This window comes from Anoplophora glabripennis, unplaced genomic scaffold (genome assembly GCF_000390285.2).
Source record: "Anoplophora glabripennis isolate ALB-LARVAE unplaced genomic scaffold, Agla_2.0 scaffold182, whole genome shotgun sequence".
Taxonomy (NCBI): Eukaryota; Metazoa; Arthropoda; class Insecta; order Coleoptera; family Cerambycidae; genus Anoplophora; species Anoplophora glabripennis.
Window position 1 is genome coordinate 396,447 of NW_019416287.1, and position 144,179 is coordinate 540,625.

At 32.4% G+C, this 144,179-nt stretch overlaps 9 protein-coding genes across 16 annotated transcripts; 4 read left to right on the forward strand and 5 right to left on the reverse strand.

The window, feature by feature from the left end:
* Nucleotides 1-20,897: 20,897 nt before the first annotated feature.
* On the reverse strand, nucleotides 20,898-43,707 carry LOC108910997 (rho guanine nucleotide exchange factor 17). Of its 2 annotated transcripts, none has more exons than XM_018715806.1 (13): nucleotides 43,573-43,707; nucleotides 41,565-43,512; nucleotides 32,309-32,386; nucleotides 28,866-28,943; nucleotides 28,707-28,811; nucleotides 28,528-28,644; nucleotides 27,751-28,475; nucleotides 27,545-27,636; nucleotides 26,967-27,225; nucleotides 24,974-25,279; nucleotides 24,484-24,551; nucleotides 23,975-24,298; nucleotides 20,898-22,265 (listed from the first exon to the last, which is right to left on the reverse strand). In XM_018715806.1, the coding sequence occupies exons 1-13, from the start codon at nucleotides 43,680-43,682 to the stop codon at nucleotides 21,859-21,861; spliced, it is 4,617 nt and encodes a 1,538-aa protein (XP_018571322.1). In that variant the 5' UTR covers nucleotides 43,683-43,707; the 3' UTR covers nucleotides 20,898-21,858. The 2 variants fall into 2 exon arrangements, with proteins under 2 accessions (XP_018571322.1, XP_018571321.1); XM_018715805.1 differs by having other exon boundaries at nucleotides 20,898-22,280.
* A 7,736-nt stretch (nucleotides 43,708-51,443) lies between these two features.
* On the reverse strand, nucleotides 51,444-59,226 carry LOC108910982 (protein tipE). Its single transcript, XM_018715778.2, has 3 exons — nucleotides 58,101-59,226; nucleotides 57,852-58,039; nucleotides 51,444-55,306 (listed from the first exon to the last, which is right to left on the reverse strand). Exons 1-2 carry the CDS (start codon nucleotides 59,021-59,023, stop codon nucleotides 57,976-57,978), a joined length of 987 nt encoding a protein of 328 aa, XP_018571294.1. The 5' UTR covers nucleotides 59,024-59,226; the 3' UTR covers nucleotides 51,444-55,306; nucleotides 57,852-57,975.
* A 522-nt stretch (nucleotides 59,227-59,748) lies between these two features.
* LOC108910981 lies at nucleotides 59,749-64,099 on the forward strand. The gene is made up of 2 exons (XM_018715777.1): nucleotides 59,749-61,170; nucleotides 64,010-64,099. Exon 1 carries the CDS (start codon nucleotides 59,814-59,816, stop codon nucleotides 61,158-61,160), a length of 1,347 nt encoding a protein of 448 aa, XP_018571293.1. The 5' UTR covers nucleotides 59,749-59,813; the 3' UTR covers nucleotides 61,161-61,170; nucleotides 64,010-64,099.
* LOC108910984 (protein tipE) lies at nucleotides 64,015-67,135 on the forward strand. Of its 3 annotated transcripts, XM_018715780.1 has the most exons (3): nucleotides 64,015-64,798; nucleotides 64,968-65,035; nucleotides 66,749-67,135. In XM_018715780.1, the coding sequence occupies exons 1-3, from the start codon at nucleotides 64,137-64,139 to the stop codon at nucleotides 66,802-66,804; spliced, it is 786 nt and encodes a 261-aa protein (XP_018571296.1). In that variant the 5' UTR covers nucleotides 64,015-64,136; the 3' UTR covers nucleotides 66,805-67,135. The 3 variants fall into 3 exon arrangements, with proteins under 3 accessions (XP_018571296.1, XP_018571295.1, XP_018571297.1); XM_018715779.1 differs by lacking the exon at nucleotides 64,968-65,035 and having other exon boundaries at nucleotides 64,017-64,798; nucleotides 66,678-67,135; XM_018715781.1 differs by lacking the exon at nucleotides 64,968-65,035 and having other exon boundaries at nucleotides 64,018-64,798.
* A 1,501-nt stretch (nucleotides 67,136-68,636) lies between these two features.
* Nucleotides 68,637-72,106, forward strand: LOC108910955. The gene is made up of 3 exons (XM_018715742.1): nucleotides 68,637-69,460; nucleotides 71,356-71,650; nucleotides 71,822-72,106. Exons 1-3 carry the CDS (start codon nucleotides 68,637-68,639, stop codon nucleotides 72,104-72,106), a joined length of 1,404 nt encoding a protein of 467 aa, XP_018571258.1.
* Nucleotides 72,107-76,017: 3,911 nt separating this feature from the next.
* LOC108910963 (transcription initiation factor TFIID subunit 7) lies at nucleotides 76,018-78,523 on the reverse strand. Its single transcript, XM_018715749.1, has 5 exons — nucleotides 78,050-78,523; nucleotides 77,551-77,994; nucleotides 77,268-77,501; nucleotides 77,053-77,212; nucleotides 76,018-76,999 (listed from the first exon to the last, which is right to left on the reverse strand). The coding sequence occupies exons 1-5, from the start codon at nucleotides 78,113-78,115 to the stop codon at nucleotides 76,791-76,793; spliced, it is 1,113 nt and encodes a 370-aa protein (XP_018571265.1). The 5' UTR covers nucleotides 78,116-78,523; the 3' UTR covers nucleotides 76,018-76,790.
* A 2,010-nt stretch (nucleotides 78,524-80,533) lies between these two features.
* Nucleotides 80,534-84,830, reverse strand: LOC108910964 (protein ABHD17B). The gene is made up of 3 exons (XM_018715750.1): nucleotides 83,855-84,830; nucleotides 83,237-83,369; nucleotides 80,534-82,294 (listed from the first exon to the last, which is right to left on the reverse strand). Exons 1-3 carry the CDS (start codon nucleotides 84,496-84,498, stop codon nucleotides 82,211-82,213), a joined length of 861 nt encoding a protein of 286 aa, XP_018571266.1. The 5' UTR covers nucleotides 84,499-84,830; the 3' UTR covers nucleotides 80,534-82,210.
* A 1,271-nt stretch (nucleotides 84,831-86,101) lies between these two features.
* On the forward strand, nucleotides 86,102-97,464 carry LOC108910992 (ubiquilin-1). 2 transcript variants are annotated; one of them, XM_018715799.1, is made up of 5 exons: nucleotides 86,102-86,228; nucleotides 86,304-86,480; nucleotides 86,536-86,719; nucleotides 89,343-90,409; nucleotides 95,593-97,464. In XM_018715799.1, the coding sequence occupies exons 2-5, from the start codon at nucleotides 86,319-86,321 to the stop codon at nucleotides 95,803-95,805; spliced, it is 1,626 nt and encodes a 541-aa protein (XP_018571315.1). In that variant the 5' UTR covers nucleotides 86,102-86,228; nucleotides 86,304-86,318; the 3' UTR covers nucleotides 95,806-97,464. The 2 variants fall into 2 exon arrangements, with proteins under 2 accessions (XP_018571315.1, XP_018571314.1); XM_018715798.1 differs by having other exon boundaries at nucleotides 86,313-86,480.
* A 6,604-nt stretch (nucleotides 97,465-104,068) lies between these two features.
* LOC108910980 (trehalase) lies at nucleotides 104,069-136,164 on the reverse strand. 4 transcript variants are annotated; one of them, XM_018715774.2, is made up of 6 exons: nucleotides 135,741-136,164; nucleotides 122,304-122,502; nucleotides 121,108-122,033; nucleotides 113,247-113,797; nucleotides 106,140-106,390; nucleotides 104,069-105,015 (listed from the first exon to the last, which is right to left on the reverse strand). In XM_018715774.2, exons 2-6 carry the CDS (start codon nucleotides 122,411-122,413, stop codon nucleotides 104,895-104,897), a joined length of 1,959 nt encoding a protein of 652 aa, XP_018571290.1. In that variant the 5' UTR covers nucleotides 122,414-122,502; nucleotides 135,741-136,164; the 3' UTR covers nucleotides 104,069-104,894. The 4 variants fall into 4 exon arrangements, with proteins under 4 accessions (XP_018571290.1, XP_018571289.1, XP_018571291.1 ...); XM_018715773.1 differs by lacking the exon at nucleotides 135,741-136,164 and having other exon boundaries at nucleotides 122,304-122,652; XM_018715775.2 differs by lacking the exons at nucleotides 104,069-105,015; nucleotides 135,741-136,164 and adding an exon at nucleotides 105,043-106,070 and having other exon boundaries at nucleotides 122,304-122,652.
* Nucleotides 136,165-144,179: the final 8,015 nt, after the last annotated feature.

Genomic DNA, 144,179 nt, shown 5'->3' on the forward strand with positions numbered 1-144,179 from the left:
AACGAGCTCGACAAGCCGTAAATTGATAACTCGCAACCGTAAAAATACATAACCTCAAAATTGAATGAGCCCAAAACCCAAAAACCCAAAATAAGCAGCGAATAAACTTACACATAGGGCACAAGCCTTCATTGTTGAATAGTAAACTCTTTTAACCTAAAACCCCGAAGCTGAATAACCCTAAAATCCCAAAACTTCAAAACCAGGGCCGGAAGTAATAAGGGTGAGGATGGCGACCACTTCGAGCGTCCGAAACTCATGTTTTTGAAGTACAAAACGGACCTTAACTGGTCCCGATTCACGCCATCTAAACAGATTTTTACTGTCGTATTTTGTTTGTCTGTTATGGGACCGAGACGCGAACTTTGGGACACCCTGTACATCCTGTGCAGCTTTTATTACTGTCTTTCCCTCTTTTATAATTTTCTTTGATTATAATGAATTATATTGTTCGATAAGGGATAAGAAATGGGATTTTCTTTGATATGTACATCTGTAGACATTTATAGAGACAACATAAGTTTAAAATTGGCTCTTTCTGCTTCATGCTTATAATTGATTTCATACCGCATCTGTCAAAACAAACCGTCTTCTAACAAATTAGAGTAATTTCCGACCTGGCGTATTAAATGAAAGATGCATCCCCTTCTTGTGGGCTTAAAAAATCCAAATAAATTGCCATTGTCTGAAACTGTCACCCCCTTGTATTTTATTAGATATTCACACATCCCTGTTGTGACTATACGTCAGTTGATTTCTTTGACGCTATATCGACAATTACGTTAGCTTTTTATTTTATTTTAAATGCGTTTTAAGTTTTCTCTAACTAGTGCCAAATGGTTTTTTTTCACTATATCGAATAGCAGTCATCGTTTCTTTCAGCAAAATTTCTATTGAAAAATGTATAAAAAATATAAAGAGGAGTAATTAACCTATTATTTCTTTTAAAGAAGAATGTTATTTTTAAAATTAAACCGCTGATAGATTAGTCAAACATAATTATATGTCCATGAGGTTAGGATGCAACATATTTATGCCATTAATTAAAAAATAATTACTGTAAGATATCAAACGGTAGATACACAAAGTATATTTTACTGGGATGCTGGATGCTTTGAGCATGATGTAAAGTAAATGTAAATAATAGAATAATTGATTATGGAATTTTCTTTATATCTATAGTTTTCGCTAATAAAAGACTTATGACACTTCTTTATGTCTTTGAAAGTGACATGAAGCTTTTGTGGTAATAGTTATTTTTAGTAGTTGAAAGTATTAGCTAGGTATTTTTAGAATGGATGTAGGCTATTTCAGTATATTGTCAAATTTGTAATGATTAGTTACTCTTACATAATCTTAATCTTAATCTCTTAAGGTAATTACTTCAAGGTCCTGATGTTATCAGTTATCTTTTGTAAAAGGAATACATTTAAACATCATGTCTCGTTCTTGGTAGAAATTTATCTTTTATGACGAATAAGACTGCATCGAAAAGTTTCGCGAGAAAAGCAATTAAAATGTAAACATGACATATTATTTATGATTGAAAGTGGAAAATTGCAGTATTTTTTATATGATCTAATAAATTACACTGAGAGAAACATTAGTTTGTTCTAAACTAATCCCAGGTTTGAATATAGTATAATGCCAACTATTAACCCTCAAAGGTCACACTTGGGGTGGGCCAAATTTGAACCTTATTTATTTGTTAACGAAAACAACGTATTTGTATCAAAACTCGGGCAAAATTTTCCGAGAAATTGGATGATGTAATCAGTTTTGAGAACAAAATTAATTTGTTAATAAAAAATGCGTTTGAAAAAAAAAACATTTTTCGAAAAATGACTTTAAAATTCGTATTTTTTATAGATATGGACAAGCTTGCGCGAGCTTGGTTCAGTAGATTGTGGGCACTGAACCTGCGCTCTCTGTTGCAAACTTTATTTCAGTCTTTGCGCATTGAAACGACACACAAGAGTAAATAAGTCTTGTTCAAATCAAATTCACTAGTTATTAAAGTTAAACAGGCTCGTTTCCTTTTAACTAGTTTAAAAATAAGTTTGCTGGTAACTGATGAATGCATATTAATATTTAAAAAAACAGGTTCTTATTTATTCCAGTTCATTTGTAGCAGTTTAATATTAAATAGTCTTGAAATGTGTAAGATTTACTTTTCGTTTATTTAATTTAAACCAACTACCTTTAAATTTATGATAATTTAAATGTAAGTTATAAAAAGTTATGTATTGTTCTACTCGTAATTTAAATATAAACGGATTATACCTGAACTTACAGGTTAGTTTGATATTTGAAACGAATCCTTCTTCTTTCGTAATTATCAAGAAGCACTAATTAATACTAAACTTAGATAACTTTCGTTTTCTTAGGAATTAATTTTTTTTATAGAAAGATGTGGATGCAAATACTTTTTTTGATGTTTGATTATTAAATAATAAAATAAACAGACCAGGTAAACGTCTGTTCAAAAAATTAATTGTCTATCAATTTGCTGTTTACTGCAATGGATTTTTTTTATCGTTGTTCGTACACATTCACCGTACATCGTGACATAACCCACCAGAGTTAATACCTATTTTCTATTAATCTCCAAAATGAGTTCGGTGTTCACTGAACCGCATATTAATTGATACATCTGTTTGGCCCGTACACATAACTGTTGATTTTTTCCACAAATTTCTGTTTTGTTTCCTCAAAACAACAATTAGAATTCTCTAGCGCCTTCAGTGGCGCATCCGTAACAATAACTTTGTCATTAATCGAGATGTGACCTAAACAGAAGCTTAATGAAGAAGCGAATAGAACGACTTTCAGGAAGACGCCCTGTATATTACTTAAATACCGTTACTTCCTGGTACCGATGCGGAATGGCATACGGTACCGATGAATTGGAAAGAGAATCGAACTTGTCGGACTACCGCTTTATTTAAAAAGAAGGTAATTAAATTATAATAAAATTAACAAAAACGTTAAACATGCGAAACTAAAACGTCCCTGTAAAAATGATTTGTCGTAACTTATCGACAATTGTGTTCCATTGGCTTTTGAAACCAGGTTTAGTCTAATTTTATTCACTACTGTAGAGGTGCCAACAAGTGCTTTTATTTCATAGGTTTTTTACTTGAACTACCGGAAACGTAGACCCCAGGACTGCCATTTGTGTATGAATAGTTGGCACCTATTTAAAATACTTCAAAATAGCAGTTGCTAGCAGAGCTTATGTGGCCGGATTTGTACTATAATTTTGATATACAGAGCGTTCTATAATATTGTATCGACTATTTTAGAAACTAAGTTTTTTGTCAGTTCTTGCTTTGGGACGTTCCCAACCGCCTTGATATGGTTCTTGTCGAAATAGTAGGTTGCTCCTCAACTAAATTTTTATCACATTCAAGTCATTTTGCCGATGCCCCGCAAGTTCGTGTCGCGGTATCAAAGATCCGGTATCGCGAAGACGTTGAAAAACTCGCACGAAGTTTCGCGGACTCGGAAAATTTGTCTATGAGGGAAGCGCCTCCGGTATTCTGCTGCAGCGGCCTTCGCATTTTGTAAACTTTTTCCATATAAAACCACAATTTCCTCATATTCAAAATTCGCAAAATTAGCCATAACGATCGACACGCGAAACAATCCGAAATAAACTGCGGATTGTATTGCATTCTGCGTACTTTCCGCATATTCCCTCTCCATTGTATGACATGATCTCCAAATTTGCTGGAAAAACAAAGCGAAAGATGCAGTTAACGGTGGTAGATTTGGATATTTTTTTATTTATGTGGTCCTGATGTGACAACGGTGTTTCGCTTCAATGTTCAAACGCTTTGTGGTCCGCCAGCGCCAGCGTGTCCCGATCAGAAAATGTGAGGGCGCCGAATTATCGGGAGTTAAAGGGTAATTTGCTTATCCTTTAAAAGTCGAGAATTTTTTGTCTATATTTGGCCTTCCGAGACCGTGGTTAAAATTAATGACATTATGACTGAATCATCCTGTATAAAGGGTATGAAAAATTGATAGAATATTATTTTATTTTTGAATCTGTTAAGAATGATAAAATATTGTGCAGGGGAATTTTGCGAATTAACGAAAGTTCAGTAAAAATATCAATTTTTTAATTATTACATACAGGGTTGTATATTACAGGGGCGTAAGATTAACAGTTTTCAAAATACAGCGAGTATTAATATTGGGGAGTTTCATGACAGCGTGACAACAGCGCTTAACCTAACGCCACACAGCTGATGCATACCACGTGTGCACGCGGCAGAGACTTGTCCTACGGAAAAAATGTAAACAACTATTATTGTGAAACATTTAGTAAATTTCAAGACAACTGTTTTCCAGTTTTTAAATAAATACAATAAAATGTATCGATTTTGTAGTACGAAGATAGTGTTGTGCTTAAATTTTAGTTAGAATTTTAGTAATTATGAATCTCCTAAAACAAGAAGTTAACTTTTAATCAAATCATGAATTTGAAAAATATGTAATTAAAGTACCCAAAAATACATGTCATGTTTGGATGACGTACGCATTAAAAAAATTTAATTAGGTACTTACCAAAAAGCAAAATTCAGTAATTTTTAAACGCACAAGTATAAAACAAACTACAACATATGCACAAAATGTCCACCACCATTTTCAATGCACGCAAGACACCTTCTAATCGAATATTCGCGCACTCGCTGGAAAACACCTCAAAAAAAGGAAATAGTGGTACGCAAAAAACACTCCGATATGGTCGAATTCCAGATACCAACTGAATTGTGTATTGGTGGACACCTTAGTACCTAGTGTTAACCGCCGCGCCGTTCTCACATTGCTCGATATGAATTTTATCGAATTTTAAATTTATTACAACGCTAATAATTTTTTAGAATTAAGCATAAAATAGCTCAAAAAAGTGGTAACATTGTATTTTATGGTATTCTACGCACGCAGTTATGTCAATATTCCTTAACTAATTGAACTTTTGTTGAGTTGAAGATTTTGGTATTTTTTTGTCGGAAATGATTCCCATGTCCCATATAAGGATTTTTGTTTATATTAATTCTATCGTCTGTTAAAATTAAAGCAGTCAAACTTTTAACACCCTGTATACTATCTTGGTTGTGCTAATCAAATAATTTATTGTATTTTCTCAATCTCCATCTCTTGTCTCATTGTCAGCACAATGATTTTAATATATTTCGGTAATATTTTTTACTACACTTTTGAATTCATCCAGCTAAATGCATAAATACAGGGTGGCCAAATGAAAACGAAACAGAGCCATTTTCAGGAACTGCGTCAAGATTGTAGAAAAACGCTCAGACNTTTTGAATTCATCCAGCTAAATGCATAAATACAGGGTGGCCTAATGAAAACGAAACAGAGCCATTTTCAGGTACTGCGTCAAGATTGTAGAAAAACGCTCAGACCCGTCGATTTTAGATTAAAGAGAATTGTATGAGCTTTCAAAAGAAGTATTGCTCAACCCCCAATGCCATTTAAATATTTTGGGGTGATGCTTACTCTTGCTTAGGGGGTGAAAGTGGCGGAGTCAAAAATACCAGCAAAGAATGCCCCCCTTTAATCTAAAATCGACGGGTCTGAGCGTTTTTCTACAATCTTGACGCAGTTCCTGAAAATGGCTCTGTTTCGTTTTCATTTGGCCACCCTGTATAATAATAATAGCACAACAAATCTTTTACTTCAGTGAGACAAAAGTGTTTGTATCTGTAGTAATAGAGAAAACAAAAGTAATTTTTTCTTTCATCTCAAAGTCGTATTGGGATAAAATTTAAGTGCATCTGTTGTACCACGACGTCTATTTATTTTCAGTGAAATCATTCTCACACTTATATTTGATCGCTCTGTTAGAAAGCGCTACTGAAAAACGATATGAGAGGTGTTAAAAACGTTGTAAGGTTTATATACCGGTAATAAAGGTATTTATGTAGATAGGTAATTTTAGACAAAAAGTAGACTTCAGAACAAATAACAGTGCGCTGTTAACGCTCTCCTCAAATACACATCAATTAGTAAAAGAAACATAAGTATTTCGGTAAATATATTAATATTTATTTTTTCAATATTATCCATATGTTGGACCTGATGCCCAATAATTATTGTATAGTAAGGCATTGTAAATTCATTGTTAGGCAACAGTTCCACGTGACAGATACATTTTGACGCGGAACGTATTAGAATACAAGAGAAAACAACCACAAAGAGTTTCTCACAAGTGAATTAAATTAGTAAATACACAGCGCATTTCAAAAGTTTATTATTTTGTCCAAGTAACCTGAAACAAAGGCAACATATTAAAAGTTTTATTATGTTTTGTTTTATTCCAGCGAGGTCAGCGTGCCAATTGAATTTATAAGATATTTTGACTTAGTTCTTGAAATGTTACTGGATATGAAAACTAGGTTTCCACCGCCTTAGCCTATTATTAATTTTTACAGATTTCGCGTATGTGTCGTTTTTCTTTCAGCCATAATAAGCGTCACTTTTGCAAAATACAAAAATAAAAAAAGAATAAGTCGTCTGCACTACTGTCATCTGGTGTTAAGCTTGTAACATTGTTCCCGAACACCATGTATTTCAGTTACAATTATATTTTTTTGTGCTATTATACAGGGTGATTCACAATTTATCCAAAAAAATTGGGAACAGATGCGGTGTGAGAAATCGAGTCAATATTCTAAAAGAAATTTTGTAAAGTCCTTATAGTTTCCGAGAAAAAAATTATTGAAGTTGTAGTACATTCAACCATTACATAGCTGGACAATTGTAGTCTCTAGCGTCATTCGCAATACGCGTGGAGAGCCACGTGGCCTCAGCGACTCCAAATACTGAAATCCCATTTTACAATCGTCCTCGTTGCGATAATGTTTACTGTGGTGGTGTTTACAATAGTTTTTTAGTAGTTAGTGCCAAAAATGGTGTGGTGTATAGCAACTCGAAGTTGATGGATATCGTTTTAATTTATGGTGAAGCATTTGTGTTATGGTGAAGCGAGACAACATTTGTGTTTACACGTCGATGGATAAAATTTTGAACTGTTGTTCTAACATCAGGTATGTCAAATTATTTTATTATTTAAAACCACAAAGCAGTTGAATTTGCTGATATAAAATAGGTGCTATAAAATTATATTTATTTCTTTCCTTGAGAAAGTTTTTATCCGTTTTTATCATACTTGGACAAGTTTCCAGTGCCGTGCAGAAGTGTATTTTTAAATCATTTTCGAACTGCCCTTTTTGATTTTTTCTTTGCAAAATTGTATTTGTACGAGCCCCTGTACGTCCAATTTTTTTTGATAAGTTCTGATTCACCCTGTAGTTAACATCCATAAGGAATTTAATGGCAGAGCGTTTCGCAATAAATGCAACAGTATTTTGTAATGCAGAGCACAAAAACAATACATTGTGCAGTAGTTTACTATCAAATTTCTATCATAAACTCATTCTTTCGTCCCAATTTATAAAGCAAATATTTCATAAGAATTTACCATTGAGTAGTCGCCAAATTCTATTTTGCAGGCACTGTCGAAGATGTAGGCAAGACCAGAGCTTTGCCAAACATAAAAATAGTAGATCGAAGACCACGTTTTTCAATAAAAAGTGCTTTTAGTCTTTTCCAAGAGTATTGAACTAGATTTTTCCAGACAATACTGGGTATCCGGTATTTTGTGACATTTATGCACTTTAAACAACAAACATTCAATTATTTTCCAATGACTACTTGATCCTTCCACCGCTAATATGATTTTTAGGTGGTATTTCTTTGGAGACTCTTTAGGACAATATTGCTTATAACTTTTAAACGGGAAGTAATACAGAAGAATTTCTCTAATAAAAGTTTATTAGAAAAGAGAGATTTTTAATAGGAAAAAAATGTGGGTATGTTTCTGGAAAAAATATAATTGGTGACATCATGAGTCGTTTCTGTCAAATACTTTCGATTAAAAATTAAGCTTACCTCATCCCATTTAACACCACGGGGTTAAAATTTTGTATCCTCGCGCTTTCCTTTCAAAAGATCGACGGGCTTCAATATTTTTTTTTGGTAATCCCACCACGTGTCAGCTCTTTTAGTTCGATTCCACCTTTGAGCAGTTCGAGAGCTCGTAGAGCCTCCCTAAATTTTTTATTCAACAAAAATGATTTACTTAACACTCAAAATCCTACAAAATTTTTCATATGCATTGGCACATGTGAAAATTTGTTACAATGTATCAAATCTGGTGCTGTCGCGGTTGGAATTATACGAGTAGTTAAAGTTTTTCTTCTCGTATTATAATGTTGCGGCTCAATCCGTTCCTCATCATCATTTGATTCCTCTTTTTTACTTTTATGGTGGCGTTCACACTTAGTTTTATTGCACAACATAAAATTCATTAGTCCTCGCTTATTTTACTCGTTTCTTGAAAAGTCTAGAGTGCCAATTTATTTGTAATTTAACTAACTAAAACAACACGAGTTCAACGATATTACTACCTACTATGTACGGTGTATATTTATATGTAACTTTATTATTCCATCCTTAACAAGAAAATATTGCGGATTTGCCACTTAAAACAATTTTTCAACAATGATAAAATACAGGTTTGTTAGGCTTTGATACGTGTTATTATTCACGTAATTGCAACAATTACGTTTGATCCAACTTACCGCAAAAACAAGTCACAAGTAATAATTATCAATGTGCATAATTACGTTTCGGTTTTTGGAATTTTATTTTCGTTGTACCTTCTCTTTGACTCTTGCAAAGCTTCAAGAAGCAAAACCTCAAAAAAGGTCATCAGTCATTCCCTTGAAACTGTAGAATCAGTTCAGACATTAGTAAAACTCTTCGATCTTGCTCTAAATTATAAGTATACCGGATGCTTCCAAAACAAATCGAAAGAAAAAAGCAAAAAGTTTCCTATGAATATGAAAACACCGAGTAAAAAATTTATGAGATGATATATTTAAGTATATTTAATGAATAACATAACATAATACTTGATACAGTTTATACCATACCTTTTGGGATATATATCCCAAAAGATTGGAATAATATCCATAAAATTTTTATTATGTATTTGTTTGCAAAATGCCGTAACAAGTCGATTTTGTTCCGCATTTTTCAATGTGACGCACGCATAGATCGCGCTAGTCGCGCGCATAGTATATGGAGTGACCTCGTTTGATAGCCCTTTTAAACACGAATTCTTTGATGTTTAATTTTCCTTGATACAGCTAATAGTTTTAGAGAAATCGGTATTCAAAGCCTTCTTTCTGATGCTTGAATTTTGAGTTCCTGAATCACTTCTTAAAAGCTATTTGAGATTTCGAGGAACGTCAAACACCACATATTTCATGTTTAAAAGGGCTATCCAACGAGGTCACTCCTTACACCTTACTATTTGAAAATAATATCCCTTTATTTTAATTCGAGGACGCTACTGTAAACTATAGGGATATTATTATTAAAGAGCAAGGTGCCAGCAGGGACGCTTCATTGGATAGCCCTTTGAAACACGAATTCTTTAATGTTTCATTTTCATTGGTATCTTAAACAGTTTTTGAGAAATTGAACTTCAAAGCATTTCGATACTTGAATTTTGAGTTCTCTGAATCATTTCTTAAAAGCTATTTGAGATATCGAAGAACGTCAAACACCAAATACTTCGTATTTAAAAGGGCTATTCAACAAAGTGTCACTCCTTACGTCTTCCTGTTTTAAAATAATGTCCCTATATCTTAATTATTGGACGACTTTTATTGTAAACTATAGGGATATGGTTATCAAAGAGCAAGATGTAAGGAGTGACACCTCATTGGATAGCCCTTTGAAACACGAATTCCCTGATATTTGACATTTCTTGATATCTCAAATAGTTTTTAAGAAATTGCACTTCAAAGCCTTCTTATGCTTCAATTTTGAGTTCTCTGATTCACTTTAAAAGCTATTTGAGATATCGAGGAAAGTCAAACACCACATACTTCATGTTTAAAAGGGCTATCCAATGAAGTGTCACGCCTTACGTCTTCCTGTTTTAAAATAATATCCCTATATCTTAATTGGACGACTTCTATTGTAAACTATAGGGATATGATTATCAAAGAGTAAGGTGTAAGGAGTGACACCTCATTGGATAGCCCTTTGAAACACGAATTCCCTGATATTTGACATTTCTAGATATCTCAAATAGTTTTTAAGAAATTGCGCTTCAAAGCTACTTATGTAGTAATGTAACCATTTGAGATATCGTGAAACATCAAACACATAATTCAAGTTTAAAAGGGCTATCCAATGAGGTATCACCTCACATACCTTGCTATTAAAAAGAATATCGTGCCGTTATATTCGGAACGCAATTAGCGCCATCTACGCGTCACTTCAAAAAGTGAGGAACAAAAAAGGAAACTCGGCCTAATCCGGCATTTTCTAAAAAATAAAAAATACGTAATAAAAGTTTTATTAACTTTATTCTAAACTTTTGGGACGTACCATATAATTAAATGATTCACTTATTTTAAACTAATCAGATGTTTATTATAACCAATAGAAAGTTCTTATTTTAATTAATATAGTGTGTCCGTAAAGTTTGAAGGCAATCCATGGCAGTTTTGATTTTCGAAATCTGCATCATGAAACATCAAAGACATTCCTTCAAAAAGATGAATATATCCTCAACCCACTACATCTCTGCCACTGTTACTGAGTGGGAAGTTTTAGTATTTTGAAAATATCAAACAAGTATTATTTATACAGGGTGTCTCAGAAATGACATTTTAACCACGTATTCTTTGATGAATTTTAAGAGGAGTCTTTCCTATGAAGTTTTTATCTAGGCCGCTTCGTTAAAAAGATACAGGGTGTTAAACTTAAACTAAAAATTTTTTTAAATAATTTAAAAACTAGTAAGTGGAATAAATTGAAATTGGGTGCATATATTTATGTAAACATTGTCCAAAATCTAAGGCCTTTTTATAAAATTTACATGCTACAGTGACGGAGATACAGGGTATTGGTGGCATATTTTTCTAATTAAAATAGTACGCCACTGCTTTACGGTAACAATCATGGTATTTTCGGATTCGTCTTTCAATTTTCTACAAATTACTACTCTTTTATGTTTTTCGAAAAAAGCCTGATTTTCGAGTAAAACTGAAAAAACTTTCAGTGTCATTTTTATTTAGACAAACCATCTAGCGAAATATATTCATGATATTTAGAACCGGCATTCTAAAAACTGAATTGAAATTTGTTTAAATTTGATCAGTAAGTGGTATTGTTGTTACTTAAAAAGAAAAATGTATTTGCGGCAGTAGGTACAAATTTATCACCCTGTAACTTTTCTACTAAACGTTTTCTGACCCATATTCGTGGGAATTATCTGCATAAAATGGCATTTCCTGTCCTGTTTCAGTGTTGCGTCATAGTTTAGAAACGTGCCGCATAAATTATATTAACAGCAGGAAAACAATTGTTTTTTTTTGTGCAGAAAAGTGTAGGAATTGTAAATTCGAAGAAGTATATTATTTTTAGTAGATATTTTAACATTTTATCACTTAACAATAACTCAAAAATTTAGTATTGTATTTATGGTAAACCGTTATAAACTGGGGTTTTGCTTCTAGCAATAAAAATTTACGAGACCTTCCCTGCCAAATTTTTGTTATGTGGGAGAAATAGAGCACAACAATTTGTCATGTGATTGCCATTTTGTAATTCTAGTCACTGTTTTACTATAGCACATTGGAGATGGCGTCATTTTAATTTAAGGTTTTTAATTTAACATTTCGGACTAAAATATATCAAAACTAAATGCTGGTGCAAACGGAGTTGCAGAATTTTTGGAAACATAAAATAAAGCCAATTAATTAATGTTTATCATGTGTCATTTATTACGAACTTTCGTCACTTTACGTTGGCAATTTTGTCATGTATACTACTAGTTCCACAACTAAGACACTAAAATTATATACAAAAAAAATGAAGCGACCCTATCCGCCATCCTTTGTTTTGACTGGGCTAATGAACACACAAATGGAGATACTGTTTAGGTAGTTAAATTTTACGACTTACCCCCATCGAGCGGCACATCAGAGAAAGTGTAAACAAAAGAAACCTCTTAACTCCACCGCCAACCCCTATTTCTCTGGCCGTCCGAAACGAAGGTGTGGTTGATATTCATTATACAAATCAGTCAAATTTAATCATTCACATAAATAAATTGGCCATGTAAGATTAGATAGCCCTTAACTATAGAATCATCCCCCTGATGATATTTTTATGTTTTAATTTTCTGCTGAAAACTTATTTAAGCCTTCGGGTCCCGGCGTGCTCGTACAGACCCTCACGTCTAGATTTAGGGGATGCTATAAACTTACTGATAAGATTTTTAAGGACATTGTTACCGAACTGGACGATTTAATATTATTAACGAAGGGAAGTTGTTTAACACGGGTTGCCTATCGGACTGCGGCCCGTTTAGATATTATCGCGATAATGATAACACATTTAGAATACTCTGCCTTTAACGCTGTGGAACATTTTACACCCAGAGGAAACACAGGCCAAACGAAGGAGAGGGTAAGATAACGAATATTATATTTTGGATGTTATTGTAAAGATCTGCAGGTAATTCTCTTTTCATTTTTGAGATACATGATGATAAAGTTCTATTACTATTTAGTTATTTTATCAACTTTTACCGATCTTTCCAAATTTTGCGCTGTCGCGTCGAAATCCGCTACAAATAGACCCAGACCGTTCCATACTTTTCACCACACTTTCCAAGGTTTCCGCCGCCGCTCCCAAAACCACTCCTAGCAGCTAAAATCACCTCTACGCAGCAGCCCCATCCCCAACAGCGTGAATAGAGGACCGTGAAGCCAATTTAGGTCCGAATTTCGGAAAATAAAAAATTATCCCAATACAATTCGGGCCTAGAGGAAGAGAACACCCAGTATAATATTACTCTAGTCCACTCAAAAAACTATTCTGGAAATGTTTAAACGGACATCGCGATTTCCAGTCATGGTCTAGAAAGCCGTACTAGACCGGAGGCCACACGAGAGACGCTCGTAGAAGTTGCTGTGGGTGTGACCGAACGTCTACCCTGGAAATCTGCGCTACTTAAAGTAGGGACGGAATCCTGCCCAGTGCTTGCCGCACGAGCAAAATTTTTATAACTATTTTATATGCAAATGTCTATAACCAATACCTATTGTCAAATATACAGGCTTTACAAATTCTCTTTTCACTACAGGGATCTCGAAAATGGTAAGAGATACGAACTAGCTTAAATGGGGACAAAGTTACGTAATCAGGGGACCAACATTATGCCTCTAAAAAATCAAGGCTAACATGCTTAGTTTTCGAAATATTTGAAAGAAATACCGAAATTTTGGAAATCATTTTTTGTTTCATTTCAGCCTTGTTTGAGGTGATATTGAAAAAAGACACTTTCTCATAGCCACTTTTTGCCCTCTATCGAATGGCATAATCAGTTTTTATATGTAACGTTTCGTCTTTCCAAGACCATAATCAACTTAATTTTTTTAAATACGGCTCTGGAAATTTTATAACATTTTTTCCAAGCCTTCATGACCCCCAATACAGTACTGCCTCAGCCCGAACCAGATTCAGACGTTTTGTCTCGAAAAATTCATCTTCAGTGTATTCGTTCCAAATTTATCTAAATTTTTATTTAGATTTCTATGTTTATTGATTTATCGTACACTTTAATTGTCGTTAGACTCTGTGAATTCCATCTAGGACCATCATCCACAAGCCAACTACAACGTGCCAAAGGATGATAAGATTTGGTCAATCAAAGAACTAATCGAGATCTGCAGCTAGATCATGTAGTTCCACAATAGCCTGAACTGAACTGAAATTTAAATTTGATAGATTTAACACTTTTTTTGAGAACCCAGTTCGTTGTTATTAGGAACACACTGTATATTAGGGAGGCCCAAAAAAAAAAAACAAAGAGGTCGCAACAAGATTTTTAAAAATTTCCAAAATCGGCAAAAATTGAATTTAAAAAAAAAATTATTTTTTCGTTATTTTATCATTTTCTAGGCTGAAAAAATCTCGAGTAGTGTACCTAAAATGTTTTCGAGCGACCTAAAAATAAATATCAACGAACTAATATATTATTTTATTGAATTTGATAAAGAGACGAGACACTTAAATTCTAAAAAATTAAAAATTTATAAACATTTGATGCCGTAATAAATTTTGCCTCGAAAAATTTTTTAAGTGTCTCGTGATTTATTTCTATTATTTTGTTCATTAAATTCAATAAAAAAAAATATTAGTTCGTTGATATTTATTTTCAGAGGTCGCTCGAAACATTTTAGAAATTAAAATATCGATTTGAAATTTTCATAATCGAGATTTTTTTCAACCTAGAAAATGGTAAAATAACGAGAAAAAAAATTTAAAAATAAATTCAATTTTTGAAGATTTTGGAAATTTTAAAAATCTTGAGCGACCTCTAAAATAATTTTTTTTGAGGTCATTTTTTGAGGGTGCTCTTAAAACATGATAAACTAACATAATTTCACAAGAGACAAGAAAAAAAAATTATCCGTTTTTTTTGGGCCACCCTACTGTATATACGTATTGAATTTGCCTCCTCTTCATAAATAAGTATATTTTTCGTATCTGTGAAACGAATCTATTTCAATAAAAACATGTTTGAAGGTACACATAAATATATCAGTATAATTGAAAAGTGTTTTCGATGAAATTAATTTATACACTTGCATATTTTCGGGATTCGCTGTCTCCACATTTTTTTTTTGTTTCTAAAAGCGTATGTCTGGATTCTGAATATTTACAATCAAGGAAAAATGGCATTGAACAAGGTTATTGCAGTCTCAATGCATTGAAAAACACTTGATCTTGGCAATTGAACTGTACACTGCGAAAAGTGTTTAGTTACAATAAAAATCTTCAAAGTATGACGAATTATCATTGTAGAAACTTGTAACCAAACACCTACCTTTTATTTAAAACCTAATTGAAGAGCTTTAGAAAAAAATGTTGTTTCCGGGCATATTTTTATTGAAAAGTCTTTTAAATGGTATTTTTTATTTCTTTAGAGGATATTTGAAAGGCAATTAATTACAAACCTTTCAGCCAGTACACTGTAAAAAAATCGGTGTGAGTGAAAGCAATAAAGGTTCATTGAGTGAAATTATTGAGTACATTTTCACTCAATATTGGGCATTTTGATCATTTTACTCATTTGTGATTATATTTAAACTAAAACTAAGTACTTTCACTCAAATATAGGTACTCCTTAAATAAATCCTTCACGTATTTGGTGTACTTGTACCTAAATCAGAGCAAATGTTTTCATAGCAAATTTCGAATAATTTGAATGGCGCCGTGAAGATGGCTCCACTTAAATACTGCTTCTGTAATTTCGACCATAGTTGATAGGGGCCTGTTAGATGCTCTAGAAAAGCATGATCGCCAAGAGAACAAGCCTTAGCCGGCGGCAGCGGGTCTCAGCTGACGGGTCTCAGCCAGGATAGAAGGAAGCCCCGCGACGTGAATTAATTTCAACACTGAATATCCTAATTAATCATTTACGAGTGATTTATTTTTGCACTCAATATTTAGTTAAATAAAAACCAAGTAAAAAATTACTCAATAATAGTTAAATTTAAATCATATTAGAGAAAAAGTCAACACTAAATTAGTTTTATAAACTCAGAATAGAGTCAAAAGTCGCTCAATTGATAGTTAGCAGCAACTCGGATTCGAGTAAAACTCACTCATTTCTGACGCAATAGTTTCACTCAGTTGTACTCATACTAATAGAGTGAAATTTCACTCAAGCGGGTGTGGACAGAACGAAGCGGTAACATGGCCTTAAAAAACACATTTTCCAAGAAAAGGTGAAACGATGGTGCTTGTTTGCTCCATTTGCGAGTGGCAAAACGTACCCTGTCATCCAGAAATATTATTGAGATGAGAGATGCTTAATCATTCACAAGCCTATTGCGTAAAAGCAAGGGACGATTTCAAAAATCGCCTACATCTCTCGATAATTGATAGTCCCTGTGCCCCAATGGTAATTTTTGACAAATGGTGGGCGACACGTCTGCATTTCATCTGATCGAGATCGAGCCTGATAAATATATCTCATTTGTATACTTAGGGTGATCACCGACGTGCTACGACTACAAAAATCGTTGCGAAAAACTCCCATGTATCAGGTTTATACTTAATGTTGTTTTAACTGTCACGTCATATGAGAACAAATTAGGTCCATTAAGCGTACCTCCGCAGAAGCTGATATGGATGGAGCCTCGAGGGAACCAGTGCATTAAACGGGGACCTTGGATAAGGGTAGCTAATATAGACGCATTTAAAAGCTGTCCTATTCAACCAGGGGAAGAGGATTTATATTCCAAAGGATCCTTTAGCATTTTAATTTTGCGACTTCCATTACTTCCTTGCAGCCGCACGATTTTAAAAGGAATATAAATTTTCCTCGTTGTCACTTTTTCTTTGTGTCAAGTGATTGGCGTGAGCCCGTTGCATCAAAACCGTACAATCGTTGCATTATACTTCCGAGAAAATATTTAGATGCGGTCCCATCGGACAGGTTAAGCCTATTAGATGTCTTGTACAATAAGGGTATCCAGGCATGGTACTTTCTAAATAACCATGTCGAATTTAGATTGGCATTATTCGACGCATTAATGTATTAAGTGTCTCGAGTGAAATTATGTTACAATGAGGGCATTGTTACGTCTAATAATGTATATATAGAATTACTAGCCGTCCCTATTGCTAAAAATAATTATAGACTGGTAAATATGTAGTGTAAGTTCGGGTCAACTGTTATCATACCTTAACAATGCATCCGTTTATAAATACCAGTTTACGCACCAAAATTTGGTCTATTGTACCGGAACGGACAAAACTATAATACACATTTAATGTATTTTTTTAACAGAAACACATTATTTGTACAGGTAGCTATAATCTAGGTTCACTAACAGTCTGATTTTATTGTTATTTTTTTTATTTTGTTTTTGAGTGAACAGAATCTTCAGGGCATATTCATAATTGTAGATTTATACACGTGAACACGTGCCTATAAATATATCAGAAGTTAGCCGCGCGCTAATGCGTCTAAGGTTAGACAACCAGCCATACATCTCTTATGTAATGTTTGAAAATATAAAATGTACATTGTCTGCCGCGTAATATTCTACTTCCTTATCGTTTTCGTATTTAGAAAAGACATGGTACACTGAGAAAATTTCTTCGCTACGGTTAGTAAAAATCCATTAACCGTAGCCAAATATCTGCATTAAATACGTGCCAAGTGAGTTGCCTTCTCACCACAAGAAAAACTGCTTTACTGGAAGGAACTCACTTGCAGTAAGTAGACGGTTTTGCTATAATCTCTACCTGAAGCAAGCCAACTCATTAGCCACAAGAGACTCAACTCATTAACCCCAAACGAGTCAACTCATTAACCCCAAGCGAGTCTTCATTAATCCCAAGCGAGTCAACTCATTAACCCCAAGCGAGTCAACTCATTAACCCCAAGCAAGTCAACTCATTAACCTCAAGCGAGTAAACGCATTAATCCTAATAGAGTCAACACATTAACTCTAAGTGAGTCAACTACGTATTTACTGTTTTTCAGTGTTGTTGGCTCTCCTGAAGCAAGTCAACTCATTAGCCACAAGAGACTCAACTCATTAACCCCAAAAGAGTCAACTCATTAACCCACAGCGAGTCCTCATTAATCCCAAGCGAGTCAACTCATCAACCCCAAGCGAGTCAACTCATTAACCCCAAGCAAGTCAACTCTTTAACCCCAAGCGAGTAAACTGATTAATCCTAATAGAGTCAACATATTAACTCCAAGTGAGTCAACTACGTATTTACTGGTTTTCGGTGTTGTTGGCTCTCCTGAAGCAAGTCGACTCATTAGCCACAAGAGAGTCAACTCATTAACCCCAAACGAGTCATATCATTAACCCCAAGCGAGTCCTCATTAATCCCAAGCGAGTCAACTCATTAACCCCAAGCGATTCAACTCATTAACCCCAAGCAAGTCAACTCATTAACCCCAAGCAAGTAAACTCATTAATCCTAATAGAGTCATCACATTAACTCCAAGTGAGTCAACTCTGTATTTACTATTTTTCGGTGTTGTTGGCTCTCCTGACTCTTTCGTGCACCATGCAATGCAACTAATAATGGTGTACATATCTTCAAACAAGCATAAATAATCTTGAAATCCCCATTCGAGAAGTAAGGGTTTGTATTCAGCCTATGGGACAAAGTTGTAGGAAATTTTCCTGTGGAGGTGTGTACAAGCCAAGGAAAATTTAATAATATAAGATCTATCTCTAATAATAAGATATATGTAGTCAATGTCAAAGAGTGGCCAAGTCTTCCTGATTATTAGAGATAGGTCTAACAAATCCTATACCATTGTAATCCTGTACAGCGCATTCTATATAAAGGAAACATAGAAACTTATATAGACGTGAACTCTTCATTTTCGAGATACAGAGTGTTGAAACCGTTTTAAAGTTATGATTTTTTTTATTACAAAATAAGCAGATCATTATACAATGATTCACAACTTATCCAAAAAAATTAGGGACTAGAAGCGGAATGAGAAATGGAGTCAATATCGTAAAAAAAGAACTTGTAAATCCTTATAGTTTCCGAGAAAAAAATTATTGAAGTTGTAGTACTTTCAACCATTACATAGCCGGACAACTGCAGTCTCTAGCGTTATTCGCAATTCGCGTGGAAAGCCACGTGACCTCAGCGACTCCGACTACTGAAATCCGATTTTACAGTCGTCGTTGCCATAGTGTTTACAATAGTTTTCTAGTAGTTAGTGTCAAAAATGGCTTGCGTGTATAGCAACTCTGAGTTGATGGATATCGTTTTAATTTATGGCAAGACATCATTTGTATTATGGCGAAGCATTTGTGTTACGGTAAGGCAAGACAACATTTGTGTTAGTTCGTAGAAATTAAGTAAGACCGACCCAAATGTGTTTACACGTCGGTGGACAAAATTTTGAACAGTTGTTGTAACATCAGGTATGTTAAATTATTTTGTTATTTAAAACCACAAGTTAATTTTATTAATCAAAAATAACAATAGCCAGTTGAATTTGCTGATATAAAGTAAGTGCTATAAAATTCTATTTATTTCTTTTGTTGCGAAATTCTTTCAAGTTTTTGTCCATTTTTATCACACTTTGCCGCCATGCCGCCCTATAATTAATTCATTTGGACTTTCCCCCCTTTGTAGGGGCAGAAAATAAATTTTGTCAAAATAATCGATAGAGCAACTAATTTCAAGCAAAGGATGTTTCATACAGTTTTTTTGATAAACCAATACTTTTTGAGTTATTTGCGATTGAAAACTCAATTGAAAAAGGGGGACAAAGGGACAGAAACCACCCCCAAGGTAAAAATATATATCAGCATAGGGTGTTTTTGTTTCTTGAGCTATTTCCCACCTACTGTCCAAATTTCAAGCAAATCGATGTATAAGAGCGGAAATCAGAGCTAAAAACATCATAAACTGAAATGTTCGTACATTTAAGGGTTCTAAATTTTTTTAGCCCAATTTAAACAATGGATTCTTATCCCTCATCTCAAAAACTATTAAAAATTGTTCTGTATCATATGAAAAAAAAAATTTTTTTCAAACGAGAGAGCAAAAAATGTAAATTTTCCAAAATTATAATTTTAAGCTTTAAAACGCTATGTAGAGTCAAATGTAACTCAAGATCTTTTATGTAATCGGGTCTATGCAATATTATATTATAATCGAATAGTACAGATTTTTTTTGGTGTATGTAATGATATTACACTTAGAAGCACTTAGCGTTAAATTATTATTTAGACACCACAAACTAATGACATTAAGCCCATTCTGTAACATATAGCAGTCGGCAATGGCGTTTATTTCGCAAAATGGCTTAAGGTCATCTGCGTACATTAAATGATGTACTTGTAGATCAACCATGATGTCGTTTACAAAAAGAACAAACAGTAAGGGTCTAAGTATAGATCCTTGAGGCGCATCAGATATTTGATGATACCACGATGCTGAACAAACTGATACAAATGTTGTAAATACGATTTAAAAAGTTGCAAAAATGATTCGGACACACCAAATCCATCTAGTTTGTACAGCAAGAGGTCGTGGCCGAGTCTGTCAAAAGCTTTAGTGAAGTCGGTATAGATAACATCGACTTGTTTCATCCTGTCAAGTTTTTCGCTAATAAATTGAGTTTTTTGGACAAGGTTAGTAACAGTGGATCTGCCCTCAATAAAACCGTGTTGCTTCCACAACAGCCCGGACAAGGATCTGTATAAAAAGCCATGTAATAGAATCTCAAATATTTTGGAGAAATTGCAAATAATAGAAATTGATCAATTCATTCTTACTGCCCTTCTTGTGCACTGGACACACTCTAGAGTTTCCAACATTCAAGATAAGAAGAAGTTTTTATTAATAAAAATTAATGGTAAATCTGTTTGTATAAATATGGTTATCCAACATTTTGACACTCAGTGTACCGAGTAAGTAAAACCAAAAAGTATTTTCATTAATTAAATTTATTATCATCAATTATATACATTTGTAAATATTCTGACAATAATATTAAGTATGGTTTAGGCCGATACGTTCAATTTGATACACATATGTATATTTAGTAAAGAAAATTGTGTTCTTGTATATTTCAAAATTAAAATACCGTCTTACATACAACTGCTTAATATCAATACTTTCTTAAAACTTAAAAAAACTATAATCTTCAGGTAATCATTTTCTGTATATCACATGTCAAGGAGGGCGAAATAAAAATTCCATTTAATAAAGAAATATATTTGATAACGATTATTTTTGTGAAAAAACGATGATTCAGTATTGGTTTATTGGGATTTTGAGCAATCGAAAGAATTTGTGTGTACGAAATAAAAAAATATTAAATATAAGTACATGGCATTAGAAAAGTTGTAAAAAAACATTTTCAGTTGTCGTTGTGTCAAGCGAAAATATAAATATTAATTAAACATAAAAAAAAACAACTTAAATACAGTACAGTTTTGTTTGACAATAATACATGCTTTTATAAATATAGTGATCAATATTATGTACAATTCAATTCCTTTAAAGTATAGCAACAACAGATTAGGAACAATGATGTTAGGCAAAAATAATATGTAACAAATAAACACTACCACCTCAATAAAGTACAATCCATATACAGATTCCTATAAATACTATCACACATTTTAACGAAATGCAAGTATCACGTGAACGTACAGAGTTTTCCTATAAAAAGATATTAAATTTTCACCAAATTTCATTACCGCCAGCAGAAGTAGTATGCACATCAGTGAGTACTAAAATAAACCTCTATTTAGGTCGAAATTGTTTGGAAATCTGCTCAGCGGCAACGGCCATCTTTTATCACAAGCGCAATATGTACCAACTGTTTAGATACCGCAAATGTACTGATATGTCAAAAATACCCTCCTTAGTTTGGTCTAATTATTAATTTTTGCGTAAATAACTTATTTCTCGTTGCTTTTTAACTACTTATTTAAGAAACCGTATCGCTTTGAATAAAATATTAAGCTAAAGTGTCCAAACGTTTCTTTGTATTATCCAAATCTAAGAAAAGGGATATGCCTCAAAAATTAATAAATACTTTTTTGGGGATAAAAGTAAGTTTCCTATTTTATAGAAATACCCTGTATTGAGTTCAGGTTCCGATATGCCACATAACGTGTTATTCTTCATCATCCTCCAAAGTCAACATCTAAATCAAATATTCCACAGCAGCAAGTGGTTCGTAGCGTCTTCCCTGCCAGCGCCCTCCGACAAATTGGACGTCCGGAAATCTTCGTAACCGTCGCCCCCAGATATGACCAACAACTTGGTGTTGCCCCTCTGGTCTTGCTTTACCTTATACGAGTTCCTGTGCGACGCGTCAGGCGCACCGAACGGCATCTCAACGGACGTCAAGAAACGGACGTGACCCGTGTGACCGTGCGGTATTCCCGTGACCGTCGGAGCACTGGCTAACTTCGTGACTGTCGAAGAGATGTGCGGAAGGGGCATCGTAAGGAGCACCCCAGCGGACGTCCCGATCCACAGGAGATCTTTGCATGTTACCAAAGCTGTCACTCGGAGACAGGCAGCCTTGTGCTGTCTTATTATGTCATCGCAACCTGAAACAGAAAAAACAAAAACAATTCTTAGACTTAACAACTTGACGTGAAGAAACGGAGTGCCTAACAAGATAGTGAGTAAGACTCTTCATCGACATAATTCCAAACAGTGCTGGCAGAAAGATATGGTGGATTTATAAAAAGGCCTTAATCTCAATCCTAACAATTTTGCTCCGTTTATAAAAATTTGGTCTCAACCTAATCTTAAGAGTTGGCCATCCAATGATACACCTGGTATTAGTGGTGTTAGTCTTAGATCTAAGAAGTTAAAAGATAACTTTCAAGGTCAAATTTTAAGAGTAGGTTAGGATTTTTATAAAATAGTACATTGAAACCAGTACGGTTAACATAAATTGCCAATACAATTAAGGAAAAATTACAATTTATTAAAACAATAAGATCAAGATGACGTTGATATTTATAATTTTTAGTGGACAGTACAAATCGTGCAATGCTGGTTGCGTATGCTCGGGGGTTACGTGGCTAATAAGCATTTATTAAAGCTCTTATGAAGCACGCTAGATTATATAGTCTTTTATAAAGCTGATTGCAGATGTTTATTGTTCTATGTCTAATGTACAGATAAGCTATAATGGATGGTTGGGCGCCATTAAAAGAAAACGGAAAGAACAAATAGGAAACTGCAAGTTGGGATATTTATGGTATTTGACTTAAAATTTCTAGACTAAGAGCCGGATAGGAAAATTTTCTCTTAGTCTATTTATCTTGGTAAGAGTACGACGTAATCGAAATTATTTTTCCCGATTTCTTAAATATTTTTAATACTTTTACATCGTATTAAGATCCTCTTTTTCTCAACAATTTTGTTTAAAATATTAAATAACATAATGTCGATAATATCACAGCCCTTGGCACTCTAAACTTACCAAGATGGAATTTTAAGTCAAATACTTATATTGTCATGCCATAAAGATACCCGCTTGCGGTTTTTTATTTGCTCTTTCCGTTTTGTAAGCGTGCAGTAAACATTAAGCCGACTTCAGACGAAACGATCACTTGCCAAACATTTGTCAAACAAAAATACTTGCAGATTATTTGACCGATACAGATAGTGCTAAGTTGTTCCATATACACGATATACCTATGTGAAATCTGAGTGAAACATATACCAATTGTCTTCATGTCAACCGCTTATACCACTCTGTGTAAATCAATCCTACTGACGCAGTTGTTACAGCTTCGTTGTCGGGGTAGCTTTGGCGAATATTTGGCAAGTGAAGTCACACTTTCAAATGTATCGATAGGCACCATCCACACGATACGACATTTGGCAAATATGTATACTCCAACAAAAATCTACACACATGTTGGTATTCTCGACCTTAATAGTCCATACTATACTGTAATTGTTTACATTTGGCAAATATTTGGCAAGTGACTGTTTCATTTGAAACCTTACGCCTATATGCATCATTTTAGTCATGTGTTCCACCCGATTAGGAAAAGTTTTCTAGCAGAATATGCAAAAAAGGAAAGACATAATTCTATCTGGATCACTGCTATGCTCGACTAGTTTTTTACTGCAAAATTAATATATTCTAGTTCCAAAATTACGTTTACTAAGATATTTACACAATTTTCCGAGAAATATTCGGGCATGCTCGTGTGTGGGCCGCTTTACACTGAAAAATTGTTCGTGCGATGAAGAGAATTCGTACGGAGCATTGTTTACTAGCAAAAATACTTACTCGTTAGCATTTTTGTAACAGCCGGGGCAACGTTCACTTCACAGAGCGGTTCAAATGTTAAAGCGTGGTAGCATTTTATTACGGCTGAATTCTGTAGTGATAACCATACACCATTGCCACACAGTATTATACAAGTAATAGACTTATTATTGTCGTTGTTTACTGTAAAGCTGGTTTCGGTTGTGAGGGTGTGTATGTTGAAGATTTTTATGGTGCTTCCACAGCCGCACCATAGCTTTCCAGAGCTCGGGACCATTTTGGATACCGGCGTGCTCAACGAACCTACTGTGTACGTTGTGGGAGAGCCGATGTTCCAACCTCCACCTGGAAAAGTAATTTCAGAATATGAGGCCTCGATTTTTTAAGATTCAATTACAGTTTAAAGTTTTGCTAGAAAAACTTATTTAAAAAAATGTATTAATTTTATGTTACTAAGTTGGCGCCCAATAATTTCTTGAACTATTTTTAGATCGCTCTGCAGTAAGGTGTAGTTAAATTATATTACTTACTTGCTTCTCTCTCGTACACAATGATGTCTCCATTTGCCAATGAAACAAATACTCTGTCTTCTAAATATCTGAAACAATTATAATGTGATATTCACTTAAAAGGAAATACATCAAATTGAACTAAATTAACCTTGAGACAATTTGATGCCGGATTAGTTCTGCATTTAAAATAAACCGTATCTAATTATAATAAAATATATTATTGGAAATTACATAGTTTGCCTTAACATGAATTGAAATAAAGAAAACGTGTTGTAAAATATTTATGTCAGAAAATGTTATGTAATTTATCTCATATTTATACAAGGGCAGCGTGGTAAGTTCATTGAGAGTAAGAAAATAGTTGTAAGATGATTTTCATCTAAAATGGCACTTTATAGAAATAGATTAGGCTTTAGATCTTTGATTTACTAAAGTCTCTAACCCTAAAATGATCCTGATCAGCAACACCATGAAATTTTAACAAAACAAAACACTGTTCTAGACTTACATTATACACAATATTGATGAACCAAGCTGGAGCTTAATTTTATTCTTCTTTATCCGTATATTATCACCGGAATTGTACACGTGAATGCAACCATCCTCAGTTCCCAACCACATCGTCGACTGCTGATTATCACTTTCGTCATTCTCTATACTACACGTTTCCGAGTCTATTAGTCTTTGAGGTTCATCGGTATGTTCACTATCACAATTATCGTCTTCATCACTTGATGAACTACTGTCGAATTGCATTGTCTTGTGTTCTTCGGGCTCATCTCGAGCCTTGGTGCCTTTACTGGGAGGGGAAGCACTGAAAAAAATGACATGCTATAAGAACGTTTGTTTGCACTTCAAAAACTGTGTTAAATTTTGGGATGAAATAAAAAATCATCCTTCCTCGTCTTAAGGAGGTATATCGGGTTTACTCAAATGCACAGATGTACTTGAAATTTATATAGCGTATTACCCAGTGCTCCCTCTGTGCGTCATATTTTTTTGAAATTTTTTTTGAATCTAGATTTTGAGATACTGTTGTTGAAAGTTGTTCATTTTAACATAGGTTTATATGGCGAAGATGGACGGTGCGGCTCTTTTTTGCCCATAACAGAAAAAAATTTAGAAATTGTGAAACAAAATTTTCCATAGATAGTATTATCTTATTTTTAATGTAAAACTAATGTAAGTTTTGAACATAGTACAACTGTATTAATTAGAAACAGAAACCAATAATTGCATTTCCGTCTGACTTGAGGATTAATGTGGCAACGTCGCAATCAGCTGACAGCAAGGAGGAAATACATTTGAAAGACTTGATAAAAACGAAATTGATTGACATATACATTTTTCCTAAATACCATGTACATTGTTATCAACAATCAATTATCCACAACACATGATTTTTTGTAATGTTTTTAAAAAACTAGATTAATTAAAAAAGACTAGGAAGACTTATTGGAACAAAAAATTCAGTTGATAAATCCTTTTAATATATTTAGTAGTTTAGAAATACATCGTAATCATTACCTAGCAGTATTTAGGGTTACATAAAGTTTTCTTTACGTGATTAATATAATTAGTAATACTTGAGATAAAAGCATTTGTACGGAATAACAAAGGAACATAAATATTTCTCAGCAAACTTTATATGTAAAAAATTAGTTATAGTTGCAAAACTTTTGTAACATTACTAAAATAGTGATTAAAAACACGAACACTGAGCAATAATGTAATTTCTGTCACAGAACCTTCAAAATTGCATCCAACATTTTCTTTGACTTGGACGAGAGATGGGCGCGAGTGTCATTTCATTTCTTTAGAACTAAACTAACATAATTCTCGTTGTTTTACCAGTTCACTTACGGATTTTAAATAAAGGATACAAATCTTCGCGAGGATAATACGATATATTTGCCATATATAATAATTATATTGTACATAGTTTACACACAATACATTTTTGAACGCGTACGCATCTTTACCCGAATTTGACGCGCAATATCTCCGATGTTCGAGGTCTGTAGGTTCGCAGTGTGTACAACTGCTATTCAATTATTAGCGCTGTTGCCACATCTACATAGTCTTTATGCGTTCATTAAATATAATTTAAAACTACTTAAATATGATATTTTTATGTTGTGAATTAGTCAACATGTATGCTATTTGCATATGAGTAGATTTCTTTGCTATATAGATAATGTTTATCGCAAATAATTTCAATAGAATTTAATTTTTTCAAATTGGCATCGGGCTTTAGTCCCATAAGAAAAGCATAGGACCCCCCCCTGCGCTCCTCACTTCCCTCGGACCCCGATATACCTCCTGAAGTGCATTTTGGAAACACAATCACATTATTTTTCGTCTAAATTATTATCTGTGCGTTTTGCTTCTTCAGGGGACGACCCTGTAGCTCAGCTGCATGTAAATCGTACGTTGCACCGACGATGGAAAGATTATACGGCCAACGTACATGAAACTGGAATAAAAATTAGCGTGCTTACCCATTATTTACTCCCGGTACCGACGCGATGCAAAGAATTCTTGCGTTACATACTCCATTACAAGACGTGACTGTTGGTTCAGGTGTCAGACTGAGAACGCAAACTTGTCCCACATAACCGTCACTGTTGCAGACCCATACGTCTTTGCCGTTCTCGCCTAACGTCGGGGCTGCACATGTAAACTGTAGCCCCGCTCTTGTTTTCCTTATAGGTACAGTCGCCATCAGCTCTGGACAGGGTCTTCTGTCGCTCGACATTGCTGAAAATACATCCAAATTAACGATTTGTATACACTTGTATAATTGGTTTGTTCTAACAACACCGGTATTGTAAAACAGTGAAGCTACTTCTTCCAGATGTCTTAGTTTGCTCATTTTCCTTGCTTCTTTTCACCTATCAGTTTGATTAGATCCTTAACCTCTACATTTGTTACCAAAGATCATGCATAACTCCAATTGATGCAAAACTATGGAAGAAGTAACCTCACTAGATAACCAATGTCAATCAATGAGTGAAAATCTTTATTGGTATGGAACCAATCTGCTACTTCTACTGCGACAGTTTTGTTTACATCTTACCTAATTTTTGTTTGGCTTCATTCAAAGACTCTTCCCACGACGTCCTTTTTTCAGCTTTTGAAAATACAATGGATACGTTTTCTAAGCCATTACTGAAAGTACAACAAAATGTATTATTTAACCACTAACTCATCCCACTAACACTTTATTGCATATAAAATCTTTACGTGTTGTAATAGCGTAACTCCAAAATTATTTATACTTACGATGTTAGGACGGTGAGGTCCAAGCAAGAGAGTTGAGAGTCGCTATTTTGCTGTTCCGTTAACTGTTTATTTAGCGTCGTTAACATGTCTTTCACAACCTCGTCCAACTGTGAATGGCTGCAGTGCAACGACCAGGCCAATTCATTGATCTGATTCAGAACCGATATGTCTTCAGTCAAGTTATCAACCTCTATCATAATCTGCCTAAGGTTTTCGTCTTTGGACCTGATAATTTCGATGTCTTCTAGAGGTACTCTCATCAACAGTTTGTACTTGTTGGCTTCTAGGGTGCTGGTAACGCTTCCCTGGCCAGTTATAGGCCTTCTGATGGTCCCGCTCCGTCTTTTGATACCCGTAATCAGAAGTAAGTCAGAAAAGAGGAAGAGGGCTCTTTCTTTCCTCGGTCCGCCGCCGTGGGACATGCTTACCGAGTCGTGACGAAGATACTGCCGCTCTGGCGTCGCCAGTTCGATCAGACCGTCGATTAACCCTTCTATTTCCCGAAGCTGTTCTAGCTCCAACGCTTCTTTTTCGGTACAGTTTATCTTCAGCAGCTGTTCGTGGACTTGCCTTTGGGCGGCCAGCAGCAAATTGTGGTCCGGGTGGTTTTCATCCGTGTGCTTTATCAGTCTTTGCAGCAATAGTTCGTATTTCGGGAATTTTTGGATGGGTTTTATCAGTAGAGAGTCCAACGCCAACTTGCCCGTGTGCTGTCTCGCTGTCACCTGAAATTCGATATTTATTTATCCCTCTTACTGGTGTGATTAATTGTCATACCTCTAGAAACCTGCTGAACGCCGGTTTGGACTGTTGTGCGGTTTTCAGTATTTCCCTCGCTCGTTTCCAATTGTTTACGTAATTTGTGTAACTTTCGATTACCACTGACTTGGAGAACTGGGGAAGAGATAACAATACGTGTATAATCTTTGTTTTAAGTCGTTCTGTTTGTGACTTACCATGTCTAAAAAAACATCCCCTATTTTCTGTTTGACATCCCAGTGTTCCAGGCGCTGTTTGAGTTCATTTAAGAAAGCTTGGTGGTGGCTCAACAGGAAAGGGATCTGTAAGTAAATAAATTATTCCAATGGCCTGATTTTAAATAATTTATTTACTACCTGGTAAAATATTTCGTCTACTAGGTTCGCGTCCAACAGATTGGCGTTGTCTGGCGCCTTGAGTGGTTCTAAGTATTTCTGCAAGAAAAAATAAGTATAAGCTGTATCTCGCAATATTGTTTGGATATGATCGTAAAATATTAATATGATCTTTTAATAGAAACATCAGGTACTTAAATTGAGTACCCAAATGAAAAATGTAGGCGGATAAATCTTCTGTTCTGGTTGGCAGGCTAAGGTCAGTAAATAGTGTTATTTGTTACTTAAAAAAGAAATTCCACGAGTGTTGACTGGATAAACACAAAAACGGAAAAAATAATTTTAAATATTATGTCTGGTAATAAAATGTGGACTGGATTTGGATGTGTTGTTTAATAAATATTTTATTTGGAAAATTTCGTGATATTGTTTAAATTATTTCTTGTAACCTATTTGTTACAGAGTTAAAAAAAATATCGCACATCGAATATATAAATTTAGAATATGTGAAAACACTAGAATATCAATTTTTAATTTTTTTACTCATGTTTCGATTATTACTTTACTATATATTTTTTAATTAAGCAGCCCTTTTGAAGAGCTAAAACCAATTGATAAGCATAATAGTAAGACCAGGATTCTAATAAAAAAAATGTGGAAATGGAATGTTTGGGAGTAATAAAATATCTTCTCCCTGGATATATTTAATTACTTCAGCAGTTCTCTACCCTACCCTATTGATTATTATTATTAATAAACTAAGTAGTAAAGTCGGGATTCTGATTCTAATTTCGTGGAAAATTCCTAGTTAATATTTGCGAAAATATTTAAAATAATTCAACGTCTGGTTATTTTTATTCTAGCAAGTTTGTAGCCATATATCCTTTTCTTGGACAGTTTTATGTGTATTTTACTATCCACTAACCACTATATTAATATTTTTAGTACTTCCAAAGTTATAGTTGATAAAGCACGAGGTATGTAATACAATACCAAAGTTCAAATCAACTTATTTATTTTTTATGCTGCTACAACCACTGCAACACATCTAACGGCTCAACATCTAAAATACTGGTTTCCATGGCCTTATAGTATTAAAAAGTTACTTGCAGTAATTGCACGGATTATCTCATGGTTAATAGATAATTGGTACATAGGGGAAAAACATATTTGGCGCCGCTTTGATAAATAGCCTTGTTATAAGTCACAATTACCGCAATTTGTAGTCTAGACCTAATCCTTCTCGTTCGCTCAAAATAAATTTTCGCGACTTGTCCATTTTGATGTTGATGAATAATCGAAAGCTGCATTCTCTGTCACGGTATGAATGTAATTCAACAAGCAGTAAGCAGTTACATATTTTTATGGGTTATCAATAAAACTATTTATAACCTATGCCAATTTATTTCCAGTACGTTAAAATATTTTTTCGTTTATTATTTTGTGGATTTTCACTGTTTTAATGTCCTAGAAAAATGTTCGGATTTTATTTGTAATAAATATTTATCTATTAAATTATAGAAGACAAACAAAGGGGAAGCATATATTTACACCGCTGCTACAGAGAATATAGTAAATATGTAGAAATATATGTTATGTTACCAGAACTAGCTTTCGCTTAGATAGGCCAGGAAATACAGAGTTGGACGGCAACTTTTTGTTTCAGCAAGCTGAATTTACCACTGTAGATGCTAAATATTATGTACAGTAACATATTAGTTTCCACAGTCATAAAAATGGGGTGAAGATTGTTTACAGGCTGGTTAATTTTTACGTAAATTCACGTTTTTCGCTTATAACTTTTTTCCGCTCATTTCCACGAGAAAACAGTAAGGTACTTTTTTTTCTTCTTCAAAAGACCTACAAAACTAGCCCTCGAGCGTCAAAAAATATTGATTAGATCAAAAGTTATAAACAGAAGTTTATTTATGACTTTTGAATTAAACATTTATAAACTGCGTTATTATTACCAGAACGTTTTAGCATCGCATCCTCTCATTTCTTATCACTGTCTAATAACTCACACGAAATCTGGAATCGGTAAGTTGAATAGTTTACAAGTTATGGCCTTATAAACAAATTAACTAATTATTAATCTGGACGATCCCGAGCATCTTCCACAATCGCACTGATTTTTTTCATGGTAGATTTCATAATAATACTTTGAAATCTATAATTTTTTTTTTAATTTCAAATTTGCAACCTGGAAAGTTTTTTTATTTTTTAGCCTTAGCTGCAAAATGAAATACACGACGCACGAGCGTGATATAGTTATATATTATTGCATATTCAGAAAGCTTATGAAAAGAGCTTTAAGTTAAAAAAAAAGTCAAGTTTCGTTGAAAAACAACGGAGTTACAGACTGTCAAATATATTATTTTCAAGCGAATTTCGCTTTTTTAACGGCAGGACTATGAATATTATCGTCATTTTCTTCGGATTCGCTGTCGTACACTTCCCCCACCCTTCCGCCACGCCACGGCTCGCCTAAAAATCAAGCGACCCACTGACTTTTGACAATATTTCTTATGCACTTAACATACTTCCACAAATAAAATATTTTTATCTGGGAAAGTACTCGGGTTGCCGGTTATGACAGTATATTTTTTTGCCGCTACCAACCTAATTTGTATCAATGCGATTGTGGAAGATGCTCGGGATCGTCCAGACTAATAATTAGTTAATTTGTTTATAAGGCCATAACTTGTAAATTATTCAACTTACCGTTTCCATATTTCGTGTGAGTTGTTAGACAGTGATAAGGAATGAGAGGATGCGATGCCAAAACGTTCTGGTAATAATAACGCAGTTTATAAATGTTTAATTCAAATGTTATGAATAAACTTCTGTTTCTGACTTTTGATCAATATTTTTTGACGCTAGTTTTATAGATCTTTTCAAGACGAAAAAAAAAGTACTTTACTGTTTTCTCGTGGAAATGAACGGAAAAAGTTATAAGCGAAAAACTTGAATTTACGTAAAAATTGTACAATTAACCAGCCTGTAAACAAGCTTCCCTACATTTGTATCACTGTGGAAACTAATATGTTATTGTACAAAATATTTAGCATCTATAGTGATAAATTCTGCTCGCCGAAACAAAGAGTCGCGAAATGGTCATTTCCCAGCTCTTTTTCCTGGCCTATAGAAACAGGAAAATTGTGCTAATTCAATAATAAGCTATATATTAGCAAGCGTATACATCATTTCGTTTGATTATACACATGCTGATATTTTCGCGTATGAAAATACCGTAGGAAGCATTACAATGGATAAATAAAAAATAAAAAATGACAACGATGAAAAGTTCAGTAAAATAAAGCATTCTGTTTTGGGTAAAAATATAAATCTACCTACATAGCTAGCGTACGACTGTGAATGATGAATGGCGAAATGTTTATTTAAAGTGCAGACACGCCATTTGGCATAATTTTTTTTTGTATGTTTGGTGAACAAAGCTTTACCTTAACGATAATCTCGAGGGACTCGACGTAACTCCTTTCGTTGTCGTACAACTCCACAACCACGTGGGTCCGGGTGTCCTGAAACACAAAACACAACAGGTAAACATTTTAATGTTTTGGGGTGTCGCGTGCTGTACCGAGTTCGAAAACGCCTCGAATGAGGATGCGTTTGACTGGTCCATGGGCATTATTTGTAAGTCATCCTCTTGCTCCAAACCCGCCGAACACCCGTCCAACCGCAAACGCAACTCACTTCGGGAATTGAGGCCGTTTCCACTCATTTTTAATAACATGTCATAGTGGACGCCGCGCCACACCTTAGCCTCGGCATTTGGTGTAGAGAACTGAAAATATAAGGTGGCCCGCGCCGACGCCGACGCCCGGCGTCGGCGTCCTGCCGTTCGCCTGGAGCGGCATCGAGTTGCTAGGTGCTACACCGGTTATCTAGTTCGTATCCAGATAACCGGCACACTCTAATCCAACTAAGTAGGTTTCATCTCATTTTAAACTAACTCAAATTCCAAAAATTTTCGTTAAACGAAGGGGGTGTTCTTATACAGAGTGTCCAAAATATTGTAATTTAACCAAACTTACCTATATACAAAGTTGCACCCCTGAGGAGTTATTATCCCCCAAAGTGGGGCCCTAAATTTCGAAAAAAACTAATATCTCTGCAACACTCGGGAGATACGCGAAATATTCCAAAATTGTGAAAATTAATAAAGTTGATATATTTAAAATAATTAGGTACCTACTAAGAATAACTGTGGATAAGGAAATGGTATCTATCTATTTAATTAACAATTAATTATTATTACAGTTTGACAAGCAAAAAAAAATGATTAAACGGGTGTCGCGCTAATTCATGACGTCATTTAGTGCGATCGACAATCGAGAAGAAGAATTACGGTGTTAGAACAGTCCGATGGCGTAAGCATAGTAAATAACAAGAGTCTAAAGACACTGCTTCGAGGCTACCCGCATATGTGTTTCTTTCTATGGTTTCTCTAGATTACGTTCCGCCTCGTCGAGAAGGAGGGTTTGTTCTCGGTCGCACTAAATGACGTCACAATGCGCTCATGTGGTTAAATTTTTACATAATCTTAAACATCCACTTATAATTAATTTGTAGCATAAATATTTTTTGCCGCCACTAGTTGTTGTCAGTTATAACCTACAAAATGCAATTCTAAAAGACGCTTCAAGAGACTTATCGCTCTGTTCTTCAGAAACAAGGAGCGCTATGTCTAGAAACGTCAAGAAACCTAAACAGACAACGTAGCAATAAACCCAAAAATAATGTAAAACTTTTTTTAAATTCAGTTTTCTTTAATATATTGAACATGTATACAATTGTTTTGATTTTTTGTCATTCTAGTTACGTCCAAGTAAAAATAGTCCAGTGGACAGAGGCCGAAAAGTTACTGTTGGTGACATTTTCTTGATAACTCGGAAATAACTACACAGGATTACTTTAAATGATGAGTACAATAACAGGCTAATTTGCTGACAAAGTATTTTATCAGGAAAAAGTTATTAACAATTTAATCGTGAAAATTATTTTTCAACTCGGTCAATGAAAACAAAGTTCGGTACAATTTTAGGGGTGAGTCATCCCCAATGAACACCTTGTAATGCTTCAATTAACTTTAAATCATAGTCGAAGAAGACCAGTAATAAACCTAAATTATGTACCAAATTTGGTTCTTCTGCGGTAAAGTGTTGCAGATATTTGTTTTTACTTTGGGGGCTAATAACTCCTCAGGGGTGCAACTTTGTATATAGGTAAGTTTGGTTAAAAGTACAATATTTTGGACACCCCTACATGCACCTGTCCTGTGTCGGTTCTTATGCGAGACACCCTGTATAACTTCACAAACGGTTGTCTGAGTGATGTTATTTGGCATCCGCGTGGTCGATTGAGAGCAATAATTGTACTCTTGCCAGATCACTAAACTCGGCAAAAAAATTATGGGAGCAGAAAAATATACAATTTTTTTTGTGATTTTTGAAAGACTAACTTCGTCGTATCAAGAGAAAAAAAAGAACCATCTTGAAGCTTGATGATTCTAGTTTTGAAATCTTGAAAAATTGTTTCACTCTTGGCGCAATCAAAGGAAATAATGCAAGATAAAAATTTTACAAATTTTTGTTTTCAGAACAACACATGGGCCCAGAAAAAATCATCGATCTCATTTTTAGCTGTAAATTTTGAAATCGATCGGTCGAACCGTTTTTCTTTCCGGAATAGTCAAAGTTTTATAGAAAATTAAAGTAGCAATAATCCTTAAACACCAATTAATTATGATTATGATGAAAAAACAGTTTGCGTTATTTTTCTCACGATTTCGCATTAAATACTCATCAATATCGGAAAAAAATTCAAAATTTTGAAAAAAAATTGAATTTTGAAAAAAAAATCTAATTTTTCAAAAAATCTTTTTTACAATTTCACATTGAATATTTCAAATTCCAAATGTTGAAATTTAAAAAAGGATATTGACATTTCAAAATATTCAGAAAATTATACTGAATCATTTTCTGTTCAGTATTGATGTGAATTTTTTCTTCTCATGCCGTATTTCATCGAGTTAAAATTGATACCCTCAAGTGAATCTTCGTGCATTTTTTTTACGCATTGCTATACGCTTTATTGACCCTTTTTCCCAAAGCTCTCAAGCCATTAGAAAAACAGTCTTTTTTCAGAATACCAATTTTTTCATTAAAAAAGATAATCTTAAATTTTATTAACAAATTTTTTTTCGATATTATATAAGTATTTAATGTGAAATTGTGAAAAATATAATGCAAACAAATTTTGAAATATGTATTTGATTTTTTCAAATTTTTTTTAATATTTGAGTATTTAACCTGAAATTGAGAAAAATAACGGCAAATTTTTTTTTTCATCTTAACCATGATTAATTGATGTTTAAAAGGAGCATTTTTGTAAAACTTCAAAACGATCCAGAAAAGTAAAACGGTTCCACCGGTCAATTTCAAAATTTATAGGTCTAATGGATGGGCATGTATTGAGCTAACAGAAAACCTATAAACATTAGTACTTTTCGCAATATTCGCAAAGTATTTCCCAAAACATCAAAAAAAGTAATTTTTTTACACTTATTCAAATTAATGCCAAGTATAAAAAAATATCTCAAACATACCAGGAGGCCCTTGAAGAGGATTGATTCAAGTTTCCAAAACTCATCTTCCTTTCGCTGTTCGAAAAAAAAGTGACTTTTCAGTAAATAGCCGATATCTTAATGAAAAATAATCGTGTGTAAAATAAAAAAAAACAAATTGAAGCTGAGGAATTAGGCTAAATGGCCCTGGCGTTGATTAAGCCAGAAAAAAATTTTTCTGAGACCACGAGCAGTTTTGAAAAAAAAAATTTTGCCTTGCGATATTTTTTTTGATTGCGCCGAGAAAATATTTTCCTCTCAAAATTTCAAAACTAGAATCTTCAAGTTTCAAGATTCGATATGACCATTATTCACGAAGTTACAGCTTTTCAAAAACCACTAAAAAAATGTGAACATTATTCGGCTGCCTTAATTTTTTTATTGGGTATATTTTCTGTATATTTTAATTTATTTGCCTCTTAAAGATTGCAGTGGTATAATGTTGGATGTATCTGTAACAGTAATGGAGATAGCAACCAAATACAGGGTGTTAGAAGTTTGACTGCCTTAATTTTAGCAGACGATAGAATACATTAAAATAAATTTAAAAAACCTTATATGACATGGGTCCTAAACCCAACCATTTCCGAGAAAAAAATTACCGAAATCTTCAACTTCGATTAATTAAGGAATATTGACATAACTGCGTGCATAGAATACCATAAAGTACAATGTTTATCACTTTTTTGAACCTCTATGCTTAATTCTAAAAAGTAATTAGCGTTGTAATAAATTTAAAATTCAATAAAATTCATATTGAGCAATGTGACAGTTGCTTTTTGGGAAGTAATTAAATTATTTTTAATACGTATGATTATTTGGATGACGTGAATCTTTGGGTACTTTAATTACATATTTTTCAAATTCATAATTTGATTAAAAGTTAAGTTCCTGTTTTAAGAGATTCATAATTACTAAAATTTGAGCTAAAATTTAAGCACAACACTATCTTCGGACTACAAAATCTGTACATTTTATTTAAAAACTTGAAAACAATAATTGTTTTGAAATTTACTCAATGTTTCACAATAATAGTTGTTTACATTTTGTTAGGCTAGGCTTGCAGCAAGTATACAGGGTGTTGCGGAAATGAGTACAGATCCGTACAAATAGGTTTGCGTCTGAGATAGCTATTGTGGTCATTTTCAATAAACCCCAAAATTTTTTCATATATCGGCTATAAATATGTTATAGGGCATTATATTAAAATGCACAAGCGGCACATGGTGAGGAAAAAATATTATTAACTATTTATTGTGCAAAAATTGCTTTTTTATTTGTTTTTCTTCAATATCTCGGTTAAATCGCAGTCTGCGAAGAAAATGCAGGAGATGATTTTTGTTATAAATCGCTGGAAAAACGCAGTTAACTATCCCAAAGTCAACCAGTATACAGAGTGTCTACAAACGAATGGACTACGCCTCAAGAGTTCCTTCTTTGGATGAAAATATACTACTTTAGATCAATTTACTTTTACGATTTTGCTTCCTTAGTTACAGAAGTTCAAAAAAATTAAATTGATTTTTTTTTTCTTTTTAAGGAACTTGATCTAAACGAAATTTTACATTATCATAAAAGATACTCTGTAAAAAACTTAATTCCACGAATATTCGTCATAAAATGTCACTAGGAGAGATAATAAACAGCGACGTCTAGCGGATGGTCAAAAACTAACACCTTAAAACTTACTTGTACCAAATTTCAATGTAATGCACCACTTTCTTGAAAAGGTATGGCTAAAATTTGATTTTAGAAAATCGTTTATAACATTTCAAAAATAAGAGACGATAGACACATGGTCCACAGGAAAAAATGCGTTACAATCATTTTTACAACACCCTGTTACATATAAGCAAGCTAGAAAGGTTATCATAAATGACGATTGCTAAATATAAATAAGCCTGACAAATAGTAAAAGCATTCTGCTTATCTCTTAGTATTGGAGATAGGCCCATCAAACTTTATACCACCGTGACAGAAGAGAAAGCGTACTACTCAAATTAGCGGGGTGTTTTACTTAAAAAATTAAGTTCCTGCTATATCTTAAAAAGCAGCAATTTGGCAACGGTGCGATTCTGTCATCAAATAGTCCATATCTCTGATGTCAAATTTAACCCCTTCAAAGTTGAAGGGGGCATGACATTTAAAATAAAAAACGTCTTATATACTGTATACTAAAGAAAAAAATTATTATCTCGTTTCTGACAACAATAAAATCGCTTTGAACAAAGACAAGCACGAAATTAATATACTTCTGAACTTTAATAAATCCGCTAATAACGTTTAAGAAAACAAGTAAAACAAAAGTTTGTCAGTTGTTAAAACCTTCAAAATCTTCTTTTACTTTTCCTTTTTTTTAATTAAAAATAAGCTCGTAAGATAGATTATTTACTCTTTGAAGTTTCATTTCATCTTATTCAAGTTAATTAAATTTTCCTTTCTGTACAAAAATATCTCGTTTATTAAGTTTAAATGAGTCAATTTTCAGTGTAAATACAGTTTGCTGGCAAAGTAAATAGATACTTTAATTTAAAAAATATTGCTACACTTTCGATTTCACAAAGGAACGAGACACGTGGTATCCTCGAGGTATGTTTCTTTTTGAACCGTACTTACTAAAATTGAAACAAGTATCACAGCGATAATAACTTCAAAACAAAATTTACGTTTTCATATAACTACTGATAATTTTTATAATTCGCAGTAATAAAAATTCCTTGGATTTATTTAGCAAAGCGATTCAGTGAACTAAACAATGACTGTTCTCAAAATCTCGTTTCTCACAAGCAGGGTGTTGAATTGAATTAATAAAAATATTTTTCATCTGTATTCCTTAAATCAATAAACCATTATTTTTAACTCTCTGCACTCGTATTACCGCATAACTTTTCATTTCGGAGTATACATTGCGCCAGTGTCTTTTCCCATTCATCGCTAAATTTTCTTAAAAACAAATTCACTTCATGTAGGTGGGTTCGTGATTCTGCTGGATATAAATCCAGTTCTGGTTGTCATTTTTCGTGACGGATTTCACGTTAAATTGGTTTGGCTTTTGTTTAGTCAAATTAACATATTTAATGAAAAGTGATAGGTACGTAGACATTTCTTCAATGATGGGTCGGGGTCAATGATATTTTTCTTCTCCCACACAACAATGAATGAGGATAGCAACAGTCTTGAACCACATGAGGTAGATACGGATCAGTATCTTTGTCGTGTACACGGAGCAGGGTTTCGATTTAAAAGTGATGAAGCGAAATAAGAAGGCATAAAAAATGATCATGTACATCGTTAACTTTTTACACTACACTAATAAATTTAAACTTCGAACTTTGATGATGCAATATCTAGAAGTGCTAGTCACAAAAATTAGAGGATAAAAAATTTTTTAGGTGAATTTCAAAAAGCTGTAACTTGATAATAAAAAAAGCAAATTTAAACTAGAAGTTCCTAGTTTTTCTAGTTTTAGGATCTGAACGTCAGAAATTTTTATCGATTAAGAAATCATTAGAAATTAGCGGGAAAAAAATTCAAAACGTTTTCTTCCCTTTCAAAAGGACCGCGGAATTTTTTTTGGGCAATCCCACCTGTCAGCTTTTTTAGTTTGATTCAGAAAATTTAAGCAGGGTTTTGAAATCTTTAAAGTATCCTCTAAGAGGTTCTTGTCGTTTTCTGATAAAAAAAAATCAGTTGAAAAAAAGGTAAAGGATTTAAGGATTTTTGCTTAATTGATTTTTAGCAAAAGAAACAGTTTCAATCATTCTGATCACAATGAAAAGAAAATTATAGCGGTTTGAACTCTTGAGGGTTTCTTTGGGATACTTTGAGGTCAAAAACAATCGGAAAGGTGGTCAAATTTTTTGATTTCAAATGCTTCAAGCTTCAATTTGCTTTGTTTATTGTCCTAAGACCATTTTTCTCCAAGTTACAGCCTTTTTAGGTTATCTTTAGTTTATCTTTAATCTTGCTAATGTTATTTTTAACACGTATATTGGATAACTTTTACTATTTCAAGAGTTCTACCTAAAAAAGGAAGATTTAGCACCAGTTGTTAGTGCTTTGCTCTTTCATTGCCTAAGAAGTAATATCTCCATTTTAATGACACTCCATTAAAATCTTAACGATGTTTAGACATGGTAATATGAGCGTACTTATATGTAATCTAGGATCCATTTGAGGATATACGTTGCATAAGTTCTGCGTTTCATCATCAGGTATTTTACCTGTCAGTTATAATTTGTTTTAGAATTTAGCAAAATATTTACTACAAGGTAAAAGATGGTTTTGCAAAAATTTTGAACTTATCGATCGATCGCTTGTGCAGCTTACATGACTTAATATATACGTTTGACGTAAAGAGATAAAATTATATGAAACGTCGGAAATTTGCATTAATTGCTATTAATATCCGTCAAGAAAATTAAGTAAATCTGACAATGTAAGGTTTGTTTTAGTGAATTTTTGCCACATAACATATAGGTGGTCTTAAATTTATTTTGACTAAAATAACAAGTTTATTTTTAGCCCCGTGAGTAAATCCTACGATAGATTTTGTATATTCTAGTTCGACTGTAATAATTTTTGTTTAAAAACATTCCGTGTAGTGGGTTCAGTTTGTGTATTACATCGCATTGTTTCTAAAAATACCAAAAATGCACTTTAAATTCAATTAAACTGATTCAACACTCGAATGAAAATATACTAGGGGTCAAATTCAATCGCATGCATGTAGAAACATTAATGAACTATGTTATCAACGTACGTTGTCTTATTCTATTTAAAAAGAGCATAAAAAATTCTTAGCGTAGTTTTTCTTTTTCCGATATTTAATTTTCTTGCATCGTAAAAATTTTTTTCATCAAAAAACGATAAGAACTTCTTATAAAGGATATTTTGAGGTTTCACGAATTAGTAATTTTTAGTTTTAACGACGATGACCCAGAGGCTAATCATTATACAAAGCTCTTGAACAAATTAAAGATGATGAATCAAACTAAAAAAGCTGATAGGCAGGATTGCCCAAAAAACATTATGAAGCCCATGGATCTTTCGAAAGGGAGGTAAATATTTGGAAAACATTTTTCCGCTGGATTTCTTATGATTTCTTAAAGGTGGCAAAATTTTTTGTATTGTATATTCTAGTTGGACTGTAATAGTTTTTGCTTAAAAACATTCCGTGTAGTGGGTTGAGTTTGTGCATTAAATCGCATTCTTTCTAATAATACCAAAAATGCGCTTTAAGTTCAATTAAACTGATTCAACAATCGAATGAAAATATATGTAGGGTTCAAATTCAGTCGCATGCCTATAACGAATTAATTTTACTCTCTTTAACAAGAGTATAAAAAGTGCTTAGCGCGGAAAAAAGATGATGACGCGTCGTTTAATCAGATGTAGTTAAGTGTTTGGAATGGTCAACAAATGTTTAAATTACAATCGTATTAATTCAACAATTAAAATCGTTATTACAAAATTAATTCGAAGTCCAACTATTACAGACTGTTTATTGCAAGTTGATGTAGTTTTTGGATGCTATTCAAATTCATTCATGCATTGTCATCTCAGGAAAAAATGCTAAACCTCCATTACTGGCATAGCATAACAAGAATATGATCTGTAGAAACTAGATTTCAGAGAACTAGAGTCACGCTCCATATTTTTTGTTGAATAATTAATCATAAAATTGACTCTACCTGGGTATATGAAAATCATATTACTTACACTTTCTATAAATAATTAGTAGGTTAACAACACACTGTTACATTTTCTTGACAAATATAAGCAAGTGCTATGATACTTGTTTCTTATGCATTTTAACATACACAGCATGTTACGGTTTTAAATCGTTTATCATTTTCAAATGTTCCTTTCCCCGACGGCTATTTTTAGCTTACTAATGTGAAATATCAGCCACGTTTAACATATATACAGTGCGTTTTACATTTTACAAGAAATGAATTGGATCCTAATCTTTATTTTTGTTATTTGATTAATGAAATGCGAACCACACTGTATATATATATATATATATATATATATATATATATATATACGTATATAGATCCACTTACATTTTGCAGTTGTTGGTTGGCATCAGCTGCTGCTAGTTGTTCAGAACTCCCCCGTAACAATTGTTCAAGTAACTCACTGCTTAATTCCGAGTTAGTAAACCCTTCTAACTTCGAAGGGCTAGATGTTGTGCGTTGATGACTAACAACGATTTTTTTGTCATTTTCGTTAACAACTAAATTATCAGCACTAACTTTCCTCTTGTTCTGTTGTTTCGGTGAATGCAAGTAACTGCCACTTCCTTTGTTTTCTTTATTCGTGGAGGTTTCGTCCAGGGAGCTGTTACAAGAACCCCTCGTCCTTGTTTGTTTTGGCTTGGGCGTGTTATTTGTGGACGTTCCGACGATAGACGATAGATCCTCTAGAAATTTCAAATCACTGTTGAGGTTCTTCCTGGATTCGGGTTTCTTCATTTCTGCTTCCAACATTTGACCGTAGGGGCCCCTTAAAGGTCTCTTCGAATACCTTCTTGGAACATTAGGGCTGGTGGGTTCGGTGCTCGCGCTGAGGCGACTTTCGCAGTCGGATACGTCTGATGGGGCAAGCGAAATTTGGTCGGATTTGCGTTCACCAGACTCGGGTTCACCCTCCGATAACGAGTCGGATCTAAACAAGTTAATACCGCGAGGTGTTACTTTTAGGCAGTCTTTTTCGTCGGGTGATTGAGATAAAAGTCTGGGTCTGGGCCAATCCGGAGGTAAGTTGTTTTCTTCGGGACTTAGAGGTTCCTCTTGCGGGCTGCTCCAAATGGGAAATTCTTTATTTTTATTTTCTTCTTGAGCTTGTAGTTTCGATATCTCTACAAGGGAGTCTTGAAGGAGTTTGGTGGTTTTGTCGGCGCAGGGGAAGTCTCCGTCTTGGACGAACTGGGGGATGACATCTTCAGTTGACTGATAAGGGTTTGGCCATTGGGATATGTAAATGCCTTTCCTGCGCCTCGATTTGTCTCTCTTTCTGTCTTGGTTGTTATTAAGGCTGTCCTGGCATCTCGTTGCCGGTTTTTCCGGTGATTCCGAGGTGATTTCAACTTCTGGAATCTTATTTATTTGCGCGGGTTCGGGGGGTTGTTCGCTTAAGCTTTCGATAAGTTGCTTCACGTCTTCGTGGTCGTCCGTATCCGTTATGGACACTTGTGGTTTGTTGAAGGAGGGCGAAGGGTCCGACGTGGGGGTGGTCGGGCGTTGGGCGTTTTTCGATCGAGGCAGCGTGGATATTTCTCTGTTGGGGGAGGTGTTGGCGTCTTGTTCTTGACTGGGTGAAGGTCGCCTCCTCACGTATTTGTTATCGTCGGTGCAGTAGTCCACTTGAGAGAACGACGCGCTGCGCAGGGGAGTAACGCGGTTCGAAAAATCTTCCTGCTGGAGCACTGGCTGCGGCGAGATCGGCGGAGTGGTGCGGGACGAATGCCTAGAACGAGGCGGCGGCACCGGCACTGCCCCCCTTTTCAGTCTGTCCGTCAGTTCCCTAAACCGCTGATCATTACCCCTCTTGTCGGCGGCGGCAGCGCGGTTTCCGCCAAAGCGGAATCTGGGAAGACGGTCCAGGGTGTTATCCTCCTTGTTGCCGTTGGCTTCCCCGTACTCAGCTAGTCTCGTGTACACTTGAGGTCGCACCAGGGCACAACGTTTCAATTGGGTCTTTAACAAGCACTTGCCAGTGTAGAGTACATGATCGCGCACTGTCGCCGACGCTTGCTCGGCCAGCGGTTGATCTGACGTAGCATCCTCGTTCATCCTCATTCTATTTGCGCAACTAATTATATCTAAGCTATTAATAGGCGGCGTGGTGAGTAGCGGGATCCGGGATATGGGAACGATGTCGCAGCCACTGTCACCGCAGGGAGTTGTGGGCCAACAGCACTGGGAGCGGTACCGCGGGCCGGCCCCGGGCGGCGGCGGCGAGACGGCACCCACACGCATGCCGTACCGCACCGGGCCGATGGTCATGAATCTGCGGGCGTTGAAAACGCAGTTAATAACAGCAGGACCCACTTAAACTAAGTCGACTCACCTTTTGTACGAATCCTCATGGGAATGTTGATGTTTTCGGTGAGTGCAAGCGGTGGCGGCAGTGGTACAGTCCTCGCACCGGCCGAGGCACTCTTCGTGCCACCTGGACATGCCGGAGATTCAGGTGGACCCCTCGTCGTCGGCCAACGCTCATCCTCTCCACTCTCGCGTCTCTAGGGCCAGGCGATTGTTCACCCATATGGTTGTCCGGCCACCGGACCGGTTCGCCACGGTGCCCATTGTTCGCGCTCCGCACTCGCCACTAATAAAGAATGTGGTCACTGTCAGCCATTACAACAGTACACAAACTATAGAACAGCAGGTAGGCTCCCTCCGTCTACTAAACGTTAATCCGTCCGTTGGCCGTTCTAAACTCAACTCCCGGCTGGTCACTGACGGAGGGGGGCTGCGACCGTATTCACTTGGACTTGCTGGCCTGCTAACTGCGGCTTCTCTTTATAATATACTATTTATTACAAAGCCAACTTAAATCCGCTACACCTCGCGGATCTACCATCATTTTTCTTCTCCCAACCACCTGTTCCTCGCCTACTGATTCTCGTGTAAAGGGACACTTCCCAGTACATTTAAACCACCCCTCTAGATCGTTAACCAGTACCACAATACCGGCAACCTGTTATGTAAATATTTCTTTCTACATGGAGAAAACGGTTCTTTTAACTCAATGTTACACACAATACGATCATTCGGTAATATTTGATGTATAACCTGTTTTTACATTTTCCTTATGCACTTAGCCCCCTAAATATACGGTAAAAAATCGTTAGCTTTAACATTAACCCTTATAAATAGTTTCTAATTCGTAAGATATTTTAAACGAACCAATCCGTTCACAGAGCATTTGTGACGTCACACCACTCGACTTGCTCAACTCGCCGCACAGTGATGCAAATCGACAATCGACTTGTAAATGAAATAACTTAATTGTTTTTTAACTTTTCAGAAATTGTACTTTTGCTGGTGAAAAGAAAACCACAAATAATGTAGTTAAGCGTAAAACATATAAAAAAAATATGAGACTCAAATTAAAATCATAATCAATATCACATATAGAGGAGACAAAATAAGTACAAACAAGTAACCTCATTTACAAAGAAAAACAAAGACACATGCTTGATAATTTTTTAAATACGATTTAATCTGACACATCTATTGAATATAAAAAAACAGTTTTCTCCGTGTACACGTAGACAAAACTTAAACGAAAAATCACGTCCTCTCTTTGCAACTATCAAATCAACATCTATCACCTGGCTTACTGCAGCGTGATGTTTTTTATGGTCGACTCGGTACTATACTTAAGCTTTCAGAACACGTCCAGAAAGAGCGGGTTATTAATTAATATTTAGCAAATAATCAAGATCTAACCGAAAAACAAACTATTAATATTTGAACCTTGAGGTTACATAAATTGGTAATTTAACACAACATACTAAAGTTAATCTTCCGCAAACATTTGCATGCTTCTCTGAAATTAGTTATTAGTTTATATTTAAAACGCTTCGTAAACAAACACTAGTCAGTTACTGCAGACATATAAGACCATACAAAATAAAATACATTTAATGCGTATTTAAAATAAATACGATTGTCACTTACCTGTTTATACAAGAACCAATTTTTAAAATAATATTAGCATTTTTTTAAATCTAATAAAACTCAACGCTATTCTACACCCCTTAACTTAGCCTCCTATGATTTTTCTTTAATTTATTAAATATTAAGTTTGCACGAAAAAGTATAATTTTAAAAATTAATAGCAGGCTGAGGATTTGCAAAAATTGTAACACCCTTGTAGAAGTTAGCAAGAACTTTCCGTTGTAAAATGAAAAGTAAACTCAACAACTACAACGAGAAAACAATGGAGTAAAATCACTTTTCTGAAGTCGTTTTTTTATTGTATAAAGTTGTTCGCTTTCTGTTTGTATTTTTCACAATGTTTTGAACGTATACAGGTTTTCGCACCTATAAAACGATTGGAACCTAATAACGATCAAGCTTTATTATTCATTTGGATGTTTATTCAGCGTTTAATGTTATAGATATGTAGACTTGTAAAAATTAGAAATCTATTCACAAATCGGCAGGTTTCAATTACTCATCATTTAATCCTATTTTTGTTGAGCTTCAATGGCGTTTACTTTTATGCCTCTCTAAACAAACAACCTCTAAAACTAGATTGAGGAATAAAACACAAAATGTATGTTTATCACGAGACGACTTTATTTAAAGTATTATACGGGGTGTATTTAAACGAGGGGGACAAAAAAAATAAAGGCAGACATTCACTTTTAGCCTTAAAACGAACAGAATAAAATACAGTTGAACAAATCGAAAATGTATGGAAAATTTTTATTGCAAATACGTTTTTAAATGAATGTAATCATTAAAAGTCTTGAAAATTCAGTGGCGTAGAAATTTGCTTCTTTAACAATTATGTTGTATTTAAAGTTGTCTTTGCAATTCTAAATGATAACGTAGATCAACATTTAGTTCGCTGATTCCGATGCCAAGGTCGATTAAGCTCTATCACGGCAGGTTCAAGGTTATTTGAAGGTCAAACTAAGAAAAGGTGGCTGAAAACATCTGAAAAAATTCAAACATAGGTTTCTTGGGTCGCTAAATCTGAATCAGATGTCGGTTGACCTTTATCACCTCATGTTCAAGGTCATTTGAAGGTTAAAGTAAGAATAGGAGGTGAAACTAATTGAGAAAAATTTTTACGAATACTCACCTGCTTACTTTTGTCTGTTTATCTGTATGCCTTTTTACCTGCACACCTATTTGTTTGCTTGTTAGTCCGTATTTATAGTCCGCCTGTATTTCATCTACCTGACATCCTACCTTTCTACCTGCCTTTCTGTCGGTAATTTTGTCCATCTTCCTGTCTGACTAAATGACTAAATGTTTCTATCTGTTTGTTTATCTGCCACCCTCTGTCTAAATGTCATATGAACCTGAAACTTCATTTTCTTCATTCTCATCTTGATTGGTTCCCAGAAAATCTGGCAGGGTTTAGCGAAGAACAAGGAGAAAAAATGCACCAGGACCTAAATGAGTTTGAACGTCCTTGAACATGAGGTGATCAAGGTCAACCGACATCGGATTCGACTCAGCGACCAAAGAAACCTATATATGAATTTTTTCAGATTTTTTTCAACCACCTTTTCTTAGTTTGACCTTAAATGACCTTGAACCTGGCGTGACAGAACTTAACCGACCTCGGCATCGAAATCAGCGACCCAAAAAACCTATGGGTACCTAGGTAGAGTCCGGTGTTTTTTTTTTCAAACTAAATGTTGACCTGGGTAACTATCACTCGAAATTTTGAGATTTTTTTATGATGGTGTTCCTCAGTATATCACTGTTTAATATAATTGTATACACATTTAGTGAATTTTGGTCTTCCTCTTTCGAGATATTTGCGTATCTTTTCAAAAACTGAAACTTGTGAATGAAGTAATTTTGGACTAAGGTATATTTGGCCTTAATTCCGTTTTTAACACAAGATATCTGATCCGACATTTCGCCACACAAAAAATCGCCAAAACACTGAGATAAGTCTTACTCATTCGCTCGCTAAACACAATCTAAGCGTGGCAGCTGCCAAAAAAATTGACAGGTACGTCACTGACAATACACAAAAAAAGATTCAACTCGATAGACAAGATACAACACGCGCAATTTGAAAATTCCACTTTCTTTTTGATCAGACCTCGTATAACTGTAATCCTAAGGAAACATGTTATCCGAATATACAGGGTGCGGCATTAGTGCGTCGAAGTACGATATCTCCTTTATTATAGAAGATATCAAAAAAATTATGCACATTTTAAAATTATTTTCGTATATACAGAGTGTTACGTATTACCAGGGTGAACCAAACATACTATTTTTTAAATGGGACACCCTATATATTATTTCAAATTTATATTAAGCTCGTCTCTGCTATGCTTCCAATATAGGGTTTAATTATGTTATACAGGGTATTTCAAAAGTTATGGTCAACTATTCCCATTTCAGCGTCCTGTATACCCTAAACAGAACAACTTAACAACAATTTTTTGCAGGCATAACTTTTTGATATTGGTACAGTTTTACGAGAAACTGCTATTTCTTTATCATTGCAGCAGGTGAATATAGGGCGAGCCAAAACTCGAGCACATAATTTTCTCAAATTTTTTAAGTGAATCACCCTGTATTTTATTTTGAAAACTGAAAATACACGTTATGTTTTTTCATTTTTATAAAGCCTATATTATCATTAATTTCTGAGATATTTACCATTTAATAACAAAAACAGAGTTTTAAAAAAATTCATATTATAACAAGCTGAAATCCCTGTAGAAAATTTTTCAAATAACTTTAAAAATCACACAAATTGATTAAAAAATATGTGCCTGTCGTTTAGCTTATCGCCAGTTAAAAAATTGTGTTGCCGTAGAATTCAACTTCCATTAAAATGACACAACTCATGACTCAGAATAATCTAAAACTGCATGGAATGTGATATGAATTTAATAGACTGCGGACGCGATATAAATTGGTTTTAAAGGACAGGAAAAAAAACAAGTTGGTAATGTGTATTATTGAAATATGTATTTAACTCCTACATGAGCAGTGTATCACAAATTAGTTAAAGGTTGTGGTATATAACAAGATTAAACCAAAATATTTAGCGGTAAGTCAGTACAATTATTAAAGCTGTCGACTCATCTATTTAGTGAACAACAATGCCAAAATCTGACACATAAATGGTTTTAACAATTTTTAATACAGTTATATAAGTTTACATGCATGCGTAAGGACACTCTTTTCTAAGGGTGTAGCAAAATTTCGACAGTTAGTAACGAATTAAGGTTTGTAAATAAAAATTCGCGCCAGCAAAATTAATTCGCTACAGTTTCGAAAGTACGTAAATCTGAAATGTGAAGTAAATACGGATTCGAATTTAAAACATTTTATTTATTCAGGTTTAAGAGTACCATCGTAAGTAGTGTTGCTATTTCTCCTTTTGAAGATCGTTTGATGAGACTGAGTAACCTCATTTCTAATTTTAGACCGCGAAATGGGGAAAGATGGGGATATTGATATTTTTATTAGTTATGAAATGCCAGTACCCACCGCATATCATATATTTTTGCAACACTGGCAAATAAATACGCGTAAAAATAGATATATTTGCAAAATATTCTTGAATCTATTAAAAGTTACTAACTGCTTAATAAATTTTACTATACTCATCCGTGCAAAATATCCCAATAATGACAAAGCATTTAATACACCCCTTTGGTCCCTTTCACTGAAATAAAGCCAGGATTCACACACAGAGAGAAATTTGAAAAACGCCCTTGCAGAAGCTTTAGATGCCACGGTCAAGCTACATTTGAAATACAGTGTATTGCTATCAAGTGACGTATATTGTATTCGCGTATAGAATGAATGCAACGAACTAGATTAGATAGATAATATACAACATACATTGTCACGTGTATTTCAATTGTTGTTGGAAATCCAACTTCCCCCGACATTATCGCGCACGTCTCTCTCACATATGCTATACGGCACGTGCTGTGATGCGCCGTATCGCACGTGCCGTGCACACGAGCCGTATCGCTTGCAGCGCGTTAAACGTAAGCTTGGGCACAGCTTTAACATTGACTTGAAAAGCGGTGCAAGTCAGATGGACACAAAATAATTGACCGCTCAAATTTTAACTATATAATTTAAATTAAATGCTTTACATTTATAAACATTTAAAGTTTAATAACAGCAGATCCACTGAAAACATACTGCTGGTTTTCTTTATAAATCGTCTTCCTGCGTGACTTACCTAGTGCAAACTGTATGGTAGAAGAAGGGATTTATATTTTCTGCTGTAGATTGTTAAACTCTTACACAGTTTATATTTTTACTCTTACGGTTGTTAAAACAGCATAAAATGCACATACTTAATGACCATATCCACATGCCAAACTGTCAAAGACACAAAAGATGTATTACCTTATTTAACTCTTTCCCTTTTCTCTACATAGATCGGTCTCATTTCATATTTGTACATCTACAGATATATTATTTTATTGTCCCCATTTTTGATCGCGCTGACTAACCAACATTTGGAACACCTTGACGTCAATTTTAATTTTTTGCCTTGATGATTTTATACAAAGCGTTTCATGAATGACCACATAAAAAGTGCTCGGTGAAAATTTGTGGATTTATTTTTGATGTAGCTTTTGAATGGGAATTAATTTATTTTCATTATGCACCAAATACAGATCCTTGAAGTCAATCCGTATATTTTTCGTATAGAATATTCAAAGTACATGAGCTAATGGGAAAACCATACATTTGGCTTTTTTGTTAGGCTCATCCTCTTTACAATTATTAACGAAATTCTGATAACACACTTTTTTAATGTTATTTTAACAAGGGAAACAGTTAGAGCCAATATTTTACACTTCAGTTTAGTGTTATATAGTACCACGACTATTGTATTTTTCCCAAGTTTACAGAACATAGCGGGAACATCGTGAGTTTATAATTAAACGGAATTTATTATACCGGGTATTCCAAAAATACTCGATCCCTTTTTTTATGCCAGAAATCGATTTAACGTACAAGTATGAGGTCCAAAATTTTTTTCTGTACGTCCTTACAGGTCATTTGAGGGTCAACCTCATTTTTCTCTAAATCACTCGACAAAAATATTTTAAGCACAATTTGTAGGATTATAAATGACACATTAGATGGTGACCTTGGATTTGACGTCAAAACTTATTGGATATCACCTTCCAGAATGGCCTTTCATCAAATTTTAATTTGCTTGACCTTGCAACTTGTGGCGAAGGTCAAATCCAGGACCACCAATTAATTTGTAAGTTCAAAATCTCACAAATTTTATTTAATGCATTCTGGTCGAGTTTATCATAGAAAAAGTAGTTTGACCTTGCAAGGACATACAGTTGGGATGTAAAATTTGGCGCCCTATCGCTTGCTAGCATAAAAAATAAGACGTTTCGTTTAATATTTTCAAGTTCACCTTGGTTTGACCTTCAAACTTAAGATCAAGGTCAAATCCCAAGATCGCTATCGTATAACTTTTTTCTGAAACTTTTTTCGATGACTCAATCTTGAAAAATTATCAGGAGAATTCGTCTTTTTGGGACACCCCGTATATTTAGATAAGGCACTTAAAGTAACAAAATTATTTCCTCGTCTTAGAGAGATGAAAAATAACACAGCCCCAAAAAAAATTATATGCATCGGACTAAACCACTATATCCTTAAGTTTTCGAGTCCGAATCGAGGTCAGTTTCACCTTGTCAGGTTAAAGGTCATTTTAAGGTCGAACCGAGACAAATCCGCTATGGTGGAGGCAACCATGGTTATTATATGTTTTAGAGGTCGCTGAGTCCGAATCCGAAGTCCGTTTCACCGTGTCAGGTCAGGTTAAACGTCATTTCAAGGTCAAACCAAATTGCTTTGTAAGACAAGCCAACTAATAGGTATTAGAATTAAGTAGCTTTAAAATAATATTGACCTTGATGCAACAAGATCAAATGGAGTCCTAATTAAGCGACCAAAAAAGGAGTATTCCCACTAAACCCTATTTAGAAATTACCCAGTTTAACCTCAAAATGACATTGATCTTGACCCGGTAGGGACAAAAGGAACCCCAATTTAGACTCAGTGACCCGAAAAAACATTTAATTACCTTGGTTGCCCCCGCTATAGAGGATTTTCCTCAGTTTGACCTTAAAATGACCTTGAAGTTGACCTAACAAGGCCAGTGACCCCAAAAACATATAATAACTATGGTTGCCTCCACCATAGGGAATTTTTCTCAGTTTGACTTTAAATGACCTTTAACCTGACCTGACAAGGTCAAACGGACCTCGGATTCGGACTCAAAGCAACCTCGAAAACATAAGGATATAGTAGTCTAGTCCGATGAACTGAATTTTTTTTTGTGGGACTGTATTAGCTTTACTTAATAATTTTCAATATTTGTAATGTAGATTTCGTTAAAAATTCCTGACAAATATACAGAGCGATATTTCCAATATGACACATGAATAAGTTTTCTCAGTAAATCTAATATCTTTTTTAACAAATCGTATAAAATACAGAGCTGATTTTTTAATCCTGTCGCGGTATTATTAACATTGAACTTTTGAAGATATTAGCCCTAACTGTTACCCCTGTTAAAATAATATTGAGAAGCTAATTCAGAACTTGAGGAAAATGTATGTGAAATATAAAATGGCTGATTAATGTGCTTTCAATGCACTAGATGAAAGTACGAAATATATACAGGGTAAACTTTTCTGTGTCGTTTCAAAAGGGTACGAATTTTTCCAATACGATCCTGGAATTTTGGAATTATGTTTTAAGAGTCTGTTTACTTTCAGTGACGTAGAGTCTATGCCAAATATAAAAAGTTACAGTAAACATAAATTGTAAAAATTCAACGACCACCCTGTATATCCATCGCTTGAGTTGTCCCACAGTCACTGACACCAAGATATAGCTAAGTACGAGAAACTTTTCTTTTGCCTTGTACAGTATGTATCTTGAGCAGTTTGGCATGAGGAATGGGGCTCTGTATGCAAGGTGGTTCACTCGAAACGTATCTATCACTTATATATCCAAAAATAGCATATTTTAAGGGCCCGTTAATACTTCCTGTTTCGTGAAGAATTCATGTAACTTATCACAACCACGGATTCATCTGGTAGAAAGGCCACTCGTTCTAAAGTGATCCACCTTGTATAAATATACTATTTGCACTGTAAACTTATAAACATTTTTAATCTATTAAGCCGTAGCCAGATATAATGTAATTTTTTACAAAGCTATCCTACTGATGTAACACTAGTTTAATGTCTATGATGGTAACAATTGGCAGTTAATCTACGTACGCCAAAATATTTATAAGGTGGAATGGTATAAGAGCACCATTACTGTGGATGGCATTCGAAATTTCTAGCAATAAAGGCATTTTTTTTCTTATCGCTTCATTTGTACTTATATATAATTTAGTTATTCTAAAAATGCTCACCCCTATAATACTGAACTAGCTTTATCATATTTTTTTTACATTAACTCTATTTGATACACGATTTATGAGTTCGAATTTATGACGTGCTAGCCTATGTAAAATGTAATCGAAACCCTCTTAAATGTTTTCAAGCAATTTGCGAAGGGAAATTTAACACAAACAGTATTTTTCAAACTGTAGGTACGTTTTTTGTTATTGGTTTTTTACATTCCTTTATTTTAAAAGGAATTAAGCTAAATCAAATTAAGTGTAAACCTTTTTCTTAAACTCTCATCAGTTATATATTATGTTCTTGGTACAAATGTCTAGGTACGCTTTAACTTATATAGAGATTGGTATCGAAGAACACATATTACTTTATCTGAAAAGAATTTTAGACTTAATTTAAAAGAAATAGTGTATGCAATTCAACAATAATTCTGAAATACCTGTAGATTTCTCAAACATCTTTCAGCAAATATAACCTTTTCAACAATGCAAAGTTATGTAAAAGTTGTAGTTAGTAAAAAATTGCCATTACTTGGGTGGTCTACTTCGCAGAAATAAACCTTGTTGTTTTGTGTTATAAACAATTATTCGACTTCTATTACAAAATATGGAGCGGTAACTTTTTTCTATGGGAGTATATTTCAACGGAGTTGTTATAAAATGCAATCCATTATCATCTGGCTTCGGTCTTAAGTAATATATCACCTTAATATCTGTTTATCTATGAGTATTAAAAATATTACAAATGCTTATAGGTATTTTCAAGAATAAGAAGGCAAAATATTGAACAATGTCCAATTTACAGATTATCTATAAATTCGATAAACTGTACACGATTATTTATATAAACGAAACATCTTCCTCTTTTTATAAACTTTTAACAACATTCTTAAATGCTTTAACAATTTCTCAAGATAAATGTTAGTACTTATTTACATTAAATAGAATGATGAATAGGATGCTTTATGGGCAATAATAAATAATTAAATTCACTCTGATACAGCATTGTATCCATCATCTCCACAAAATAGAAATAACATATATATTTCTCTTGTCTCTTTGCAAAAAGTACAATGTCAAATCTACTTCTGTTTCAACATGAATTTAGTTAAATGAAACGAAATTTGAAAAGTTTATTTCCATCTCTAAGGGCTATTTGACTTTCTTTTTCGTCTTTGTGGATAAAGACAAATACACTAGACATATTCAGTCACTAGTCGTACAACTTCCATAATAAAAGATCGTTCTCGTATATTTTCTTAAGTATAAGTTCACTCTTTCAATTCAAAAGAGAAAATTAAATTCAAAAGAGAGGTAAAATCTACATATCTCTGTATCTCTTCGCTATTTACATCTTTTGCTAGTGGTTATACTTTACCAATGACGTTTATAGTTCAAGATTCCTTAGAAAAGTTATTTTTATTTATTGATTTAATTATGCATATATCAAATTTAGATCAAATATTTAAAAAATATACTGAAACGTTTGTAATAAATTAATGAAAAATACTCTGTAGCTGAGAAAATGGAGTGAGATCGCGAAATCGAAATTAGCCCAGTAATTTAGCGATTGACTTTTTATGTACGCATACACTATTAAGTTTTCTTCGGGTCAGCACCAAAACACTCAGATAACTTGCGCAAAATTTTAGCAGAGGTTGACTCACCGAAGTTTAGTATTTTTAAAAATGTTAATAACTTGAAACATAAAATATGGAGTAATATTCCGCTACTCCGGATAAATATAAATCTATACTCATTTCTAGTCTGACTCCTAAGTGAAAAAAATAAAAATAGCTTTTTAGAACAATCCTTTCAGTGGGGGGAATGTACGAATGTTTCTGCATTTCAGAGAACAGAATAAAAAATGTATTAATTTAACAGTTTTCGATCTTTTATTATGCCTATTTCTCCATTCATGAATTACTAAAAAAATTAGGCAGATTCTCACAACTTAGCGTTTAAATCATCTGTCAACGGACTAATAAGAAATCTCTTCATAGAACTCAGGAAACAAATGCAAAAAAAATGTTGTTAAATATTAATATTAAAAAAATTACTCGATCTCCTAAGTTCTGTGAACGTTGTACTCAGTCCATGCTGTTTATTATTCCAGTCTCAATAAATCATTTCTTTTAGCTGTGGGTTGAACAAAAGGCTTAATTAAAACCAGAAATAATGAACTTAAAATTATTTCGACGACAGCTGGAAATTTTTGATTACATTGTAATTGTTTCTTGTTCAATTTAACAAAAATGAAATCAAATACCGACCATTAATCGTGCTCTGATTAGTACCAACTGAATTACCGCCATATTTGCTTTCCAACTAATTTGTGCTCTTTTGGAAAATTAATTATGATATCACTTTCAATCCGTCAAATAACTCACCCTGTACTGAAACTCTAGCTTTCAACTCCAGTCTTTTGTTCAACCTCGCAATTTAAAATAATTACAATTCGACGTTCTGGCCTGTTCTTTGTTTCCATCCTTCGATTGTGATGTATCGAAGTCGTTCGTGAATTGCGTGTCAGTATAGAATATCCAGTTTTAATGTATAATGAATCTTATATACATTACCGCCCAATGATGCATATGTGAATACTGATGAAGCAGTTGATTTATTGTTGCGTTTCATATATTTGTATTGTATTTGTAGCAACCTGAAAAATGTCACTCCAAAAGTACATTTCCCTAAGGAAGAACCTAGATTCCCTATTTTTTATATCTGTCTTAGATATCTCTAAGGAAATATAGATTCTTTCGCGAGAGATGGAAAATGTGTCGATTTCAGACCACAGCACAATTTCAGACATTGACTTTAAAGTCTCTTAAAAAGAAGGAATGGAAAGATTGTTTAAGAAATGAATATTTTCAGTTTTTAAATCTTTGTTTAAAAATGTGCAGTCTCAATCAAATTTGAAAGATTTCAGGGAATCTTATAGACTATAAGCCCATCGGAAATTTTCATGGGGTCATTTGACCCAGCATGAATTACTTATAAATCAATACTTCCACATATAACAATAAATTTAGAAACTATGCCGTCAATTCTTGTTGGTACAGGTGAGTACACAGGTAAACTAAACATGTCCACCAAGGGGGGTGGTTTTCGGCAAAACATTTTTGTACGGCATTTCTAAAGTATATAGTTTATACAAAAAAAATGAACCTCGACCTAATTTTCATTCAAAATTACAGATATTGCACAAATTTTGAAGATCGGAGATACTTTGAGGCAGCGAATTGAAATCTCCGATCATAATTTAACTGTTAGAGGGGCCATATTACTTTTGTTGAATACGTCGTAACTTTTTGCTCCTCGGTATATCCGTCTCTTCGATATATTTTTTTTGATTTCCCTATTTTTTTTTCTACGTAAAAAAGGTGTACTTTGCAATTGTCGCTACGAGTAACCATTTTCGAGATATTCACCCAAGTTTCCAATGCAAAGAATTTAAATAATTTGGTGTAGAGATGTATGTATACTTTTCTAAGGTAGGCTTTGAAACACAAAATTAATAAAAGATGTTTTCAAACTTAGTAACCGTCAAACACGAAGAATAATTGAGAGTGAAGGGAAGAGTATTATGAAATTATATTTTTTTTTTAGAATTTTTTGAATTTTTAAATTCAAATGTCTACACGAAAGAAAGAAATCGTACGTTTAAATAAAAAAACACAATAAAATACGACGAAATAAATAACTAATAAATAATCAACATTATACATTTTCTGGAAGTGGTTTCCATTTATTTCGAAACATTAAAGATCTTGAAAACGGTTACTTCTAGCGATACTTGACAGATATATCCTTTTTACGTAAAATAAATAGGAAAATGATAAAATATATCAAAGAGGTAAATATAACGAGAAGCAAAAAAGTTATAATATTTTAAAGACAGGAAAAATGACGCAAGTGGCGTTAAGATCAGATTTGAATTTGTCAACAAAGAACCGCCGATGCCCAAATTTGTGCAATATCTGTAATTTTGAAAAGATTATTTAAAAATAATTAATATAAATTTTTCACTTTGACGTCATTTATCTCTTTTGGATTAGTCCAAGTTTGGTTAAATTGTTACTCTGTATAATTTTCTCGGCATAGAATGGATTAGTTTGAGAAACAAACTTACACTATTTTAATTAGGAATTAGTGTTGGGAAGATAAAGAGTTTGGGCTGCTCTACAGTGGATATGTCATAATTATTTGTACAAGCATGAAAAATATATTTTTATTATTTTTTATAGAAATGGCTGGCTGTGGTTTATTTTTACATAGGCCTCCAGAAATACAGTAACAATTAACTTTTTTTTAATTAGAAATTTTGTTTCGAGTCAAAAAAATTCACAATAACTGATTTAACGAAAGAAGGAATAATAATATTATTTCACTAAAAAAATTTTGTAGCACTTGTGGTGGCCTACGTGATAGTAAAATAGCACAGCCTGCTACTTATTGATTAATTAATTATAATATACCTTATAACAATAGACCTGACATACAATATCATTGTAGAGCAGAACATTCCTTTATGCTTCTAGTCGATAGCTTCAGTCACATAAAAAAAAATGTTAGTTTGCTTCATAGCTCAGTACTATGATAAAAAAAAGTATCTAATCCAGCCAATTCTATGTCAAAAAGTTAATATAATTTTTACTTTAATGCTTAACTTATTTAGCTGTTAAAAATATCAAGAGAGCAAGTACGAAATTTCTGATTTGACAGTTGAAAATAGGGCGTTTGTACATTTGCAAACAAAATTGTAATTTCATAATATACAGGGTGTTTGGTAAGTCGATGCATTCCTTGCAGGAGGTTATAGTACAAGTGATTTGTGATATAGTTCCTCAATATACCATATTCAGAAAATGTTTAGTTTCTGATCTACAGGGTGATAAAGTTTTAATAAAAAATGCAAATTTATAAATATTGCGGAAACCGCTCAGAATATTTTAATGAAATTTTACAACTGTCAAAGACTGTAAAACTTCATTAAAATATTCTGAGGGCTTTCCGCAGTATTTACAAATTTGCATTTTTTAATTAAAACTTTAACACCCTGTAGATCGGAAACTAAGCGATTTCGGAATATGGTATATTGAGGAAATATATCACAAATCGGTTGTACTATAACTTCCTGCAAGGAATGCATCGACTTACCAAACACCCTGTACGTTTGAAAAGAGTAGAACTTTCATACTTACATTATTGGTGAAGGAGAATAAAGTATTCAAATGTAAAGTGATTTCGAATTTATCCTAAGCATATGAAATAATACGGAACAGAAGCCTGAGAAAGATTAAGACGTGGCATGGCGGTAGTATAAATTTATATATCAGCTACTGGACCTCCTGTGGTCGAAATACTGGTAGTCATAGTTTTAGCGATGTTTCTAAAACGAAAGCCAGGTATAAGTGTCAAGATGTTAAGGAAAAGTATTTTTTTTTGTTTACCCTCCTATTGAAACAGAAGTAAGTACCCCATCGACAAGACTATCTCGGCTCATCTCGTCTACCATAGCGACTTTAAAGTGGTGGCCAAAACTTGCTAGATCTTCCCTAAAAGCCTCACTGGCGGGTGTTATTCCTCCACTAGCCGGAGGTATCGGCGTTCCACTTTCCCCCTCGACATCTATAGCCTCCGCGTTTTTCTCCAACGGAGCTTCTTCCTCGTCCTCATTATATATTTTGAAGTAGGCGATCGCTAAATACACCACGGATATAATAAACGACGGTATAGGAATCGCCATCGCGTACACTAAGTTCATATATACTTGCCACATGTCCAAGTGGCTTATTACCATGGTCCTATCCACCCGGCTGTAGTAACAGGAGAAATTGGTTCCAACTTCTTTGTAGGTTTTTAGAAAAACTGAACAGTTGAGCATTGGAGGATAACCACAACCTTTCACGTTAGGTAGCAACTTTGCTTCCTTATAGTACCATTCTGGATCAAGTTCCATTAGACCAGTGGATTCTTCATTATAATCATAGTCTTCTAGAAGCGACGGTCCCGGTTGTCGAAACGTTTCTGCGGTGGTTGTGATTGCATACTCGGCCGAAGTATTTGTACGATTGGACGCAACTTTGTACTTAACAAAGATTTGAGTGCAATCGTAGATGTCCTTCGTACAACCTTCTCGGCAGGACGTCCAGGTGCAGTTTGAGGCACCCAGACGGCGGTCAGTTCTTATGGTCACACAAAGAGCAGGCTCCTCGTCGAACTCCATGAAAATCGTTGTAAAAGCCGGGTCGATGACAAAAGGCACAAGGAATAAAAACGAAAACAAGCTAAATATTCCAAGTAGCACGAAGAAAGCTGTAATATAAAATAGCAATTTCTGTGCAAAGGTTTGCTTAACTTTCTCTTTCTCCATGGTCGCAGTGCAAGGTCAAAGAGGAGCTTGGACCCCAACATCTGCGTCCACAGCCAAGCGCGAGCGGCTCCGGCCAGCTCACACCATTTATTGCCGCGAATTCGCCCCTTACTCAGATATTTATCCTCCTAATGTCCGTCTTTTTAACCCACACATTATTATTATGCTTTACGTTAGATCAGATTTTTACATTTCATCCGGAATTGGTAGGTGTTGGTTGTGGAGTATCTATTAAGGGACACTTAACAGTTAATCACAGTCGTTACGGTACAGAAAGAGTTTTACACAGCTGGGTTGACTATTCCCATATCTATTGAGCCGTCGACGGGCATGGTGTTGTGAGCACTGCTGCAGTCCGTGTTTATGGTATCGATCCTGGCACCGGTTCCGTCAGATGACTGAAGGGACACTAATACGCCGCTCTCCATGAGAGGAGCCACCTTACACCACCGTTCTTCTAATTCTCGCCACTGTATATCGTCCCTACACGAACCGCACCGTAAGTATACACACAATTAAGAACGCAATCACGTAATCCTGTTCTCACCATTGTATTTTTGCCAATTTAAGGGTATTTGCGATATAACAATAGATGTTGCATTATGGAACCGCGGGCAGGCAGTGTGCGCGCGTTATCGATCAGCCTCTCCGCAGTGGGGTATTGATTGGGAGACGCGCGCGTTTGAATCTGGTCACCGCTGTTCAGTACCCCAGCACATCCTGGTCACGGATGGCACAGGCAGCCTCCGTTAACTTCTGCTGACAAAGGTATGCGAATTGACAGACCACAATGCCAAAGAAGAAGCCCACGCCCGTCGAAGAGCTCATCATACCACCTCAGGACACCAAAATCTGCGGTACGATATGTTTATGTCAGCTGACTTTGATTCTGAGCACAGTGGCGATAGTGTATCTAACAGTGGCGATATATGTACCATCGACTCGCGCTATGCAGTCCGGGATTTCCGAAACCCCCGTTATGTGCACCACGACTCGTTCAGTTACCGTCGAGTCCTGCGACTGGGGTTCCTGCGGCGAATGGTGTCTGAGCAAGACCTCGGGTTCCTGCATGCAGATATACGTTAACCTGAGACGGAACGGCTCCAATTTGCTGTTGGCCAATTGCACGAACATCGCGCAGAAGTTCTGTTATGGGAAAGACCAAGAAAATGCCAAGAGAAGTCGGTGCATCGCCGACGAGTGCAAGAATTTAACAGGTACGTTCAATTGCTCAATGGGTATGTGCATAGACATAACCGACTCCTTCGAATGCATATACAAAGACACCGATCCTCCTCTGAAATGTTCGGGAAGACGGGGTAAAATCACCTGCATCGATTTGAACGGTTTGTACAGTTGCAACAGGGGGACATGTGAAAGGATTCGCACGCCATATAACTGCGACAGACAGTGCGGCGACATTCCTACGAGGAACAAAAACGTTATAATGCTCAGCGGAGATGAAGTGTATTTGTCCCAGTGTCAGAGGTGTATAGACAGTGACACTGGGGAAGAGATATGGAACGAAGCACAAGACAACATAGTGATGGCCTCTTGTTACAGTATCTTGAATACCAGTCGTGGTCTGGAGGCAATCGACTGCGTGAATGGTTCTTTACTGGCTAACAACGTTTTAACTGACATGACAAATTTCACATATTTGAGTTACCTGAGCGTTTTCAACACCGTTCCTTTGGATGAACGAATGATAGTTGCTCCTCCTGAGCCCGATCTATTGATTGCCAATGAAAGTAAGCTGCTCATTAATCTAGAGGGTTGTGTCAATACCTTGAGGGACGAATGCAAAGATTTTCTAAAGGTTTACGGAAAAGACGGGACAGACCACAATGCAAGAGCGCGCTTTCCGTGCTTTTTCTCAGCCGATAATCCTGGAGTGGTCGTGGCGAGATTCGATTTGGCTACAACGACTAAACAATTTCTTATTGCCTCAGTCCTGCCTTCGGTTCTATTTGTCGTTTCATGTCTCACACTAATTCTCTGCCAACGTACTGTTGTCGTTGGTGATGATGCTAAAATGCGTTTTCAGTGCATAAAGACCGAGGAAGCAGCCGAAAAATCTGCGTCTACGAACAACATGAACGATAGAGGAGGAGGCAACTCAATTATGGCACTTTGAGATCAATCACGTAAGTTTAAAATCAGTTTTTTATTAATGTGAAATTGTTTAGATGTAAGTCTGTCGCAATTCCGCGCTATTGCAACGTGAAACGTAGCGGAAATGTAAATGAATAATCGATTTTCCACATTATATATTCCCAGTGTTGTAGAACTAATTTGCATTATAAAGTATAACGCCTATTTCGTTTCAAAGGCTTCCAGAAGAGCAACATTTATCAGCAAATTAAAATTATACGCAAAAAAATAATTTAATTATCAATTTAACCTTGCCCCTTTATTTCATTTCTAATTATTTATTATCTGTATTTGTATTTAATCATACTAAAAAGATAATTGTACCAATTAGGGGGAATTTTTTATACATACAATTTACTCAGTTTGGACCGTAATTACTGTGGACAATTTAATGGAATTTAGTTTTATGTATATAATTATATTATCAGCAATCATAATCACAGTAGGAATATATGGGTTTTTTTCGTCTAAATTAACACATCCGCTATCTTTACAAACATTTTTTATGTATACATTTACCCTTAAATCTGTAGTTTTTTTAAATACAGGGTGTTAAAGTTTAAAAATAAAATGTTACACTTCTATCATCTGAACAAATCTTGAAATGAAAATGTTGATTTGTGAGGAAAATACATAAATAAATTAATATTCAACATGAAAATATTAATCCAATTCAAGCCAGTAACATAGATATGATGTACATTGATTGTCAGAGATTATGGCACGGCACTGGAAAGAAGGAATTTCTTTTAACATTTTTGAAATGCAAATTTTGTTTTAAACGAAAATGATCGTTGTACATTTAGAGGGCGTAATATTTATTTAAATACATTTTTTGATGCGTCTTCCTGTGTTTCCATGAATCTACTGATACTTTTTGTGTTTCAAACTTTTGACACCCTGTATCTCAAACGTGAAGTTTTCAAGGGTAAAGGCTCCTTATAACATCCCGTACAAATTTATCTAAACAGTAGCAGAAAAAGTAAAGGTTCGCTAAAATGACAAAATTTTACATAATTTTTGAGGAAAATGTAACCCACATACCTCATATCTATGCCACTGGTTTTGGTTGAAATTTTGTTCACGTTGAATGCCATTTTATTCATGTAATATACACACTTCAGTATCTTCATTTGATCAGAAGTTATTTAGAGGTTTTAGAAATGGTGCTTTATGGTCAAAAGCATTATTACAAGGACATGTATTCAAGAAAAAGTATTTTTTAATGAAACTTTTAATATCTCGCATCTCCAAAAGAAAACATGTTTCAAATATACAGGGTGTTTTGGAAATAGTGCCGTAGTGGGCTGATGACATTCTGTTTTTGAGATACAAGACGTTATTCTATAAATCAAATGTTGGTCACATCTTAAAGTGTGGTAAGTTTTAGGGGGTTAGATATATCTAGAGGTCTCTGACTAGGATCTTTTCTAGTATTATTTCCTGACATAACTTCTTTGAAGTTAGGTTTTTTGCAGTGTATGATATTATTTTGTAAATTTTCATTTTGCACAGAAAAGGTTAAAATCAGTAAAAACGTTGACTGCCCCAAAGTCAAGTCAGCCAGCTTCTACTTCTCAATATTTAGATTTAGATCAAGTCACCTTCGCAATTCGTACAATTTCGCTTTCTTAAAAAATTACGAATGCCTGAATTTTTTAAGGAAGCAAAATTATGCTAAGGTAACGTGATTCAAATCGATTTATTTTCGTCTCTTTGTAGTAGAGCCCATTCATTTCTGGACACCTGGTATATTAAAAAAAAGAACCTGGCTGACTTTGGGACAGGCAATATGCATTTTTCTATTCTATATATTCTATATTATGTTTTTAATTATATTCCTTTTTAAAATTATAAATAATACTTTAAATGCAGACTCGTTGGTTTCAATGATTTTATATCATGTTCCTAGATTTAATTCTAGATTTCGCTCTGCTTTACAATTACCCACACCTCGTACAAATTTACTAATAGCATCTCCCTTATGATTTCCAATTATCAAAAGTATGAAGATCGACTTGATATATTTTTTCATTTTATGAATAACTTAAAAAAATTGTTTGTCTAGCAAATGTTATCTTTATCTTGTATATGTTAGTTAGCTTATTTGTTTTATTCGTCTGTTATTATTTATACTTAAGTTCTTGATTGGATTTTATATTTTGATTGCTACATTTTGTGTAGTACTTATATTTTTATATTTAATGTTAGTTGTCGTTTTTTTTTTTAATTTAGTTAAAGTTTTCTGTTTTACCTTATCCTGTAATTGGGACTTTGTCACGTTGGATATTGTAATTTCTAAATAAAATAAAAAACAAATAAAATAAATAACCTGACCCCAAAATACATGGCAAAAATTTGATTAAAAAAATCATTCGTATCTCAAAAACAAAATGGTATAAACTTCTGACCTATAGGAAAAGATCGTCTTAATTTTTGAATTTGTCATGTTCTATCAGCTCCTGAATTTCTCCAAAACACTCCGTATTACAAACTATAATATTTGATGATCTATCTCTTCGTTAAGTTTGGTCAATATAAATCTAACTACCCTGACATATATTTTATTCTGAAAAGTAACTTATTTTTCCTTTTCAGTTTAAACTGAAAATTGAAATAAATATAAAATTTTGTATATTGTAGAATATAATTAATATTTGATGATTTGAACAGGCAAATCATTATTATTTGATCAGTAAAGATCGAAACATCCTTGTGTATTTATTTTTATCTAAAAAAAACTTTTCGCTTCAGTCAAAACTGGAAAATGTGCATATAGTGTGGCGTGGTAACTTTTTTGGAAGATTGGTATTATAAGGCTTTATTTTTCAGGCATTCCCCTTCTGCTGGACCGAGACTGAATCTGTTCCGAATAAAAAAAAATTGAATCCACCTGATAGGGGAAAGCGTACATTTTGGATTCGTAGCACTTTACCAGTTATTTAATTTATCTAGAACTATGAGCGTATTTCCCGAGAAGAGTCAACTCACCCTCATCTCAATCGCAGAGACAGCGAAATTTTATACGTCACTGTGTCTCGGAACCACCGCTTTCTTATCGGTTTTCGCGTTCCTTTTTTTAATACCGTTCGTCGTTGATCCAGCAATATCTAGCCTGATGGCCGACTATGAACCGGAACCCGTAACATGTATAGCTACCCAACACATATACGCAGAAGGTATCTCGAATTGTTCCTGGGCATCCTGTAGGGAAGGTTGTACACGTGAAGCAACCAGGTGCCACCAGATCTACGTCAATTACTCCAAATTGCCCTTCAAAGACTACAGACCATCCATGGTAATGCACTGGGATGTTGCCGATACGCGTTTCTTGATAAATACCGAGGGGTGTGGTTATCCACCATCGGTGAATTGTTCCGAATTCGCTCGCCAGTATGGATATGCGACAGCAGGGACTCCATTTCCGTGCTACTACAGCAGAGTTTATCCTGAGATTCAGGTGGTTGCTAGATATTCTTGGGACGACACCCTTCGGCATTTGGTGCTCTCTATCACCATTCCGAATTTGCTATTCGCCGCTTCTATTGGAGTTTTAAGCTACTGGTATTGCCCAGGATGTGGCAGGTCCTGTCAGAAGTACATGCATCATTTTCCCACAGAGTAAGTTCAGTTTATAGACGCTAAGACCAAATGTTCAGACATCATTTATGGATAAAAGATTTAAAAAGTCCAGTTCAGAATAAAAATCATTTTTAAATTTTCTCTCAAATCTAACTGTATATTTTATTTTAACATTATACACTTAAACCACCACTGTTATTGCTTGTAGTAACAACTTACGTTTGGGGGTCCGTTCCTATGGGAAAAAGAGATTATCATCTACAGAATTATTGAGAGGTATATACATATATCACTGTAATTGCATTTGGGTTGACCATTACTAAAACTGGCAGTGAAATTCCAAATATAAACGTCACAGGACCTTTCCTATACAGGGTGATTCAGTCATAAAGTCATCAATTTTAACACGTATTGGGAGGGCCTATGAAGGACATAAAATCGAAACAAAAAGTTTTTACTGGAACTTTTAAAAAATAAGCAAATTACCCCTTAACTCTCGTTATTTCGACGCCCTACTTCGCAAAAGGGGACGAGCCGGCGATAGAGCGTTCGAACGTGAAGCGAAACAGCTGATTTCCCCAGTCGTCTTGAATTTTTCAATTGATTCCAAACAACAAAATGCTGTGGACCCATGAGCATTTTTTAGCCGCGCTGTTATTTTAACTAGAGGTACCATGCTACTCTTTGAAAAGCAACAAGTCACACAATAAGGTATACCTACGTACTACAAATTGAATAATTAATTGAACATATTACTAAAAATTCATATTAAATTATAAAACATAGTGAAAACGTTAACAATATTAAAATATTAAATAATAACCTAACATTCGAAAAGAAATATTATCCTTATACATTTATTGGTTATTCGTTTACTACGGATTGAAAACGTATTAAAAGCTAGGTTAATGACCGAATATTAAAGTAGGTCATGAATCACTCTCGATAAACCTTTGTGGGTCGGCGGTCAGTAGCGGTCCGAAAAGGGATTTAAATAATGATTTGAAATTATTTTTTTCAGGGTAAATATGTTAAATTTTTTTTAATCGCCCATTCGTATTCTACTCATTTTTTCCCCTATCTTAAATTAAATTTCCGTGAAATTAATGACATTATGACTAAATCACCCTGTTGTATACACCCACTTTATAATATCTGTTACATATTTTATTTATGGCTGGTATTCTGCACTTTCAAATTCTTTCAGTATTTTTTTAGTTTGGTTTTCCTTAATCACTTTCCTATAAATGCACTATTCCTTAATCTTATTCAATTATTAGATAATTAACATAATTTGTCTTTCTTGTTCCATTTTGATGGACCCTAACGCTTTCTTTGTTTATTTTTTTTAATGTATATACATATATCCAGTTTTTAATGGAAACCTCGGAATGCGCTGTGTGTTTTTGTATGTATGTACTTTATTTGTAAGTAAAGCGAATTTTTGCTTTGAATTTCCAGGACAAACAGGTGTATTGTACACGCAAAATTTTATTTTAGTATTGCGAAATACAAAGAATATAAAAATATATAGTGCCAATAAATAATTATTAATATTCTGGAAGTTTTGTGCTTAGTTCAAATTTAGAATAAATTATATCCTCTGTACTCCTGTTTAACATATTTTATATCTGTGATAAATAACGCGTTGTTTTCAGCGACAGATTTCGGTCGTCACTGTCATCAGGTATATTTTACAAATACACCCACGATTTGTCCTCGAAAATGTTAATTAAGCTTCTGAAATATGTGTCCCAGTCACGTGGCTTTATTTGAAGTGAATATTAAAATGTCAGTGATCCCTGAATTTTGCAATTTAATAAGAAGTAAGCGAATGTTTTTGTAAACACATATTACACATCACTTACTTTGTTAAACACGTTTTCTGTATATACATGTGTTCATGTTTATTTTTTAGAAGTTTACAGCTTTTGTGGATGTGCGTCTCTGCGTCGTCATTCTTTAATTCCAATGTGTGGTTTTTTTTAGAGAGGAAGACTTCGATGAAAACACCTACTAGCACCGAAAATTTTACTAACATATGAATATTTTCACCCACGCTAAGCTTTCTCATCTATTTTCTTCGAAGACATTTTATAAAAATATTATATCACCTATTTTTTTCACTGAAAGTAATAAATAGTAGTTAACGTAAGTCATATTTAAAACTGGCTTCTGATATTCATTAATATTCAATCTAATGTAACATAATAAATTCTAGTACAAACAATTGTGAACAGTGTTTATCAAAAATTTATCATTCACGTTGTACTGTTATTATCAATTAAAATACGTACCTAATAATTATTGTATATAAAATTAATATTGTTACAACGTTTTGAAACGAATTGCCCAATATAGTTGCAGTTTTTCTTTTGTCTATCTTTATTCTTCACCTCCCAGCTCCCACCTCTACCATGTGTTCAGTTATAAATATAGAACGCTTCTCTCTTCAAATTTTTCAGTACCTCTAAATATAATAATAAAAAATTAATCGTTTCGAATCGAATTACTTAATATAATTGCAGTGTTTCTATTTATTCTTTATTCCTCACCTTTTAAACTCCCACCTCTATATAATAAATATGGAACACGTCTCTCTTCAAATTTGCCAATACCTATAAATATAAAATAAAGGATCTAAGGGTTTCTACAACTTTAATTTCAATTTTTTAACGATATATAACTTTATACGAGATTAATTTATTCAAAAGTGTAGTAAATTCATATGAAAATGACTAAATACATAGTACATTAATTGGTTCTATCAATTAAAAGTATGCATCTAATAATTATTGTATAAAAAGTTAGTATTGTTACATTTTGAAGTATTTATAACAATAAAAAAGTATTTGTCCTTAATATTCAGAAGTGTAATAAATTATGTGAAAATGACAAAATACATAAGTAAATAATTAAATATATATTTATTGCTTCTATCTATTTAAAAATACGTACCTAATAATTATTGTATATAAAATGAAATGTTCAATATAAGAGTCGTTTTTTCTTTAATTTTTATTCTTCATTCCCTAAAACCCCACCCCTTTGATGAGGTTTTACCAATGCCCATAAATAACCATAATCATAATGATGTATTCGAAACTATAGTAAATATATGTGAGAATGACAAATTACAACAGTAAGTATGTTTCAATTTTTACTACGTTTGATTTATGTTTTTTCACATCCTTTTATATTTAATGGTTATTTTTTATCTTTTCTAAAAAATAAAGTTGAATACTATTATTTAACAAAAACATTTCACATGACCATGTTTCATCAAACGTCATATTTTTTTTGGAAATAAACTTACTTGCTTGTATTCACTTTACCTTAAATACCTCAACCAACTTAATTTTAATCAAGAATCGGTATTTTACATATATGGCAATCCTTAATTTCATATGTATATAGATTTCGATCTGCATAAAGCACCCTTCATTTAAATTTTAAAACATTTAAATGCATTTCCGTTTTAATATTTATAGAACCGTAATTTCCACGCTACGCTCAAGAATCAATAAAAAAAATGAGAATAGCTAATGACTGACCACTGACCCACGTATTTTTCCGCTCTTACGTAAATCACTTCAAAATCAAGATAGCATGTACAAAAGCATTCGACCGCCCTTTTCCTGTATTGTGATAAAATCAAATTATTGACCACCCAAACGTAAACACCCTAAATTCCTCTAAGGATCTCTGGAGCCTTGTAAATCCTGCGGCGCTTGCGCAAAGGCCGCAGACACGATTCTATACCCCTAGTCGATTGACAAACCTGTAGAATAACCAACGTATTTTAGACCCTACCATGTAGAATTAAAAACTACAACAAACTAAAATAAGTGCCTTTCAAGATTTTGATAATTACGCAATGGGTAAAAGAAACAGATGCAAACCTCGTATGATCCCACAGCAAGACAAGAGAATATGTGGATGTATTTGCTTCTGCCAGTTAGTAGTAGTGTTTAGTTGTGTGTCGCTTATTTATTTAACAGTGGCAATATACATTCCCTCGTACAGAGCATTTAAAAGCGGTTTCGAGCAAAAGCCCGTAATGTGCCAAACCATTAATACAAGCACTGAGAACAACTGCAGTTGGGCTTCTTGTGGAGAGTGGTGTTTAACCAAAACATCTGGATTTTGCCCACAGATCCACGTTACCACCAGACAGAATGGTACTAGAGTGCAATTCCTCAACTGTACCGATTTCCAAACATCATTTTGCCCTCCAGTCAACACGGACGATTTGAAAAGGCACAACTGCAACAATGGAACCGAATGTGCTTCTTTAAAGGGGGTCTTCAATTGCTCCTTAGGCCATTGCACTAATATATCTCAGATATACCAGTGTCACTACAAAGCAGATGGATTCTCGGTAGACAGTGACAAAGACAATGCCAAATTGAATGGCTTCTTTGAGTGTAAAGGTGCGAAATGTACCAAAATCAAAAGATCCTTCAGCTGCGACAGGATATGCAAGGAAAATATAACTTCAACATCGAAAAATGTCTTTATATCCGTCGATAACAGCGTAAATTATGCTTACTGTGATTTAGCCGTAGCCACAACGAGAGCTAATGGGAATGAAGAGGGTGTAGAAATAAAACCTACTCAATTCTGGTCCAAACTTCCTAATGAAGTCATGATGGTTTCGTGTCTCACAGCAAATTATGACGCTCCTAATCAAACTATACAGTAAGTATAGTTTTCAAACTAATGAAAACATTACCCTTTATTAATTTCAAATGGATGCTTAATTTCAAACTAATGAAAACATTACCCTTTATTAATTTTTAATGGATGCTCTAATTACATTATTACAGATAACTTTGTACTTTGCAGAAAATAATGCAATCTTAGCGTTGTCACTGAATTGCGCAATCTTATACTAAATTACATATTATAAATCTACAAAAATCTATTTTCAGACAACTCAAATATACTTGTCCTACGAAAATTTTAATTAACATTTACATTGATTTTTCAATGGCTCGTGTTTGAGTATCAGCTGTAATTAATTAGGTATATCAAAATGTTAAATCGATAATATGGTCTGAATAAATTACTGTTAATAATAAGTAAACACAAGTTTTTAAATTCGTACAGAAATATGCGATATTTATATTGAAAAAACGTATGATGGATTAACATTTTATCAACGTAAGTTTATATGATCCGATCTTACATGCCATTGTTTATCTAGATGGGTCACGTAGTCAGCGGCATGTATGACAAATATTTATACTTTCTTTTACAATGTTAAATAAAAGTAAACAATTTAACACGTAATTTAAATTATGTAATACAGGATCTTGGTAGCTAAAGGCTTTACTACTATAGAATTCATAATATACGTATATTCTTAGATAATTTAATATTCAGTAATGCTTAGTGGATTCGTAATTAAGAAATATCAAACTAAGAATCAAACGAAATATTGCACAAATGCACAAATTTCAATTATATTGTATTGTATTTCAATAGTAGTTTTATATTATATAAGCTGACCCATTGCTAAACTTTTTTAATGTATTTTTTAATATCTCGTTGAATTTAAGGTCAAATTTTCTAAACATTATTGAGTCTAAGTGTAGTATTTCTATATTATTTGATATTAAAAAAAATTGACGTTCGCAGCGTTCTCGGAAATATCAAATGTCTCTGAAATGGTAACAAAATGCAATTTTCACCATTTTTTCTAACAAGAAAAACGTATCCTTTGCAATATTTAATACATTTCAAATAGAAACGGATCTCAAAAACTAAGTTTTCAGTCGCGTACGTTTTTCAATGGAAACCTATGTTAAATATACGCTTAGAAGCAAAATATATGTTTTCGATGTGATTAAGGTTGTTGGGATATAGGAAGTTTTGATCAGAAAGTAACGGGAATTGTTAATTTTCTCAAGAAGTATTTATTTAATCTTCAGTTTTTATCCCACCCCCTTCAAAGTACTAGGCCCCCTATGTAATTATACTCTTATGCTAAGGTAGTTTCCAGTTTGAGAAACTCTGGCGGAACGCCTCTCTAGGTTTTGTCTTGAGCATGGTTTGCGATGTTGACTTTATCTAATCTGTTGTTGAAGAACGTTGTCCTTTCAATATCCCGTTAAGTTTGGGAAATAGGAAAATGTTAAGAAAGTCATGTCCGGAGAATAGGATGGGCCAAGAACTGTCGGATAAGCAGAGGTATAATGCGTCGGTGCATTGTTGTAAATCTTACTCTTTCGTTTGTTAAACAGAAACTTAACGTGGCAGCTACCTAAAAATTAACAGATACATCACTGACAGTGCTACCAATAGGCACAGAAAAAAGAACTCGATAGACAAGATACAACACGTGCAATTTGAAAATTTCCGTTTTTTTGTGATCAAACCTCGTATTTAAATGGACGTAATTAACATAGTGATAGAAATTTCAAAAATCAAAATATTACAAGAATTTATAAATAATTTTTTTATCACAGCATACACAATTTTTATGAAATTATGATCAGTCAGCACACGGCGATTTGATTTTTTTGTATACAGGGTGATATAAAATACGCGGTAGAGTATATGCTTGACTAAATTGTTTTATATTATTGTAGTGCCACTGATTGCATAAATGGGACAATATACGAAGCAAAAAACATACCGAGGCCTTACATTTCCTTCAGACAATTTTGGAATTTAACAGGGAAGCATAGAAACGTCGTAGATCCAAACAATCAATATGTACCAGCACATTCTGCCTTAACAATATACAATACTTCCCGCTTATTTATTAACTTAGACGGTTGCGTAAATACCTTAAAAGGCGAGTGTCTGGATTTTCTACAGTCTCATGGGCGAGATGGTAGAAACCAAACAGCCCAATCTAGGTACCACTGTTTTTATAACAAGGTAAGTTGAAATCATTTAGGAATATCTTCATATTTTTTCTAATTTAGCTGACGAAATATTGTTACCATTTTCAAATTTAGACCAAAGGAACTTCATAGAACGTGAAAGCATTTTGCATTACTATCTACGGTCTAATTTTAACGCTTTTAACTAATTTGAATATATTTTTAGAATAGTTCGTTTATGGTGGTGGCCCGCTACGATTTGAAGAGGACGTGGCGAGACTTACTTATAGCCATAAGCATTCCTTCTGTGTTATTTGTGGCGTCTTTTATCACTCTATGTGCTATAATGCAATCCGTTAGAGTAGATGACGACACGAAAATGAGATGTAAGTACTGCTTTAGTACTTACAATTCCGATATGACTGAAATGATAAATAATAAATACGAAGTCTCTTCTCCCGAATCGGATGGGCCTTTTAATAGGACAAGCACTCAGGAAATACTGAGTTAACAATGCAAATTCGATACCCTGTATGTTTTTAAGTAAATGCACAATGTAGCCAAATTAGTCTAGATTAGGACGTTCGGTTACAAATTTTATGGACTGAAAATTCACTCAAGAGAAAAAAATTCTCTTTGAATCCTAATTTCAACTGGTACATTCAGAAAGTTTTGTGAACGACCACGAATATATACTTTTTGCTACTGTTTATTTTCTCTTCAAAACTGCTATAATGTACTATTCCCCTTCCTCATTTTTTCGTAGCCTCGTAATGTAATCCATTAACAAGAAATTAATACGGATTATTTAGTAATTTCATGATTTTAAGAAAAATAAGAATAGGGGACCAGAGGGAAAATATTTGTTAATTGAAACGATTCTTGTACTCGCATATTTTTTTTGTAAAACTGCATGCCTCTATTAGTAATTGAAACAGTTTGAATGCACCAAATGAGATAAGTTTTAAATAACCTGTAAAAATCTTCGTGTGCTAACATTTAGCTACTATGTCTGACTGTTTTTGCTTAAAAAATGCTTTCCAACCTAAGCATTACAGCTAAACGCAACGGAGCGGATTGAGCAAATGCATAAAATTCGCCATGAATTTCATTTGCAAAAATCTGTGAATTTTATGGTTATTATTTTGGTAAAATACTTTAAGCGGTATGGTATATTTGTTGTTGTTTTGTTGATAACTTTAGAAAAATTAAAAATACTTCTATATATATAAATGGATACAAATTTACGGAATGTTAGATTTTAGGGAAGTTATTCACTTAATGTAAGTATACTTCATCAATTTTTTCCGAATTTATATATACTTAATGTACTTTGCTGTATATAATAATTTGCTCAATTGAAAAAGTTTTCTACAGAATATTTCATTTTTATATTTAAAACTGTTAATATTTGATAAATTCTACGTTTAATGTTGTATTTATCTGAGATTATTTGATTAAACAAAAAGTTTCAAGGACCAACCCTCTGCTTTAAAGCGATTTGTTTATTTCATTCATTTTTGCAAAATAGTGAATATGAAAATAAAAAAATTGATTTATTTAGATTTTTACATGCAAAAAAAAAAAAATTCATGTAGTGAAAATGACACATTTTTCTTCCATTAGTTCCGTTACATATTCAACGAGTATTTTCACCATTCTAAAAAACAATAGAAGAACTGACAGTTTACACTTTATTAAGGATGTTTTCTCAATATAACCCCTTAACTCTAAAGTGCTTTTTGCTAAGATAAAAAAATAAAACTAGTGGCCTCAAAAACAAAAATATTGTATAGTATTTTTTGAAAACTGCATTTTATTTTCAGGAAAGATATTCTTGCAAAATTCTTCACAGTATAATCTAGGAAAAAAGTAAAAATAAATTTCCACTTAAAAATATGCTTCAAATAAGAAACCTCTCTTACTTTTAATAAATCAGCTATCAAAAAGCGGAGGTTTCTAGTTTTAATAGAAAATACCCTTTATTCTACGAGGACATATATCAATCCTACTTAAAAATATCTTGACACTGCCCCTTCAAATAGTTTAAGCCACTGGTTATACTCCTGTAGGATGTTTTAATCACGTTTTGAGTTTTTACCTAAATATGTATGTAGCTGACATTTTACTCTAAAATGTATGGAATAAAAAGAAAACATGTGCAATGTAAATTTATAAAAAACATTCGATATTGGACATATACTCACATAATATTCTTTAAATGTTTGATATAATGTATATGTGTAGCTAGATGCAGCAGTCAATGTGCCTTTGTAAATGTCAAAAACTATATTCGCCTTATTTTTAATGTCAAAATTTATAAACTTAAAGTGTATTTGTATTTCAAATTCTAAATATATACCTATTACCTTTGATCTAACTACTCATCTTGACTGAACTTTAAAATGAGTAACAAAAAGTAGTTTAATATATTTATACATTTGTCTACATTTTGTAAAACAAAAATTGCTCAGATCAGATTGATTAGATGTATATATAAATTAGGTATCACTAAAATTACTTATTGCTTAGTTGCGGCTGGTTTCACTTGTCTCTAATGTTCTTTATAAAAATTTATCAAAGCAATAGGTAGTTTTAGCATGAAAATGTACCCATAGAATTGTAACCATACTGAAAAGGATACTGTTCTCTCAATATGTAACAACCGTTTTACACTAGCATTCTATTCATGAAGTGGTTTCTCGAAAACTAAATGTTCCCCTCAATTTTTACGTGAATTTCTAGACATGCATTATAAAAAGTGTAGATGTGTAGAAATATCAAAATTTGTGTGTTACCTACCTATAATAAAAAGTAAGTTTTCACGAGGGTAGAAGTTCTGTATTTAGTATGGATTGGTAAAAAAAGTTCATTAAATGTAAAATCCAACTATTCTTGAATTAGTAAATTAAAAACTTTCGTAAATTAATTCATAAACAAATTGTCAGTGTAAAATATTCATAAGGGACTTTAATCGTAGCAACAATACAATTTCTATTCAAGTGAAAATTAATAGAGAGGGAGATATCTCTTATTTTTGGAATAATCTCTCGAATCGCAAAGTTAAACGTCAAAGCAAATTATATTTCTATGAATATAGCGGAATAAATTATTTTATTGTGCATTTTAATATATGTACTTTATAATAACATTTTTTAAGTAATCGTTTTCAGATATGCTGTTTTAAAATTGTTACCTGCAAATACTGAAATAATATATATTTCGTGTGGTCCAATGTAAGTCTATACTCGAAATTGTAGATACTTTATATTGTGTAGGTTTTAAATAAAATTTAGGAGCAACATGAAAAACCGTCTTCTTCAAGGGGTAACATAATACTAAACAGCAAATAAAATACTGATGTAATTTTTGAGCTCTTACCTGTACAATATGTATTCTAAAAAATATAATTTCAAGCGGTGCATATGATATATATCTTGAATCGTTTATATTTTTTAATGTAAAATATATTGTCACTGATCTCGCAAATGAGCATGAGTGACAAAAGGACTATATGTACTTCTTTTTAGAATAGGTCTTAATAATATTTATAATCATCGATAACTAATATGTACTACGATATCCAGCATACACATCATAAAGTTATGCTTGTGATAACTTTTCCTTCTGTTTCCTAAACAGTTACTCAAAACAGCGTTTGTCCTTTGGTGTATATCAGTGACAATATATCATAACAAGGTTAAATGCTACTAATTTCTGTTTTGGATGTACTACAGATGAAATTATATAGTTAAATTTCAACAGACAGTACCTATAAATACTGTACGATTCAAAAGTATCTACCTGTTCTTTAAAAATTAGTAAAAAGTGGTAGGTATGGAATATATTTTCTCTATGTATATATTTATAAAACAAATACAAAAATCCATGTTTAATATAGAAAATGATCGTTCATATTTTTTGCTATTTGTTTTAGGTCAGTACAAGTTGTTACTGTTTTATTGTTTAATTATTTTGTTAATAGTATTATAAAAATTCAAGGAAACTTCATGTTATGATTTTAGTTTTTTTCCTATAAGACCATCCCTAAATGTAAAAAAAAACAGGTCCATGACTTTTATGTATGTAAACACAAATGTTTTGCGTGAATAATGTAACACCTTAAATATACGGCCATAAATGTAATATTCTATTCAGTGTTATAATTAATAAATATATTTACACATAATTTATGTTACTTCTGATAAATACTCGCTGCAATTGATGTGATGTAGTAAAATTTGATGTTAATAAAAAATGACAAGCATAATAACAATGTTGTTGTTTAGTGCTAGGTAATCTTTAAACCTATTTCCTCCAATTTCAATACCCTTAAGAATGATTCAGAATTATTACCTAATTTTTAAATAATAACTACATATGAATATGTACACTTTTCTATTTCTGACACTATAAATTCTAATGTATAATTTATTACACTTTCTAATTAATAATATATCAGGTATATATAAATTCTATTCAATTTATATCAATGCAACAAAATTGGATAAAATACAATGTAAATTAATAAAAACTACAATTTTAAAAATTAATTATTTGTTAGTAACTTCTTTCCAAAAACTACTAATTGTAAGTTTTAATTCGTAATATTGTTTCATTTCATAACGGTAATTAAAAAAATAATTCTTATATCACTTTTCTATCTAAGTATCTTACAATTACAGCATATTTTATTAGCATATTAACAGAGACGTACCAATCGGAAATGGCGCCTAGGGCAAAAATCGAAGTTGCGCCCATTCATAAATTATCTAAATATAAACTAAACAGATACAATTAAATGAAACAGTCACAAATCTTACATAATATTTTTATTTTCTGTTTTAGAATGAAAATTAGTCTGTAAAAATGCACTTAAAATTGTACCTTCCTTGCCTTTCGCTCGTTCAGGAAAGCCTATCACGCACAGGAATCACGGGAATATGAATTATATCGTTGGTTTACTTTTATTTTTAAGTTTAATAATTTACAAATTTTGTGCCTCCCGTTGAGTAACACCCAGGCCACATACCCCTCTTGCCCCACCCTAGGTACGCCCTTGTATATTAAAAAACAAAGTTATCAAAAATTTATAAAACTAAGACGATATAAAGAAAGCTGTGGATATAAGGTAAAAAAAAGGACTATCACTCAGTATTATAAAGATCCGACTGTAAAACTAAAATCTCATCCTGTCAATCTATTTGCTTTATCAGTTCAATTAAATCATATTTCTCTTGTTCCTTTTCTATTTGCTCTTGCAACAGTCTTTCTAAGTTTTCTTGGAATCTCTGTCGTAAAGCCAAGTTTTCAATATTCTCTATTTTTATTTCTTGTTGTTGGCGCCTTGCTTTTAAATCGGCTAGCTCTACATCAATTTCATCTATCCTTGCATGAACGTTAGCTAAAAAAATTAAAAGTAAACAATTTAAAATAAGATAACATTTGGTTTACTACCTTTGCTTAAATTTGATTCCGAATAAGAAATACTAGAATTAGATGGTGTGTAGTAGTCTATTTGTTGCATTAAGTTTCGACTGATATCAACATGTTCTTGAATATCTCTAAACATATCACTTGTAAATTCTGTTAATAATTTAGGTTCTGCAGATGTATTCTGTAAAAATAAATTAATATTCATAAAAAATTATGTAAAAACTGATTGCACATACTAGAACCGAATTGGAATCTGTAAGATGGCTATCTTCTGCTGAATTCTGACTATTTTCATCTAGTACATCCAAAACATTAAGATGAGCATCTTCTTCTTCAGAGTCACTAACAGCTCCTCCAAATATATCGTGTTCAGCCACACTTTTGGGCGGTTCATTTGTTTCTTTCTTAACAACAGTTCCTTTATTGACTTTATTCTCGTCTTCGTTTATGACCTCCCACTTCACACTGACCTAAAATTAGTATGTAATTTTTTTAGAATTAGTTTAATGTTTTACTTACAGCATCATTATCAATTCTGAGAAGCCTCTTTACTTCTTTTTCAATTTCTGGTGCCTCAACATACTTTTTTCGTAATGTCTTCCTAAAACGTCTCTTTCGTACATTCTTTGCTGGTGGAGTAATGCCATGAGGCCATAAATATTTCTTTTCTACTTTGTTTGGATCTTTCTTTTTCTTCTGTGGTGAATCTTCATCTGTAGTTGTTTGGTCGTCATCTTCCATACATATTAACATTTGACAAATATCGGCAGTTTTATAGAAACCTTTACCATCAATCGTTTTGAGGGATTCCACAATTGTTGGTAAATCTACAACCTTTGCAGTCATAAGCCAATGGTCAACTCGAACTTCTCCATGACGTAAATCATTTTCAATTTTAATAGACATCCGGTCTTTCAATGTACTATTATTTCGTATTGCCTCACGTAAAACTTTTGCAGGTTCCTAAAAATTATTTTTTATTTGCTATTTGACAAAAATAATACTTAAATGTACATACCACTGGTAAACGTAGAATAAACTGTGATTCTAGTTCAGTTGAAGAGTCCATTTCTCCTTTATACATGGTTTTTAATTTTTGATTAATTAATGTTTTATATAGATTTAGTGCACCTAACCTAACTTATTTTATTACAGAAAAAGCTGATAAACACACAGTATGGTTATATAAAGATAGTATTTAATAAAGTACGTTTAAACAGTATTAAAGACAATATATGTTGTCTAGAGGCCACATAATTTATTTGTTTATTTACACAAAAAACTATTTTTCCAATTGTTTCGGCTTGTAATTGGAATGTCTTAAATTCGTGGTTAAATAGTAAATGTAAAAATTTGACACCCAATAATATATGAAAAAAACCTACTTCATATGAAATGCCTCTTTATTTTCGGTACGAAAAACAATAAAAGTATATTTTTGATATCTTTTGATATATATTTGCTGTGACAGCACTGACAAGTGACAGGACCCTTGACCTGGCAGTTGGCACTCTTGGAAGTGACCAGTGAGCATGAACATAGATCAGAGAAGCATAGTATGGCCGTGTTATTTTATTCATCATTTCGATGTGATGTATTCCGTAGAACCAATAAGAGATTAGAATTTTTTAATCAGGCCAATAGTAATACATCGATGGATTTCATCGCATTAAAAGAGAGGAATAAAATAACACGGCCTATAGTTGTAAACAGAATAGCACATGACATAGATTATAGCAGTCAGAATGCACGACTATAGATTAGGAACTATAGAAAAACTCCAGATTAGGAACTCTAGAACCCTTTCGATTTCGACAAAGAATGGTTCTAGGACGGTTCAAACTAGTTGTCCATTCCATTCATAAGAACATCTAATCCAAGACATACTGACAATACAGTTGGGTAACCATTCTAAACTGTTTTAGGAACCTTTATTGGGAGGAGTTTGCAAACTAAGCGTGTATATAAAAATTTGGAAAAAAATATATATGTTCGTCAGGTTAAGTAATATGTACAGTTCCAAATATACATCATTGTATTAGATTTATCATTTTAAAGTTTGATTTTAAATAGTTAACTCGTGAGAAATTATGTTCCTTGACTTGTCTACTATATTTGGGAAAAAAATGCCCGCAGTAGTTGTATGTACTATAAATAAAGAGCAGTATCTTGTGTTACTTACTTACTGTAATTGTATTCTTAGTAAAAAAAACAATTGTCCAATAAAATAATAATTTTTATTATGCTACGTTGTAGTTAAAATTAGATAACAATTTTACAACTGACCACTGAACTATGAGTTCCATGACGTACAGTAAAGTCTGATTTACGGCAAATGCTTAAAGCCTATTTTACATCTGATAGGCAATCATGGAATGAAATGGACAAATAGAAAGGGGACATTCGTTACTGAATATTGTCAAATAATTAAAATGTCGATTTAGGAGAAGAAATTCATATTTCATCACATCATATTTATTTGTACATATAAATCGATAGTGACGCTTATGAACAGACAACATATTAATAGAAATTTAAGGAAAATAAACTTATAGACAAAGAGAACTACTGTTCTAAGTTAACTTATCTTTTTTAGCCGAGTAATCTATTATATGAATTATGACTCATTCAATACAATTTTTTATACAAAATGGATAGTAAATTAACCGAAACAAATATTGGAGAAACTGATAAAATGCTTTTTATCAAAATGTATCAGTTTAATAAATTATAATGTAATTTTTGTGATAAAAGAATTTTGAAATAAATTAGGGTATATCGAGATTTTGATTCAAATAAATGAAATACTCAAATCGAAAAGTTACTTTTATTAATACATTTTTATATAAAACTGGAAAACACTTCATGTAAGATGCATAAAATATGCAATAATATAAGCACATAATATGCATTTGGGATATTTTAGTTGATTTTCAGTTACATTTATTGTTCTGAAAATTATTTCAGATATCAACGAAGTCACGAGTTTGTAAAAAATTACAAACACAAAATAAAACAAACATCTAATTGTATAAATACTGTTTCTATATTTTAAAGTAAAATTTTGAAATTTCCTCTAACAAAACATAAGGAATTTATATTATTGTTACAAAGGTAGAAACACTAAATGCAAAAAAAATTAAATGATATGTATATAAATAATCTGAAATTACGAAAATGATAAAACCAAGTCACTACACATATTTTTGCTACCTCTTCAATAAATTTGAGCTAGTCATATTATATATGTAGTAATTTGTATAAAATTGCCTAAAATGCTTTTTACAATCGTGATAAAATACAAAATTTGAGTAAGAACTAACAGATATAAACAATTTTCTAAAAAATAATTTTATCTGACACTACAATACTGCCAAATATTTTTTTATTATTTATGTATAATTTGTTTTTGTTGTGTTTGTCAAGTGAATAGCAATTTTTTTAGTTCTTTTAGTAATTTTTGTGTTGCTTTAAAAATATTATAATCTACTGAAAAGTACTATAGTGTTGAGAAACAAATGAACCTGATACTTCATACTCTTTTACAGAAAAACTTCAACTTATAAAAATAAATACAACGTATGGCTGGAAACTAATCCATCCATAGTATGTACAATTGAGATAACTAGTAAGTCATTCTTAATACGATTTCTCTGAATTAAAATTTTGACATGTTAAACTTATGCTCATATAATAATGAATACAAAAATTCATCTCTCAAGTATGACTTACTAAAATGTTCACTATAAAAAATTTGAAAATCAATAAATAATTCAAAAAATGTCCATTTAAAAAATATTTACATTCCGAAATTATAAAAATTAGATGACGCAAAATAAATTATTTTGATGAAAATACTAAATCAATTTTAGTTAACGTCAAACGGACAGGGTTGGACAGGGCTTACTCCTTCCCAACAGAACACATTATCGATGAAGTTAAAAATCCACACATAGACCAAGTTAGTCAACGGAATGCCTATAATTCACATGAAAACTTATGTTTTTGTACTATTTACCCCTGATATGATAAAGCACTTTATTTAATATTACACTTGGTTAATTTTTTTATTGCACATTTTATAATACTATTATCTATAATCGGTTTAGTACAAATTCTTTGTTACTAAAATGAAATTAATATTTCATATCGATAAAAAAATAGTAATTATAATCACATGACTTCAAATTATCATATTTTATATACACATTTTTGTTTATCAGTCCATATAAACCATTAATAAGGTATTGATGTATGTTAAAAGGAAATAAATAAATAATTTTCTACTTACACAATATGCAACAAATTCTATAAAAAAATTAAGTAAGCTTTAATAGTCCTTCACAATACCTGTTTAAACAAATTTTTGTTTTCTTATACCAAAATAAAGAAAAAAATTACTTGACCATGAGGGAAATTGATTTGAAAGTAAATTCTAGTCATTTAAAGGACAGATATGTGGGAAGTGATAATCTTTCCTACTGTTGCAATTATAAGTACAGAAAATATCATTTGGAGTAAAAGAAATTGTGTATCAACACAAGTTTCCATTTTCATGTTTTTTTTTGGAACATATTAAGTACATTAAGTTATCCAAATAGAAATATTAACCTACATTAATATCTTCCAAATTTATTGTAAACTAACGTTTTATTTTTAGTTACAAATTAAACACTAGACAAAATAAACTAAAATCATAAATATACAAGATTGAAAATTGTAGTAGTAATTTTCCTACCTATCTAAGTATATATATAAAATATTTAAGCAACAATATGTAAAACACTGTACAAAAACTTAAATTTCCATGTTTACATAGGACCGTACTAATCAGTATTGCATCACTTTAAGGATTGTCTTCCGATATTCATTCACATTTGATAAAAGTCCACAAGTAACAATATTTACAGTAGAAAATACAGAGCAGTAGCTAGCAAGTGGTCTCAAGTAGTAGACAGTGACATACAGTGAGACACACTGGCGGTACACTGTGGCAGATTGTTGTCAATAATGGTAGTTTAGGTTGGTTCTTAATTTTAAATTTTCCGCAGGAGAACGGCTTCGAGGATGAGGTTTTCTTCACATTAACCACTCCTGCTAATGCTGGCTAGAGTAATTTTTCGCCTACCGAACTTGACGTACCCGAACTAAAAGTTACATCCTCGCCAGCCAATAGTTGTCAGTTATCTAATTCTACCATCACAAATTGTCTAAGCCTTTCCAAGTAAACTGAATACAATTCCACATCATTATGACCTGCCCCCTGAAAATTTTAAAATAAAGTAATTTTTACACCTTTTGGTTAAACAGAAATAGCCATTTAATTCTCAATCGACCTTTTCCTGAATAATAACGTAAGTTAATATTTAACATAAACATTTTTGTAAAGCACGTATAAGGAGCAGCTATGCAAAAGCTGATAAATCCATGTGGTTTTGAGATAACTAGGAAAAAGCTGTAACTAGAACATTATTCACTGTAATCTTAAACTTTATGCACTGGTTTTATAAGTTTAATAATGGTTTTAAAATATATATTGCTTACTGTTCAGTTTTATTAGGCCATCTCAAATATAATATTTTTGTACCAAGACAAGTCTTATTTTATTACAATCTCATATTTACACACTGCATGTACGTGAAAATTGCACCATCTCGCGATGAACTATGAAACTACGAAGAAATTAAACAAAAGAAAAATTTTTTAAGAAATCTTAAATTTAGTATACATGGATTTAACGCTCTTTGTTTGGTCGAAATATGGATTTATTTGCTTTTGGTTAGTCACTTATTTTAATATGCTGTTTCTCATTGTTTTTGTTCGATCTAGATGTAACCAAGCTGTAGATTGAATTATTAAGAAGCGATTTCCATGCCTAACTAAAAAAATGTTAAAAACGGATTTATCCGCTTTTGCATAGCTGCTTCTCATATGCAATGTGCAATAATACCTATAATCATTTATATTATATTTGTTTAAAATCAAAATATATATGCAAATGTAAGAATGAAAATGAATTATTAACACTTAAAGTGTAAAAGTTAATTTTATTTGTAGGAGATGCACATCGTTTCATTTTAAAAGTAAAATGGCACCTAAACGTTACTTAATAAACAAACTGTTATGCCAAAAGATCAGAGCTATAGCCCGACTACAAAATTTTATATAATCCTTTAAATTTTTTTTATTTAAAAGATACACGTACCTCAACCCATAAGGGTTCCACAGCTTTAGGACACTTTTCAAAGATGGTTAGCCCATGAGAAAAGTCTATCACCTCATCTTCTGTCCCATGTATTATTAATGTTGGTGACATTACTTTTGGAACTTTATCGATACTGAAATTAATAAGATTGCTAATAATAAAAGTACTTATACTTAAATAAAACTCATCGAAAATATAATATGAATGACAAGACAGGGTTCAAAATAAAATTAAAAAAAGGATTATCAGATGGGCTGTATGGAAATACTAAGTGATTACTTATAAAATGAAAAGAATTTCACATATGTATAAATACAGCTAGGTTTATGATCAAACATTTGTTATTATTACTAAATACAAACATAACTAGGTATAATAAATTCAGAATTATAGTAACAGGTAGATTAAACAGAACTGATATATACATATAAATATTATTCATTTTAAATATTGATTTAAGCTGTATCAATATTTATTTATTAGTTGAATATTTGTTCAACAAATTAAACAAGATTTATTTATGACAATTAACTACTATAGGTATAAGTAAATCAATTACTATTTTATGAATGAAATAGCTTGTCTCACTTTAGAATTGAAATAATTTATATTACTCACCTGGGAAAGGCATCGAAAAACCATGTTCTTTTTGTGTTAGGAAAGGCAACTCTCATGCCAGACATGAGAGGAGAATGCAATATCACAGCCCCAACTTCATATCGTGCCGCCAAATCTACTGTGGGTACGGTGCCAATGCTTTGGCCATAGAGTATTATATTTTCAGGGCTAATGCCATATCTAGTCCTAAGAGCTTGCCATGCAGCATCAATGTCAGCGTACAAATTTTTCTCTGATGGTTTACCTGCACTCACACCGTAACCGGAATAATCATAACTAAATATGTTACAATTTATACGAGATCCTAGACCCAAATAAAAACTACTCATTTGTCCCAAATCCACTGCATTTCCATGTGAAAACAAAATAGTAAACCTAGCTGTACTACTACACCTAACAAATAAGCATGCGATTCGATTTCCTCTATTTGTTCTTGTAAAAAATACTTCTACATTTTCTTTTTCCCTATCCGAAAACTGCCATTCTGCTCGTTCTGTCAACGCAAAACTGCATTTTCCATTTTCGTCCGACACAAATTCGTATGTTGGTTCTGGTGGTAGAAATGCTAGTTTGGCTGCTATTCTGCTGGGGCAAGGTGGACAACAAAACAAGCAACACAACTCACTAAAACTTAGACCGTTCATTTTTCATTAAATTATTATAATTAAGCTAAATAAAGATAACTTCTAAATTTAATTAACTGTTTATACACTAAATCAGTATAACAAAACCTTCCTGCTCATTGTTGACAACGCCATTTTAAAGGCACGTCCACATCCTACATCCCGTTCTTCTTGCATTCACTGCTAGTGCTAGTGCTAGTAGTCACTAGTCAACGAGTCAACCTCACTGCCACTTCCTTCTTCAAATGGGTTGCTTCTTTTACTATAGGGTTCATTTAATTTTGAAAATCATTCTAAAAATACTACTTTATAAACCTAAAAGATAAAAGGCAAACAGATTTTTTTTTATTATATATCAGATGTCATATCTATTTTATTTCTACTTATTTTTCTTTTTCCTTTGTTAAAAATTATAGTTTCCAAATTATTTCCGAACATACTATTACATGATTCATTGACCTTTTTAGCATAGAAAATATAACTATATTTTCTATGCCTTTTTAGGTATAACGTCAAGCTTTTGTCTTTCATGAGACATTGCAACTACTGACAGCAAATCTACAGAATAATGTCATCTGTTAAATAACTATAAATTAAATAGAGATTCTCTAAATTTTCCTTTATAAACATTTAGATATCAAAATATCTATTGATATTACCCTTAATTATGTTACTATAGATATCAGTTATTCATGTTAGTATTTACATAATCATCTTAGAAATTAATGTTCTATGGTTTATTTAAATTTAACTTTCCTGAGTGTTTAAGAATCATTTTAATTCATAATAAGGAGACAATGTACCTATACACGGTATGCACCTATTAGAGTTTATTTTTTTAATTTTTAAAACTTGAAGCTATTATTCATATATTAACCTGCATCTAAAATTGTTAGTATATTTAAATTTAATATATTATACTGAATCTTAGAGCATATACTACATGGAGGAAGCAAGCGTACGGCGACATTGTAGGCGAGTAACAAAGAGAAAAAGGGTTAGTACGATATTTCTCTCTCGCGCAGGCACCTGATTGGCTAACGGAACTCCTTCCGCAACGATCAAAGAGAGAGAGTGAGTACCCAAACTATCGCCGTTTTTCTCTACAGCCTCTACACTTTTTAACAACGAGGTCTTCCTACATGTAGTACGTACATACATATATCATATATGTATCCTTCCTACTATAGTGAATGATAACTTAATTTTAATAGTATACCTATTCTAATAGTTAACAATAAACCACTCTCTAATTTTAATTACCTGCATATGTATTTCCATATCCCTTAACTTGTTTCTTAATTTATTTTTAACATTATTATGAGAAAATTCAATTTAACCATTAAACTAAATATACAAAATGCTGAATTAAATAATCATAATATGGTAAGGCAAATTTTTTCAATTTAGTTTGCCGTATTTGTATGAATAACATTCCATTACAAAGTTAAAACGGTCTGTGTCAGTACCAACATAACTTCTATTCAGTTCTGAATTTATCCTTGCAGTATTAACGATTTTTTAATATTCAAGTTTTATTGGGCTTTTAAATATGCACAAAAAATAAGTGTTGGAATTTGTGGAAACATACGTGGCCTTAGAAACATGCAAACATTAATGTGACGTAATGTTAGTCACGTTTATAGGAATTTGACACTTGACGTGAAAAACTTGATTGTCGTTTTTGTGATAGTGTTTGCTGTTTGCGGAAAGTGTATATAATTATTTATTTTTTACAAAATAAGCAAAGCGTAAGTAATTCACTATTATATTATTTAGGTATCTGTTAAAATAAATGATAGTTTCTATAAGACCAAAATAACTAGTCATTCTAGGCAAACATGGCTGACGATGTTCCGGTAAATTCATCGAAAAATGATCAAATATCGGAAGAAAATAAATCTGAAGAGGAAGGTGCCTCATCCAAAAAGATTACAGTCCATGTTAAAACACCAAAGGAAAAAGAATCTTTTCAAGTCGATGAAAACTGTTCTATCAAAGATGTAAGATATATTATTCTAACCTCATTTCAAATTAAAAGATTTACTTTAATTCTAGTTCAAAGAGATAATTAGGAAAAAATTTCCTGCTGAACCAGATCAGCTATGTCTCATATTTGCGGGAAAAATTATGAAGGATGGAGATAATTTAAAACAGCATAATGTTAAAGATGGACTGACTATTCATTTAGTCATTCGAGCTGCGCCTAGAGCTACTGCAACAGCACCTCCTCCACCGTCAGGTATTTCATATAATTTGAGAACAACAATAATGAAATATTTTATGATTTTTGAGAAGTGTTTTGTCATTTGTTAAAAAATAAACAGCTGTTCTGTACTTAAACATTCTCTAATAGCTGTTTTACATTGCTAATTTATTCATGAATTAATTCATGAAGTCGCTTCCTGAAGAAATGGAACAAGTATAATGCACCAAATCTGCTGTCAGATAACTTAATGAATTTATTCATGAATTAGAACTTGTTCTAATTTTCGTAAATTTGTTCGTGGAGTTCGTGGTTTCTTGTTTTTATAGTAATTTAAAATTTGTGGATTGTAAAGCCAGTATCACACATTCAGTATTCGTCGAATACTGAATGAGGAATGTCAGCAAATCGACAACACCTGGTAGTACGAGACATTGACAGTTCACAGAATTCGTTGCTAGGTATTCGGCAAATACCATATGTATGGTATCAGCTTAATTATGATATTAAGAATATATAAGTAAAAATTATGGGTTTATAACCTGTTTAGTTTTTCTCGCCAGCAAATAACATCATTTGGCTTTCTGCGAAAAAACTATGTATTTCAAAGAATGCTGACATTCGGAATAATGAAGTTTGTATTACCGAATAAAGGGCAACTTAACTAGAAAGCAATACCAGAAATATTCCCTGATTTTCTGATGCTGAAATGATTCCTGGGTATGACGCTCAACTTAGGCCTGTTCTACACGTACCCCCCCCCCTGTTCCCCCCCCCCCCCCCCGCAAGTTTTAAATAAAGCTGTTTGGAAGTGGAAGACGGTTCCAGATTTGTATAAAAAAATCTTCCCTTATGTCCCCAACATAGCAAAAATCCAGACATGAAGGATTTTTTCACAATATTTTATACTTTTTGTGATGTTGTCATGAGAGGAATAAGCTCTCAACACTCTGTGTGTTTTGTCTACTGCAAATTTTTTTGCCCTGTTATCACCGTTTGCACCCCCATTTTAAAAAGTACCATAAAAGTATAATAGTTCATTGAAGAAAACACCATTTATTTTCCGATTTATGGTATATCATAAAATGCTGAAAATCTGACACAACAAAGACATATTATTTAAAAAATGGATAATACAGGAAACATTTCTATATCAAAGTATCATGAGACTGATCCTGATGGTATTTACTTATAAAAAATGAGGACATGCCATCAATTCATGCCAATACAAGTTGAGGCACAAACGGATTATGCATAATTGTCATATTCATATCGAATATTTATCAATTCGAATTGTTAAATTATTGGAATAATTTGCATAATTGAATAGTTTAGTTATTCAAATACTTTGTTAAATCAAAACTAATCTCTTTTGCATTTATTCACATGAAACAAAAATTTATTATTACTAAAGAGGAACCAAAAAACGGCAGTACGTGTCGTCGTTGATCTGGGTGTAAGCGACAAAAAAGAAAATCGTCTGTTTTTGAATTAAGCTCTTAGGGTAATGAAAGCATTTACTTATATTTTTACATAATTAGTACTACAATATTCAGCATACATATCACAAAGAAGTTGCTTGTAATGATTTTTCTTTATATTATTTTCCTGAGAAATTAATTAAATTGCACTTTTGGTATCTACACCTCTTTGTGTGATCAACAACCATTATCGCCACGGTAGCGCAGTCGGTCGAGAGTGCGGTGGCAAGCATTTCTCGGCTAGGCTTCCTACTCTGGTCCGGGTTCGATCCCCGGTGTCGGCACTGGCAATGTCGATGGATAATGGGTGTTTGTCCGCGTTTTTTCAAGTGTAGCCCCCTTCTGCACAAACCTTTGGCTTTTGGATTTGGGGGTTGTCTCATTTCTGTGGTGTGTTTTATGTTTAAAAAAAAATATATATATGCATAAGAAAAAAATCGGTCTGAATAACAGCGGAATTTAGATTACCAAATTTCAGATTATCAAACTGCTTTGAGCACTTAATGGTTTGACATTTAATAAACATAGATTTAAATTTTGCAAACATTGAATTCATTTTATGTATGTTTTATGTTTTTAAAATATTTGTTGGTTTTTTTTAAATATTGAACTTTTTACTAACACGCTAGAGTTCTGTAATTATTTAAAATTGAGTGCAAATTTAATTTTGTTTCTTGAATAGCATCACTTGAAAAAAACACTTAAAAACACCTGTGACACTACAGTCTACTGATAACACCATGGTACCACTGGATGCTTAGAAGTGTCCTATTATTTTAGCATAATTTCTACCATATCCTGACAGGTTTTTCAAAGCTCTAAAGTGTCTGTGGCACTCGTGTATAAGTCACGTGGGCGCTTATAAACAACCACTGGCAGTGAACATATTAAGATATACAAATTAATTAATAATTAAGAATAATTGAAATTTGAACTTCAGAAATATGACTAAAAAAATAATATATTTTAAAACCTGTAAATCAAGAGTTAATGATTTTTACATTTTACCTTAGTTGTTAATTAAAATGAATACATACAATAATTAAATGGCACGATTTCACACATTATGTACCTATGATTTATACTGCTTGTTTCTTCTGCAAAAGTATTATTATTTATGTTCTGCTAAATTTTCTTACAAAAATTAGAGATGAAAACAGTTCTTTTTATTTTTTCAGCGGAGTACAGTAGAACTTTACCAGGCTTAGGAGGATTAACAGGTTTAGAGCAATTAGGTTTGGGAGCCCCAAATTTTATGGATCTTGAAAATAGGATACAGCAAGATATACTTTCTAACCCAGATATGCTTAGAAGTATGTTAGATAATCCTTTAGTTCAACGGTTGATGAATGATCCTGAAAATATGCGAGCTCTTATTACTAGAAATCCACAAATGCAGGAATTGATGGAAAGAAATCCCGAAATCAATCACATGCTTAACAATCCAGAATTATTACGTCAAACAATGGAATTAGTTCGTAATCCATCTATGTTGCAAGAATTAATGAGAAGTCATGATAGAGCAATAAGTAATTTAGAAAGTATTCCTGGAGGTTATAACGCATTGCAGAGAATGTATCGTGATATTCAAGAGCCAATGTTGTCTGCTACCGCAGAGCAGTTTAGCCGTAATCCATTTGCAGGTTTAGTAGACAACACTTCAGTTAATAACCCTCAGCAAGGTAGGGAAAACACCGAGCCCCTACCCAATCCCTGGTCAGGTGTAACTCAGACTACTAATACAAATACAACGACTACTAATACCACCACTCAAGGTTTACCTTCTTTTCTGCAAGAAATGACTGACAATCCGTCTTTGATGCAGAACATACTCTCCTCACCCCATATGCAGTCTATGATGGAGTCACTAGCGGCTGATCCAAGCATGATAAATACATTTTTGCAAGATAATCCATTACTTTCCAATAATTCAGAACAAATTCGCAACATGTTGCCACAAGCTATTCAGTACATGCAAAATCCTGAGATGACTAATTTGATGACAAATCCACAAGCAATGCAGGCGATTATGCAAATTCATCAAGGCATGGAGACTTTGAGACAGACAGCTCCGAATCTGATAAATACTATAATACCAGGTGCTACAACTACAACCACTGCGTCTACAACAACGGTTTCAAGTACAACAGCCAGTACACCCATTACTGCTGGTCATGCTAGTGGAACTAATACTACCACTACCACAACTGCACCTTCTGGACGACCAAACGATCCATTTTCAGAGGTAAGCCAGTTTGAAAACTACATTGAAAATTTCAGTCGGTTCCTATTTTGTAAATTCTATATTTCCATCACAGTAGGCTCTCGTTTACTGACTGATTTTTCTGCTCACGTAGAGAAATTTCACAATGAAAGAACTTCAAAATAAATTTGCAAAAATTTATTTTTGCAAATTTAAAATTTGCATTTTTTTTTTAAATTTCAAAAATTAAAATAATGATTTTAATAAATAGGGTCGGTCAAAGCTGCTCATGCACAACTTGAAATTATTTATACGAATAGAGTTACATGTTACATAACTTAATAACAATATAACTAAATATTGCAACTAGCAGTGATATTTCCTTAATTATGGATAGTAAAATAGGTTTTTACTTTTAAAAATACCTAAATTATGTATAGATTTCATTTCAAGACATAAAGAATTGTATAGAAAAGACCCAAAACAGTTAAGAAAGGAGGAGGTGGAATACGCCTAGTTCTAGCCTGAATATTTTCACCGAAGAACATTTTATTTCTGTAGTAAATAAATTAATTTAGATTATTTTATGAAAAAACAGGTACAGTGAATTTACCTTCGACTATTCAATTATAATAATAGTTTAATATTTTCAAAATAATGTGTAACATGCTCTCCTCTGGAAGCAGTAGTACCAAATTTTATACAAACGTATCCTACAACAATCCAGAGATGAAAAGCAGGACCTATATTCTGGGTGATTCAGAACTTATCCAAAAAAAAATTTTTGGACGTACAGGGGACTCTTACAAATACAATTTTGTAAAGAAAAAATTAAAAAGAGCAGTTCGAAAATGATTTAAAAATACACTTCTGCTCGGCACTGGAAACTGGTCCACTGTAAAACCTGACTTAGCACAATGCGACCGGCATGGCGGCAAAGTGTGATAAAAACGGACAAAAACTTTCGCAAGGAAAAAAATAAATAGAATTTTATAGCACCTATTTTATATCAGCAAATTCAACTGCTTTTGCCGTTATGGTTTTTAAATAATAAAATAATTTGAAATACCTGATGTTACAACAACTGTTCAGAATTTTATCCACCGACGTGTAAACACAACCACAGTAAACAGTATTGCAACGACGACGATTGTAAAATGGGATTTCAGTATTCGGAGTTGCTGAGGCCAAGTGGCTCTTCGTGCGTATTGTGAATGACGCTACAGACTACAGTTGTCCAGTTATGTAATGGTTGAATGTACGTACTACAACTTCAATAATTTTTTTCTCGAAAAGTATAAGGATTTTACAAATTTTTTTTTACGATATTAACTCCCATTTCTCACACCGCATCTATTCCCAATTTTTTTTGGATAAGTTGTGAATCACCCTAAGCAGATGACGATAAAACCAACAACTCTACTATTTTAAATTTAGCACGTTTGCTTTATATAGACTGAAATAAAAAATATACCACGGTATCCCAGATGTTTTTTAAATCAAATCAGTGTGAGAAGCAACCAATAAATTTGCATCAGTCAAAACACTTAAACTGTTGCATTCATTTACAATGGGTAGTGAAACATGCTTATGGCAGTAGTTCTTAACCTGTGATCCGCAGACCTTTGGGGGTACGCCATCTCCCAAGGGGTCCACGAACTTTTTAGGAACATTTAATCGCTAATAATAACCAATTAAGAAAATGCTCTCTTATGTCAGAGTTAACTTACTGTTTATCTTTCCAAAATTTACATTTGGTGTGCAATTTAGAATTACTATTTCAAACCCATTTAAATTGGGATTTATATCTAAGCAACTGGGGGTCCGCAACAACAAAAAATATTGAAAGGAGGTCCACGGTAAACAATAGGTTAAGAACTGCTGGCTTATATGATGCAAGTCACTCAAGATCATCTTTTCCTTTTTTTTCTACAGGAGGGACTAAAACAAGTTTCAAACTTGTGTTCGTATCTATCGGTTGAATATGGAAATTAATATTATGCAGGTCTTTATGGAACTTTTTTCGAGATCTCAGTGTTACTAACCTATATTTTAACTTTTTACCTCGCTTACTACTTGAATGTTCTAAGTAGAGACTGACCGAATGTGATTTTTTTGGCCAAAGCCGAACTTCGGTTATGGGTCACCTTCGGTCGAAGCCGAAGATATTTTTATTAACTTGAAAATTTTCATTAAAAACAAAAATATGATAAGATAACATAAAAGTAGGGCAAAAATAAATGCATAATGTTTTGGAAATATAATATATATAATTGTAGCGTTCTTGCCAAGTGTATGCTACTAGAGTATTTAAACGAGGTATTGATTTTTAAGACATTTATTTCAGGACACACACAGCTATACAGGGTGTTCCGGTACTTCATACAAAAAATTCGAGTACAGATGAGGTCAAAATAATATCAGTTTTTCATATAATTTTTTTACATACGGGCCTTCGTTAACAAGTTACGGGCCCGCAAAGTTGAAAATTAAAAACTTATTTTTATTTACTGTCTCTAAACTATTAATTTCAGCATGATGCAAGTTTGGTGATCCATAACACATGCATATATGACGAGCGCAATCTGCCGTATCAAAAATAAGTTCCCTGAAGAATTTGCCAACGATAATACCCTCTTGGTTCAACTCGGTAAAATTAACAGTTTCGGAAATATTTGTGATTTTATGTCACAGTGCACATCGAGCGGCGCCTCCGCCATTTTTTTTTTTTTAATTTTTAATTGGACATTACTAGTTAAAACCATACATATTTTTAAAATAAGAGCCTAGGCAATCTTACTGTGGTACTAATGTAATTTTCACCAACAAAATTTGACAAATACACTTTACACTTAACACAAAATAGAAAAACAAAACAAGAATAAGTTAAAGTTAAAAAAATAATTTTAAAGAATTCCACCTTCCACCTCCAGTGTCTGGAGGTGGAAGGTGCCCATATTGAAAATGGATGTTGACAGTTCTCTTTGTTTTAAATTATTTTTTAACTTATTTTTATGTGTATAGTGTGTTTGTCAAATTTTGTTAGTGAAAATTACATTAGCACACAGTAAGATTTTCTAGACTCTTGTTTTAAAAACATAGTAATTAATAGAGATGTTAAATATTATTACTTTTGAGTAGTCATGAGTACCGATTACTTTCGGTTTAAGTAATCGGTACTTTATATTCGTTACTTTGATTACTATGTGTAGTGGCTTCAAAATATTCTAAATAGAATAGTAATCAGTAATTACCTAATTGATATAGAGTACTGTAAGTTATAGACGAGTAAATATCAAACCGCAATAACCGCATCATATTATGAATATAATCTAACCTCAATTTCTCTTAAAAAAGAAATGCAGTGTTTATATCTGAAATATTAAGGTTTATTTGATAAGAAAAAATTATTATAATGCAACGATCAGATTACGAATATAAATATATACATATTTTGAAAATAAACAATCAGTTTTAAAATAAACAAAAATAGAAAGTACATATTTTTTAGATTATGCATATTTTTAGTCTTTTATAGGAAAGATTTTTTCTAATATAAGTAGGTATAAAAATATATGGTACACAAGACAAATAAAATTGAATGTAACGTAACAATACAAAATACAAGTACTCGTTTCGTGTCGATATAACATGAATAAGTGTCAAGTGAGCATTGCATAAGTAAGTATCCATATTCCATTAGATAAAGTACTCTGTATTGCCTATATCCAAGAAGTAATCAAATAAGCAAAAGTAACGAATACTTTTTCAAACGAATAATCGTTACTTCGGATCCAATCGAGTAACGAATTGATACTTTTTCAACATCTCTAGTAATTAAGTGCAATTAAAAATTAAAAACAAAAAATGGTGGAGGCGCCGCTCGAGTGCACTGTGACATAAAATCACAAATATTTCGTAAACTGTTAATTTTACCGAATTGAACCAAGAGGTATTATCGTTGGCATATTCTTCAGGGAACTTATTTTTGACACAGATGTATTGCGATTGTCATCTATGCAAAAATTCTGGATTGTAACCATTGGGCATAGTCCGTCCCTGGCGTTCTGGGCATAATGAAGTTTCACTTACTACATCAAAAACAAGCTGTATGCATGTGTTATCGATCACCAAATTTGCATCATGCTGTAGTTAATAGTTTAGCGCAGCGGTCGGCAACTGGCGGACCGCGGTTCAGGTCCGGACCGCGGAAGGTAAAATACTGGACCGCCAAAAATTTTTTGAAAGTAAAAATTGCTCAAATAAATTATTTAAAAAATATTTTTATTTTTTACATTTGAGTGCCACCCTTATCATTTTTTCTAGTTCTTTTACAATTGTGTGACTGATTTGAGTTCTTAATGGTTAGAAAGCAGATTAAATGTGAGTGCAAATTAAAATTAAAAAATTAGTAAGAAATATGATTTTTTTCTGGACGTCGTTAAAAGTTTTCAAAAGTATCTGGACCCCACCTCAAATTACTTGCCGACCCCTGGATTAGAGCCTGTAAATAAAAAATTTTTAATTTTCAACTTTGAGGGCCCATAACTTGTTAACGAAAGCCCGTGTGGAAAAAATTTATACAAAGAAATGATATTATTTTGACCTCATCTATCTGTACTCGAATTTTTTGTATCAAGTACCGGGACACCTTGTACATGTATTTACAAGGAACAAAATGGGATTCTAATAAAAACATGAATAACGTACAAATACAAAGACATACATTAAATTACTAAGGGAGCGAAAGATAAATAATTTTCATTTACCACAATAATAAACAATAGCAAATAAAATAAATTCTAATAATATACATAAAACAAGGGGTAACGGGTATTCTAAAAAAGATATAGAAAAATGAAAAGCATGTCGATGCGACGATCGACACGCGACGTCAACGGGCTTTGGCGAAAAGTTCGGCTTAACTTTGGCCGAAGCCGATTTTTAGACGAAGGCTTAAATAATGGCCGAATGTGGCTGAAGCCGATTAATCGGTTGGTCTCTAGTTCTAAGTAATAAAAACAAAATAAATTAGTAAATGGTTTCTATAGTGTCATTGAAATTTGTTAGATTTGATATATGTTGTACCATATGAGAGAAGTCTTCATAATTAGCTCAATAATGTCAATATCGTAATTACTACACAGGAACTGAAAGAGCAAACTTTAGGCCCTAGAAAAACAAATTAATAAGTTCCAAATGTGACATTTTTGTTTTTTTTCTAGTTTATGGCTCGTATGGTTGCCGGTGTGGCTAGTAATCAAGAAAATGCCAATGCCATACCTCCAGAGCAGCGTTATCAGGCTCAATTGGAACAACTTGCCGCAATGGGATTTGTGAATAGGGAGGCCAACTTGCAAGCACTGATCGCCACTTACGGTGACATAAATGCAGCTGTGGAAAAATTACTGGCCCTTGGTCAGCTTTCCATGAGCTAACCTTTTTTAACTGAAAAGTTCTTGTATTATTCCTATTTTCATTTTCTGATTTTATAGTTTATTGTTCATGTTGTTTGTAAAGGATATAATTTAACGGTTATTATTGCCTACCTTGTGGACATTCTCAAATTTTTGTTAAGTGTTGAAACAATGGTTTTTTTATGTTAATATATGTTAGGGTTTAATATCTATATATGTCTGGAAAAAGTAATATTTAGGTAGATTTACAAATTTAATATATTGTAACTACTGGATAAGTGGTGTTATTTATATAAATAACCGAGTTCGATTTAAAAATTGGCTAGTACCATATTTTTAAATATTAATATATTTTATTAAAGGTAAGTACTACTTTTTCTACTAAAATATTTTGTAAATAAAACCACTAAAGAATGTGAAGTGTAAGCATTCTTCGCATTTCGAGAATTGCTAATTATGCGTACATCTCATATTCTCTTGTTTTTTGAGATGATGTTGAACCTTGTAAATTTTAGATTTATCTTGCTATTTAACAAAAATGAACGTATGTAAACTGTATCGTGTTTAAACTGGATAAGATATATAGCGTATCAAAATTTGGAACAATCACTGACAATGGGTATAAAATAAAAAGTTCCCAGTTAATAACATGACACACCAAAAATTATAAAAGACAACAGCTTTGTATTAACGTATTTTAGATCTTTTATGCCCATATACAGTAACAGTATATCATTCATTGATCTTGATTTAATACCCATATAGGGCTTGTTTGTAAGTATAATATTTTTGCATGACAAGTTCCACCAGTGTATTCTGAATTGTCTGCTTCAAAAATTATGAAAAAACCGATCAGTATGTATTGAAATATTTAACAAGTTGACTACAACTTAGATGCTTACCCGTAAAACGTACACAACTTAACTTTTACATCATGCTAGTAAAATAATTTTTATTTCGTTCTATTTCTGCTTAGAAAGGCCTACACAATGTCAGTACTAAAATTTTCAACGAATAATATGTATAGCATTAGCAAGTACTCGTATAAGGCTCACATATAAAATAATTGTCCATTTTTACATGAAGATTGTAGTCAATGTGTTAATGTTATTTATTTGAAGTGGTGTTTTATGAAATTTACTTGATAAAAGCGAAAAAGGCATTTTGCCGCTAATGAAAAGAACTTAAGTCGATTTGCAATAAGCAAGAGTTGTACATAATAAATATATATTTGTTAAATTAAAAGCTAAATCTGCTCAAAAGATGTGTTTGCCTGAACACGTTTTTCACTTATGTTTTTCACTATACATAATTACCAATAATTTTATATACAAATAATTATGACAGTTTTGTAAGTTACTTAGGGATTTCTAGAGACTGGGCAGACATTTTGTTAATGTTAGTATAGCCACTTTTTGAAAATTCTTACTGGAATGTTCATATTTTAAATGTTGACTACTATCAGAGCATTATTTAAATATCAGTAACTGTTTGGTACATGTTGTCCCTTATATATTTATAATTACAGATGTAGTGTGGAGATTTAACGTAAATGTGTAGTCGGTTAATGACTTCGACACTGATAAAACGTATCTCTACATAATACTTGTAATTGTAATACGAATTATAGCATTCCTTATGTAATGATTATTATTTACACAAATAAATGGTACTCTTTAATGGTCATTAATCAATTCACATCCTCCACCATATTTTAGTATGTTGTAAATGTAAAGAGATCATCACGTCTTGTAAGAATTCTTTACATACATATAAAAAGTATAGAACGGAGGTAAGTTAAATAGGCATCACTTGAAAATAAACTATGATCAAAATACTATGATATGGTCCACCATGTTCAGAACCTACAAACGTTTACAATAGGACTTAAATAGCAAATTTCCTCTTAACAAATTTCATGTCCATCTCTACGTGTTCAGTGGCCTCAAATACACACAATAAGCCCTTTAAATGGCAAATTTATTTTTTGATAATTTTCATGGGCTATAAGTCCATCGATTTTTAGAGAAATGCTTTGGGGCTCAGAATAGACTGAAAAAAATCCCTAAGACACTAGAGAGCCTGAGGCATCACAGGGTGAAATCAGTTTCTATCTAGCTCTAAGGGTTTCCGAGATTTTAAATTTTTTTCTTGAACTATGGCACGCAAACGAAAAATAACCATCCCCACGCGTCCAGTGTCCTCAAATACATACAATAAGCCCTTTAAATGGCAAATTTATTTTTTGATAATTTTCATCGATTTTAAGAGAAATGTTTTGGGGATCAGAATAATCTGAAAAAAATCCCACAGGCACTAGAGAGACTGCGGAATTACGGGATGAAATCAGTTTCTTTCTAGCCCTAAGGGTTTATGAGATTTTCAGATTTTTTCATGAACTACGACACGTCGACGGAAACTAACCATCCCTGCGTGTTCAGCAGCGCCAAATACTTCTTAAACGGCGAATTTATTTTTTGACAATTTTTAGGGTCTATAGTCCATCAATATTTATGGAAATGCTTTTTTAATTTAACAAAAAATTAGAAACTACAAACTTGAATAAAATTTAAAGAAAAGTAGGGGAATATTTGTTAATTTTTTTGTCGATGTACTTCCCCTCTCGGTCCAGCCTGGACCATAGAGAAATTTTTTTAACAAGAAACTCCACAAAAAATTCCCTCTCTTTCCAAACGAAATTTGGTTTTATGAATTGGAACGTGAACTTGAATTTGTTAAATTGTTTAGCAATATTTCCATTTTAAATAAAATTCAGGAATTAATTAAAAAACTTAATTGAAAGAACTAATTTATTACAGAAATCTACCGAATCAAATGAAACAGGGTCTTCTATTACTCATTGTCCCTTTATGGCTTTGATGCAAGAGCTACGAGTTAAATACAATCTCAGGCACTGGGTATGTTATATTACCACCACAGTGTCGAGACGATATCTGCCACATAGCTCGACAAGTACCAAGATTTTTTTCTTCCATTTCTTCCTACACAGCACACCACTGTCGTGATGTTGAGCCGTTATCCGACGCCAAGATAAAAAACCTAAAAAAAAAAATTAAAATTAATTTAACTATGTACATGAATGATTGATGGATGATCGACTGGTGAATGATGGCTGATGTCTGATGGCTCATGGCTGATGGATAGTTGCTGGATGACGGCTGACGGACGTCTGATGGATGATGAATGGTTGATGGCTGATGGCCCATTAGGGTCAATTTGACCCATAACATAAAGACATCTGAATGTAAAATCTTCTGCTCTATTCATTTCCGGTGTCAGAAATATATTTATAATAAAGTATCTAAAAATCTAAGTTGACCTTGTAATGATCTCTACGGTAGACCTTTGTATTAGTCAAGGTGACCATCAAATGTTTATAACATTTGTCTTATTTAATGCCATTTTCGTAATAAAAATGTATGTTAGATTTTGTTGCAATTTTAAAAAATCTTCAATGGGTTCCGTTCCTGTTAACACGTTGGTCGTATACAAATGCTTCCTAATGACCTTACTTATTTATGGGTTTGTTTTTTCGTTATCCTTCGCTAATTGCTATAAACAATTAGTTACTAAAACAATACGGTTCATCAGTTATAGTATTTAGCTCTAAACATTCAACATCATTATTCGTATCAGCTGCTAATACCATTGGAAAGAAATTAGAAAAGAGAAAAGATCGTTTTGCACCATAGACCCTACACATTGTGTTTCATTAAGACTTTTCCCACTTCCGAGACTACTCAAATCTTCGTGGTAAGACTCGTCTCCTTATTTACACTGTAAAATTTTTTTAAATTAATGGCTTTCGACTATCTGAAAGTGCAACTCCCAAAGTCGAAGTTACGCAGTTAAACCACAAAGTATAAAATAAGTGTAACATAAAGTTGAAATCTATTGATTTAACAAATTTTTACCTCGTTAATATACATATTTAGGTTACTTGGCAGTACAGTACTGCGCTTCATTTCATTGTGTCACTTCTTAGGGGAACACTTACATTTCGGAAGGCATTTTGGGGTGGAAAACAATTTAAAAAAAAATTTCTTATAAAAATTTATTAGTTTTCGGCATAGAATCGAGATCAATAAAAAAAAGTATGCAATTCCATTAAAAAAACTGATTTCTGGTCTGAATAGGCTACTTCTGGTGGGAGCCGAAAGTTGAAAATACCTCCAATCGTTCCAATATAGTTCATTCACTATTAGGAGGTATTGAATTTTTCATTTTATTAGATACCCTAGATTGCAGAATGGGTGGACGAGTGGTCTAAAACACCCTGTATATTGTTTTTTATATTCTATTATTTTGTATAATAAATAAAAACTATCAATACGTTTTAAAATTAATAATTATGGCAGAGAAACAAAAAGGGGCAGAGTAGATTTTTCTACACAAATGCTTCACATGGAACTTACATTAAAATAAATAATGTCCGTTGTTCAAATAGAATTCCAAGAAAAGCTAATAAAGTTCTGTTATCGGAACTACTGTAACAACTTACCGCAGCAGAGTGTCCCTGGAAATTTTCCGAGTCATTTTCAGAATATTAAAATATAAACACGATACTCTTCGACTGGGAATTAAATTCCTCTTTTATTTTTCACCTCTATTGATTTATTTTAATAAGAAATTACTGAGAATACACGGGATAATACACTTACGAAGAAACACGCCCTCATAATTGCAAAACCCAGTATGCAATGTCTTTCTACCTCGGGTGTAGAATGGGGTTAATTCCAAGAAAGTGGTGCAGGGGTAATTTTGGAATACTATCTCGACAAATATTTTACATAGTGTAAGTATAGTATGAATTAACAAGTACCAGCAAAAGTTAACAAATTAGTAATTTTTTGCTCGTAAGGAAAGCGATTGTAGAAAATAATTAACAGTTTTCGTAAGTGTTTCACGGTTAATCGTCTCCTGAGATCAGTAAATACCCATTTCAAAAATGTTCAACATTTACCGAGGTCACGGGCGCATATCTAAAATAGTCGAAGTTTTTAATCAATGCTATTTTTACTAATGGTGGCAAAGCATCAACTACTTCATATTTTAGTAATTCGGCTATCCACATCAATTTACAATAACATGTACATGTCTGCCTCTGATATGAAGCTTCGTATCGATCAATTTATTCAATACATATATAGCGGCACCCTTTTGCCTGCCCTGTTGGCCTGGCGTGCCGGTGAACAATCCAGGATTTTTGCTGAGGGACGTTGGCCGTGCATTTCATTGTCCTTTGTGTGTGCTAGTGTGTTTTGCTTAGTCAATTGTATGACACATTTGGCTATCGGTAGCATTGCCACTTACAGACATAATACAGATTAACTACTGTTTATTTAAATGACTGTCACCACAAAGTTTCTCATGTCTACTGATTATACTCTGTAGGTTAGTACTTCAATCTATATACAAACAACGTATTACCAAGTATTTAGATGATAATACTGTTCTAACTTTTATCCCTACCTGTGTATACATTTTTGGAGACAAACTGTTATTATTATAATATATAGCCGAGTATAAAACTGTACCGAATTATATAATTTATTATTGTGTGTGTGTAAATTAACTGCATCATCTTTATTTATTATTATGATTTAAACAAATTGTATATAATTGAAGTTCTGCCATGTAAAAGTTACGGTCAATTGTCAGATATTGAAGGTTATAATTGTTTGTTAGATACAGTACATTACATTTGCTATTTTCTTTTGCTCATGATTTCGGAATCATAACGCGTTACGATCCGAAATCTAGAAATCTGATTGGTTTCCATCGGATCGTAACAAGTTATGATTCCGAAGTTATGATGAGTAAAAGAAAAGGGCTATTTTAACATTTTCTTCTTCTTCTAAATGTTAGTTTCAATCATTGAACACGATGTTAGGTATATGTCCATACCTTGGACATATATTTAAAGTAGATAAAACCAACCCAAAAGATTTGGTTCTTTAATATTCGATAACGAATCGAAATTAGTTAGATCAAATCGGAGTGATAACTAATAATTCACCAGTCGTTTTATTTTCCTAGTCCATAAAGCAAATCCCATTCTATTTTGTAATTCGCCGCTGACACTGTGGTAGATTGTATTAAATGATCTACGACGCCCTTAAGTGCATATTTCAAATAGCAATATATCTGTATATCCGAAATTGATTCAAGTTCCCGTTAAATAGTAGGATACCATAGACAAATAATCGCAGACGGCTAAGACGCAATGTCAAGGACGTAGGGCGGCAAATCACTTTTTCGCTGATCTTTCCAAAATCTTCCCGACGAGTTCACGTAGACGTCGCAATTGTCGTCGAGCCATTTCGAGTATCAGACGTCACTTTCGAAAATTCTACCGCCAAACCATGAGAAAGCAAACGCGCCAACACGCCTCAGATGCATTAAATAATATTGACGCGCATGCCACACAGCGCTATACATACACTTCCAATCGCTCGGGAAGAAGTCAGCAAAGTGGCCACACTTTCCAAAATTTTCCTGGCAAGCCGTTAGGATGAGATGATTGGCTCCAAAGGTCCTTTATTACATCAACGATGACGACATATGTTCCGCATCTACCCAAGGCCGCCAACAATGCAAAAGGCGTCAAAATTTTCACCATCCTTACGAAAAAAATGACGAAAACAACATTCCAGGATTATCAAATGACTTTAGGATCAATAATAATCAGACTTTAGTACTTTAACCCAGTGCGTACAAAAATAGTGATATTCAGACAGTGCACAATCCTAAAACATACTGCAAATGTGATTTATATACAAACATTTTTAAATCCAACAGTATTTTACAAACTCATAAATAAAGCCTAGCGCAAGAGCCCAAATAAATCAGAGCGTGGACCATTACCTCAAAGCCAAGTCAAATCTCTTAACACGTTGACTGTGAGATAATCTCAATGTACTTTGTCCGTGACTGCGATACATATCTTCGGGGATATGTAACAAAACTTTTTCTGTGCGGTACATATCCCTGGGGATATGTAATTTTTTTACATTTGACCCTCTATAAAATTAAAAATAACACAATTATTGCTATAAACTTGCATGTATCTGTAACTATATATCCTAGGATACTAACGTTTTCATTCGCAGAATTTTGAAAAGAAAAAAATAGAAAAATCATTATTTCTGGTTTGAGTATTATTTTGTATGACTTTTTTTTTGATAACTGGACACAATAAACTAGAAATAAGGAGCACTTCATATAAAGAATCGAACATAACCTCCGTGCAACAACAACACCCCCTTCGGTGGTTCGAATAAATACATATCCCAGGAGATATGTGCCGCATATTAGTTATATTATATTACTTCTATGCGATACATATCCCCCGGGACATGCATATTGACAGCAAGGCTAATATGTAAAAATTGGAAGCCTCATTCAAAAGCTATTTGGTTCTTTGAAATCGGCCAAAAACTACAGATTCTGCAACTTCCACAAGATACAGTAAAAATGTGGTTATTGAGATTCGCATATTTTTTATAATGAGTACATACCCCCAGAGGTATGTATCGCAGTCAACGTGTTAATCTAAATATTACTTGTGAAATTAAAATTTACCGCCCGATTCATTGCTACATGTCAACAAGAGATGTTAAAACGTGGTTCACCGGTAATACAAGGCACTTAGTATTCTATTATGGGTTGCTGTAGGGTCGGTTTTTAGTAATTACCGAGTGGGCTGGGTCGGCTTGCCATACCAACTCGCTCCTCCATTCGTTCTTTGTAGTCACCCTTTTTGATTAAATTGTTAGTCACACACTAACTTAATTTTAAGGTAATTTTAAAACATAAAATTTACAATTATGATGTAAATACTTATATAGAGGTAATCTATTAAAAAACTATCGTGACAACTTTAACTCGTACAATTTTTACAAAATATTCTGAACCTTAGTGACCTGCCAATACAATGTGTATTGCCGGGGGCCGAAACTGAAGAGCACTGTCTTTTTATAGACGTAATCAGTTTATATTACTATTTTTTAGGGGTACAAAATGTTTAATTAGGGAGAAAGTAGATGCGGAAAATTATCCTTGACGCATATTTTGTTACAGTTATGAATTTAACCACCTTGAAATACTGGCATTTTTAGAGTCCCCGCTATTTACATGAGTAATAGCTACAATTTTATCTCAGATTAGGTTAAAATGTTGCTATTAAAACTAAGTGTTTCGGGAGTATCATTTTGAAGCAAATATTTCCATTAAATTAAGTTACACAACAGAAACGGTTTAATATAAATATATTTTTAATGGCCCAAATACAAACATGATTAAGACAAGAACAAAAAAAAAATGTAACAACGTGTGTACACCTTAAATATCACAATTGAATTATCTATGATACATTTACTAAAGTTTATACAAGAGAAATTGTTAAAACACAATGTATTTGAGATTCTTTTAATTTAAAAAAAATACTACTAAAAAATGAATAAATTAATTCATAAATAATTAATAAATATTAAATTGTTCTAATTATTTACAATCTATCTGCATATTACAGGCACTTGTTAAAGACGAAACATTTTATGTATAGCTTGGCAAATTTCTCTTCAATTTTTGCTAAATATAATGTAAAGATAAAAAATTTTGTTATTAAACAAAAAAAAAACTATCAATCAATCAATAATCGTTTTCACTAATTTCACATCTACTGAATTTTGCCAAATTATTATAAAAAATATACCTGGAGATTATAACATTATTTTGAAAATAGATAAACAGTTCAAAAGTTCTTACATGCAGATATTCTAATAAAACTTCTACACAATGCTAAAAAATATAATAATTTAATAATTAACTATGTCTTATTTACGTCTTATTTACAATTTATACTATAATGCTGTAATTTAGTATTGTCTCTGCGCTCTCGTCAAATGCTACACTGCAAGTATGTACCACTTTCTTTAAAAACACAAATGATTATCTTTATTTTGAAAATAGGACACAAACACAAATTGAATAGAAGATATATGGCACAAAATCGAGTTTGCTTATAATGGAAATCCTTTCAACATAATCTTCAACGAGGTATAAGTGTACTGCTTGAATAGGGACACTTACCTAGCATTTTTTCCATGCTTGGATATGTTTCTAAGTTCCGTATACCGTGCTGTGTAAGGTCTCTTCCTATCATTCAACAATAACTGCCTTTGACTGCGTCTCTTGTAGATTATAATTCTGTATAAAAAATATTACATTAAGAAACACACAAAACAATATACTACTAGTTCTTATCTTTTTGTCATTGTTAAGTATTTCATAGCTAATATATAATTTGCTTTTGGCAAATAATTATTAAGTATTTATTTAGAAAGCTTGAGAATACTTTTTAAATATTAAGCTCGTTTAAACCAGTGGTCGTGAACTTAGCCTCTATCGCCCAATAGTGAGTGAATTAAATTTTGCAGAGCTACAAATTTGATCTCAACTGTACTGCCACATTTATGCAGGTACTGCATACTACTATGAATAAACAAAACAAAAGTAACAGTATGTATAAATAAGCAAACACGAAGTGTAAATAGGAAAACAACTATATAAGTATACATGTTTACAAACTAAATCCCCTTTTACATTTTGCCATCAACAAAGATACAAAATTAGGGGGTAGGTATTAAAACATTGGCGACCGCTGGTTTAAGCATTTATATATACAGATATTCTTTTATATTATTTATATACAGAAATTACTTCAAGGTTTTAGTCAGATGGTTAGTAAAGGTAAATAAGGCATATTGTTATTGTTACTGTCTGAGAATATAAACGCACAAACTTAAAAATCGCAAACATAATTTTTAAATTTCATCATATTTAAGCTAACTTGCACAAATTAAGGATAAACATTGCTATATATTAATTTTTTTATTTGTTTATTGCTATTATAACTACATTATAAACTATTATGATTACGTTATTATTAGATATAAAAAAATTAAAGCATGCACTGTAAGCACACATGCTCACTAGCAGGTACCTATTATTGATGCAGGTCATAGCACCAAAGTAATATACTATAACATCACATTTGCATTAATACTATGTATGATTTCAATTACAAAAATATTTAATAGCTCTATATACATTAAGGAACAGGAATAAAAGTTTAAAAAAATATAAAATCGAATTTCGCCCTGAGTTACGAAGGTGTAAAATTCAGATATGTTTTTTCGTTAGAACTTTGGTAAGTTATAATATCACACACATGCTAGTGTTTATATTGCAGTAATAAACATCTGAAACAAAGAAAAAATTACAATTAGAACAATATGTTTAACAAATTTCTAGTCTTATTCTCACCTCACCCTATAAAACCAGCTGTCAATGATACAAGTAATGCTATCAATGCTGTCGTAATTGAACTAAGACTAGAAGAGGAACCAGGAACATTCGTACTAGTAGAAGATTCTTCGGTGGTAGGCGGAGGATCGTCGACTGTTAATTCGTCTGCATATCTACTAAGAAGATCTATTATAACACCATTTGTCCAACCAAAACCCTCTTGAACTTCATATTCACCACCACCACCATAGCCTCCAGGAACTGTTGCGTCGTACTAAAATTAATAATAAATATAAATGTTTTGGAAGTTTGTCTCAGTCTTTTCTACAATACAATATTTATGAATTTTTTTATTCACTTATTTTAGAAAGTTCACTAAACAAATAGTATAAATAAAATGTGTCTATATTTTATTTATTTCTGCCAGCATTTAATTCTATTTATAATGTATGTTTTTATACAGGGTCGGAAAGTCCCCATGGTTCATCGGCCGTTACGTGAGAGCGATAAAGTAAGTCATAGAAATCCGTGCGATAGAGAAAGATGGCTATAAGGAACGCGTCTAATAGTCACCGCCCATTTCGCCCTTCCACAAATAAGATCCACTTCTAATAAGAAGACTATTAGACGCCTTCATTATAGCCATCTTTCTCTATCGCACGGATTTCTATGACTTTCTTTATCGCTCTCACGTAACGGCCGATGAACCATGGGGACTTTCCGACCCTGTATGATCCTATCTGTTGGATACCGGTAAATACCTGTAAAATTGTGAAATATTTTTAACTTGTCACACTGAACTAACCTAAACCATGGTTTGTGAATAACGCCAATTACACAGGCACATAAAAAACAATTCAAACCCAAGAGACCCACATCATTTTTGTAGTATTTTAAGAAGCTGAACGCAATGCCCTTAGCAAAATTTTATGGTTAAATTTCTCAGAAATTCCATACTATTGTGTGAAAACTTACCCAAATATGTGTCAAAACGATTTTTTCCTAAATTTTGTCCAAATACAGGGTGTCCCACGGTGACGAGACATTAGACATATTTCAGAAACTGTTCTCAACTGTTATCCGGTTATACTGGAAGTTGACGTCATCTTCGTTATTTTAAATGGAACACACTGTATATTATTGCAATTTAGGATTCTACGCCAATTTTTTGGTGAACTTTCATAAAGGTTTCCTATTCTTAAAATTAACCATTTTTGGTATATTTAATTTTTTTCAAAAAAATTAAAAAAGCACTGCCTAATTAAAAAACCACAAAAGATAGGTATAGGGAACCATTATATCATTCGAAAGAGAACAAAATTGTTCATCAGGTTGCTCAAAAATATACAGGGTGTACCATTAAAAAAATAAGTTAAGATGGTTTAAAGTTGACTAAATTCGGAATTAAATTTCTACCACCCTGTATGAAATTAAGTCATTTTGAAATTATGGCAGGGAAGCTCAGAGTTTTAGTTATGTCCCCTATAAATTTTATCACTAACTATATTATTATAAAATACACATCATTTTGAATTAGGCAGTGCTTTTCTTTTTGAAAAAAATTAAATATATCAAAAACGGTTAACTTTAAGAATAGAAAACCTTTAAAGTTCCTAAAAAGTGACGTAGAATCCAAAATTGCAATAATATACAGGGTGTTCCATTTAAAATAAAGAAGATGGCGTCAACTTCCGGTGTTAGGTGGACGCCATTATTTTAGTTGAGAAGGGCATGCCCAAAAACACTATTGCCCAAATTTTCAAAATAAAAATCGAAGTTGTCTGAAATATGTCTAATGTCTCATCACCGTGGGACACCCTGTATATCCCTGTATATCATTTTGTAGTATTTTAAGGGGTTGAACACGATACCATTAGTAAAATTTACCCATGACCTCGATATTTCTCAGAATTACTACGAAAATGATATAAGTATTTGGACAAAATTTAGAAAAAAATCTGTTTTGACCTATACTTATTTGGGGCAGTTTTCACGCAAATATTAGATTTTCTGAGAAATATCGAGGTCATGGGAAATTTTACTAATGGCATCGTGTTCAGCTTCAAAATACCTACTACGAAAATGATATATTTGGATAAAATATAGGAAAAAATCAGTTTTGACCCATATTTTGCAAGTTTTTTTTCTGAGACATATAGAGGTCATGGGTACCGCGTAACTGTTATTACTAAAATGTTAATCCCAAAGTTTGGCGTTTTATTCCATCTATCACCTTGATTCAATGTTTTAACATGTGACATGAACTACTTAACTACGGCGCCGATATGCAATTTAAAATACCGCAAATATTCTGTTCTTAGGCGACGACTTCACGGCGCTGACGTGCAATTTAAAATATCACAAATAAGTGCAGTTCGTAGGCGTCAGTTTCATTCGCCTTTGTCACTCTTCATTAGTATAAGACGCCGCTGGACACACTGTTCTAGTGTTTCGATTCACTATTTGAAAACTTATTTAAAACATTGTAACTCACAATCAGACGAAAGTAAACCTATGAAAATAAAACAGATTGTCATTTGGTACAAATTCTGTAAACTTTGCAAAAGTTTACAATAGCTTTGTTCCAAGTGCATTAGAATCAGTTTCCAACAGTCAGACGCAATCGCATTTGATTCAAAACAATGAAGATTCAAAACAATGAATTTTGAACCTTATGTAAGTATTATATCCATATGCGCATGCGTCTGACTGTTGGAAACTATTTTGGATTCTACTAGGAACAAAGCTAATAACTACTCCTTAGTTTGACATTTCTATTCTTTAACAAACTGTCCCTGAATTCAAAATTGCCCGCTTTATATATTTTCATGTTGTAGTAATGATGGTACCCATAAATTTACAAATAACCAAGAATATAATGAAATAATTATCAAGGTGCCTAATAGAGCATCCGTAGCAGTATTTTAAGTGTGAAACTTACTATTGTGTTATGTATTACGCCTTATTTACGATACTTTTTAGTTTTTTATTTCAATAGTGAGTTTTAAAAAATATAGAACTCTGTTCTGTTCATTATTGACAACTACTTTTTAGACTTAACCGTGCTGTGAGAAGGAAAAATTTAAATTAAGTATATTTTTTCTATAGTTTTGTTGCCAAAATCTTTCCTGAAATGAAATTACGCATATATATCACCGTATTGCAGAAATATCGATCTGTATGTCATTAAATAATATTACAAATTTTTAAGCATACGTAATTGCGTACAAGGTTTGCTAAATTGACTTTAATTTACCTGTTTTGTTAGGTATTTGATTTTGATATTACGAGATATTGTTTACCTAAATTTAAGTTATTCAAATATATCATTGTGTGTGACCTTTAAGTGAAAATCCAAGAGACAATGACATATAAACGGAATTTACATCAAATGATAATAGATAAGGATCCCGAGCTTTGCACGGATCTGTTTATCAAAGGAAATGACTTGTTCTGTGTACGACCTGCAAATTTTTCGATGAAATATAAAGTAGCCAGACATTCGAATGGCCATCATGCTAATTTCGTGCCCAAGATACTATTTTTATGAACTCACAAACAACTACGTAGGTTCAATATAGTCAAAATAAAAACAGGTATAAAAAATTATTGAGATATAGGGTGTCCCATTTCTTCTGGATCTAACTTAATTTTTAAACTTCAACAAATCGAAGGCAATTCTTTTTAAAAACATCAAATAACACTGAATTGGAGCGTTTTAGACCATTCTCTATTTATCAAGGCAGGCCTTAAATTCCACGAGAAATTTAAAAAAATGTATTAATATACAGAAAAATTAAGTTAACAGACGCACAAAAGAAATGAAACATCATAAATAATCGAAGATAAATATTTAGTGTTACTTTTATGTGTGTGTACTATCTCAAATGGGACACCCTATACATCTTAGAAAATATATGCAAACTTTTCATTGCTGCATATCAGTAATTACCACCTATCATGCTGCTATGTCAAGGTCAACGGTAAAAGTCGAAAAATGATTTTCCATTGCGTAAGTTAATAGGTGACGTCTTTATCCCAGAAAACTTTTATAGCAACAAATTTTTATCACGGTATATGGTTTTCATGTCACACTTGCTGGGTATTTATTTTTAAATTTAATTTAATATTTATTAATATTGAAAGATCTATTAATTCAATTTATAAAAGGCAGGCGTTTGCAACGGTACAGGTAGGTAAATTTTTTCATTGGTATAATTTGGATGGAGTATTTCATTTTTTAGAATATTTCGAGTATTTCCTAATTTGTCTAGCATACTTTGATATTTGATATGAAAGGATATGCATACAGGGTGTATTCTAGGTACATATCTAAGCTAAGTTCAGATTTTTAATCAAATCACCAAAAAGTTTTAATGCAGAAAGGTTCTAAAACGACTACGACTCAAGGTGTATAAAACAGATAGTCACTCGATAATAGCTCGTTATTTAATTAAAATAATATACCTACATTTCTTCCAGCCAACAGAAATAAAACGAACTTATTAAAATTACTTACATTAGTGGCAACCGCCTAGATAGGTACTTGAATAAATGTGAAATTTTGTTCATTACTGTCTTCAAGTTATTACACAGACTTCGAAAACACCCTGTATGACTTAATTTTGTACGAATTTAGAAATATTTTTGGAATTAGCTTAATACGTTTTAAAGAAAAGTAAAATAACCAGAACTGATGTTAATAGAACAGATCAATATTAAACAAGAGTAACTTAAAAATGTTTTTTACGAGTTACACTTCAAACACGAAATCGTAAATTATAAATCTTCTCGTATTTATTTTAGTCCACAAGTCCTGAACTCATGACACGAGTTGAAGCTACTTCATTATATATGATTGACAATATATTGCTTGGGCAAATACTCAACAATGTTATTTTTTATTTTAACATATTTTATAAAACATAATTTTAATATTTAATTGAATAATTCATGATTAAGCATAGACAATCTTCCAATGTAGCAGTAAAGATAATTAACATATTGGCTCGTGTTATTTTTGGTTTTATAAAAAATTCGTTTAAATTTTATTGGCAGTGATCTCCTTTTTCCAATGAAATGGTAGGCATCTTTTTTGTTAGAAATACCAATAAAAATTACTTAGTACTGAGTTGCGTCAAAATTCCAGGGCTTTTAGTGCATTCTAGTATCTTCATCAGTGGTTATCATATTTATATATCAACATCGTGATTTTTTTTAACTAGTCATACATTTCACGAGATATTCCATTAAATATCATTTTTTTCGTATTTTTGTATCTCGAAAAAGAAGAATTCTGCAATCTATGTTTAAATGAACTTTTTTTCAAAACAGGGTCATTTATCGAGTGTTGAAGTTTGAGTATAAAAATTTGGCTCACCCTATATTATGTAACAACAATTTTTAAATCAGTTGAATCCAACAGCGGCCAAAAATAAATTACTGTATTTTGCATTAAGTTTTATTGTTGATTTTATATTTGAAACATGATGTGATACGTTTCCACACTACCTAATGGTCCCAGATTCACTGATATTTATAGGACGAATTGTATATTAAAAAATAAGGATAATTTTTAAATACTTTACGAAAATGGGTAAAAAGAGATATATCCCTTTTAAAGGAGGATGGTATATATTTATTTGCGATATCTTAAAACTTCGATTTATCTTAATAATTCACTGAGTATTTCAAATCATAGGTACGTGTTGTATAAGGGATAGTTTAGGGGGTGACACTATTTCATTTACAAACTGTTTTCATAGTCGTCTTTGTGCTATTAACGAAAAAAAAGGTATTCTTATTTTATTTCCAAATAAATCTAATCACTTTTAAGAAATTCAGGTTTACATATGCGGGTGCATTTTGAATAATCGTACTATATACCAGTGGCGTGTTTACCATGTAATCTAGAGAAACACACCTTCCCCTGTAATATAAATTTTGTAGTGAATGGTTAACTGAAGGCAACAATCTCTCTTATATTTTGGGTAGGTCTTTTATTTTCCACTGAAAAAAGTTTGTGAAAAAGAAATGTATTTTCCGACAAACATTGTTTAAGTCGGAAAATAAAATAAAATAAAAAGACATGGCATGACAAGTAATAACATATTCAGGCTTTAATAAAAGAGAAAACATCTAACATGTTCTAAATGATCCGCTCAATTTCTCAAGAAAAATACAAATGCGAAAAAATCGCGAAATTCTTAGAAGACATAGACAGTTTGTTTTCTTGGAGAACATGAGTTACCTTTTCTTTGCTTTACTGAATATGGATACTTATTAAATAGGGAAAATTGTTAGCAAAATACGACGACCTCTAAAATATCATTTAGGAAACTCACAAGAGTTAAATATACTTCTAACTGACAAAGCGATATTAATTTGCCTGTTATTTTTTTGTGTAGAAATTATGCTTAAAAGAATAAATAAATAAAGTATAAAATAGAACAAACTTCATTTTGAACTCTTTTTTTGAACAGCTTCCCTTTTTTAAAAAGTATGGACACGCCAATGGACATACTTCAGATATTTCAAACTATTTTTATAAAACAAGCACTTTAGTTTTATTGCTTGAATAAATTTAAAACTCAATATTTTCCCCCAGGTTTTCATTGAAAAAAAAAAACGTTCTGATTTTCGAAAACAGCATATGAAAATAAATATAGATTATCTTGAGGAAATTTTAAATTTATTTAAGCCATGATGCAACTTAAGTAGGTATTTGTTTTATAGAAAATGGTTTAATTTATCAGAAATAAGAACCTTCTTTTCCCTAATAATTTAGATCAACATTTCTTTTTTTTTAATAGGATAAGTTGGTGATGAAACAGTGATTGTCACCTCTAAAACTACCCTTTACGCAACTGATATGCTCTAGGTTTAAAACATGAATAAGGTAAGTATATGAAAGAAGTTTTTAATATACCCTAAAAAATCTATTTACCCTCTTTAAAGGATATATCTCCTTTATTATCCATTAAAAAAAAGGTTTATATAAAAATGTATCCTAGTAATGCTAGTAATTAATATACGTTTTTTTTTTGTTGAAAGATAATTAAAACATACAGTTATAATATAAAAAATGCTGCAAATAAGAACAGTAATAAGCTTTTATTGAAGTGACTTACCTTTTCGTACATATTTCCCGTTTTATTAAAAGCTTTGTAATTCGAACGAATCCACTTCTCTGCTATTTCATATGCTAACCTAACTGCGTGATCATTGCCAGTACTATTTAAACCAACGACCATTATATGCTGCAAAGGTGGCCAAGCATTTGGGTAATCCCATTGTTCTCCAGTATGTTCAACTGTAGTTGGAATACCTCCTGGATATAAGATATTTTTGTTTTGTAAATATTTTAACACGCTTCGCACGATTTTATCTTTATTTGTAGTGTTGTAGCAACCAGTCCATAGAGGTGCGATGTTGGTAGGGTAAAAATAATCTCTTTTAACTTCATTGAAAATGTCATAGTCCAACCACGCTCCAATTTCTTCGTGCCACAAGACAGCGGTGACTGCCTTCATCCAAGTTGCAGCTATACTGTTAAATTTATCAGCATTTGCTGTATTATTGAGAAGTAGATGGAATTCAGCTAGTAGTTTTGCGTTCCAGTATATCATAGCGTTTAAATCCACAGGAATGATGGATCTTGTTTTAATATCGGTTAGATTACCTAAAAATTAACAGGTAAATTAAATGAAAGTTCTTTTCTGTCTGGTAACTGGTATTAAATATAATATGTGGGTAAAAACATTTTTTTCTACTACCGTGAGTAAAATACTGACTAGATTCACACGCTGTATAGTACGTAAAATCCGACAATCGCATTGGCGTTGAAAGCAAATTTTTGACAGTACTGAGAAAATAAATTGTTTTTATTTCAATATACAGGGTGTTAATTAAGTATGTACAATAAATTCAACAGACGATTATTTGAGTGATTTTAAGACAAAAAGTTCATATAAACATTGGTCCGCAGATGCATCGTTTTCAAGATACAAGGTGTTAAACTTTTGTAAAAAAATTGCTATTTCGTAAATATTTTCAATACCCTTTACCCAATTTAGTTGTAAATTGGCAGTGTTATTTTAAGGGGGCTAATTTAACCCTAACTTGATTAGATTTATTAAGTCCCGTGGCGTCCCGAGCTGTACCTTAACGAATATTTTTGACAAAAAAAAATGTACGCCACTGACTTTTTTGTAATTTTTATATATTTTTTGAATTAAGCGAAAAATACAAACTGAAAAAATAAAATTTACTTAATTGCATATTCCTGGACCATACAAGAAACATGGGGAAAAGTTTCTTTTGGAAATTATCATATTTTTATAATTTCTTATTAATAACATGTAACATCTAAAGAACAAATTACAAATAACACTGCCAAATTACAACAAAATTGGGTAAAGGGTATTTAAGACATTTACGAAATGGCATTTTTTTACAAAAGTTTAACACCCTGTATCTTGAAAACGAAGCATCTGCGGACCAATGTTTATATGAGCTTTTTGTCTTAGAATCAGTCAAATAATCATCAGTTGAATTTATTGTACATACTTAATTAACACCCTGTATAATATAGAACTGAATTTTGAAAAAGTCTACGGTTTGTAATTCATACAATTTTAATCAAATAGTGGCTATATATATTAATTAAATATTACCTTGGATGCGGGAGAATAATAAAAGTAAATAAAATCTATTGTTATAATGTAGTTTATAACACATATTTTTTTGATAGGAAAGAAATATTGTTTGCAAAGTACGTTTTTTCACATGTGGGCAAAAATTTCCGTTTGCGTTCAGTTGAGTTTATTTCTTTTGTATAAAGATTTTGTATCCCACAATGTTCGTTTTATTGTTAGTGGTTTTAAGGAATCTTTGACCTGCCGTTGTTGTTCTTAGGCTAGATCTGTGGGAGCGGACCCGATATTAGGACAGGAACAGGAGTTCTGATAGCAGGTCCGCCCCGACAGAGTCTAGCTTGGAACAAGGGCCGGTCACATAGGCTACTGGATAATAATCCGAAAAATCCTGGTAGTAAGGTTTGTTTTAATTTTCTCCGTCTGACGTACGGCTGCGTTGAGGGCAAAATTTCAATTTTGCTAATAAATAACAAAAAATACCTTCCTTGCACTAAAAATGTTAAAGATATTTGAATAAAGTTACGATTTATTGATGTGTATGTTGTGTCTCACAACCGATAAAATCGAGAAATTGGTTTCTTATCTCGATGATACCGAGAATCGCATTGTGATTCAAAGCCATTCAGCCTGTCTACAAGAAAGGGTGCTAATCCTTGTCAGTTACATCCATATCCCTCTCATAAAAAACATATGTATAAGAAAGTGATAGAGATAGTATTAACGATTAAATTTACCTGAGTTGAAAAAATGGCCTTAAACGATTCTACCGATAAACGACCTTTATAGTATATTGTCCGATGAACGTATTTCTAACATTGGTGGTTGTACCTAACGACTGCCGTTTGGAATAAATTTAACATTAAAAATTTGGGTGAATATTCCGACATTTGAAAACAGACATTCTGCTTGTGGTTAATATATTTGAAAATTTGTAAAAAAATCGTGTTTGTCCGAATTTTTACCCCGTCATCTTTCTCCGAAGAGTAAACTTCTACGCTCGACGACCTGCTTTAGTAAACAAACCTTTTCGCTAATTTACTGTTCGTCGCAGAACTTACTTACTTAGGATTGAGTCAAGGTGCGTCAGGTGAAAATTATCTAAGTATATACATGTGCTTCACGAAAACAGCAATCGACATAAATTTTAGAGGTTGCAAGTGATTAAAAAAATTCAAGAAAAATTAATCCGTGCTATCGCATAGTATTGCATTATTGCAAATTGCGGTAAAACAACCGCGATGATCAGTCTGTTGACTTATTCAAATCGATCAGATAGAGGCACGAGCAACAGCTATGTCTGTACACAGTCGTATCACTATGGCAGTGTTGCCAGATATTAGCTTTATCAAGTAGTCAAAATAGAGAAACAAAGTCGCCATGTGTCGCCAACTATTGAAAATAATTAGAGAAGAAGAATTTAAACGATGGAAGAAAAATTTAAGGGACAAGGGTTGCTTAATTCATAGTTATAATAAACCAAGTAACGAGGCAATTAAATCGCTAATTTAAACAAATCGAATTACGAATTTGATTAGAATCACATATCATTACATTAGCATTTTGGCGGCAATATTTCAAAATTTTAAATTGTCCTTTATATGTAGTTCGCGACTTTCATTTAAATTCAAAATTATATTAAATTTGATACGATCTGTGTTACAGTATACCAGGTTACACGAACAAACGGTTACACGATTTATCTTGCACCTTACCATGACTAATGACAATGACAATTTACAATTGTAGTATTGTAGAATCCTCCCTGGTAGAATTCTAGAACCCAAACAACGGAAGAGAAGGACGAATGACGTACAAATATGCTCTGCCAATATAAAAAGTGAAAAATACTAATTTTGTCACCAGGCTTTTATCTTTTTGTCGCTTATAAGAAGAAAAGTGTTATGTATTTATAAGACCGCGGTTACAATTTTGTAGCCAATAAGTCGCCCAGAATGAGTGACAAGTAGCCATAATATGTCGCCAGTCGCCAAATGATTTTTTTTGTTTATTTCTCTGTTGCAAAGTAGCCATATTGGCGATAAATCGCCACATCTGGCAACACTGCACTATGGCTATACAGATGCTAACACGTGTTTTAAATCCCAAAGCTGTTGCTCGTGTTTCTAGCCTCTATCTGAATCTGAATGCTCGACTTTGCACTATGCTCGTACTCGAGGTCGTACCCTTATTCGTATTAGTCAAAGCTTAATTCGACTATGTACTTGACTATTTCAGTAGGGTAAACATAAACGAGTCGATTGTTCTATTTGGTAAAATTCATTGCAAGTATTTGGTGTTGTTCAAATAGGTTGGCATGAATCACAGATACGTTTATAGCGATCATATGTTAATATGAATTCCAAAAATTTAAAATGCATGTGGTTTTATGCTGGGAGGATAAATATGGAAGTGATATGCTTTGATGAGTATATAAACTGATTTGTTAATGTGCTACTCTTATTATTATTATTATAATTATTATAATGAAGGTGGCTAATATTAATCAGTATTCTCCGTTTAGTAGCAAGGAAGGTTCCATTGTGGAACGTGTAAATAGAAACCTAAAGGCTGTAATTTATAAACAATTCAATTTTAATGATTAACCTTTCGCTTATATTAGATGCGATTGAAATAATAAAAATAAACGATACTAAGCACTGAACCAGCGCAGCGGTATGAAACAGGCATCTGCGAACAAGGACAACGAAAATGTCTCCGAGATCTATTTATAATTTACCAATAGTTAGATATTCAAGTTTGTCTAAGTTCGAAGTAGGCGATATTGTGAGGATCAGTAAGTACAGAGGTGTCCTTGATAAGGGTTACAACTCCCAAACATTCAATAGACTAATCCGATCACAAACTGCATGATCTCAGTCAGTGTTTCAGAAGGTCAAACATCTTGATGTCTAATGATAATCCTGATGGAAAATGTATTGAACATCAATCTGGTTGTTGAACTGTGCCTTCTTTTTATCGCACTACGTATATTTCTTATTTCAGTATAATGAACATCTTGCTTTGTAATTCTTTTAACCCCTTCATATATCGGAGTCCAACTGGTTTAACAAAAGGTTTCACTAAACATTTATTAATTACAGTAAACACTATATTTCAATTGCATTCTACTCTTTGATATATTAACTCATCAGCTGCTCATGAATTAGAGACGAATGAGTGTGTCTTTTTATCAAATCAGTAATAGTTTGCTCAGCAGAAAAGTGTGTGCGACATTATCGTCATCTGCCGAGAAGCACGAACAGCCAAATAACTTATCACGTGTAATATACATTATTTATTATTAATTTCCTTTTACTGCACTGCTGCTACTGTGACCGCTGAATGGTCTAAACTTACTTTACACGTTTACATCGTCATCCATCATCACTCTTTCCTATTTCCTTTAAAATATCTACTTAGAAGTCTTGCTTTCTCTTTTCGTTAGCCTCTCTCCTACTCTGTGATCATTGCGGCAGAAATAATCAACTGAAGAAACAAATGCCACAAATAAAAATTACAGACAATGTTTTGTTTAAAGTTTGTTTGTTTTTAAATTCATATTTTGCTACAATTTCTTCAGTTATGTATTTTTTTCTTTCACTTTTGGTACACTCATTGGTAGCCAACTGCACTTTCGATATATAAAAAGTGTCAAAATCTCAACTGACTGGGAAGATTTTTTATATGCGTATTTCCAGAAAATGAAACAACTTAATATTAAATAAATCATTAAAAAGTCTTACGAAAAGATCCTCTTAAATTAACCGTTTCTGAAAATGAACGTACCTATTTAATATTTTGAGGTATCCTTAAAAAACTTGTTAAAATTTATGCATTTTGCAGTATCAATAAAATATGTCAAAATTATGAAATTAAAAAATAATTATAATACCGGAATTTGAACATAAACATTTTTTGCATTTTTGTTTGCAACATGAATACCTTTTTATAAGAGTTCTTAAATGCAGTTTATTATTCAGTTGTTTAATACTTTGAAAAATTCAAATAAAGTCATTATTAATTTTTAATCAGTAACGGTAGAATTTTGATATGGGAGCCAATGCATATTATGTCCAAGTATATCACGATCCTACATCAGGAAAAACGGAATTCTAATGACATGGTCTCTATTCGGTACCGTCAAAACTAGAATAAATAATTAAAATTTTAGAGATCTACTAAATATTTTTTATCTCAATAAGATGGGTATAGAAATATTCTAAAACTGCGTGTCAAAATAATCGCATTACCGTAGACAGATTTAAATTTTGTTGTACAGGGTGATCGAAAATAAGAAAATGTGAACGAGCGGAGTGGCTCTCAATTTACAAAAAAAGTAATGTTTTCAGTATGACAGTAATACCCAAGTAAATAAAATATTAACAAATAATGTCCGAGACAGTTTAGACAGTTCCGAGAAATTTATGTTTATGGCAGAAAAAGAAAATGAATATAAGAAAAAATATATTAAATTTATAATAATAACACATTAAATAACACGTTGATAATAAATAAACAGCTGCAGCAACAGTGAAGTACAGAAAGAAAATAATGTGTACTATTGTTTTCTCTTTGGTGAACTACAATAAGTATTTCAGTTATATTTTTCCTAATTTTGTCTAAATACAGTAAAACGATTTATTGATTTATTTATTCATATTATTTGCTCGACTTTACAGCTTCACTAAAGGTCTTGACTGACCGAGACGTACGTAAAATAGCCGCGTATATAACAGAAATACAAGATATTTTTCGTAACTTAAATATACAATGTGTGAAATGCAGTAATAAAACAATAATGACATACTAATTACAACAACATCATTCACAGAACATGAACAATGCTTAATTAATGATTTGTTTTTCTTCTATCGATGTGTCAGTTTTCCTTACGAAAATAACACAATCTCTTGATTGTTGTTTTCGCGAATAAAGATCCAAAGCGCAGACAGTAGTCCCACTCTTTATTATTTTTTTATTTGAAAATAATTCTAATTTAATTTGCAACTTAATTAAACCAAACCTTCAAAGTTTTCTGTTATTTTTCTTTTAATTATTCACGCCATGTTAATATATGTTTACATATTCACTTATGTTTAATGTTTGCTTATTTTATTTATAATTTCTGTTCGGATTTATGTAGTTACTTCTTTGTGTTTAACTTTCCGTTTCTACCGTGAAATAAAGCGAAATTGCAGTCATAACTATGCAATTTACTCCAAAATCTAAATACGAACTTTTGCTGTAAGTTCCTTCCTTTCACTATCTACAGAAATAAAAATTTCCAAAAATTATCTTTAACAGTTTCCATCACGTTTCCGTCATTTGTTGTAAACAATAAAGTACACATGTACACATCTCATATGAGAAACTTTTCCATTAATAGATTTACTCACAAGTGACGTAGGTAGGTAGGTAGGATGTATTCGCGTTATTTTCTGTAGTCGTTCAATTTAACATTAAAAAAAATTATTCAAAGAAAAGTTGTTCATTTTTCAATTTTATATCATATTGTAAAATTTAAAATTTAATTTACCGTTTAACCAAACCTTCTAGAGAACAGAACAATTTATTTGTACATACTATCAACATCGCCTTAAACCCGTTATTAAAAATTCATTAAAAGTAATGCAAAATTTATCTAGTTTTAACAATTTATCTCAAGACACACACTGAATTGTAAAAAATTTAATTGTTTTTAAGGCTTTCTCAGTTTGTTCACCGTCAGCATCAGTGTTATTTGAATAAATAAATGCCTCTTTTTAAAACGCCCACTGGAAAATAAAATTATTTTATATAATTTCTTTATATTAATTTGATTTACACTAAATAATCTTTGCATCACGATTTATTATTTTCTTTTGGTATTTTAGCTTATCTTAAGAAAATTTAGGTATTTTATTTACATTTTTTTATTTAATTTGTTTTACCAAACTAAACAGAAAATTAAAGTAAACTTATTTTTGCGAAAAAATATCCACACAGAAAGTTCACTGATCCTTTTGATGTTTATTTAAAATTTATAAATATTTCTAAATAATTTAACCTGTTTTTTTCTAGGCACGAGAAAATACTCAAATAAAAATTATCAAATACACAGACAATATCTGAAACGATAAACAAGGGGAACTTTATGTCTTTCATAAAAAAGAATTATTATGGTGTTATAAAAATTGAACAGTTTTTCTTTAAATTAAGTAAATCTAGATTTCAAACATTGACGCATTTAAAATAATAATGCATGATGCGGTATTTTAACAGACTATTGAATTTTAAAATCCTTAAAAAATTTTAAATACTTTCCAAGATGCAACTAATTATACAGTAAACTTACCTTTATTAGAAGCATTCGCGATGAACCAGCGACTTGAAAAATCCCACCCAGATTCTGCAGCAGCTTTAATTTCAGAATAAAATGCTTCCTTTTTGACATCCTCTTTAAATATGTCTGCACATTCCACATCTTCCGAGTAAGATTCGGGCCTTGGTCCTGTAGACTTGTCACCATATGCAGCCAGAGTGTAATTAACGCCATCTTTAGTGATAATTTTAGAATGATTCGTTATCCAGTAATCAAATTCTTTCTCCATTAAATTTATGTTATCAGAAATAAATTTTATGTCTTGAGTAAAGTCAAAATAAAGCTTAATCATAGGTATCATCAATGGTGGTTGAGATCGCGCCAAATAGTACACTCGACCTCCATTCGGGATAAGTCCATAATTATCAACAATGTATAGAAAGTTTTCAATTAGACCTTTTACAGTTTCATGCATTTCTGAAAGAAGTAAACCCTGCACGATCCAATAAGAATCCCAATAATAATATTCTCGAAAACGACCACCAGGCACGATAACTGGATTAGGCACCCAAATAATACTGTAGAGGTCCTGCTGCTCTTTAACTTCGTCTTTCATTTTTCTACCCAAAATTTTCCACTTATCGTTTAATTTTAATGCCCATTCTTGAAGTTCTGCGTCTCTAATATTATCCACAAACTTTGGGTGAGATACCCAGTCGTTAGGCTCCCAATCTTCAAATTCCTGTCCAGCAGGTTCAAAATATGTATTTACAAAACCTTCTACTTCTGCCCTGTCGGGCGTTTTGTTATTGTCAGTGAAGTTCTTCATAAAATCGTTAAAAAACTGCATAGTCTCATTCGGTGAATGTTTCATTTTCATGTCAACGAAAGTCTTTGAATCCTCATAAATTTTTGCCATTTGAATTGTCTTAAGAAGGGATCCATGGCAGTAAATGTCGCTGTAATGTTAAGAACGGTAATTAGAAGGAAAATTTGGCGCAAATTCAAAATAAGTGGGTGGAAATGACCTGCCACAGATGGTAAATTAAATTTATATTTTGATTTTATCGTTATAACATATTTTAACTAAAATCCAAGTGGATTATTAGTTAAATCATAAAAAACTGATACATAAATAAAAGATAAGGTTTGTTAAGCTTGGATTAGAACAAGGTCTGACATCAAGGATATTGCAGTACGGAAGGGTTCAAACAAGGTGAAAATCTTACCTAAAACAAGTTGGTAACAATTCATCGTCGCATGATGAGATTTTAATTAAACTTAATAAAATCACAATCCATGTTTCTTTGTTTCCAGTAATTTTCAAGATTTTTTTCATTTTAATTTGAATAGTCAAGTTGTTATTAATAAGCTTTTTATCCGTCTGTGAAGCAATTTAAACCCGTTTCAGATTAGGATAGGTCCTCCCTAAGAATGAAAAATATGTATTATACACTGTTCAGATGTCACATCAATTTATTTCTATTAAAACGCACAAAGAACAGTCGACCGATTTAAGTAAAATTGTATTAGCTTAGCGCACTTTATTATGCTGAGTAACTAACTCTGCTTGACACACCAACTGTGACTGATATAAAGCCGCAGCCGCTAAATTAAGCAGGTGATATTGTGTTGTGTAAGCTTGACGTAGTTGTGACGTAAGAGACAAGCCCCCTTACCGAAGCACTCATTGGTGGAGCCCAGACACACCTTTCATGAGAATTATTAACAGTCACCTGTTTACTTATTAATTACACACTTCTATTACTTGAGAGCAAAGATCAAAGATGAGAAACGTCATTCCTGTCGACCCATGCACCGAAAAATTTCAAGTGGATTTGTGATTTTTTGGGGAATATGCCTGCTTGATTAGAATGTAATTTGGACCATATTTTTATTTCTGAGAAATTATTTTGACCCTGACTGGGTCTTTCTAGATAAAGTACTATTTTCCTGTAAGATATCGAAAAATTTCACTAGTAGTTCAAAATTAACGTTTATGTGCAAAACCTGGAGGAAATTGGTCTACTTTAATGTTTCCAATTCTTGCGTCATATTTTTTGCAAATTAAGGAAATCTTTATTGGAAGTTCAGAATTAATATATTTGCCCGTGTGCCAGAATTTAATTTTATATAATTGTTTTTTAAAAATGTATTTTATAAGTCATAAAAAAATGTGATGCACACTTTCGTACGTAAAGATGTCACGTGCATTGTGTCTTGTAGACGCCTCAGAATTACCAGCGCATTTCGTTCACAATTCCAGGATACCACATGACAACCGTCACGCAGAAATTGGGTATAATGAACTCGCAAGGAGGCGGGATACGTTTAACTTTGAATAAGCTATTTGGTTTTTGTGTACAGACAATATTTCGATATATTTTTTAAAGTGTAAGTAATATTGGATTTTTTATTTATTATTAATCTCCTCTATTTTTCTATTCATACATTTGTTAAAGAAATACTAAAAAACTATTGTATCTTTTGTACATTAAAAAAATTTTAAAATAAAATATACTTTCACAATTAATTGAATTAATACAATAGTACAGGGCAGTTGATAAAATTGACCTCTACTTACCCAATTAATGAGGAAATAAGAAAATTATAGCAATAACGGAACGTTTCTAAGTACCTATTTTTATATTTATTCCTATTGGCGTGAAACGAAGTTGTATTATAGAATTTTTTTATTAGTCTATGAGGCTAAACAAATATATATAAAATTTATGGTAATCTAATTTCTGACTGAAATAGTAGATTGTCATATTAGGAAAATGCAAATACCGTACCTGCAATTGTTTCAAATGTTTAGACAAAAAATATCATCGTCACTTATTAAATATACTTTATATATTATTTCATTACATTTATAATGTATCTTATTTGTATTAATATAGTGTTTTAATGCATTCAGAATTACTACATAAAATCAGCATTATAAGATTTAGCCATATCTACTTTATCAGTTACGACATTTGGAATTAACAACGCAGTAATTCTCATTCAATATAAAGGACAACCAAGTGGTGCAAAAATGAACTAATCTAGATGAGCAGAAATGGAATAGCTTGTATGTATACATTTCTGTATGTATGTATATATCGTACATTTCAATTTTATAATTGAAATAATTGCACTTACAGGAACGGGAAAACTGAATTAGACTAACAAAAGAAATATGAGCATATTCGTTTAGGGGTGGGGGTATATCTCTTATTTTTGCCAAGTGCAATTATTTCGGTAAAAAGTCTATATGTAGGCCTTGTTTATACAGTACAGTTAGACGACCAGTCAAGCTTAGGAATGAAAATAGTCGAAGGCAACTCTCTTATAAAATCCTTCTCTTTATTTACATTTTCAAAGAGGATGACAGGGATTTTATGAGAGAGTCGCCATCTAGTGTTTCCCTTTCTAACTTTGATTGGTTGTCTAACATTATATATAAACAAGGGTATTGGCATAGAGATAAGTCGTTTTATTTTCATCCCAAGAACATGGCACTTTCATGCACATATTGGGACACCTTGTATATGTACAGAGTGGGCTAAATCGCCACTTTATCAGATTTCTTGTTATTTCCTGAGGAGATAGACAAAATGTAGATAAAGCGACCAGCCTCTATCACTATCAATGGTATTGTACAATATTGCACAATAATACTGAAAGGTGTCCCTAGACGGCATTATGGAATTGTGCAATCATTTAGTTTGTGGTTGACTTTACGGAATCGTTGATAAGGTTCAACTCTTGGAAATTTAGTACGCAATGAGGTAGTTACATTTTTTTAACCAGTTGGTTTCTGTCAGCTTCAGGGTACCTTTGCCTGTGCTTGAGAAGCAACTGGTCGTACTGTTCACTTCTTTTAATTAAAGCTGCTACATTTTACGTTAAATAACACTGGTATTGTTCTACAGTGTGTCTCGGGAATTTTTAACCACCCTTTTAACTCGATGAAACTCAAATTTTTATGTAATATTTTTTTACGATAACATCGTTTATAATATAAGCAATATATTTTTTATATTTTAAATTTTTGTTACCCGTCCTTGGAGCATAAGTTGAAACACTTACAATTAGTTAACAGTAAACAAAAAGAAGCCCAAAAATAATTAGTGCCAGTATTTAATATTTATGCTAAGAAAAAAAATTGTAAGATAAAATAAAATATTTGCATATTACTTGATGTTTCTTTAATTCGTAGACTTCTCGTTAGCGTTATTTTAATTGGTACAAAATACCCGACAAAAATTTTAGTTTTTGAAAAAATACTACGCCAAAGTTGTTGCTTTTGATGCGTTAAACTCGTGATTAAAAGTTTGGCACTTATTTCTGGGACACTTTGTATAGATTCCAAAATAAACTTTCCCCCTCCTATGAGGATTTCAAGCACAACGAAGTTTAATACACGACGTTCCAAATAGAAATAAACAAGTATTGCGCAATATTACGCATTGATTACATTGTTTTTCCGATTGTTCAATAAATATCAAACTATTTTTGATTTGCTCAATATATTATATATAACCTTTAAAAATCTTCCACAGATGATATTGCGCAATATGAAAATTGTACAATAATATTGACAGTCTAGAAACCGTTCGATTTTCGAGAAAAGTTGAATGCCGATAATTTTTTTACGTAAAATTCAATGACGTACGCGATATTTTTCTATAACTTCTAGTTCTTCAGTTATAATACCGACATATATTTTTAAATATTGTAACATACATATACAGGGTATTTCATGACATTGTAAATGCAAAATAGGTGGGGGCAAAGGCTAGTATGACAGTGACTACATACTTAGAAATGTCATTGGTCAAAATTTGTCAGTGAAAAAGAAATAATTAAAGTTAAAGTACTTTTCTTAATTTCTGAATTAACTATGAAAATCCGGCATTATACTCTTTTTAATAAACTTTTAAACGTTATTTTAAAAAACACTTGATACGTAATATCTAATTATATACACATTGCAGAATTAAAATTCCCAAGTTTTAATTGAAATATTAATTCACTTGCCACATCGGAACAGTTACTTCTGTATATTTTTTCTATTATATCATATAGTATAGCGAAATTATTTGAATAGTTGCAAAAATCATGCATATGTTAAATACTATAAAAATTACTACAATTGGGAATAAAGAATCAGAGAGAATGAGGCCTGCCTAGTTTGGTTGATCAGTTGTTTTCACTAGCCTTCTGAATCTTCAAAAGATTAGTGAAATTATTTTTAAATGAATTATATATATTATAAATGACTACAATTGATGCTAGATTAGAAATTTTTCCCTTAGTAACGTTAAAACGTAAATTTTAGTTTTTTTTAAGATTCAAATGACATTAAAATGGAAAGAGAGAATCTTGTTTCCAAATTCCTTCTATTTCTTTGCCAGTTCTTGATATTCTTTAAGAAGTTTTAATTAGATGTTGCCGCAATATCAATTAGATATTTTCAGCTTTATATCGAAACGTTATATCCGGTCTGTTGTATTTAATTGTTAAATATAAAAATTACTACAATTGAGAATAAGAATCAGAGAGAATGAGGCCTGCCTAGTTTGGTTGATCGGTTGTTTTCACCAGCCTTCTGAATTTTCAAAAGATTAGTGAAAGGTGAATCTTCAAAAGGTTAGTGGAATTATGTTTAAATGTATTTTATATATTATAAAAATTATTACAATTGGCGCTGGATGAGAAATTTTCGCTTAGTGACGTCAAAACGTATATTTTAATTTTTTTTTAGGGTTCAAATGACAATAAAATGGAAAAAGGGACTTGTTTCCAAATTCCTTCTATTTCTTTGCCAGTTCTCGATATTTTTTAATAGTCTTAATCAGATGTTGCCGCAATATCAATTAGATATTTTCAGCTTTACATCGAAACGTTATATCCGGTTTGTTGTATTTAATTTCTATTATATCATATAGTATAACGCAATTATTTGAACAGTTGCAAAAATCATGCATATGTTAAATATTATAAAAATTACTTCAATTGGGAATAAAGAATCAGAGAGAATCTTCAAAAGGTTAGAGAAATTATTTTTAAATGTATTATATATATTATAAAAATTACTACAATTGGCGCTGGACTAGAAATTATCGCTTAGTGACGTCAAAACGTATATTTTATTTTTTTTTTAAATATAAAAATTACTACAATTGGGAATAAAGAATCAGAGAGAATGAGGTCTGCCTACTTTAGTTGATCAGTTGTTTTCACTAGCCTTCTGAATCTTCAAAAGATTAGTGAAATGCGAATCTTCAAAAGGTTACTGAAATTATTTTTAAATGTATTTTATATATTATAAAAATTATTACAATTGCCGATGGATTAGAAATTTTCGCCTAGTGGCGCCAAAACGTATATTTTAATTTTTTTAGGGTTCAAACGACAATAAAATGGGAATCTTGTTTCCAAATTCCTTTTATTTCTTTGCCAGTTCTTGATATTTTTTTAATAGTTTTAATCAGATGTTGCCACAATATCAATTAGATATTTTCAGCTTTACATCGAAACGTTATATCCGGTCTGTTGTATTTAATTGTTAAATATAAGAATTACTACAATTGGGAATAAGAATTAGAGAGAATAAGGCCTGCCTAGTTTGATTGATCAGTTGTTTTCAATAGCCTTCCGAATTTTCAAAAGATTAGTGAAATGTTAATCTTCAAAAGGTTAGTGAAATTGTGTTTAAATGTATTACATATATTATAAAAATTACTACAATTAGCGCTGGATTAGAAATTTTTTTTAGGGTTCAAATATCAATAGAATGGAAAAAGGAAATCTTGTTACCAAATTCCTTCCATTTCTTTGCCAGTTCTTGATATTTTTTAATAGTTTTATTCAGATGTTGCCGCAATATCAATTAGATTTTTTTCAGCTTTACATCGAAACGTTATATCCGGTCTGTTGTATTTAACTGTTAAATATAAACATTACTACAACTGTGAATAAGACTCAAAGAGAATGAGGCCTGCCTAGTTTAGTTGATCAGTTGTTTTCACCAGCCTTCTGAATTTTCAAAAGATTAGTGAAATGTGAATCTTCAAAAGGTTAGTGAAATTATGTTTAAATGTATTTTATATATTAAAATTACTACAATTGGCGCTGGATTAGAAATTTTCGCTTAATGGCGTCAAATTGTATATTTTAATTTTTTTAGGGTCCAAACGACAATAAAATGGAAAAAGGGAATCTGGTTTCCAAATTCCTTCTATTTTTTTTGCCAGTTCTTGATTTTTTTTTAATAGTTTTAATCAGATGTTGCCGCAATATCAATTAAATATTTTCAACTTTTCATCGAAACGTTATATCCGGTCTGTTGTATTTAATTGTTTCATCTGTGTGTGTGTGTGTACTTAAATTCCCTTACAATTTATAATATTTATTCTCTGATGTTTTTGTGGTATGCACGTACCTTGTATAATATGGGTTCAAGCAAGCAGTTTTGCTGCTGTATTATGCCTATTTGTATACTCAACCCCACCTAATAGCTTCCTGATGTTCTACGCAATTTTAATGCAATTCATTGTTTTTTGTACTTGGAAACAAAGGACTTTAGGAAGACAGGAAGAACTCGCACTCGAATATGGCACGCACCCGTATACAGGGTGTTCGGGAACTATAAGCAGAAAAATTAAGGGGTGATATATTTTTGATAGTTTTACTATTGGTAACAAACTAAAGCCTAAAGTCCCACAGGACCCATGTTGTTCAGAAAATTGATCATAACATTCTATTAGCGGATTATTAAAAATAACTAATATACTTTAATGTTATAAATTTTATAGAGCATTAGGAAATATTACAAAATGTTGCTCTTATAATGTTTTGTGATCAATCATCTTCAGATAATTTCTTTTACATTTGCTTCGTATATACTGCAAAATACGTAATTTTTTTACGATTAATGTTATCAACTTAAACAAGAGGACTTTTTGGTAAAATCTTTTAATAGTCGTTCATACTAAATATTTAAAAATAAAAACAATTCGCTATGACACTTTCGAAAACGTAATTTTAACGGAGTTACTCATACTTTTTTTAGTTCATTTTATGTAGCTTTCATTAAACGTTTTTAAAAAGTAAGATTCAAGCTTCGGTGCATCAACTTTATAAAATAAACGTATTATACAGGAAAAAACACGCAACAATTCCTGAAAGAGTAATACCGAGGGAAATACAACATGATGGTAGCGTTATCTCTGGGAGGCAGTCTAGGCAGCGAGACAGCCAGATATGCTGGTACAGCCAAGGAGCAGTATAACGGCAAGTTTCAAGGTCAACGATGGAGGCGAGAGCTGTTTCGACATGAAGGGAAATACCACGAAGTCCAAATTACCAGCTAGTAATGGACGCATAACAGGTAAAGCTACAACAAAGGAAGGTCAGAAAAATGATACGACATGCTTTTTTGCGGTATGAAGAGGCATCTGCGATGGAAGTGTTCAGCTAGAGAGGCAAAATGTTCAAAATGGTGGGACATTTTCAAAAAGTATGTAAGTCACTTAAATTTATTAATGCAGAAAATGAAAATAGCCAGCCTAAGAACGAGGGATAACAATAAATTGTTTGTAATGAATTTACATGCAAATAATGTTAATATTTTTGCATGGGCGTAACCACAATTTTTGTTTGAGGTGGGCCTAAGGATGCAAACTCTATGGAGGTCTCCAAAAAAAGAAAAAATTTATGACAAAGACGAAAACATTAGATCTTTTTTCTGCTCCCCCCTAGCTACGCCCATGTATTTTTGCCGACACATGGTTTTGTACGTTACATGTAGGAGGATTTATTCCTGTTAAATTTTTGGTCAGTTCAAAAGCTGATATAAATTGCATACCACAACAATTGTTAATGTAAGTCAAATAACAGCGTACTACCATCTCATTGTCCTATTTCGAAATTACTACAAAGTATTATAAAATTTTCCAAGGTATTATTAAATGAAGTTAGCGTGCTTCATGCAAGTACAATTGAAGAACAAGAAAGAACTATTATATACAAGATGGATGAGTGTGTTTGATTGAACCAAAAGGTTAATTTGGAAGAAATCATTGTTTTTCCTGACGTGATTTCTGGAAAAAGTGTTAGCGTAGATCCAAATCCAGTGGAGGTCATTTCAAAGTTCAAATACCGCAAAAAAGAAGTTATTCAATGGTTAGAAATGGCCAATTTAGCAGCTAGTTTATATCTAACAAACCAGAAATCGTATCTCCGGTAACAAAGTTACTGAAAATGGGATATTGCTCATCTGGGATGCTCCACAACAAAGAACTTTGAAGGAAATGCAATTTTACAAATTTAAATGGAACCACATATATCTTTTGGTTATTTCGGTTCAAAATAACTAAACATCTTACAATTAAACACGTGTATGCTGTTAGTAATTAGTTCAAGGTCAATTTTTTAAATTTTTCTATTACAACGTGTATTTGATAAAATACTCTTTCCATATTAATTTTCAAGTAGCCATAAAATGTACCCAATGTTTCAATATTTTACTAATAAATTTTTGGGTGAAATTAAGTGATCGGGCTATTTTCTAGATACCCTAAATACATACAAAATATTTTCTATCCTTTCAAAATTCAGTATTATTTATCTAATAATATTTATAAAAAAACTGGTGAATAAATACAAGCCCAACTAAATATTTTAGTCTGGCTGAGTACCTACTAACTTTTAGCTCTAATTTGCACACTTATCGTTTATGATGCACAATTATTGTGGGCGACACTGGTAATACAAATTGATGTTGCCAACGGTATGACGTATACTAATCATAAGATAATTACCGTTAACATCCTGCTTATTTTACTATTTTTTCTTTTTTATCCAGTAACATTAAAGACGTATTGTATCTGTTTGTAGTATATGGTTTAATTATTAAAAAGTATTATTAATAATTATAAATGTATAACCTATATATTAATGTACTGTTTAGAAACTTGTTTGCAATACAAAATATTAGAATCACAAACATATACCTACTAGCGTACATTGCTTATTTTGCAATATTGCAATGCTGTTTCTTAAATTAGTAAAGTAAAATATTTATGACGTGACACAATTAATTCTTAAAAACAGCAGTGTTTTTTATTTTCATAACCATTGTATACTACTGATTCTCACTGCTGTGTGTTAAAACCTAAATGGGATTTAAAACAGCTTTCAGTGATAACAATAGTCATAAAATACACGCAATGTTTCGCTTTAAGAAAAATATAATAATCTACGAGTTGCAAAAACCACAACGTACAAATTTAACGAGATGTTTTTTTTACTTCAAACCGTTATAAATAGAAAGTAGTACCGCTCCATAAAATTATCTTACAATTAAACAAATACTAATATAGTAATATAGGTATAAGTCGAGGTCAACTAATTATTTAATTTAGAAATTACTAAACATTTTAAAAAGTTATGTCCATTGGTTAAAAACTACTTTTTACATAACAGATATTATAAAGGATTAAAAGTTTATTTTCATAAGAATAATTATCTACAAAAATTATTATTTGTTGCAGTTATTATTACCATTTGTAATACTTCTTTAATTAGATATTTTACACTACGAGGGGTATAGAAAACATATCTACGTAGCCGTGACGGAAATAACTGACCACGTTAGTTTGTAAAATTAGAAAGTTGCAGTATCATCAAATTTTTAATAAAGGAACATGATAGTCCTAAAATATTCACGAACCAATTATTTCAGGATGTGAAAAAGAAGTTCTATAACATTTTAGAGTAAAATATTGATCTGTTTAGATAGTGAATCCATTGAAGATGATGCCAGAAGCAACCAAAATGGAAACAATGGTTCTCGAAGATCATCTTTTGAAACTACTATTACTAAAATATTATATATATTTGAACCAAACATTTTGACTATTCTACATGATAAATACATGAATAAGTTTTAGTAAGGTTTCTCTAAATAATTTAAAATATTTGAATGTAACATTTTTACCTTAAATAGTGACAGATCACCAGGACACAGAATACAAAGCAATTGTTCCTTATTCTGTGACTAGGATCCAGAAACGAAATTAGGGTTATGCAATGGACGGACCCATATGGGTTCTCCGGCTTCAAACAAAGCTCGCACACAAAAGTTCATAGTTACGACCGACTAGGAATAATTATTGTTGAATATAGGTATGCCGAATGACTACAATAACTCCAGTTATATACCTACGGCAACACGTTAACAAAATTACGTACGATTATTCACCCAAAAAACTTCCTGGTTTGCGTCATAAAAGTGTCGTCCTTGTTCGCGACAACTTTCTGAGCTGAACCACCCGCCTTATAGTTGATAAGATAACGAGTTGGAAGAGGATGAATATTGCTGCATATTTTGAAGGTCAACATGAATTATTTCTGTTAAAGAGAGGTTAGTATTAAAAATAAAATTATCAAAAAATTATCTATTGTTTCATTGTTAGCGGTGAGGCTTTTCTGGGGCCATATTTAATTTGAACCTTCCGCGGGGATATAAAAGTTGTTAAATTTTTGCCAGCAACGGGAGACCTAGAAAAGTTCTGTTTAATATTTGACAATTTTGCTATTATGAAGGCACATAATTTTTGGTTATGATTTTGTAAAAAGATATTGATGAAAACAAATCTCAAGGGATGTTGGATAAAATAAACGTAAGAAATATTAAAAGAAAACAGACCGTAATAGAGGATTTGGTAGATCTGTAGCTAAAAGAAAAAGAAATTCCAATTGTTACCAACTCGTTATCATAGGGAAGTTTGAAAAATTCTGGTAGAAAAACAATAAATGTACCTACAGGGTGAGTAAATGCTTATGTAATGAGATTTGAAAAAAAACAATTGAATTCTATATATATGTAAGTTACCAAGAAAAAAGGTCTGTCATTTTATTGAAAACAAAGCTAATTTTCGAGGTTATAGATTTTAAATATTAAATATTAAATATTAATTGAAACGTCGAAAAAATATTGGTGTAGAAATTTTTATTTTATGAGAAGTTGCAGTAGTTTTAGTTACGAGAAAATGCAAAATTTCTACGTTTTGTACTTCGTGAACACCTAGAATGTATTTAAAATCGTATTTTTAGAAAAAATTACTACCCTCGGATTTTTGTTTTTTTACGTCTCTTACTACCGACTGAGCCGACTAATTCAGTCGCAGCGAAGCCTTTGCAGAGTCACCACTAAAGATACCGACAGTGCAGAACAGCTAAACGTTTAGATGCATTGGATGTGACTAGTTGCAGAGGCCACGGCGAAACATTTTATAGTATGTACTACTATTGTCTGAGGAACATGGACCTATATAGGTGTTCTGATAGCGGGTCCGCCCCCACAAAGCCTAGCCCGAGAACAAGGGCAAAACAAAGATTCCTTGCTAAGGCAATGTAAATATGTAACTAACGGCAATGAAGTATGTAGGCCACGGCATAGCAAGCCGAAAAAAACACGTTTTTGGACATTTCAACCGAATCCGAATGTAGCTCAAGCATAACAGGGATGATTCACAGGGTGGATAAAAAAATCCGAGATGGAAAAGAGAGATGCAAAATATTGCGCAAGTTTACCTTACAAACCCATATAAATTTTTTAACGGTTTAGAGGATTTACAGGATGTTGAAAATATTAAATTAGTTCTGGTGATAACCAGAAACGAACGATTTTTTTTTCTATTTGTTCACACACATGTTTCACGCTGTAACATTTATGTCAGTAAAAATAATTTGAATTGTATGCGTAGAATTCAAGTTATGACAATGGATAAGTGAAACAACGGTTAAGTGAAACAACTCAATAAAATTTGTTGTTGAAACATGGCGTTCTGGGATTCAGCTGTGCTTTTTGCAAATAAATGTGCTGTGTTTTCATAATACAATTGAATAAGTCACTTCGGTCATTTAGGTTTTAGAATTTTGATGTTTTTTTCTTGTATGTTGCGATCAATAATATATGTATATAACAAATTTGAAAGAAATCGTGTAATAAAAATTAAATATTAATTTAAATATATAACAATGAAGTTGTGCAATTCCGTTACTATATAATTATCTAAAAAATCGACTAGAATAGGTGTACTTTGAGAGAAGTATTTAACAATAGATGTAGATATACAAAAATCGACACAAATATGATTAGATATTGTTAAATATCTGAAATACATGTAAATCAATTGAAATAATTTAGATAGCTACACTTCTAAACACTTTTAGTCTCAATTGCAGTCCAGTTTTATTCTTAAGGTGGTTTGGTTTATTGGTCAAGCTCTGGATTTAATAATTTTGATTTTCTTTTCATAAATAAGTAAATATATATTTACTGAATTATTAATTTTTTATCAAACCAAACATTTGGTAATACATTCTGATACAGCTAAACTGCTTATGGCAAAAATCTATGAGTATATAAATAAATTTGTCCGATTTTAAAAAAAGACATACACCTTTGGTTATAATAAAGCAAAAAACTGGACGAAGGCCTATTATTTACTGTACTGTAGTAGGTAAGAGACAAAAAAAGTTAATTCAAATTTGACCTTTTGGACTTCAAATTTTTTTCCATGGGATACGACTGAATGTTATTAAGTAAAGTTATTGAAATGAAGTGTACAAAATTTCAATGTCATCAACACACACACTTAATTTAAGTGAATTTTTCAAATTTGTTATATTTTCTCAAAAAATTAAACATCTTAGCAGTATTCACGATCATCGAAAAATCTTATGGAAAGGTCCTCTTGTATTTAATGTTTCGAAGCACACTTAAAAACTAAAATTTATTTATTTCGCACTAAAAGATTTGAACATAAAATAAAATTGTTCTATACAATCGTAGGCATTAAAATATGTCATAAAATATTTATCGATTACGTTATAAAAATTACGAAATTTAAAAATAAATAATTTATCTTGGAATTTATCCTTATTTGAACGGAAAATGTGGTCGCAAACTATTAACCCATAAGCGAGGGAAAAACCGCTGGCCAAAATTGTACGCTAAAATACTCACTTTCATAATTAATTACAAGTATTACTCAAATAATAAAGACACCAGGGTGACGTAAATAGTTGTTTTAATACCCAACTACTACTGACGTATTACCAAAATATTACTCAGTTTTACTCAAATATTACTCAAAATTGTGCCCTAAATTACTCCTGCAATTTCTTCATTGCCCAGAACCGAGATGAGGCAAAAAAAAAAACAACATTGTAGTCAGTTTTTCATTCTGAGAAATTTTTCTGTCGTATATCGTACGAAAATGGCACATTTTTTTTCAAAATTTCCAGGGCTTACTGCATACGGATTTGAAATCATAGCAGATTTTATTTCACAATCACAACCAAGCAGAGCTGAATCCCAGGTCATTTTTCAACGCCAATATTTGTTGTCTCTTACAAGAGTCGTTTCACCGATCTGCCGGGGACACGCTGTATACTGTACGCAAATATAGATTTAGGAAGCGCACTGTGAAATGCTATAAAAGTTTAGTTAACTTTAAAATCTTAACATAGGGCATAAAATATTACTAAACCTATATAAGACATATGAAAGTTAGAATTAGGTAATTCTAGAAAGTCTAATTCGTTTAAGATTTTTTACTAAGTATTACCCAGGCGATTAGCAAAATGCTTATAAAACTTACCCAGGCTCTGACAAGTGCAAGAAAAATTAACATTTTCCGCTGTTTAATTCAGAATTTTAACAACACTGGCTTAAACACAGAAAAACTTTAATAACGCCGTGGATTGCATTTAGGTACTACAATAAAGATACATTGTAATTCTCCAATAAAAAGTCCTGAAAATTAGCTGCATTCCTCCTACAAGTAGGTACAGTTTTATATTTGACATTTGTTGTTTCGTATTGACCCATGTTGCCAGTTAGAAGAAATAACATTATCTCACTTCCAAGAATGGTCATCCATTACTACTCACAACACTATTAAATAATAAACTGAACACCTTAAAAACTAGAGAATATATTATGTGTGTCTCATATTCAATTCGGCGTGAATTTACGTTATGCCGACAAAACGTGTTTCATTTGAATGCACAACAATTGGCAACAATGTAAAGACTGTAGTAAATTCACGCAGAGAGTTCAATAAGGTATTAAGTGTTGCCAGACGTACTGTAATTACGAACTTTTACCACGAGTAAGAGCCACTGAACACTGAAGACCATGGAAGATTTATAGAAAAAGAGACGGTGAATCAAGAAATATTTTAATAAATTCAATGCGGTTAATAAAACAGGCACACAAAAAAAATCATATTACGTAGACTAGACACCCCTATCCCGATGTATTCTAAGTTGTTGAATACAAATTTGATATTAGAATTGCGCCATCACGTCAGGTTTTTTTCTAATCTCAAAAAAATAGAAGGAAATAGAAAAAACTGATGACATCTTCTGACATCGCAAGAAACAACCGTGCGTGTAATAATAAAAATGAATACTCAAATACTTTATACTCGTAAACGTATAGGTTAGAATTCTAACCTAACATTGAAAACTGGCGTGAAAGCATCCGAAACATTCAAATTATATGGAAATCCAGACCTCGCATTTCTCTAGCACGTTTTTTAATGAGTTGAGTTCAAATTTGATACCAGAATTGATCAATCGAATCTAAGCTCACAATATTTTTTACTCTATTTTAAAGGTATTAAGTCAATTAAAAGTCAAACAATGTTCGACAGATATCTAACCCCACAGACAAGAATCTTAACTGTTGACATTGCGGGAAAAACCACTCTATGGGCAACATAGGTACTCCATCTAGCATTAAATTACACCAGCAATACTTGGACTTACATAGAAAAAAATATTAAAATAATAATAGCAATTAAATATACATACGTTCCTATGTACTAAACTAGGAAAATGTTTATTCATTGAACAGAAAAGATTTAAATTTACTTTTAAATTTTAAGGAATTTAAACGACATGGGCGTAGCTAGGGGGGCAGGGGTGTGCACGGCCCAGAAAAAAAAAGATCCAATAATAATAATACTAATAATAATAATAATTTTAGAATCAAACGAAAGAGTTTTAAGTTTTGACATTTTACATCGGTAAGTCGCTGATTGCAGTTTTTTTTTAGAGGTCTCCACATAGAGCTTGCAGCCCTGGCCCACCTCGAGCAAAAATTCTAGCTACACCCATGCGTAGAAATTTACTAGGTAGCTTAACAGGAAGTAACGACGAAAGCAAGCCGTGTGATATAAAAGCAATTGTACATTTTTAACAAGTATCTCGTAACTGTATACAAAATCGCAATAATTCAAATAATATAAAACAAAAGATCGCGGAGACACTTGAGGTAAACCTATTAGAGGTAATATTTATATCATGAAAATTTAGTACTACTAAAAATTGTTTGCGAACGATTAAATAAATATGATTTCATCGGTTTAATTGTTAATTCATAAAAACCGTAAAATTCAATTTGTAACGAACTAATTCATTATTAATAGTAGCACTTTAGACTTATCTAACAAAATCAACGTATAATCTCTCCTACCACAGTCACGGATGCGGAGAATATCCGGTTTGGTTCTGACAGGGGAATTGTTTTAGGACAGTTCGAATTAGCCGACCATATCATTTATCGGAACAACTAAGCGAAGCGATATCGACAATATAACTGGGTAACTATTCCGGACTGTTCTAGAACTGTCGTGACAGAACCAAAATAAGTCTTAGCTAACGCTACACAAGTACCCAAATTCATTTCTAAATTTACACTGACAATCAGGTAAAGTTTTATTACTATCTTATCTATCTGTATAATCTTAATAAATAAGCTTATTCTATATTTATCTTTATCTAAACCTTTACACATCAGGATGAATAACCGATGGGTGTTTTATATTACCTTAAAACCAGAGATTTCCCGTCATATGCATCATTTATTAGAATACTTGTCATCATGGGTAAAACTTTATGTTTCGAGATTTGGGATTTTTTTTTCACACAAGCAATGTGTTCAACTGCGTTATTGCTCCTGTTATTATAAATAAAAGTTAGATAATAGACAGCTACCCCATTTTCATAATCCCTATTTGTGAGGGAATAATTAGAATAGGAGGTAGGTTAGCATAATAGCTAATAGTAGGTTAGCAATTATTTGGATAAGAAATATCCCATTTGTTTCCCTAAATCTGACCACTTCGTTACGTTCATTAGATTAATCAGGTATAAGTTTTTTGCCTATACACGAACATATTTATTATATTCATTATTGTGACAAAATTAGTAGATTATATATACTAGAAGCCAACGCACCTCGAAGTGCGGATATTGTTGTCGTCTAGGTAACTCCTAAATCCTAAACCAACCTTTCCAGTTTCGTATTGATATTGAATGAATACTAGTTTAAGGGTTTTTGTTCCACCGCTTATACGGTCGCTTTGCTATTAGTTTAAGTCATCGTAGAGGTTTTAATACACCAAAGAATAGAACCAAAACTTTCTGTAGACCAAAAGTATCTATATCTGTAGACGCGTACTATGCTAGTTTATTTTCGAACAATGCCACTGATTGAAGATGTCCTTCAGCGCAAAGTTTTAAAACAAAGTATAATGGAAATTCAAACCCCTTTCTATCCCTTCTGATATTTGATTGGTGATGAGAAATTGCCGACCCTTTCGTTACCACATTTTGTGAACGTTTGGGAGGAAAATATAAGACGTGAAAATTAATCTGAAAAGAGTTGTTGATACTCAAATTCTCAACTACGAGAAGTTCAGTACCTTTCTCAAATCGAATTTTCAACAACTCATTTTATTTATGTAACTTCATTAAGAGATTCAGGGGCCCGATTCTCGAATTTGTGCTGATAACAAAATTGTCGAGTGCCACGTGTGTCACGGATATTGTCGCATCGTTTAGAAATAGTGTATTCTCGAACAGTCATGAACATAACATTATCCAATTATGCCACGTAATATTTGCAAATTTGCATCAGTGTCAACAAATCCGTGGTGACTAGATAGTTGTTTATGGGTCTGTTCAGTGTTCTGTTATTAGAACACTAGATTTCAGTAAAACGCACTTTTGTTGAGGGGTTGGCGGCTTTGCTAAGAGAAACAACTGGGAATAGTAGTAAATTGCTCCGAAAGTTCGAAATTTGTTAACTAACAACTTTACTGATCGATGAAAGACCGCACAACAGCTAAAATACACACGTGTTCATTCTTCACTAGGTTTCTTCACTGATTTCCTTAGCAGGTTGCCAACTCCTCTATTTAGTGCGTTTTGCTGAAATTCTACTGAAGCTAATTACAGAACGGACCCTATATCTATTATACAGGGTGATTCAGAACTTATCCAAAAAAAAATTCTGAATGTACAGGGGACCCTTACAAATACAATTTTGTAAAGAAAAAATCAAAAAGGGCAGTTCGAAAATGATTTAAAAATACACTTCTGCACGGCACTGGAAACTGGTCCACTGTAAAACCTGACCTCGCACAATGCGACCGGCATGGCGCGGCGGTGTGATAAAAACGGACAAAAACTTTCGCAAGAAAAGAAATAAATCAGTTTCTACGAACTAACACGAATGTTGTCTTGCTTTACCATAACACAAATGCTTCACCATAATACAAATGTCTTGCTTTACCATAAATTAAAACGATATCCATCAACTCCGAGTTGCTATACACGCAAACCAATTTTGACACTAACTACTAAAAAAACTATTGTAAACACCACATATAAAAGGTAAACATTATGGCAACGACGATTACAAAGTCGGATTTCAGTATTCGGAATCGCTGAGGCCACGTGGCTCTCCACGCGCATTGCGAATGACGCTAGAAACTACAGTTGTCCAGCTATGTAGTGGTTAAATGTACTATAACTTCAATAATTTTTTTCTCGGAAACCAAGGATTTTACAAAAATTCTTTTTACGATATTGACTCCATTTCTCATGCTGCATCTATTCCCAAATTTTTTTGGATAAGTTGCGAATCACCCTGAATTTTTGCATATGTTTTATGCGCTGATGATTATCGTTGATAAAGTCACAGATTTAAAATAATATATGATGGACGCGAAAAACAACATACAGCAATAAAAACAAGCACTAATAAAATTTATAAAACGTATATTTAATGGCTTTATTACTTTAGTCGTTTATATACCTACATTTTCTTATTTTTATTGTCATTAAAGTGATAAAGGATATAATCTTTTTCTGATATTGCCCGATTCTTCAAAATTCCTAAGAAATTTAATCCAGTGGTCAAATATCTGCAATTCTACAACCTGTTTAAAGCTTACATAACTTCTTTAATTAATGGGTTACTAAATTGTATGTATGTACCCCTGATATACGGGATATTTTACATATTTTTGATTTTTACATTTTACAAGTATAGGTAAAAAAGAGGACGCACTTAATTTAGAATGAAATGGAAATTAAGGTAACCCATAATAAAAACTAAACGCTAAACCATACCAAGACCTAAACATAATAGTCGCGGTTCAGACATACATGTAAGACCGAAACGAAAAATTAAAATATAATATTATTTTACATTTTTTATCTTGGAATTTAAACTTATATCCTTGTTTCTTATCTGTTCCAAATAAAAGCTCCAATACTTGCCCATTTCTTCAGGATGAAGGTATTGTGTTGCATAATATAATGGGTACAAACGTGACATAAGGAGATGACATTTTGATTGGGAAAATCATAATCACAGAGCATCATCGTAATATTCCCCAAGTTTAAATATAACATAGTTAGACAACCAGTCAAGCTTGTGAATGACAACACTAGAACTAGAATGATGCTCCCTAACGTGCTTATTTATTTACAAAACTATATTTAATATTAAATATTATTTATACAATATAATTATATATTATTTATATAATATTTGATATACAGTAACTGGTAACTACAACAGAAAATTTAAATTCATTTTTCTCTTAAACCATGTAATTTATGGATTGGCAACAATATACCTTTTTTATAGTAGTAAATAAATTGACACATATTCTTAAAATTTCTGTCAATAAAAAAAATTGTAAAAACAGAACTCTAGGATGTTTTTAGCGACTACTATTTATTTATTTATTTAGGTAAAAATAAGTTGATATTAATGTTTGCCTTTCCGAAAACTTCCTTATGCTAACTTTCAATGAAATATCTTAAAAATGATGACTTGTGTAAAAAATTTTAATGTTTTTTTTTGAAAATTTTTCTTTTTAAGTATTTTGGAACTGATAATATATCCGGTTAATTGCTTTGTTGTAGTCTAAAGAAGCTGTGGTTAAATTTTTCACTCCTAGTAATACTGATTCTGTATAATATTTATATCATTAATATAAAACAATATTTATATGTACTATCAATGAGAATGACAAGGACTGTGTCCATCTTAGTGTTGTCACGTCCAATTGTTTTATACGAGGTGTAGCCAAACCTTTACTTACGATATTATTAAATTGTGATAATTTTTCCTGCATCATATTTCTCCTATCCCTTCTGATATTTGATTGGTGATGAGAAATTGCCGGCCGAATTTTGGTCGATTTTACTTATTTAATTTTGATAGTCCATTAATTCAAAGGTGATAGGGGACCGTAAGTATTTATACACCATATATAAACAAGGACAATATTATAAATTTGACAGTTTTGGCAGCTGAAATATCCATATACATGTAGATGGAAGTGGAAACAATATAATATTCTCCTGCTACCATTTTTATACCCCTTTATATTAGGCAACACAATATTCATCTTTTTACTTTGTTAAGGTTGATTAGTAATATAGTGCAAACCTTATTCATTCTCAATCTTTAATATAATTTTATCTTATCAAATCAACTCATTTATTTCCCTTTAAATTATTTAAAAAAACAAGATGATTGTTTAGTCTTTTGTTTTTGAAGGCGCCAAAGATGATTTTTTAAAATCAAATTTTATTCATATATTTCCCGACACAATGTACTGCCTTGAAATTTGGTGTAGATAAATTTTTGAAGGGGCTAAATATGTCAGCGGTTTTAATTTTTGACCATCCGCTATAGAGGTTACTCAAAAAGGTATTCCTGTTAAAATCACTGAAACCGCATAATTAAAAAAAAAAACAATTTGTTGCTCTAAAGTCAGCGGTTTCTTTTCCAAAATCATCTTTAGCTCCTTGTATTCGAAAAACAAAATACAATAAGTCGTAGGAACAAATCGTCTTATTTTTTGATATTCTATCGTTAACTGAAATATTATTTAATAAGGCTTTAAAACTGTGCTGTAACTATGCTTTTATATATAAAAAAAACAATTCACTGGAAGCAATGCAAAAATGATTGTAACAATTGTATACATACGTTTATACCACTTGGGTATTGCGTATTTATTTAAATTAAACCAAATTCACTGTCATTTACATTAAGGTATGCTTTAGATTTTTTTCTGTTTGAATTTAGGCAAGTGCAACTGCAGATTCTTCATATACTTTGTCTGCAGACATTCGATTGGGTAATAAATTGAAAAAAACTATAAATAGATATGATTTTAAAATTAAATGATTTTAATTTTGTGGAATTAATTTCTCTCTTGCTTCTCCATAAAAACTAACACTTTAATTGATTACAATGAAATGTACATAAAGAGTGCATTTAGTTGAATATTGTATTAATATTCTGTATTTTTAGTTTTAAATGTGCCAAATTAATTGCTGAACTTTATGCTGAAATTACCAATCAGTCACATTTTCAATAATTATATTAATATGGTAATATCAACTGTAGCAACCCCTAACTTAAACATTCCGTTTCAAATAATGTACACATAATCACAATTTGATATTAGTATTCAAAATCATTAGCATCAACAAGAAATTTAAAACTTATATAACTGTTAAATATATTAAATTACACTTACAATTAGCATATATCTGCATTATTAAAATGCTGCTGTAGTGATCTCGGGTCTCACGTAAAGAGCCACGAGCAGAGAACATTTTTTATTATTGACATATACAGCATGCCCGCGGATTGAGTTTACAAGAGAACAAATGGCCCAAAAAATTAAAGATACCAAAAAAGGTAACTACCTATTATTGATAAAAGTGTTTGCTTGTTTAGAAAATACGAATCACCATGACGAACTTCAATTTTGTTGTACAGGGTGGGTTGAAAACACAAAAATGTTATTTTGCTTACGGTAAATATACCTTATTTTGCAAGATACAAAAAAAGGCATTCAGATGTTTAAATATGGTCAAGATATTGTTATAAAAAGTGTACGTTACATTACGTTATGTTCTATAGTTAATGGTTTTGCATGTAATTTTTATTACTATTCAGAATTTTTAAAATAAGCACTATCATTATTGAATCTTAAATACCTAAACAGAATCTCAACAAATCAAATATTTGATACTTTAATCTGTATATTACGTTGCACCCTCAATTCAGTGATTACGGTCAGGTAATACATAAGTATTATAATAATACAATTATCAGACGTGAAGAGGTCTGTAAATAAGTACATTATGATTAATTTTACAAAATGCTCAATCGATTTTAAATTTCCTTATCCAATTAAGTTATTTCCAGGTACATAGTACATACTTAAAATATTTCATTAAAAGATTTTAAAATTTTTAGTAGGTACCTACATAATAACTGTGCATTATTTAATGTCAAACATGTCAAAATTATGAATATTTTCGTGTATAAACATTTACCTTCATGTTTCTAAAGTTAAAAAAATAATTTACGTTTAAATATCAAAAGGAAATTTTGTTAACGCCATTCGTTCAACTATGAAAAAACCTATTTTCTTGGTTGGTATATTTAGTTCAAATAGAAAAATAATTCAATAGTTTTCAGTCAATTTTTTTAAATGGAACCCTAATTTGACACAGGCAGACGCAAAATTTAATTTCTTTTCGATTATGTTAAGGTATACCAGGTTCTATTTCTTATAGTTTGCGAAATATTTTCAATGCCAAAATGAACTGTGAACGTTATGTTTAGTTATCGTTTAACGTAAAAAATACGAATATGTCAATAAATGTCTTGCAAATCAGCCATAATTTTAGTGAAAATACAT

Bases quoted from the DNA above. Each gene is read 5' to 3' on its own strand.
- LOC108910997 (XM_018715805.1), bottom strand. From the start codon at position 43,682: ATGTCCAGGTGGCACGAAGAGTGCCTCGGCCGGTGCGAGGACTGTACC. The intron at 43,513-43,572 runs GTGAGTCGACTT...CAACGCCCGCAG, and splicing joins CATGAGGATTCGTACAAAAG to ATTCATGACCATCGGCCCGG. The intron at 32,387-41,564 runs GTAAGTGGATCT...TTTGTGTTTCAG, and splicing joins CCAACCAACAACTGCAAAAT to GACACCCGGACCCACGTGGT.
- LOC108910982 (XM_018715778.2), bottom strand. From the start codon at position 59,023: ATGGAGAAAGAGAAAGTTAAGCAAACCTTTGCACAGAAATTGCTATTT. The intron at 58,040-58,100 runs GTAAACAAAAAA...CTTTCGTTTTAG, and splicing joins ACTTCTGTTTCAATAGGAGG to AAACATCGCTAAAACTATGA.
- LOC108910981 (XM_018715777.1), top strand. From the start codon at position 59,814: ATGCCAAAGAAGAAGCCCACGCCCGTCGAAGAGCTCATCATACCACCT.
- LOC108910984 (XM_018715779.1), top strand. From the start codon at position 64,137: ATGAGCGTATTTCCCGAGAAGAGTCAACTCACCCTCATCTCAATCGCA. The intron at 64,799-66,677 runs GTAAGTTCAGTT...TTTATTTTTTAG, and splicing joins ATGCATCATTTTCCCACAGA to AAGTTTACAGCTTTTGTGGA.
- LOC108910955 (XM_018715742.1), top strand. From the start codon at position 68,637: ATGGGTAAAAGAAACAGATGCAAACCTCGTATGATCCCACAGCAAGAC. The intron at 69,461-71,355 runs GTAAGTATAGTT...ATATTATTGTAG, and splicing joins GCTCCTAATCAAACTATACA to TGCCACTGATTGCATAAATG. The intron at 71,651-71,821 runs GTAAGTTGAAAT...ATATATTTTTAG, and splicing joins ACCACTGTTTTTATAACAAG to AATAGTTCGTTTATGGTGGT.
- LOC108910963 (XM_018715749.1), bottom strand. From the start codon at position 78,115: ATGTATAAAGGAGAAATGGACTCTTCAACTGAACTAGAATCACAGTTT. The intron at 77,995-78,049 runs GTATGTACATTT...AATAATTTTTAG, and splicing joins TTATTCTACGTTTACCAGTG to GAACCTGCAAAAGTTTTACG. The intron at 77,000-77,052 runs GTAGTAAACCAA...TAATTTTTTTAG, and splicing joins GGAATCAAATTTAAGCAAAG to CTAACGTTCATGCAAGGATA.
- LOC108910964 (XM_018715750.1), bottom strand. From the start codon at position 84,498: ATGAACGGTCTAAGTTTTAGTGAGTTGTGTTGCTTGTTTTGTTGTCCA. The intron at 83,370-83,854 runs GTGAGTAATATA...TATTAATTTCAG, and splicing joins TTTTTCGATGCCTTTCCCAG to TATCGATAAAGTTCCAAAAG. The intron at 82,295-83,236 runs GTACGTGTATCT...TAAAATTTTCAG, and splicing joins TGGAACCCTTATGGGTTGAG to GGGGCAGGTCATAATGATGT.
- LOC108910992 (XM_018715799.1), top strand. From the start codon at position 86,319: ATGGCTGACGATGTTCCGGTAAATTCATCGAAAAATGATCAAATATCG. The intron at 86,481-86,535 runs GTAAGATATATT...CTTTAATTCTAG, and splicing joins AAAACTGTTCTATCAAAGAT to TTCAAAGAGATAATTAGGAA. The intron at 86,720-89,342 runs GTATTTCATATA...TTATTTTTTCAG, and splicing joins AGCACCTCCTCCACCGTCAG to CGGAGTACAGTAGAACTTTA.
- LOC108910980 (XM_018715774.2), bottom strand. From the start codon at position 122,413: ATGAAAAAAATCTTGAAAATTACTGGAAACAAAGAAACATGGATTGTG. The intron at 106,391-113,246 runs GTAAGTCACTTC...TATTAATTTTAG, and splicing joins CGGGAAATATGTACGAAAAG to TACGACGCAACAGTTCCTGG. The intron at 105,016-106,139 runs GTGAGGTGAGAA...TTTTTTATACAG, and splicing joins TTGACAGCTGGTTTTATAGG to AATTATAATCTACAAGAGAC.